The following is a 140,940-nucleotide window of genomic DNA, read 5'->3' on the forward strand; positions in this document are numbered from 1 at the left end:
TGCCGAACTACAATGAGGAGCTGGAGGACTCTGAGCAGGATTCATTTTGGGAATGTGCATAATGCAGTGAGGTGCATTATAAGAGAAGCCGATAAACTTGTGAAGCTTCATAGAGATTCACAAGTTTTAAAGATGATTGTATTTTGAGAAGTATTGCTTCCACAAACACACTAAAGCTAAAACCTTGTACAGATTGACTTCAGACATTTAAAAGACGATACCTCATATTAATAACACAATTCTTCTTCTTCTTCTCTTTCTCCTCCCCCAATGCTCCAGCTGCTAATGACCGTCTTCTGTTTCTTTGCAGGATCAGTCTGAAGGAGGCTCTGGGTCCCCCCCCCCCCCCCCCCATCATCATGGATCATGGACCCGAGTCCATTGGGTGACATGTTCGGTTCCGCCCGTTCTCCTTGTAAGTGCAACCATGGTAGCGTCTCCCTTAAATCCAACAGACCATTATTATGTCTCATCATCTGTGTGTGCCGTTACACACATCTCACTTAGTTAAAACTGGCAGTCTCCCTTAAGAGACTATAACAGCAATACTTAATCAATACAAGAGGCCCATCTTCAACATTAGCGTCTGATCCGGTAAAAGCCCACTCAGTCCCAACCAGCTCTGGTTTATTAGGAGCCATTGTCTCCTCTCTGTCAGCGCTGTGTTTAGCATTCTCTTGCCTCCGGTACACTTAAGCCTGCTAATCCTCACTAGGGCCAGCTGGCTCCAAGTATCACCTTCGCCTGTGCGACAGGTTTATGTACATTCACGAGTGATGGTTCCGAGGTAGCGCTGAGCTACTGTAGGGTCCACAAACACTGGAAAGGACGACAGGAAAGGAGTTATCAGCCGTCGATCTCTGATGCTGTGTCCATCGAGGACGTTGCACGCGTCGTGTCAGAGGTTGATGTGTCCAACATGGCTGACACCTGCTTTAAAGACTGCTGAGTTATAGCCATCGCTCCCGTGGTGTGGAATGGTGCAGGTGAAGTTTCTTAGGTTATTGAACATTCCCAGCTTCAAAGCAAAACAGCACTGAAGGATTCTCCCCCAACAAATGAAGATAATGGAACTAGTTTCATTAAAAAAACAGGAGCTCAGATGTCCCAGATTGATTTGGAATCTTTCTATTTAGACCCATTTTGTTTTGTTTGAAATCCTCACTTTGCTTATAAGCTAAATGCAGCGACTGTCTATCCCATCAGATGAGTTTATGAGCGTGTGTGTGTGGGTGTGTGCGTGTAAGACAGCGTGCAACATGTGTGTTCTCGTCGATCCTAACGTTTTTGTTTTGTTTAGTTAATAGAGTTTAATGGGTCGGGCCAGTTCGAGGGGAATTCCAAGGTGTTCATTTGCATAATGTTATTGTACATGCTCATCCATTGTCACAGTATATAAATACGGAAATCCCCTTCAGCTTTGAAATGTTCCAATGCAAGTTAACTGTTTAACTTTCCTATAAGAATTAAACTCAATTCACGAATAAGACGTCACCCAGAGGACCCCGGTGATGGCTTATTTGCTTTGACCTTTTCGAGGTCAAATGCATGGTCACCCTCAATGAGGGGAGCGAGAAAGGAGGGAGAGGGTCACCAGCAGGGCATGAAGAGTGCAGGCCTGAGGTCACACAGTCCCTGAAAGTTGCCCCCCCATGTGTGGCATGAGATTTGGTTACCCTGGAGGTGAGAGCAGTTCAGCCTTTCAACAGCGCTTCTGAGTAAAAGACAAAGTGACGGCATTAAAACGCAGTGTATATGAGACAGTTGAGAAAATGGACTTGTGACTATGGAAAAGTTCACTGACTGCGAATTTACATTTAGATTCAGAGTGGATAGATCTATATATGTATTGAATTAACATTGAGTTACAGGCAGATATTCACAGGCAGTCTCCATATCGCTAGATATTTTCTCGTCCTTTTTTTTGTTTGTGTTTTATTTTATTTTTTTAATTTATTAATATGTTTTTGCTCAGTTTATTTCTTTTGGTATTCTCCCTACAGTATTTAACATTATCTTCTAAGAGGAAAATATAATTTACAATGAGACGTACCTCAACAATTGTACATGTCTGTTTAGATTATATATTATATATTTACCTGACTGAATAGTGAATTCTATATATACCTAAAATATATATATACTTTATTCAAATAAATTATAATAAATATTTGTAATATTTTTGAATTGGCAATGGTAAAGCAAGTTTGTGAAAACAACAACAACAATCATGTGATGCTCCTGCTCCCCAGTGAGGCTCATGACAAGACCTTTGTCCATTTTCGCTCATCATGAATTCATAGGTAGGATAATCCCTCCCCTCGTAATTGTTTCATGACTATTTCCCCCCCACTGCCACGGACACTCGCCGCTCACTCCAGTGTTTAGCATTCAGCTGCTACTGAAGATGTTAGCGTCCAGATGAATGTGGTGATGTGCAGGGCCACAAAGACCACTAATCTGAACTGACCCTGGTGGATTGTCCCCGAAATCTGAGGAAGCTACTGGACAGATTAGCCTCCAAAAAGACAGAGATGGGGCGAGCAGCGATTAGTCATGTACTAAACAAGGATCACCCCCCCCCCCCCCCCCAAAGGACCACACACCGACAGTGTAGCCATGTCACAATTGTCTCTAAGCCACCGCTGTGTGGACTCATCGGTTATTGTCTCCAAAATCCTCTGCCGTGTCTCCAAAAAAAAAAACCCTGGACCCCAGCCCTTTGATTGGCACTTGTCAGGGCTGATAGCAGAAGGTGACGCATCAGGAAGGGCTTCGATAAAAGGCCCTGAAAGGGAAATCCCCTCCCCGTGAATAATACATTGGCAAGGATTCCCCCTTTAGTCCACCCCGCTGCCATTCGGCCTTTCTTTGAGCAGATATAGAGTGAAGGCTCTGGGTGGCATCAGTGAATAGCGTCAGCAATGGCGATTGTCTCAACGATGCTCATCCCTTTCTCAAACACGCTAAGAAAGACATACAAGGTATACAAGTCCAACCTTCTTGCCTCTGCCTGGTGCGCTGGGTGGTGAAGGGCAGGCAGGCAGTGTGTGTGTGCGTGCGTGTGTGTTTATTGTCTTCAGTGGCCTTTTCGGAATCAGCGAGGGGATTTGACTCGACCGCTCACAGCCAAATCCAGCTATCTGCTGTGTTCAGATGTTGCGGTTGCTATGGTAACCTGCGCTGTGTGTTTTAGATGGGCTCCTGTTTCCAACTTGAACTGACCAGTAATCACTGCTGCGCATTCATGGATTAGGCCAGATTGAAGGTTAGGATAGGTGGCTTTTGGGGAGAGGAAACCAAATCCTGAATGATTTTAGATGCGGTTTTTTTACCCTGCCTTGAAGATAACTGCCTCAATTGATAGATTTTATACAGTGCTGACTAAATAATTAAGTTAACAGATTTGGGCTTTTTTCAATCCTAAATTCACCTTAATGATGATCAATTACATTTATTATGAGGAATCTGGCATTTTTCCGCTTTATACCTCTGGATTATTTATTTATTTGTTCTTAAATTACAAGGAATTTGAAGAAGTCACATCTCATCAGACAACATCTGAAGAAAACAAGAGTGAAATACATTTTCATGCATCGTAACGCAGGTGATTGCAGTACACGTAAGTGTTTGGCTGCACAGCTGGTCATCGCTTAAGTTTCGTTCTGAAGACCCCGTCGCGAAGCGATTTCCTCGTTAAACGAATCCCCCGCTGGCCGACGACTTGGCCGACATTTTGTGTGGTCATAAAATACAAAGGACCCCACGGTGAGCTGGCGACGCTTCTGGGGTGTACCCCGACTCTCATCCATATAAGCTGGGGATAGGCAACGGCAACTCCCGTGACCCGCAAAGCGGATAAAGCCGACATGAAAATAAATGGATGAATACATATGCTGAATTGTAATCTGTAACTCCACCAACATAAGAATGACACCAATAAAACATGTGTCAAATGTTGAAAACAAAAAATCTACCCCAGAGATTAAGATTACGTTGCATATAAAAGCAATGATGGATTCTGCACATCTCTTGCATCGTCTGTTTCAATGACATTGACTCCCTAGTAGGACACGGGCTGACAGGAGCTTCTGATTGTGTGCAGTGTGTCGGAAGACGGCTTGTCAAATGACACATGGGCTCCATCAATCTGGGCCGCTGACCTCTCCACGCCCGCTGCCGGGATAAATGAATCCACACCAACCGTGGTCGGAGAGCCTGATGAATCTGCGGCCTGCCAGCTACTCAACTGGTCAAGCGTCCTCCTCTGAATCAATGGGACCATCTCTAAACGTATCACATTTGAATTAGCGCTCATCCGCTTGCACAAGAAACACTCATGTTTGGGGGGGGGGGGGGGAGTAGCATGAAGAAAGGCGTCTCGAACTCCAATGGAAACTGTTGCAAGAGACAACCAGAGCCCTCCTTAAGCTCAAGTCTGCATTGATGGAGCTTTTTTTTTTTTTTGCCTCTGCTCTGCCACACCAAGAGGTGCATTCTGTGGATGCTTTATTCTGAGATAATAGGAGACTTAATTGGCTGGTCAGTAAAACGGTGGATTGCTGTTTAAGTTTCAGGGAGAGCCTCCTTTCTTTAGTGAGACGCTGAAAGGACTTAAGGGAGATGTAACTGTGGCATTTAGGAGGACAATAATGATGGAAATTAGCATTTATTAAGGGAACAGAAATTAGTTTTGGCACTTTTTACAAAGTGGCTACTTCCACATCGACAACCATGAATGCAAATGTGGACTCTTCCGTTCAGGACTGTGGTGACTGAAGCATTTTTATATCTTGTATATCTTCTTTTTCTTCTTTTTCTTGTTGCAAAAGCTACTCCTCTTCTAAAAAGAATTCCGACCAAGCAATAGACTTTGTTTATTTTATATGCATTTTATTTCTTATATATTCAGGGTCCGTCACAAACCCGGGGCTCCCAAACGCAAAGGAGACCAGTTATCCATGGGGCGAGCGAGTCGAGTCCTCGGCAGGAGGAAGGAGGTCCAGATGTTTTGACAGCACTGAAGAGAAAGTCAGAAGGATGGAGGAGAGGAAAACAAAGGGCCTGCACAGTCAAACGCCAACAAAGGTAACTCCAACATTCACCACCTAATACAAAATAATCAAAGTATGTCCTAAAATAACAAATAGAATATAATGCATATTCTAGAAAGAAATATTAAGACAAGAATTACACGCTAGAAAATAAACCGTTACACTATGAAATCTTTGACTAAAGTCATTTCAGACAGGAGAACAAAGGAGAGCCGGACAGCTCTTTTAGCATTGTGACCAATATGAGTAAAACATACAGTATAAGAGGAAAGTATGAGCATTGTTCATGTACATACTACAGGACAAGGAAAAAAATTATTTATCGTTAAAGGAAATTTCATATTTATTATCAACTGTGGTAAAAAAAGCAAAAAAATGTGATCTATAAACTAGGATGTAGAAAAGAAAAACTCATTAACAGAAAACTCATTAAAAACGCGATCTTTCAGCATAGTTTTCAAATGAGTTCAGAAAAAAGTATAATTGAGCTAATCAAAAACATATCCCAGTATCAGTTTAACACTAAATTGGTCTTTTGATTTCCAGGTACAAAACAGACAAGCTGCAAAATCCACGATCAAAGTCCTTGATCAGAGCCTACATAAAGCCAAAGTAGTTCATAAATATGCGTGATTAGACATGAATGATGTTCCATTCTACTCGACTGACTGCCCTCATTCATACAGGAAAAGAGAGGGGGGGAGCGGGGGGGGGGGGACACACACATCTATAGACTGTCGGTATACAAAGTGCAGCACTGACCTCCTGTTCCCTGACAACACTTCCAGTTTTAAGTTGTAAAGGCTAACAGGGAACTCCTTGAGTTTAGAGCTTTGACGTTTGCCATCCAACGTCATTCAGCCCATCAGGACTCGCAGACGTACGCCAGATATTGTGATCTTAAGAACACATGAATCCTTTTGAACTATTGTACTGTTTTATCTATGTGATAAATTGTTTAAAAGGGAACATTTTCCTACTCAAATATTCATTATATCTCTGCCCGTTCTCGCTTTGCCTCTTGTTCACACAAAGGACTAAAGGCAAGAACTAGAGACAAAAAACAAAAACTAAAAACGCACCAACACCCATCAAATTCACCAACACACTCGACTTTAAAAATGTTCCCTTCATTACCACACTTGATTTTGCAGACTTGCCTTTTTCCCACAAATAAAGGAGTTTGGTGAGGAGCTTCTCTCAAAGTTTGTGATGGTAAGCCTTTGTGATGGTGCTGAGGCTGAAGACTCCAACAGTGCGCTTCCACACCGAAGGCCAAGGCTGAGGGCCCCTGTCAGAGGTCAGGCAGGTCAGAGCTCTCCTGTGAGGGCTAGAACTCATGAATGGGACTGATCGGGCAGGTTTGTTGCGTTCGCTGATCAAGCAGGTGGCCTGACTATTCTACAGCCATTTTATTAAAGATGTGTGGCTTTGATGCACTACAGGAGTATTATGGGCTGATGTGTGTGTTTTATTGCAAAGGGGTTATTTTTGTTTGTTGGAGTATTTGTCAGACAGCGACTTTCACTTAGATTTGGAAGCTCAGGTTCACGATTGAGTACATCATTTTTTTTTCTTACGTTTTACAGTCAGTTTTCACTATTTTCTACCATATCGAGAAGGACAGACTTGAAGGACAAACGTGTGGTTTGTGTGCACACAAAAAACATTTGTTTGTGTCTGTGTGTTGACTAGTTCTTGTCTTCTTCTGACTCCGCATTATGCGCTGATAAGGATAATTATGCATATGTGTGTTCTCATGTACTAGGTGTAGTAGCCATTGGGGAGTGGATGTGGATGATATTAATGGTTGGATTAACCCACTTAATATTATTTTTGTTTAACTTGAAGAAACCAATTATTTTTAACTCTTTGGATCATTATTAATTATTATTATTATTATTATTAACTAGTTTTGCTTCATGGCTGTGTTATTTGTGCCTGTGGTGGACAAACTGAACTGATGTCGACGAGCTGCGGCCTCCTTTGTGACACGTCTTTAACAGCGGATGTGTGGCGCGAGGCGACCCTGTGGATCTTTGCTGAATGTCGCTGTTGATGTGGAACACCTGGTGGCCTTGATGCCAACCTGGCTTTTGACCCGCCTCCACCTTTAGCCTGGTCTTCTTCATGTGGGTGGAGATCAGACATAATTGTCATTTTCAAAGAAGAGAAAGAGCAAAAAATAAAGACAAATAAACAAAAAGAGAAAAATACGGCTCACCAAATAAACAAGAAAGACCAGTCGCTTTAAAAAAGAGATGAAGGGAGGTTACAGCAGTGTGTGTGTGTGTGTGTGTGTCTGTGTGTGTGTGCAGGGCCTTTATGTAACCCTTGTTTGCTGAGCCTTTGGTCTGGAATACCTCTATGTATTTACCATCAGCCCAGAATGACTGGGCAAACAAACATGCCGCCTATTGACGAGCAGCAGCAGCATGGAATATGCTCGCTGCATTCACGACAAAGAGACAAGAGAAGGGGAAGAGGGAGAGAGAGAGAGCAAAGTAAATCTGTCAAAGACTCCATTATATGGTGTCCAAACAGAGAGCGCCCTCCACAATGCTCTCGTTAATGGCACAATGTCAAGGAGCGACGGAGCAATAATAGCGGATGATTTTGCTTTGTGAGGTTATCTCTGGCGATCTGGTATTCCAGTGCAGCTGATGATTTGGACATATCGGTGTGGATCTACAGAAGGAGTCTGATTGGGTATACAGTGGGTGTGTGTGTGTGTGTGTGTGTGAGTGTGAGTGAGTGTGAGCAGGGTGAGTCAGTTTGTGGTTTGCGGTGAGATCAATTACGTGATGCCAGTAGAGAGGAGAGCGGCCACTACGTGTGTCTTTGTTTATTTTCCTGTAAGAGATTAGACACACACACACACACACACACACACACATACACACGCACATACACCCTCTTTGGAAAGCAAAGTGTTTTCTTGGTTCAACCCCCCCCCCCTCAGAATTTAATCAAAATTATTCATGATGATCACCAGCTCTCATTGGATGAGATGTTTGCGTGACCTTTTTTTGACAACAAACAGAAGATATCTCAAAAGTATTGCTTGTAAATTCAGGTGTTCATTTGATGGCTCAATTCTTTTCTTTTAACTGTATAGGAAAGAATGAAAGGAGATATCTGACACATGAGTCATCATCATGTGTCACCGCAGCCAGGTGTCCTGCCATATAATGGCATTTTATACTGAACAAAAGAACGGCTTTCCATTGTTTTATTTATGGTAAATATGTCCAGACCTGCGAAAGCATCCGGGGTCAATGTAGGGAACTTTTTAATTACATTTTAGGCACAAATTAATTTGTAGAGAGAATATTCTGCATAATAACAAGATAAAAACACATAAAGATTAATGTTTTCAAATCAGAAACATCATTGTTTAATGCTTAATAATATACTTCATATATATTACATATACATGTGCAGTATCGTGGCCTTAATGCAGTGTCAGGGACACGGTTTACGTATCCTGTAATCTTCAATCCAGTAATCTCTGAGCTCGTTTACATTTCTGTGACATTCATTTGCATTGTCATTGCATTAAACCCATATAAGGGGAGATAGACAATTAAGTTTGCTGCTTTATAAACCGATGATCAGCGGTGACAGATGTGTTATTACTACTGCATCGCTGCAGGAGTTTAAACTACGTTTAATCCCTCTCTCCACATGTGCTTCGTCTGACTATTCTGATCAGTCTGAAACTTGCTCAGCTCATTCACCTGCACCTCCTGCTGGTCTACTGCAGTCCAGTGGGTTTTTTTTTTTTCCTGTAACACTTTAATCAGATAAGATTTCCATCTTTACCTTTGATTTAAAGCCTGTTGAGACCGCTCAACAATACCTCCATTCTATATGATTGTGACATGATATGCTTGGCCTGGTTTGCAGGTTGGCTTTGGCACCCCAGACCTCTCACCTCCCTTATCTTACACCAACACATTTCATACTTTATGGCTTTTGTCTCATCACACTGAGGCAGAAGATTTACGGGATCATCACACGCATTTATTCACTGCAGTTGAAGAGCGGCTTGAACCCTGTTTCTCTCTAAGAACATGAAGTTTGAGCCTTCACACAGCCAAACACATATTTTCCGGCTGTATATGTGGGACATGTTTTATACTCTGACTCCTGATGCTAAAAAAAAAAAAAGGGGGGGGGCAGCTTCTCTTCCCTGTTGAATGTGACCTTTTGTTTAAGGAATTATGGGACACTTTATACAGTGTGGTGATGAGCAGAAACAAAAGTCTGGGATTAAGCGGGAAGGAGAGCAGCAAACAAGTGAACTCGTTAGAAATACAATAGGCGCCTGTGTGTGTGTGTGTGTGTGTGTGTCTGCGTGCATGAATTAGATCGTGGCTCTGACAATGTTTGGCAAGATATGCATTTTGGAGCTTCTTATGTAAATGGAGGTTAATGAACTATGTTTGCTGCATGGTTTGATCTATTTAGGTGATAATAACAGCGTTTTCTGAACTGATACCAAAACAATACTTTGGTGAATATGAACTTGATTTATCTCCAAAATGTATCAAGTATGAATGAAATATAGCTTACATTTGTCAAAATTCAGATTTTTGTCAAACTTTGATCGGAATTGCCTTCACTTTTTGTGTAACAGAATCTAAATTGCATATTTATTTGATTTCAAGCAACATAAACCAATGCAGATGTACAATGATGGACAGTATAGGTAAGACATTCCCCTGCTGTGCCCATCAGTGTATGTCAAGAAGAAACGTTGCCACGACACAAAGGATGCATTTGAAATACACTTTCTGTTTATCTGCATAATGGTCAGTGAATGCAGTCCTCATCTGTGAATAGCAGAAAAAGCATTGAAATCAAGTCCCTAATCCCTTAATTTAGTATTATAACAGACGTATTTTAATATAATACAAAGTTGCTTTGGTTTACACAAAAAACAGCAGGTCGATAACTCCTACTTTTTGTCTTGTACTTTGACTATGCTCATATTTCAGAGCCTGTACCTGAGTAAAGTAATACTAATACTGTATGTTTGGCACCTCTGGTTGTTAGAGCTAACTGGAGCTCCTCCTTAGCTTTTGGACGTTGACACATAAATTAATCCCAGCATCACTAAATACTAAATAAATACTAAATAACTGCCTTTTATTTTTTATTTTTTTTATATATAGAAACTTGCCTTAAATAATATTGCTCCTCCAATTTTCACTTTCAAAACAAAAGACAGAATTGGCAAATATTAAAATCCTGGATCAAACTCAAGTGTCAAAAAGGCAAAAAAAAAAAAAACATGACAAATTGGAATGTGAGAAAAACAGAATTGGAGATCTGAGCAAACCATTTGATCCAACACCTGATGGTTTTTGCTACTTGGTGCACACATCAGGCAGAAGGCTAACACGGACGCATGGCGGCCACTGAAGGAAATATAAATCATACACAGATGAGTACCAGTAGTTGTCAGACAAACAGTCAGCAGTGTTTTTCATCTGTCAGCCGCAGAAATTGAAAATGACGCCCAAGCGTGTGTTAAATGAGTTGTGACCCGCGGCTGTTTGCGGCCCGCGGGCCGCTGCACGAGCAGTGACTCTGCAAGAGAAAAGGAACAAAAGAGAAAAACAAATGCCACTGAAAGAGCGAACCTCCCTGCTCATCATCATCACCGTGGCCCCATTCTTCCTCTCTCAATTGCAACTGAATCGCCTTGGTCTCATTACAGATTACGGCCTCGGCGGAGTGACTCTCCCCTTTCTCTTGCCTTTCTCCACACAGTCATACTCTTGATTAACATTTTCTGCTAGGCTTCACACCAAAGGCACAACCTGTGCGCTTTAAAGGCAGCGTGGAAAAAAAGCCATCAAGCGCTGGAGTGGAATCAGATAAGGCTATCAGGCAGGAGGCTTTACTGCCTCTGCTTTGTCCCACTCCTCCACCCTCCCTTGCTTCCTCCCTCAATCTCTCACTCCACTGCACCTTTTGTCCGGCTGGTTCCCTGACGGGGTGCTCCCCTTAGCCCAGGACCCCCCCCCCACCTTATCCAGCATCCCTGCACTGCAGGTCCTCTCCAGTGTGTGTGTGTGTGTGTGTGTTGCATACAACAGTAGTGAAGAGGAGAACACTCTTGAATGAGGCTGGTATTGAGTCTGGACTCTTTTAGACTGTGTGTTTCACAGGACAACCAAAACAATAACATGTACAGTATACAAAGAACAAAAAATAAATCAAAAATATGTTCAAATGTGCATATTCTAAGTAGCAGAAGAGGACCCAATGGTCTTGCACCTGGAGTCCAGATAACTAGAGCAGCACTTGAAGACTGCAGCTTTCAAAAGAGACCCTGGTGTGTGCCTGCATTGCATTTTTATTTTGTTGTGTTGCTGATGTAGGAATCGTCCTAAAAGGTTGTAACATCAAAACAATGAGGCTATAAAGGTGAAAATATAAGCGAAGAATGTGGTAACCAGGTTACATCACTATCTCCTCACTCTCCTCTCCTTTGTGCGTCATTGTGTGTAATACCTGAAGGCGTGCGTTCGACTTACGCCTTCTTCTTAAGCAGGTCGATGCTCATCCTGGTCGTGGAAAGTGGACGAACAAACAAACAGGACAGAAAACAGGATCTAATATCGACTGCTTAATCTAATACATTTATAATCCTCCCACAGCTGATTGAGTCAGGTCAGTCATTAGAGAGTATAATTAAACCACACTGGGCTTTTATTTTGAAAATAATCAGAAATTCCCATGTGCATTGATGGACTGACTGTTGGTTCTCATCCAGATGGTCGTTGTACCTCAGTCCCAGCTCAGCCTGGGCCTGCCTGGCTGCGATCCATTCACTCTTTCACACTATAGCCGCCATTTCACTTTATCAAGCACATCAGTGCACTGGTGCAGCAACTGTCTGAATGTGTGTTGGTATCTTTTGAAGATAAGGACTTTAAATCCCTCACAGCGACCGCATGTGTCACTCCAGACCCTCGTCCTGCAGCCCCTTCTCATTGGAGATATTTGCAAACAGATGTGCGAAGCCGGCCTGTTTTTTTTTTTTTGATCAATCAAGCTTTAACAAGTCAAGTTGACTGGATGCGAATGTAACATTTTACATCTGAAAGGACGAGGCCACAGAAGGCCTGGTTTTGATTAGGCCTAAGCTGATAAATAGCAGATTCAAACAGGCCCCCTGCCACCGCAGAGAAACCCCAGAGGTCCAGGGGTTTACGTCCAGACTGATATCAACTCTGTGGCTCCTCTTTCTTCTCCAAACCCATGAATAAGATCCATTATTCAGTAGATTCATCCTCATCTCCTAAATTGAAGTGGCAGCAGTCGAAAAGCCCCCCCCATTTCCACACCCCCTTTTTCCAAGTCGCTCTCCGTCCCAAATATAGCTACTGAAATATTCATGTGTATAATTAGTCTCATTCTGATCCCTATGTTTAATAGTTGTTTTGTGCTGAAGGCTAACATTGATAGTTACTTTGAGTCAGAGAACCGTCGGTTATATGACTTATAACTTACAGAGGATTACACAATAAAAGTCCCATAAATAGTCCCAATTCATTTTACATTTCACAGAAAGGGCGAAAGTCGGAATCGAACCTGTGACCTTCTTGCTGTGCGCCTTGTTTGTTAACGTAAAGAAAAATAACAGACAAACAGATTGTAAGTACAGTGAGAAAAGGAAAGCACGACAGGTAGCGCAGCGGCAGTGTGGCCTAGTGTGGTGTCAAATGTACGCATGGAGCAGGGCAGGGTTAGGCGATATCCAATCAGATCACCTGAATGCCAAAGCAACCTTTCCACATTTCTTATCTCTCAAGATGACAACTCAAGCAAACAATTAATGATCAAATTGATTATAGGTTCATAATATCCATGATTTGATGTCACATTTGCTCCTTGCTTCCAGTTTCTTTCTCACTATTCCTCACAGTAAGCAGGTGGTTTTATTCTGATGAAGTTTAATATTGTGTTTTATTTCAAGGCCTTGGCTGCAGCATCTCCAGCATCTATTCAGCAGTCAAGTGCCACTCTGCCCCCCCCCCAACCAATCAAGGTCACATGGACTCCCTGTGAACCACTTGCCCTGTATTGTCCACTCTCCATGACCCTGGTGAGGCCAGAGGACAGAAATATTGCTCTAATCTATTCTGCACACACAGAGAAGCCGAGTGCTGTTATTCAAGATGGAAACCACTTTTCAGCAGAATATAACAAACAGAACAAACGGCCATCTTTGTGACAATGACGTTGCTCGCTCCCTGTATATCTCTCACACAAGCGCTGAAGCTTTGTCTTTGTCTCTTCTTTTTGCAGTCGACTTTTTGGCAGAGTATTGCATTTTCAGTGAGGAGAAGTTGGCTGAGTACAAAAGAGCTTTTGAAGCAAGTAAGTGAGAAGACGTTTTTCAATGCTGGAAATATTCTCTCTGCAAAATGTGACAGTCTCTCATCGGTTTGAAGTTTTTCATTTTACCAGCACAGAGGGCCAAACTACGGCAGATTTAAAGTTCTTTTTCAGGGGGGGCATCTTTGATTTTTAAAATGACTTTAATGATAATGCAGTAACCAAAATTACAATACTAGATATATTTGCCTCTTGAATCCAGGACGATGATCATCTTTCTTTATAGGACGACAGTGATGGTGATGGCTGTACATATCCTGCCTTCAGGTTCTACTGGTTCTCAAAAACATCCTCCCTCCAGAGCGGCTGTCTGATGAAGAGGAGATCTACATCAACAGAGTAAATACACAAACACACACACACACCTACACACACACCATACCAAAAAGACCAGAGTTTTCAACCCAACCAATCTGCGTTAAAGTTTAAAGCAACCATTATGATAATAAATATATTTATATATCTGTCAAACGTTCTGAATGGTACATTCAATGTCAATTTATATTAAGAGATCCATGTATTTACACCAAAGCTATGCTAAAAGAATGGGGGCTTAAGTGTATTAACCGGCTAACATCTGCTAACTCGGGTTAATTAATGTATTATTACTTAGTTATTTACCTTTCATGTTTGTGTGATCCTGTTAACAAAATAACAAACAAGGGTGAAACAGAGAGATTTACATCTAAACCCAAATGCAAACCGATTGGAATGTCATTAGTTAGTCATGTAAATGAACGAATCTCAGCATGAATTGTCATTTTGACCTGAAATGGTGTGACTTCGAGCTATTTGATGAGATAACTCTGCCCGTCTCATCTTGTGTTTTTGGTTCACATCCTGGAGATGGTGGACTTCAAAGTAACAGATGGGCTCGTAGACCTAAAGCTCTTTGCTGTGATCTTCAGTCTGGCACAGAAGATAGCCACCATGGAGTAAGTCCCAGGCAGCAGACACGCTCCTCGGTGGAGCCGGAAGAGGAGTCCCTGACCTGCCATAAATAACAATATGAATGAATGTGTACGCAAATTTGTTCCGGTGATTTTGCCATCGTGTGTGGGGGCTCTCTGATCCTCGTCTCCTCGGGCATTCAAAGAATTTATGTGACTTTTGAAGTCACTGAAACGATGATCTGATTAATAGAAGAATGACAAAGATGCACAGACGCTGCTGTTTAGCAAAATCGATATAGATTAATTTTCTACAAAGTTTTTCTAACTTCTCTACAAAAAAAGACTTTTAAATTCTTCACTTTTTCAGCTGCTGTTTGCTGCCTGTTCACTATAATGGAGATAGAATAAACATTGGCCGAACATGAGTTTTAATCATTAATCAATTACTCAATTGATACATTTTACTTTGTTTTATTGACTGATTTTATTTAAAAAAAATAAGAATTTGGCAAATCAAATTGAACTGTATGTCTTCATTTTCTGCCAATTTATTACAAAGCAATGAATCATGAAAGTAACCTGCAGATGGATCAATAATAATTACAGAGGCAGCCCTGCAGTGAACCTTGTGCAGACAGAAACCATCACTCTGATTTGAACCCGGCCCGAGCGTCCTCGTGTCTACATTATGCCCCATTTGCCGCAGATTCCCACACACATCGCTTTTTTTTCTTGCCCTGGGGTGTGTAGCTTCCGACAGACAGAAGCGTGTGGAGCCAACCCCACTCTGGAGGTCTCCAAGGGTCAAAGCCTGTTCCCAAAGCCCTGGCCCTAGAGTGAGAGCTCCTTCTCAGGGCCAGGGTCATGGGTCCTCTGATTTACGGCCTTGCCCTTTGTGCTGTGCATTAGAGGAGGCCTGTACACTGGCTGCCCCACTGGCACATGGGAGACCAGGGTGTCTCCTCTGTGGAGACAATTATAGTAATCACAATGAATGGCCATATTAAACCTCGTTTCACAAAACTCCTTTTTGCTTTTAAATAAGAAGAAGAGAGAAGAGCAGTGTTCGTCATGCCAGCTCCTAAGCAAGGGGGGGGGGGGGGGCAATACAATCCTTCTGTCATCTCATTTCCACGGAGATAAATTGATCCTTTTACCTGTTTCCATTCATCTAAGTGTCTAATCCTATTCTAGATATGTTCTGCAAAAGTACTTACTGTAAGACTTTGAAATATGCATGATCTACAGGTGTGTCTCACATTTTTCTGCATATTTCTTTTTCTTCAACCAATTTCGCATCGCTTTCATTTTCTACCTGAACTGTACCTCCCATCGCGTCGTGTCTAATCTCTTAGGCTGCTCCTTCTCACCCTCTGTGCCGTGCTGTTTTGGCCCTTGACTCAGCCCATCTGTCCCTGTGCTCCATTGTACTCCCCAAGTCCGCCGCACACAGCGCCACATACCCTCAGGGCAAGTCATACGATCTGCCAAGAAGCAAATTACCATGCAGGGTTCCCAAATGGCACCAGTGGGGGCTGCCGTGGTCATTGTTACGGTCACACTCGCCGCTTGTTGCTTGGATGCATACGTGCCCCCCCCCCCCCCCCCCCCGAGAGTTACTGTAAGTTCCAGGAAATAAACTGCATGTAAAGAAGAGTTGATGTAACATGAGAACCCAGCTTAAAAAAAAAAACTCTGACAAATGCGGGTTCCTCCTCCCTTTAAGAGTTCCCTCTTACCCAGGCACTACCGAATCACCGCAGCCCCCCCTCTCAGAAAATACCCAGAAATGATTCGATTCTGTCAAGTCAAACTAGGTCAGGCCATGCTTTGCCCCCTTCAGGCCCCGCCTCACTGTACACAAGAGCCCCAATGAGGAGACCGCCAAAAATTTGGGGGAGTTACATAAGCGAGAAGTCTGTTGTGTTGTCCACAGCAGGGTGCCAGAAGAGGGCTGACAAAGGGAAATGGGTTAGGTTGCTATTATATCCTCCCCACAGCCCCGTGTTTACGCCAAGCATTATCGTGCCAGCGTCCTTAGCGCACCAGCATTTGGACTCCAAGTGCAATTAATGATCATTAGCTGCCCTGTCTCGCTTCATCCCCGTCAAGCCTCTGCCTCCAAGGTGGTAAGAGGACGAGGGCCAATCGCGGCCCTGGGAGCGCCCAGGCGTGCATTGCACCCGTTGGGCCCAGCGCTTGGCCATTCTTCGCTCTAGCAGGCCATCGAGAGCACGGGGAGGAGGGAGGGGCTCATTAACGCCGGGTGCTCGTTAGAGAGGGGGGGTGACCATTGCTGTGCCACACGCTAGACCAGAGAGGTTCGTCTCGACACAATGACCGGTTGTGTGTGTCTGTAATTAAGTGGACCAACATTTTGTTGGTTCGCGAGTTGTCGTGTTGCCCCAGAGTCGTGCCCATGTCATTTATTCCCCTCCCCAAACCTCCGCATGAGCCTGTCTCGCCCTGCTCATCCCGATCCATCCCCCCCCCCCCCGCCCCATCACCAACCATCCAGAAACCAGACCAGTTTTATCCGTTACTGTGTCGGGACGCCCACGTGTGCCCACGTATTGTTTGGCAGCCATGCCACTGTGAGCAACCACAATGGGCTCAGAACACTTTACCGTCACGTCTCTGCAAACATTGTATGGGACAGACCCGCCAAAATGAGCCGCCGCCGCCACAAACACATTGTCCTGAATTTGTGTGCAATGGCAACCAATGTGTGTAGTTGTTAGAATTCACAGAGGAGATATGAATGAAATTATTTTCTTTTTATTTCTTTTTATTTATGTCCTAATTTGACAGCCAGTCATGTTTGATTCAAACAGATCTTCCTCCTGTCTTCAGTTGCTTTGAAGTTCCTCCATTCATGCAAGGAGGACGTTTCGGTGTTATTTACGTGAGCCTGACGGCACAAACTATAATAGAAGGTGGGGTTTGATTTGCATCGTTGGAAACTTACCTTCATGAAAATACTGCATGAAAAATATTCATCCAAATATGTTCTTTTCTTGAGTAAAATTCCAACAACTGACGCCGCCATTTTTTGCTCGGTTGTTGCAGTGAATTCACGCGATCATTAATCGGCAATATGGACTTCCTCGCCTTTGAAGCGAGGCTCTTCAAAGCAAAGGTTTGGCCGGCATTCTACTGAAATTGCATCGGCCGATCTGTGTGGCTGCACGGCTACACTTTGAATTGCATTTCACAAAGTGCACTCGATTACCTCCACACAGCACCAGATTAGCGCTCACTTTAGTCACATCCACGCCACAAACGCCGCCTCCGTCTCCCTTTCATGGCGCCGCAGCCGTAATTACGACGAAATAAATACCGGTAAACACTTTGAAGAGCAATTCCAAAGCAACGCTTTGTAAAGCTAGCATTTTTTTTTTTATGAGCGACAGTCTTCGCGCATAGAAATGAGGGAAGCAAGGTCAAGGGAGAAAGATTGGGAGTCCTTTTCCCCTTTTCATAGATTAGCACGGGCATAATCTCATTAAAGAGCCCAGCGGAGAACATGAGTCCACTCCACTCGGCCCTGTAATCAGCCTGAGACACACGGCTCATCTCGGATGGATTGGGACAAGGCTACCAGCTGGTCGCTCACCCGAACCCTCGTTCGTACAAGGAAGTAGTGAGCAACTGAAAGGCAGGAGCGACATGAAAGCCTGTGGCCATGGGTGTGGAAGCTGAGCCCCGGCCAGGTAGGAGAGGCTTTGTAATTATAGAGCTGTCAGGGATAGGGTTGTTAACTGGAGAGGTTGGTGGGAGAATGGGCTAATTGCCAGACAGATTACCCCCCCCCCCCTCCCCTCCCCCCATACCCCAACAATTATTACCTTGACTGCTTTAACAGTGCAAACAGGTGCACTCAAAACAAGACTAGAAACAGGTTGAGGTAATCTGAGGCTACCCTCAGAAGAGCGCACAACATGACATACTTGCACCTGATTATATGCCACTGTCTAGCAATGCCAGTCCTCGTTTTTACACAAGACAACGATTTAGGTCGTCTTGTGTACAAGAAGGTGGATGGATTTTTTGTTATGGTCTTTAGTGATTTTAAGCCTTTTCGACACATTGATCAACTACTGATCGTTTTAAATGTGCCGTATAAAGAAACATCGACCTTACATTCTGCCCTAGTTATTACCAAGCTGTGCTAGGTTATTACTATAGTGAACTAGTTAGCTGAGCATGCAAACATTAGCAGTTAAATAGAGAACAGACTAAAACACAAAATAATATTTTGTTTTTACTTTGGACACTGTGTGGAACTCCAAATTGGAACTTTTTGCATATCTGTCTTAAATATCAGTGGGATTAGTCAAAATGTAACTTGTGATTATTTTGAAGAGGAGGGTGTAGAACAGTCCATTAGAGTTTGGCAGTGATATTGATTAAACTTGAGCTGTCTTGGCCTATTTTATTTCAGTGTAGTGCTGTCTGAGGTCCTGAAATCTTCCGTAGCAGTAAATGGTGATCATAAAGTCTTACAATGAAGTTTGACGAAGATTGAGACGAACACAAACAGACACACACACACACACAAAATCTCTATAAACTTTACCAGACAATCTGCTTCGGTCACACGTTTATGTAAATTTTGTGATGAAACAACTTCTTATTGTCCTCGAGTAAAAATAAAATAAAAAACATTTTGAGTCAGCTGGTCACACAGCGTCATTGAATCAACACTGATGAATGATATTCAATGAGATATTCAACAAATATAGTTTGTGCCATTGTTTCGCCCGAGCTTTGGCAATTAGATATGGCCGTGCTCTCCCGCGGTTCATGCATGCTTGACAGACTGCCAAACAAGAAAACATAATGGACTCTGACAGGCAGCAAAACCCGGATTGTTAGATCAGGAACCTCCTGGAAGGAGCATATGTCATAGTCTGTGGACTATTTTATGTTACATAAACAAGCTATTTATATTTGCACAGTCTCTGAAAGGACAGGGTGAAGTGGAGAAGGTTGATTTTCTGTGTCGACTCCGCAAGGGACAAGCAGAAAGTACACTAGTAGTAGTTTGTCAAATGCATATTTTCTATCGGGCCATTGGTTAACATTCGTTTCAGCATATAAAATCAGATACTGTAGCATATTATGTGTTTAAATTTGAAGCTAGATTCAGTAATACCGTTGAATGAAGTGTATTATATATTGGTAACAACAAATAAATAAAGGATAAGATAACATTTTAAACTCTGAGCAGGTTTCTGCTTTTGCTTTATTTTTTTTCTGGAATTCTGTTAAAACCACTTTGACATCATAGAAATGTAAAAAGAAATCGTAAAAAAAATAACATCTGCAATGTGAAGCTGAGGCGCAACTTTTATGTGTTGACACTTTCCAGTTTGAGAGTCCAATCCCACCCAAGGACCACTGGTGTATCTCCCAGGAGCAAAATGTAGTTAAAATAAGGTGTTCCTTACTTAGCCTTAGTTCACGGCTAACTAATGGCATATAACGACAGTCAGGGAAAACTGCAGCAAACTGTTACAGAGTAGAATCATGGTCCATGAAAGGTTTGGTTTGACGCTATACTGTCATATGCCGGCCATATTTTACAAGTTGTTCAACAACAATGAAAGAAATTATACTAGATTAATTGTAAATAATACAAATATACTACTACCAAGTATTTACTACTAAATTCTCTTATAGTACTCGTTCTTTCACAGTGCCCCCTGCTGGCCCATCTGGTGTAGCGCACAGACTGACCTTGTTTGCACCCATTTGTTATTTTCCAAATATAGTCATGTGTTTAATTCATGTTTCGCACTTGGTACGAATCTGTTCATTTCTTGATTTTATATAATTTTTAGTATTGGCAGTATTGCAATACTTTGTGACACACTCACTTACACACACGCGCGCGCGCGAATTGAGCCCCCCCCCCCCCCCCTTCCCAGGTGCTGATTGTTGCGTGTTCAGCGGCATGCTGGCTGTCAGAAGGCACACGCCATCAGCCAATTCAGCTCCGTCTCCGCTCGCCCGCGACCACCCTACAAACCGCGCGCACTCATTAGACCAGACACGCGCCGGACTCCATCCTCCGCTCTGTGCGTCAAAAGCACAAACTGTCCCTCAAAATCTGGTCTTCCGACATTCCCTCCATCTGCTCCTTTTAATTAAAGACAGCGGTGCTTCTCAGAGTTTAACTTGATTTGGGAATGTAAGATTTGGATTTGGATGCGATGAGTTTGTTGCCGTCTCTTAAAGTTGAGCAAGTTCTTGTGCGCACGGATGGAGTTTGATTGGGGGGGGGGGGGTATATGCGGGGAAAGGTTAACGCAGCTGCTTAAACATCTCGAGACACGCAGTCCAAACTATGACGAGCTCCTTAAGGTGAAAATAATATATGTAATAAAACTGAAAGTCTTTATTTTTGTATGTTTGTTTGAGTCCGTTTCTATACAAGGAACAACAAGCTCGAATTTATTCGCATGTTACATTTGGTTAAGGAGGATATTTAAAGTGCAACGGTGCAAGCTTTGAGAAAAACAAAAATTAAAACACACAGAAATGACTTTACACGGAGCTGTGGAATCAGATTGACTTTTTTTCAGTCTCCGTTCATTATTAGAAAGAAGTTTGGGCAGATTTTAAGTGTTTGGCTGAGAGACATGAGAATAAAGACTATGAAAATCCACTGTGTTCTGAATTTTGACTGATGAAATAGAAAATACATCGTGCGTAAAACGTGCGTAAACGACATTTTCTTCTCTCATGCACGCCCCCCCCCCCCCCCCCCCCCCCCCACACACACACTCCAAAATAAGACATGAGAAAATAGTTCAGTAGCAAATATTTGTTTTATTATCGGACTTGAGTGTAGAAAATATGGTTCTATAGGTCTTTCTCAGCATGTTCATGTAAAGACAATATAGTGCTGCGTAAAGAGACAATGTGACCATCGTGGGCTCTGTTTGGACAACAGCTGCATAAGCTTTGATCATTGTGAACTTCATAACGCAATAACAATGGTGTTGCTATTAAATAAGACACATTGGTGCTGGAATCAAAGTCTGGAGTATCAAACTCCTTCTGGAAACCTCATAAACGGAAGAGCCAGATAATAACAGACTTACACAGGAGGTATAGAAGCAACTCCACAACATAGACAAGATATATACAAACGATGTGTACAAAACAGCTATAAATCTCTTACATACAAAAATATCTTCATATATTTTTTTTTAAAAAGCGTTTTTCATATAGAATTTCATAGAATAAATCCGCGACGTGGAAGCATTTGTCTGAGAGGTTGATGTTCGGTGATTGGATTTAGCATATAGTTGCAGCTCGACGCATTAAATCATGTTCTAATGCGCGGCCGAAGAGCATTATCCTTTGGCGCTGATCTCTGGCCTGATTTAACCCCAAAGTTTCAGGACTTTAAGGCCGTGTCTGTCTGTCTGTCTGTCAGTCTGTCTGTCTGGGAGGACCGCGCGTTGAGGATGCTGGACGCAAAACGCGAATGTACATTGCGTCTTGTTCTTAAGGGCAGTTTAGAGCCTCCTCCGGGAACATCCCAAGCACACTAAAAACAGTGAATTCGGTTGATCCATATTTCTGGAAGGAGAAGAACAGAAGAGTGGAACCAATCAGAATATTGATCGTGATTTATCATCTGCAGCAGCGTTTAGATATTCTTACCTGCATGATGCGCTCAGAACCAGTTGGTGAAGTCCAGCAGCTCCTGCTCCTCTGGACTCAGCGCGTCGTAGGAACCCTCGTCGGAGGAGTACGAGGACACCGGTGAGCCCGCCATGGAGTTCATGTCCCCGGAGTATCCCTGCGACATGCTCGGCGACATGACCCCGGACTGGAACGCCGCGCTGACCGCGTCGTGCTCGTCCAGGAGTTGCTGCAGCGCGCGGATGTACTCCACGGCGGAGCGCAGCGTCTCCACTTTGCTCATCTTCTTGTTGGCGGCGCCGTTGGGAACGTGCTCCCGCAGGGTGGCGAAGCCGTTGTTGACCAGCTTCACCCGGTTGCGCTCTCTCTCGTTCCTGCGCGCCACCGCGTGCGGCTGCTGCTGCGGAAGGCTGTAGCCGAATCCCGCAAAATTCAGCCTCCGCTTGCAGCGCAGGAGCTCTGGAGAGGAGGAGCGCTGCCTGCTGGGCTGCTTGGACGGCAGCGACTTCCCGCTGCTCTGGCTGCTGCCGCCGGGGCTCAGATGGAGGCTCTGCGCCGCCATGGCGGAAAAGAAACAGCCCGGCGGCATCAGCTGCTGCTGACTGACGCTAATTTCCATCTTGGCTGTGAGGTCCAAGTGTTTTTTGCGCAGCGCGTCTCGCTCGTGCCGCGCACGTGGCGCAGTCCGCTCGACGTGCACTTTATCAGTGGTGGCAGTCAGCTGACGGGGCTGCGCGTACTCGCTCCTCAAAGCTGATCTGAGTCCTCGAGGAAAGACGCCACTGCTTTTCAACACGTTTGGGTGGCGGTTTGGCCACGCCCTCCTGGCGCGTGGATTCACCTTGCGCTCCTGCCCCCGGTGACGGTGCGTTACGCGCGCCGGACGCGTGCCACTTGAAGCACTAAACAAACAGATTGGTTTTTCTTTGCTGTGCGGCAAAGCAGAACGGAGAGGAGTTGTTGTTCTAAAATATGAAGTATTTTGTACTTTGCTCTTAAGTTTAGTTCATTTAAAAAAAAAATCTTGATTTTCTTTTTTTTTTTTTTGAATCTGTTTAAAAAACTTGATATCTGGCAATTGTGGATTTTTTTGGACGAATAAAATTGTTTCTAAGTATAAACTCATTGCGTGAGTTTTACGCACCAAGTGTCTTCCACATGTCAGAGATACAGAAAACATTCATGTGCTATTTTCAACAGGTGGAATCTAAACAACATGAGTCATTTGTGTAGTTTTATAATGAAACAGCAAAATAAAGTTCATGCGCTGGCTTTCGGAGCTCGAGTTTACTGAGTGTCTCAGTTTGTCCTTTATAAATAAATGTCTTCTTCGCTGCTCCGGAGTCCGGCGTGGTGCTGAAGGACAGCTCACTCCGCTGCGCAACATTCAGATTTACAGCACGAAATGAAACTCCCTGCGGTGGAGTTTATCCGAGACGCGCTGCAGTTGCGCGCTGGCGATTCAACTCAAACACAGTTTTATTGTTCGCCTCATACAGACGCGCCTGAATGCCGCACAATTGGAGGCACCATTGTGCAGCACAGGCCGAATTTTCCACTTTGATTAGAGTGGATCATCGGTCTCGTAACAGGCGGAACGGAAGGGTGAAAATCTGCGGTCGGGGGGGGGGGGCTGCTCGGAGGAGGCTTTGTGCGTGATTTGATCCACCCGATGTGGTTACAGTATAGCGTGGACGCGGAGAGTTACTGTCGCTTTAGAAACGCGCAGAATAATAAAGCGCGTCTTTCAGCACAGAACAAAACCACCACCAAACACGCTCTTCTGTTTGTCTGTATGTGTACGCGTTGGCTCACGCACGTTGGGCGTGCGCGTGCAATATAACACGGGGAGGAGCCAAGATTGCTTTTCGCTTTGCGAGTTCTTTTTTCTTTATCTGTGTTTGTGTCTCTGCGTGTTTTGCCATACATGTAATTTATCTGTGTGAGTGCGCGGGTACGTGGCGCGTGCTGGTGCAACCAAACACGCAGAGGACACGGAATTCTGATTTGTTTTTGTTTTTTTAGGATTTAATTTGTGGTGCGTAAACTTTCCGCGTGTTTGCGTGTACGCGCAGCCAACCAGTGACTGTTTCAGTTTGTGAGTTGTTCAGTTCTCACGCACGGAGCTTTAAAATAAAATATGCGCAAGTTTTTTCAACACAATTAAATTCTCCATGTGTGCTTGCAGATAACCTTTGGGACACTTCTCCGCCCCACCCTCAGCTTCCCCATTTATTTGTGCATGTGCGCGTGCGTCCGGGCGTGTGCGTCCTGATGAGGGGATTGTAATAAATTGTGCAATTTTTTTTTCTTCCTGTGTTGGCAGCGGCATTCAAAATTAAGCTTGCATTGAAGCCCGCAGGTACCTCCCCTCCTCCTTAATACTTTCTTTTCTTTCCCTCCTCTTATTCTCGCTCCCCTTTTTTGGCCCAGCAAGAGAGTTTAGAAAAGAAGCGTGGGTTCTATTCATCCTCCCCCCGCACCCCTCGCCATCGCCAGGCTTTCTGAAACCTATCCATGCCCTGTCACTGTGCTTCCAGAGTCCAATTAGCGCTTTGTGAGGACTTTCTACTTTTGCTGCTGAACTTCCAGACTGGGATGGCGCGCGTTTTTTTTTTTTTTTTTTACTTGAGGGGCTTTCCAGTCATAGTTGAGTGTAATAATTAATATGACATCTGGGCGCCAGAGTTCCTTTAACCACTATATATGTATTTTCTCCTGACTTTTCTTTCGCTGTAAGGAGACAATAAACCAAAGACTCAAAACCACCCACATCCGTAGCGTCTGTCAGTTATGAAAGGAATAATATTATTTTTCAATTTGTTTCCCATTATAAACAGTTTCTGTGGTCATGTTTTATTAGGCCCGAGCGCCTATCCTAGGCGTAAGGGGCTATTGCTTTTGCAACGCAGAAGACGACAACCCTCGGCATCCAACACACTCACGCACACACACACCGACACTCAACAGCACACACACACACACACACACCGACACTCAACAACACACACGCACACACACAGACATCGACAAACACAGTTGACGAGCGCAGCGAGTCAACCATCGGGCGACCAACACACCCATGCCCACACACACGACACTCAACAGCACACACACACACACCGACACTCAACAGCACACACACACACACACACACCGACACTCAACAGCACACACACACACACCGACACTCAACAACACACACGCACACACACAGACATCGACAAACACAGTTGACGAGCGCAGCGAGTCAACCATCGGGCGACCAACACACCCATGCCCACACACACGACACTCAACAGCACACACACACACACCGACACGAAACAACACACACATACAGACACACACAAACACGAGTTGACGAGCGCAGCTCGAGTTGACGAGCGCAGCGTCGAGACCATTCCGAAAATGTATTTTGTGTAGAAATCGCATACTCAGAAAAAAAGTTATATTGTTTTTGCAAAAATTCTTTATTAGGCCCGAGCGCCTATTCTAGGCGTAAGGGGCTATTGCTTTTGCAACGCAGAAGATGTAAATCATTTCAGGCGATTTGTATCCTCTAAATGAGAATGTATGTCTGGCCTCAGCTGTGTTGTGTGTACGCAGGGCCGTCAACAGACTTGCTGGGGCCCGGGACAAGCAGGAACCATATGACCCCCAACCCCCAACCAAATAATCCTCCATGACATCTAGCCATTCGTTTAAATCAAACAGCCACGCAACAGAAATGTGAAAATTACTCTTAATGACAAAAACTGATGTATATAAGAACATTACTAACTTCACAACCAATTTCAATTAAATTGAACACAAAATTTTACTGATACAATCAGTTGACTATTCATAAAGACTGCAACAATAATAATAATATAATGTCCTCTGGTTCTAATTCTCACATTAGTTTAGCAGTACATATTTCAGCCTTCTCTATTCATTAAAGCCAATGTGTGAAAGCCGCGCTTTGACTGCAAAGTCATTAATAAGGTCACTGAATTCGAGTCTGAACGAGCTCCCTCTCAATGGGTTCTGTCTTCCCCTGCTAATCCTGTAAAGTGCCTTGAGATAACTTTCTGTTGTGATCTGGTGCTATATAATTAAAATTTAATTTAATTTAATCCTAAAGAGATCCTTTGATCTTGATTATGTTTCACGAAATGTTGGGAATATTACCAAGAACAGATGATTAAACTTTGGTGAAAATCCAATTATGAGGGGAATGAGCTGCTTGGAGGAGGTCTGTGCTCTCATGGAGACTTTAAAGGAGATTTGATCTTTAACTATCCATCCCTTTAGTTAAAGAGACTCACTCACCCCTTTGATGTTTAAAACAAAGGACTTTGATGTTTCAAAAACATCAAAGGAGGACTAATGCCGGAAAGGTATAAATAAAATGACCTCCCAACAACATCCTTAGTTCTACCATCTGGAAGAAATGTCAATGAACAATATGAATAACGACAACTGCAAAGATAGTGTCAACTCAAAGATCAGTGCGCGTTTTGCACAAGTGCTGTTTGCTCCAAACAATGCGAGTAGACACTACTGGATATCTGAAATGAATAGGCTCAGGGATAGCCATGACAAATCGCCTAACACAGGAAGTGACTTCAGAAGCAGAGATAATCTCTTGGATGAAATCGAATGGCTCGAAGCAAGAGTAGGGAACTTAGATAGAGCTCTTAAGACTACTAACACACAGCTAGAGGCCCTATTAAAAATCAATGGCGACCTTAGGGAAAGCCTTAATAAGTGCCAATATGAACTTAGACTGCAAGCAGAGGAAAAGAACAGAGAGAACTCTGTTCTGGCGAGGTTGGTTGAGGACCAACATAGTGGTCCAAAGCATGGTCTAAAGCTTAATAAGCGAGGGAGTCTGAAGTCTGGAGCCAGCATAGATCTCATGTCCACGGAGTCTTGTGTAAAAACAACCAAGTCCACTATGAACATCCATGCCGAGAATAAGGTGTATCAGCTGATGCCATTGGTGTGCCAGGATACAACAAAAAGCACCGAGCTGGTCGACCTGAAAGAAGCTAAGTCAAACCCCCATCTGGAAGACATTGAGCCGACCGAGGACAAAAAGGGGAAAGCCCGTTGTCAGTCCAGCCATTTAAAGATTACTGCCAATAAGATCAGAAGGACCCTGGACTCAGAGTGCCAAAATGCGGCAAAGCGGGTCAGAAAGATCGTCACCAGTAGCGCGATTGATAAGGAAAATGGGTATTTGGACGAGGCACTCATTCAAAGGAGAGAGGAGGAACAACTGAAGCCGAAGAAAAAGAAACAAAAGCGCTGGTGGGGTCGAATTTTCCCAAGATTCAAGGATCCACACACCAACCATATCTATTCCGGACTAGACTAGTGGCCTTCAGTCAAAGAAGTCACTCTCTGTCAGAGCGATACAGAAGATGTGATCCAATATTTCCCATCATATTTGTGAATTTTTGAATGTGGTAGGGTGCTTCAGAAAATTAACATCAGTATGTCTAAGGTTCCCATCACCCTGGTCAACTGGACATGTCCAAGTCTTTAGCTGTAGACAGAGGGCTTGTAGTTCCCCAAGGAAGCATTCTAGGGCCATTACTGTTCCTCCTATACATTAACGGACATGAATGAAATGAAATGAAATACTTTTATTAATCATCATCTGGCGGACACACACAATGAAATCGAATTTTCACCCTAGAACAACCACACACTAATACGTGTTCAAAGGGGGGCCTAGCACACGGAGAGGGAGTAGGGTGAAGGTGCCGCCGTGGTCGGCGCACCTGGAGCCGTTAGCGGGGACGGTGCCTTGCTCAAGGGCACCTTGGTAGTGCTCTGGAGGCAGACTGGCCCCTCTCCAGTCACCAGCCCACACTCCACATTCCACCAGAGGGAATGTGGAGACTGTTCAGTTACTTCAAAAAGTTACTTTTTAACAAGCAGAATGCGCAAAACCTAAATTATTACAGTACATTTTCTAGATTTGTTTAACGTTGTTAAAGATTTTATACACAACATGTAAAAAGTGCGTATACAGACGAGTTCATGGTTGGAACATTTCGGCACACGTGGGAGTTTAGAAGTACAGAGAAGTGTGCGTTATTGTCTCACTAAAACAGTTACATAAACAATGAGCTGTTGTGAGCGACTTTTTTATTTTAATCTACATTATTCAAAAGAAGGGTATCATTCATTCGTATTCACGACAGATAATGGACAAATGTAAGATTAAAATAAAATATTTGGAGAAAAAAATAGGAGGAGCGACAAATTGAGGAACATGATAGGTGGGAGATAATGTCTTGATACATGAATGAGTTCACGGCATTTTAAAAATAGCTTTTATTGTTGTGGAGTTCTGCTTCCTCCGTGATGTTTATGTAAAAAATCATGTCCCTCTAACTGTATTATTGCTGCTTGGGATGAAAAGATTTAATAGAATACCTCCCTCTAGAGGTCAGCGATGATAATTGTCACTAAATGTTTCAGGAACTATAAATACAACACAAAATTGTTCACTAAATATAGTATAATGATGTGATGAGGGCGAAATCTTAATTAATGTGTTTTTAATATTACTGCTTCAAATTATAGACTTTTAGTTACATAATGTGTTTTTGGTACTGAATTGCAGGCTGTAATGTTATGTTTCCATAATTTTGAGAGGGTGGGATTTAGTAAGTTTTTTACTTTTTCACTTCTTTTTGAGCACTACTGTTGTATTACTTGTGTTTCTTTTGAAAAGTATTTTTAATGTTTGTACTGTAACTGTTCAAAACCAATTAATAAACGACACAAAACGAAATGAAGTGAGGTACAATTTTAAAAAACAAACAATAACTGTAGAACTTTGGCAGGATCAAAGGGTCGTCGCAGAAAGAAAGAAAGAAAGAATTGCCAATGAGCGTTGCTAATAATTTGTGAGTCGTGCGTAAAGTGTTACGAACCGCATTAAGCAGGAAACCCATTTCTGCGTTCGATTTTACATTTTTGACTCTACTAGCTTTCCGTACATTTTATACCACGTGACTTTGTTTACCAGGAAGAAGAATGCGTGTGAACCGATTTGGAAAGGATGCGGGCCGCATACAGATATTTAGCCAAAAATAACTGTCAAGCAGACACGTAAAAAGAAAGAATAAAAAAAGAAGTTCGGTAACACGGAAGCTGGTTGGAGAGGCTAACGTCAATCTTAGCATCTTAGCTTTCCAGAGCTAATGTTACGAATCCAGCCGCCACCAGCAGACTTTTCTCTGACTTGCGATAAGAAGTCAAGTGTTTGGGGGCGATTTATGGCTGTTGGGACACACAGCAAACGTCCGTAGCTATAATGCGGTCCTTGAATTATGTGCAACGCGTCAGCCTGGACTTTACCGGAACCCTGTTTCCTCACGCCATCTGTCTGGGAGACGCAGATAACGACTCGGTAATTATCCCGAGTTGCATTTCACGTTAATCTGCTATATTATTATTACTGCTTATATTAGGGACATATATTGCTTGTGACGTCATTACAAGGGACACTGTTGCTGTGCTTTTTTGGCCTCGTCCAGTCCATCCTCGCAGAGCCAAATGTAATTATTGAGTTTGCTGACCTAATGGTTGTTTGTCTCCTTTGATGATATAAAGTATTGCATTTCTGTGCAAAAAGTATCTATTTGCACGGAAATGCAGTCACAAATAACCCTGTGATCGAAAATATCCAAATACTGCTTATAATGCAAGACATTTGAGTTCCTGATCACGTAGTGGTGTAGAAGTTGCTGTGTGACGAACCCTTGTTTTGAGTCAGGTGAAGTGTGCTGTGCACATGGACATTGTTAATCGCATGTTGAGTAATATAATATAATGTGTTAAAGCATAACTGAAGTATCATCCTGAAACGGTTGTAAATTCATTCACTGGAGTTGAACGAGCTGGTTGTCGGGGACACCAGTGGAAAACTGCACGTGTACAAGAATGACGACTCCAAACCCTGGATGACGAGAACCTGTGTGGGAATGGTCAGTGAGGAACCTGGAAAACATGTGATTTGATGCTAAATTTAGCTTCTCTGTTAACCTTCTAATGTTTTTTTTAATCAGCTGACCTGTGTTGCAGTTGGAGACGTGTGCAACAAAGGAAAGGTACGCTTCTCCAGATACAAATGAGGGAATCCTGAATATTTTAATGACGTTGCTTCCAGCGTTCTGTGTTTCGTCACGTGTTTGACTTCCAACAGAACTTCGTGGTAGCCGTTGGAGCCGAGGGATGGTTTCACCTCTTTGACTTAACAGCTGCCACCGCAAGTAAATCGGATTCATCCAGTCAGCATGAATTCACGCCCGCCGATGACCAGAAGCCCCTCTTTACCCAACATATTCCTGCCAACACCAAAGTCATTCTCATTAGTGACATTGGTAAATAATGGCTCGCATCTTTTTTTTGTGTGCGTCTTGTTTATTGTTGTTGATGATGCATTTGTGCGTGCGTGTGCTCTAGATGGCGACGGACGCTGCGAGCTGGTCGTGGGCTACACGGACCGAGTGGTACGAGCTTTCCGATGGGAGGAGTCTTCGGACAGCTCAGATTCGGGATCTGGACAGCTGGTCCTGCTGAAGAAATGGCTTCTGGAGGGGCAGGTACTTCCTCGCTGCACCTCTTTTTGTAATAAACTGGATTGCAGCTCTCAGCATACAGCAGATTAACTAATAATGTATTATTCATGCCCTGTTACAGTTTGACTTTGTACTTTTACAAACAGTGACTGGAAAAGTAACATGAGTGAAAGCAACCATTTGGATGGATACTCAGCATAAAACCATATAATAAACAAGCAATACATTTAAAGGATGAAATCCGAGTCATTTATTGTCTTGTGAATTTAAACCCCAGTGTTTTATTGATGATATATGTGGTGCAGGTGGATAGTCTGTCAGTGAATCCGGGTCCAGAGGGTTTACCAGAGCTAATGGTGTCTCAGCCAGGCTGTGGCTACGCTATCCTGCTGTGCTCCTGGACTCAACATGACTCCAGCAGCTCAGGAGAGGAGGGCCCTTCCACCCCTGGGAGGTAGACCCTGTAGCAAATAAAAGCTACACATCTCTAGATGTAAGAAACTGTCACTGGGTGACTATGAGTTGTGTTTTCAAGTTTGTTTTTCTCGCAGTGAGGGCCCTTCCAGAGATGTAATTCTCCATCTGACCACTGGGCGGATACACAATAAGAATGTTTCCACCCATCTGATTGGAAGCATAAGTAAAGGTATCAGTCAGATCATGAAACCAGCTAGCTCTGTGTTTTTCTTTTTCTCTCCATAGATCTATAGTTTGTGTTCTCTGCTTTCCAACAGGTTCTAAAGAGGAGTCTTCTAAATGTGGGCTGTTTGCGCTCTGTACATTAGATGGTGAGTCGTGCGTTTTAGACACATTTAATAAATGTTTTTTAGTGAGAATATTACTTCATTTTAATTACAACGACACTAATTATATAATTTATTAGAATTATTAGAATTATTATGTTTTTTTAGCGGTGGGTTAGTGTTAAATCAGTTTAATTCAATATCATGTGTATTCGTTCTCTTGCTGTATTAATATAAAAATATATATATTTTGCAGACAAACCAGATGACAAAATGCATATTTTGGAGGCAAAACTTGTTTCATATTATAACCCCCAAAAATTACATAAAAATAATTCCTCAGTATAAAGGTAAAGGTGCTACATGCCTTTAAATCCATCTGCTGTGTAATGCTAACCATTCGGCATACCCTGGTGTCTGTCAGCCATAGATTGCCCTCCTGGCAGCAGCAGATAACTGGCACACTGCTCTCAGATCAGCTCATAAATATTCAATGAAAAGAGGATCTAGTAGGATGATCATCAGCGAAGGCTTCCGGCTGCCAACGTTTTACACTGACAGTCTCCCTGCTGTCGACGCCCCGATGTGCCAACATAGAGAAAAAGGAATTACGAAACCATTTGAGGCTTTTGAATTACATCCAGGAAACATTAAGAGGTTTGCTTTGTGGCTTTATTTTGGGTTTCTGTCGACTCAACAGTGTTGCTTGTCAATGATGCTAAGCTGCAGAAGTTCTCAGAGCAGCATTGATTTTTATTCACTTTGTCGGCGATAAGCTGCTCATAGGACTAAAATCCGAGACGAAATTCATTCTCCTGTGCTCCTTTTATGAAAATTATTCTGTGTCTTTGCGGCTTGGGCACGGTCGCTAGCATTTGTTAAATAAGTTAAGTAAATGTCTCCAGATCATTATTTGCCTTTCTTTTATAAATTACCTTTTCATGTAATTGTTGCTTTCAACGGTAGCATAAAAACAAACAGTGAAGCAATTAGAATACTTGATGACTAAGCCATCGTCTCTAAAACCTGAACAACCTGATAATTTAACGGCAATTTTTGTCAGCATTTGGATCCTGAAAGAATAAATGGTTCCTTCACCAGCGTGCACACTAACGTATGTATTCCATTTTTAGCACCGTGAGTAAGTGTTGTTTCATTTCTGCGCTCCCCCATGGCGTGGCGCACACTGGGAGGATCGCCATGCTGGTATTTTGATTTTGATTGGCCCATTGGGAAATTACTTTATAGTGGTAACAATGTGAAAAAAGGAAAGGCTCTATCTCATAATGTTGAATTTAAAGAATGTATTCAGAATCCAAACAGCATTTCAGACAGGACAAATGAAGAAACGTGTCTGGTGGTGTTGCCAGGTAGAATGGCACGCATACCACGATCTCCTTGTTCCTTCACATGTTGCAGGTACCCTGAAGTTAATGGACAGCTCAGAGCAGCTGCTGTGGTCCGTCCAGGTCGATCATCAGCTCTTCGCTCTGCAGAAGCTCGACGTTACGGTGAGTTTTGTGACGTATATAAAGCCAAAATAGTCCTCTGCTTTCAAATTGCAGTATTTCTTTTTTTTATTGTTTAATTGTGACGTGCCGCAATGTCAAACTAACACTAATACTAAATCACACATGTTAGATGTTTTATTAAAAAGCATGTAGCAGAAGCTTGAAAAAAATAGTCATGTATTCTGTCTGTTGCAGCCCCCGGCGTCGAAATAAGTGCAGAGAGTCACCAACGGGTGTAGTTGCTTTGCGTACTTTATTCAAGCACCTTCAAACACCGTGAAACTAAATAATCAAACAAAAAACATAACCACTCGTCAGTGCATACTTCGTTTCAACATAACGGTCAGATTGCAGGGTACAGCATATTGTATTGGACATACCTCGCTCTGCATACCAAGGGTGCAAACTCGTAAAATATCGTCCGGCGCTCTTCTTTGGCGTCAGGTTATTAGCGCACCATGTCCCTGTCTCGGCATTTGCAGAGACCAGCTGTTCGTCACGCGCCCGCCAGCGGAACTCTTCCGGCTTTATACGCGGTTCCATACATGTTCCGGGGCTTGCAGCGTCGCCCCAGTCACGTGACACGTCATGCGTCATAGACGGACACTTACACTGTCACTGTGTTTTTTTTTGTTTTTTTCTGGGTGGATTTTTTGCGAAAATAATCCATCATAAAAAAAATAGCATTAAATGTTGCCTTAAAATTCACTTGGGCCTCAAGATATATTTCACTTGTTGGATTCGTTTTGACAATATTTAGTATATTAAATGAGGAAGAAAAAAAAGAGTACTTTTATGTATGTTTTATTTGAGAAGAAAAATCTTTTGAATGTTGAACATTTTTAAATGCTAAAACTCATATATTCTCTATTCGCTGCACTTGTGTTTGTGAAACACAAAAAGAGCAGTCGCGTGCTCTGTTTCAGCCCAGAGTGAATCGTAGCACAGCGTGTACATAGTGTGTATTTAACACCCCAGTATCTGCTCTGTAAAAGTAAAACACAATCATGTATCTTTGCTGTTACGTGTCGGTTACACTTCTGCAAATGGATTTATTATTACCGGTAATTTTCAACTCTACATGCATATCCACGATATTTTTCTATTTTTGAGAGTCATGATGAGGATGTGCGTTCGTTTCCAGGGAGACGGGAGGGAGGAGGTGGTGGCGTGCGCCTGGGACGGTCAAACCTACATCATTGATCACAATCGGACAGTAGTGAGGTTCCAGTTTGACGAGAACGTCAACGCCTTCTGTGCAGGTGAAGAGCCTCAATTGATTTTATATATCAAGTCAGATTCGCTTCTGTGTCGACGCCGCTGGATGGAGGGTCACGCAGGGGTCAACAAACCTTAATGCAGCTCTATGCTTACAGAGAATTATCACCTGAACCTTGCAGCTCCGATTGGCTTTATGGATCCTTCTAGTGTGTTTCAGGCGACTATCTGATGGTCCAGCCTCCAGCTGGACTGTTTTTGTTTGGTTTTCACTCTCAAAAATCTCATTTATGGCCCTGTTTTTAATTAAATGAAGCATTAAAACTCAATGTAAACTGCTTTCTTAGCATTTAATTAAAGGATTTCAGCCCACTGGTGAACACAGTGGAGCATTTTACAGCCCTCGAGACAGACGTGTCTCTTTGGAATTGACCAAGTATAGAGCTGAAAGACAGCAAATATTGGACTTTCATCCAGATTAATCAAGTTGCACGATTTCAAATGAACAATACTGTTGCTCTGCAGCTGCCGGGTGTGCAAATTACTTATTATCTACTACTTAAAGTTGATTTTACAGCAGTATTTTATTATTATTATGATTTTTATTTGTAGTAGTATTTTGTTATTGAGGTATTTCACATAGGCCGCTTACTATATGAAACATAGTGTGTATATAACACACCAGTATCTGTAAAAGTAAAATACAATCATTTATCTTTCCTGTTGCGTGTCGGTTAATCTTGTCCTCTGCTTGGACTTTATGGGGCTCCCACTACTCGTGTTGTCTCCCCAGTTCGGGACGTTCCAGTCATTTTCTGCTATTGCTGCTTTAACTAGCTGCTCCCAGCCTGTGGGTAGCAGAGTTCACAGAGAAGAGGAAGAACAACAGAAACAGCTCCATTAATCCCTCAAAGGGGAAAGACTTTTTATTTACCCAACTATTTTTACAAACTTCCAGGCATGAAAAACACACACACATGCACAATGAGCTACTGCCACCCCAAAATAATTCCCATATAGGTCAAATATCCCACCCAATATTTATTTATTATTATTAATGTCATGTATTTATTTCTGTTATTGCTGAATCGCATAACTTTACGCAACAAACATGATACCAGTAGGTGGCAACATCGAGCTTCTGGTTCCATCCCCCGGTGCTTTTTCATCTCCTCCTTTTCTCGGTTTGTCTTTTGACATTTTCGCTGCAGTGTTTGAACGAGCCACAAGGCATTTGAGTGAGCCAATATGACATTTGGAGAAGTAAGTGGATTAGAGGACGAGACAAGAGACTTTGTTTGATCTGCTCGATTCCATTGGGGTTTGCTTCTCTCCAACTACCTAGTGTGTGTGTGTGTGCGTGTAACGCATCCACTCCACCCTCGTCCCTGCTCTGTGCACCATTAAGGCAGATTAGATTGGCTTTCTTTGTTTGTGTGGGTGCTGGCTCGGCTTCAAAAAAACACATGTTGGTAGCCAGGCAGCAGAGGATTGCCGATTAGAAGTCACATGACACACACTGCATCACAGCATGTCAAGCAAAATCGCCCGATAATACAAGTAGTGTCGTTGTTTTTGTGTGTGTGTGGTTGCAGGTCAATATACATGTAAGGAGGGAAAGAATTGCCCCTGTCTCGTTTACGTGAGTTTCAACCACAAAATCTACGTGTACTGGCGGGTGCAGCTGGAGCGCATGGAGTCCACTAACCTGCTGCGGATCCTGGAGGACAAACCTGAATTTAAGTGCCACCTGAGGCTGCTGGGAGTCGGTAAGTGCGGGGGACAACCGCAGGGGCGGTAATTAGGAAGACAAGTTTAGTCCAGATGAGAGCGTCCGGCATCATCTTCAAACGTCGACGTCTTCTCTGTTGGTGTAATTGGACGAGGAACCAACGGTGACTATTTGCGTCGAACTTGAGCTGAATGCTGATAAGAAGGGAAGAGAGAAACGGTCCCCGCATGACAGATCTGCGCTCTTAACAAGATCCTACTTGCTGTCCAAGTGATTGAGCCTCGCGCAGGAACAGCTTGTACAGACTATTTACTGAGCTGCAAGAAGTACGTGATCCAGATCATTAATCTTTGATTTGTTTCCATTATCATAGAACTCCGCTGCTGATGGAAAAAAAATAAAAATACATTTTTGTACTTCTTGAAACATTTCTGGAGCTTGAAATCGGACAACTGAAGAAGACGGGGACTTGTTTTAAAAAACATATGTGCTCGACTTGGTCGATGTGAAACGTCGCTGCGTGGGAGGATAAATGTGATTGAACTGTTTTAGCATTGCCAACACCCTGAGATAGACTTTTAACTTATTTAGTGAGGAAGAATTATGACACAAATACACGATTGCAAATAAAAATCCAGTGCAGCTTCCTGCTGATTCGCCTGAAGCCTGGCGGCGTCTCGGTGGAGCTTCCTGCTGTCCGCGTTAATAATTCAACCTGTGGGCCTGTTGAGTTTCTTTTGACTGTGATTGCAGCGGCTCGCTACCTCAGCCGGTGTGGAAATGATGTTGCAGCCGAGGAAAGAGAGAGAAGCAGGGAGGGGAAGAGAGACACCTAGTTGAAAGTGTGTTTGATATGTGGAGGCCACAGGAGGAGATCGTTTGAACAGAAATGTTTAATGCCTGTCGGCCATTTAGGAAACTTAAGCGCCGTCGTATAGAGCGTGAGATGTATTTCATTTATTTCATTTCAAACTAACCTCCTAAAAATGCCAGCAGCAGCTCTCAGGCTGCTGTTTGTCCATTTTAATAACCCCCCCCTGATGAAGAGGCCGTCAGCCGTCCATCGCTGCATACAAAGAGTTCTGACGATTGAAAGTTCATCCCTCTTGTCTGTCGTCTTTAATTTGTCACCGTTGAGCTCAGTCATTGGTATTGAAGCGTTGACGCTTCAATACGTTTCCATTTGTCTCCATTCCGGCAGCGCTTGAACGTCACTCAGTTGTTGGGGCTATATTTTCATCATCGTCATTATGCGTGTATTGAATGAAATAAAATGTACAGCTGAAAGGTCAATCACAAATCACGTTTAATAAGAACAGCTGTTTTGAAAGTCTCGCGCGTCACGTTTCAGTGTTCATTACCACATTTATGTTCATTACCCCCCCCCCCCCCCCCACACACAGATCCCGAGGACCCAGCAGCAGTGAGAGCAACGGTGGCGGATGTTCTCTACAAGGATTGTGTCAACACGCTGTAGAATGACTGTAAATACTTTTAATAAACACTGAATCTGCATGTCCTGTGCTGCCGGCCCTGTTATTCCCCTACAGGCAGTCGTGTCAGGTTAGCTTTTCTGATTTGTTCACGGGCTGTAATCTCCGAGCTACACACGCACACGCACACACACACACACATACCTCCTCCTCTCATGGTGAAGTTCTCGCCGGCCCAGGTTGTCTTACGCACGACGGAGAGGCGCTGAAAGGAAGAGGAACAATGTGAGAGAAACGCTATCCTGTTGAACCCGCTGTCGCCGTGTGAGCGTGTGAATTTGTGAGCGAGGAGGCTTTGTGTTCCCGCCATTCAGCGCCGGCGAGCTGATGAAAAGGTCTAATGATTAAACGTCGAGAGTGCATTTTCCGTTTCATCCGCTTCAGCCTCGTCTTTTTACCCAAACTGTCATCTCAAACACACAAAGCCTTGCATATTTTATATATAATACACAATGAATTAGATGAAGGCTTTCACGAGGCAGCCTAGCAGTAAAGTCCCCGCGGGGCACGATGAGGGGAATCACCCCACCGTCACCAGTGGGGAGGCTCCTGTGGGCCGCCCGTACGCACTGCCTTGTTCTTGCTTATGCAATATGAATGTGTTGTGTGTTTGCGCCCCTAAGGGTGAACGCGAGCTCAGCTGCCCCGTTATGCCCCAGGCGCTCGTCTTCTCCTTGTGCTTCTTCCCTACGGAAAACCAATGGTCCCCATGGAAACGCACCCCACAGGACTTCACACATCAGGTGGCATGGATGTTTAGTTTGTGTTCAGTTTCTGGCACATTTAAAAGTGTATCCTGATTATAAGTGAACCGTTAGGTAAGAGCTGGGGGGCTGTGTACAGTATTCCATGCCTCCCTTCTCCCGTTCTGTCTTTGCACCAGATTGGGGAACTCGGTTGTGAAGATTTTCTCCCATTCAGCCACTAGACGAGCATAATTTTTAACGTCCTTCAATAAGGTTTCGATTCACATCTTAGTGCTGGAAATGCTCTCGTTAAATTTCTAAACCTGCATCTGAAGATTATTTGTTGATCTTTCTGTTCTATTAAATCACAAAAAAAAAAAAAACTGTAGGGCTCAATTTCCCCTGGAAGGAAGGATAAAAATGCCTTCAACATTTCTTCCCTTTATTTCCACTTGGTGTCTGTTTTAATTTGATCAGAGAACTCTTCAGGACCATATTGATCCATCTACGTCATGAAGTGGCACATATTTAATTTGATCTGTTATGATCTATTGTAGCGCGATCACATTGGAATACCAACCCAGCCGCTATCCTGCTGCAGTTTGTCCTTATAAGTGGTGAACATTCCTGTGCAGACAGCTCAGACTGATTAATGCTAATGGCTCATATCTCTAAAGCACAGATTCTGACCGGTTTGTTTGGTCTCAGTTGTGTTCGAAATCTATCATCTGTCTCCTCTGATGTTGGACCGCAAAATCCAGCGTGGGCTTCCAGTGGTGAACCCTGTGGGACTGAGGCCTTTGCTCCCGTCTTTTCCATAAACAGGCAGGCAGGCTGGACATGAATCGTCTCAGTCTGCTGACCCGAGAAAACAACCGCATGAGGGGAACAGCTGGTCACGGTCTCTCTGAACTGCGTTTTTATGCGTGGGTTTATCTGCAGCTATTTTAGCAACTCACTTAACCATTTGTTTTTTGCAGCATTAATAACACCTGGAAGATGGCCAACAAGGGATGGATTTAGGGAGAGAACTCCAGGGAGCTTGTTGTTGCACCCCGTGGGACATAAAAAATCTGACGTGGCATCTTAACGATAAAACCACGACAGGACAACGCTCTTATGTTTAGCCTTCAAAACAAAGTATTTCCCTCTAACCGAATGCAGAGGTTCACTAAGAGCAGGAGGAAGGAGTCATCACCTTGGGACAATGGAATGTCTGTAATGTGCAGCATCGCATTTCATAATAGTTGAGACTAGAGTCAAAGGTCAATCCTGTTAGTGTTTGAGTTGCAGCTCTGTTTATGGAGGACACAAGTTGAAAAAGAAAAGGGTGAGACATCAGCATATGACATGGAGTCTAGTCCCATGGAGTTTACTATTTGCCATGAGACATCGTAGTGACTAATAAAACCCATCACAGGTTCCCTAACGATAGAACCTGACAGCATGCGACCATAAACATACATGCCGCCAGGCTGCTCTCATGTGTTCTATTATAGAGGGATGCAGAAAGGCTTGCTCTATTTAAAATGCAATGTGAATCATCTGTTTCACAGCCCAATACTGGCAAGACCTACGTCACCTCCTGATTTGGATTTGGAAGAACAGGATCAAATTCATGGCTTCATGAAAAAGCTGTAGCGAAAGGAGGAGAACGCAGTGACAAAGCCCGCCCCTTCTTTAAAAGGAAATTCACCCCAGCAATTTTTGTTTTGTACAAGATGTAATTAAAGTCAGTAGGAGACACAAAATGGAACAATAGGTCTATGTGGAGCTCTAACTTTAAAGCCAGCCCACCTTATGTGGCTTGGGAGCAGCAGAGTGCCTGCAGCAGGAGGCGAGCTACCATGATACCGAACATTCCATCATCAGGTCAACATTCTGCAATGAGAACAATCAAATAAAATACTGAATTCTGAAATGAAAACTTGATTACAAAATGACTCACGAACCAATAATGCCAATAATAATCAGAACGATTTAGATAATAGATTGATGATATAAACCCATTTATATCAGCCAATCTCCTGTGTCCTATATCTGACATGACTCCTCCCTAAGTTTATTCTTTTATTCTATCCATTTTAGTGTTTTCCAGTGGTAAAATCTCCTGTCATTTCAGCGCCTTAGTTCATCCACTTCACCTGTGTGGCCTCAACCACCTGCTAGCATCTCCCAATCGGTCCCTCCTCTACAGACAGTATATTCTGCTCACCCTTCAGTTGGCTGCCAGATTGCTGGCGTCCATCCTGCTCCCCAGCCTTCCTGTTTCTGTTTCGATTACTGTGTGGACTCATTCTGCCTGTTTGTCTGCTCCTTATCGGATTTGTCCGCCTGTTTGGGCTGATTACCTGGTTTTGCAAACTCTGCATCTGGATATTAAATATGGATTTCCCTCTCCCATCGTGTTTTTGGGTTCCTTCCGTCATTTTCGTGACAACATCATTCATTCTTTAGAATTGGGCTGTTTCAATTTGGCATTGATAAAATACATCTTCAAGTGTGGGCCCTCTTCATTGTTCCGTTGTCTGACAAGCAAACATCAAAGGGTGGCAGAATAATACGTTTAAATTGTTTTCAAATTGCTTGAATTGTACTGTCTCCATTCTAAAAAAAAAAGAAGAGCAGAATTTATCGATGGCCTTGTCTGCACAAAATAAAGAGTTGTTATAATAAGGATCATCCTTTTCATCATAATGACAGAGGGAGCATCCTTTTTTAAAAACAATTATTTTTCTAACCTTCAGTATAGATTTCTGCTGGATAAGTATTTATTTTTTTATTTTAGCAGAGCGCCATTAAAAAAAAAAAAAGATTAGAAGCACCCCAGCATCAGACCTTACTTTTTGAAATTGTTAAGGTGGCTTTGGATGTTTTGCCAACTTCTTAGGCTTATTCCTATTTTCTGATCTAAATCATTCCCCCACCATATTGATCAATTTTAGATAACGCCTCCTAAGCCCCGTACTGTGTCCTCAGAAGACACTTAGAATTTTGCGTATGAATTTGATGTTTTTTATTCCACATGAATTCTTCCTTTTCGACCTGGAATTTTGATCTTGTCTACTCTCATTAGCCCTTCAGTGCCATCTCAGGAGCATTCCTTAATACATGTTGCTCATGTATGTGGCAAGTAAAGCTCGCCTGAGGCAATAAATCCTGGAATTCCTTCATAATGGATGGCCCCATGTCGATGGAACTCCGAGGAGACGATGCTCTGAGGCTCCTTTCCTTGGCATTTAAAGGCTATCATGGAGGATTCTTTGGTGGGGGGGCCATATGGTTCCTGCTTGTCCCGGGCCCCAGCAAGTCTGTTGACGGCCCTGGTTATTGCTGTTGTACTGTCAACACTGTCATTTTTCTTCTGGTTAACCATTTTAGTAAACTAAACCGGACTAGACATTGCATCTCCATCTGACCCCCATCCATTTGTAAATATTTAATGCTTCACAATTTCATTCACCTGGATATTCATCACTTTAATTAATACCTTATATGTCTTTCCCAATTAGTCTTTGTGTTGACTGCTAATGATTGGATCCTTATTTAGTTGGTTGTCAAACATTGACGTTATCGGTTTGGTCTTTGTTTCTCATCATTCTCTCCTTTCTTTGAGGTGATGGGCGGGGCCACTGGCATGGAGGCGTGCCCATCTGAGTGCAGGCCAGGTGTACATCATCACCATAATTGGACTGTTCCAAGTGGCCTCATGTGGAGGGGAGGTTAAACTGGGGAGTGTATGGGGTAGTGGGTTTAAAGTTACAGTTTAGGGGGGTACCGTAACTCCATATATTGTTATTGTTAAAATGCATTGGGTGAATTAACCTTATTGAAAATGTAAAGCTGTTAAATGTGAATTAATCCACCCCTTCAAGTTGGACTGTATTATTTAGGACGTCCTATTTAAGGAGTTCTGGGTCGTTTCGGAGGAGTTTGCCTGTTGCTTGTGGAAACTCTGTCTTCTGTGGTGTGGAATGAAACTGCTGAGCTCGCGATGCTGCTGGACCCCGCTGTGTTTCTGTGACCTCTCGGCCACCGCGGCCTTCCTGAGTAGGTAAGAGGCCAGTACAACACCTAAAGATCTTACAGTGTCCATCTGCGCACTCATATTTCACTCATTTAGTGATGAGTTTATGTCAACCACTGCATCTCATCTACTATTATTAGCAATGATAATGTTTGTAATCTGGTCTCCTCAAACTGCAGACCATGATCTGCAGCTCTTCCTTCTTCCTCCTCCTCCGTAGTATCAGCACATTTGCTCAAACAGTGGGGGTAAATGGTCCACGGGACAAAGACCACGCATCACCCTTAACGGACAATAGTATGTAGTTTATAAAGAGAATGGAAGATGACACTGAGTGATTAATTCACTGGTGTGTCTTGTTCTATACTCGGATTATGCTCATGTTTATCATGAGTGTGCGCTACATGCACGAGTGCTGCTGGTTGGATTCATCAGAGCACCAAACCACGCCATTTTTCTCTATGAATGACAATAAAAAATATTAAAAGTAATTTATTTGCAATTATCTGTGTAATTATTGCTGCAGCAATTTAAACTTACTGAGATATAATTATCGATACATATAATCACATCAATTTGAGAATGCGCAGGCATTTCAGGATCTAAGTGTACTTTAGATCCTGAAATGCCTGGTGGGATCACGGTGCTGCTGGGTGCCTTTATTTACTGGCCTGGAACGCCGCTTAAAATGTCAGAAAGGCAACACATTCCTATTTTGCTGTTCCTTCTCATGTGGGAAGGGCAAATAATTGCGTACTTTCAGCGACATTTCTTTAGCTGCGTGCTGTTCAGTCTAATTATGTCACCAGTCAAATGTTGTTTTTCATGGGCTTATCACACAGACAAATCTTTCATTTGAGACTAAACTGAGAATTGACAAAAAAAAGTTGAAATATATTTTTCAATTCCTCAACTGCAGCAAGTTTAAAAAAAAAATGTAATATCCCCACATTCCAAACGTAGTATTATACTTATACTCATTTTACTTATGAAGACCTGAGAGTTGGACTTACTTTTCATGGTTATAAGACTTTGCTGCGACAGGCTTGGCTTGAACGGTGGAGCAGCATGATGTTAAAGTTCATTGGTCTGATTTCAAACCCCCCTGAGGCTGTGGGAATAACTCTCGTCTCTGTTCTGGCACGATAAGGTTCTTTATATAGTAGAATGTAGCAGGGAAGGGCACATATAGGGGTATTTAGTAAGTAGAGTGACCATGGGAAATCATTGAGGTCCAGTCAAACTGGCAACCGGCTGCTCTGGCTGTCTTCTGGTGCGTTTGACGACTCGCATTATTCAGACGGATGGAGATAAGAGTTCTTAAGTGGGCTGCCCTCTCACGTACCGTTTCACTGCATCTCTAAATGCTCTCGTCGGTTAAAGTCGAAATTACAAATGCAAATGCAGCTATAGCCAGAATACAGATTTTATTGGGCAGAGAAAATACTGTTCAGAAGGAAAACACCAAAAATAAATTTCTGTCACACATCGTTTCCCCTCATACGCCATAGGAAGGTTACTGGTACGGCACGGAGAACAAGGCATCTACGCGAGGTTGGCCTCTGTGAGGAGAGTGATGGATACTGTAGCACAGTTAAATGCACAGCACGGCTCGGGGGCAATTAAAGCAGAGCATCAGGATCTGCGGCAGGTCTGTATCCTCCACACGATGAAAACAGGGACGAGCGAGGCGGGCGGCACTGCAGCAGACAAATCAGCAAGCCTTAAAATGTGGCAAAGAAACATAGATAGTTAATAGTTTTTAATGGTGAGAGGTCTTGGCAGAAGATGCAGCCGCTGTTAAGTGATGAAAATCTCCAAAAAGGGGGGGGGGGGGGGAGAGACTGAAGGCAGCCGGGGTCGTTTTATTGGCAGCGTTGGACTCGATGGACCATTTTGGCAGAAAATAAAACCTGTTCTTTTTCCTGTGTGAAACGCAGGCAAAAAGAACTGCTTCACCCATAATACACACACACACACACACACACATGCACGGCAGCTCAAAGTAGCACAATCAGACTAGGACACAAACGTGTAGACTTGTACAAAGGCAGAACTTTACGAAGTCATGCAGATGGAATGTTTTGGTATTTCTGTCGTCTGACTCAAATACGTGCGACTCACATGTTGGAAATGTATTTTTGTCAAAAGGGAATAAATAGTGACGTCCTGTAATTTAGTCGAAGCTGGTGGAAAGAAAGAGCAAACAGGCTTTACAAAGTATATATTTGAATATATTATATAGATCTCTTTAAGTGTAAAATGTGGCCCATCCACGCTTCTTAAAAAGGTGGCCTGATCCAATTTAAATTACATTTTACTTCAAGCATCTTCAAGGCCCCTCAAAATGTCCTTTAAGGACGCAGAAAAGGACATCATCAAAACATTTGTCATGTTGATTCTTCAAAGAAAAAAGGATTAGCATTTGGGGGAAAAGAGTATGTTAAGAAATAATAATTGTCATTAACCTGCCAGCACAAGTCTAAACGTTGCTCTGGTTTCATCCGAAACTGAAAAAAGTAGGGATAAATAAAATATAACCGAACGTTGCATCTAAATGACTGAAATGCCCGGGTCCTCTCCTTCAGCGGCTTGTGTAGCTCAAATGTCTAAGATTTGGTTATCTTTGTATTCATTCCAGTCTTTATGCTAAGCTAAATTATCTGTCTGCTGGCTACAGCTTTGTGTTTACTACACAGTCGGCGATCAGATTGGCTTGTATAACTGGCTTTTAACCGCTCTGAGAACAAAATAATTTAATATGAGAGATAATTGTGGCGTATGTCTTGATTCTACAAACACAGTGATGTAAACTCAGGAACAGCGGCGGCGGGCGCTCATCCCTGTTCTGGTCGTTTGAGACACTGTGATTGGACAGTCCAGTATACAAACGGCATCGCGTCTCACTGCTGGAACCAGCTGGGGTGGGCGGTCGCCATTCACAGGTTCTTGTTGGTGTCGTGTCGGCGCCGGCTGTCAGACGAAGGGCTCAGAAAGGGAAGCTCCTCGTCGCAACCCTGCAGCTTCAAGACCTGACGGCTAAAGTCCAGACAGCACTGTAAACAGACGAATGTTGGATCAGTGCGTCCCAGGACGGAGGTCTGGAGTCTGGACTACCAACATCCACCCATCCATCCGCTTTATCTGTCTGTCCCAGCTGACTAAGGGGCGAGAGGCTGGTTACACCCCAGACATGTCGCCAGCATATCGTCAGGCGACTAACGACATATTCGATACGACGAAGGCTTTAAATGAACTAAATGTAACGAGCAATGAATCCAGGCGTGGCATTATGTTTAACCAGACGGCGGTGAAAGTTAATGTTCAGCGAAGTACTGAGAGAATATTGATTCATGGATTCATAAGTACGATGACGTGATGAGTATCAGGGTCACGTTGCCTGTATCGAAATCTTTATTTTATATATATTTTTAAATGAAAATTTGAAGAGAAATGTTCATGTGACCTTTCAAAAGTCTTTGCTTTACAAAATTAGAGCATGTTTTTTTCACACCCTCAGGTCACACTCTAATGAAATTTTTTTGCAAGATTTTACCCCAATATGCAGCACATTTTAATTAAATTTTCAAATGTACCAATTCAAAATCTGATTTCAGTGGATGTCCTCAATCATATTTGGCCTTTCCCTGGAAAGAGTATATGCCAGACATAGCGGTGCCGCTAGACGGATCTACTCAGCCTCATCCGGTACATCACACTTTTAGAGTTCTTCATTTTTCCACTTTTCTTGCTCAAAACTATGCGACAATATCTTTTTTTTTTTTAATTAGCAAAGCAACGAGGACCTTACTTTAAGTTCCAACAGAGTCTGTAGACCGAGGCACAGCTCAAATGTCTCATCCTCTGAAAGCAAAAGAGGGACAGAGGACAAAAGTAATGTTATAATTGCATCACTAAAGCCTCAGATAAGCATAGATTAGATCTAATCCAGGTAAATCATGAACGCTACTACGTTATTCACCACTGTGTAAATGATTAGCATATGCACTCATGAACAAATGACTTTTGCGGCAGTGAGGGTTAGGGTTAGGTGAGTAATGTCAGGAGTTAGGACGAAATTAGAATCATTATTCCTGAGGGTGGTGGAATTAAGGAGTAGGACGGAACAATTAAAAGAAAGAGCGTGTGTCAGAATAAAATGTTCTCATAAGAAGACAAAGATCAGGATAGTGTCTTCACGGTAAGGGCTGAGTCAAGAATCCTATCGTTTCTTTTTTTCTCAGAAGGTTCCACTAAGACCTTATTTTCCAAATATTTGAGTGCTCTGATGATTACGTCATGGTGTGGGCTTAAATACAATTACTTTTTTAAAAAAAAAACTTAATTCTATAACAAAATCTGTCCAGCAGGTTCCGACCACACCGTTGGGAGACAAACGGCCAGCCGCTGTGCTCTGGCGTTCCTTACCTTTGACATAGGCAGAACACTGCACCGCCTGCCTCCCGAGCTGCAGCTGCAGCCCCGTCACTGAGCCGCCCGCGCCGTGCGGTGAGCTGTCCCGACTCGGCACCAGCCTAGTGATCCACACAGATGCACAAAAACAATATCCTCAGTGGCAGAGCGTGCACGGCTGCACATGTGAAGTCAATGCATTTACGGTTCCGGGCGGGGCTGCCTCTTACCCCAGCCTCTCGCAGCAGGAGACGGAGATGCGGTTATTTTGGCTGCCAGTGCTGATGGACGCCTTGATTTCAGTCTCGCAGCACTAGGGAGGACGACAAGTCACAACAGCGAATTAACAAACCTCTGGGGGGGGGGAGGCCGTTCTTCTGAATAAATCTATTCGGCCCAACTGAAAAATGAGTTCGAGTTTATTGCTAATCAGCTTTGCGGAAGCGGAACCGAGCTCCCGTTGGTGCAGTGCTTCCACGCCAGTCCTTGTTTATCCAGCTAAATGTTATTTTGTGTTTTAAACTCGATTTCTGTTGGCTGTGTTGAAATCTCCCATTAAACGCTGCAGCATTTGGGCCAGCAGTTAGGAGTCCAGTTATAAATAAGCCAGTGGAAACGTTCTGTGAACCGTTACAGATCCCTCGAGTAGCTAACTGATTTATTACTTTATTGTTGCTGACTCTGTTTCCTCGGTTTATATTGATCATTTTGAAACGTCAGACTTGATGATGTCAAAAACCATCACTAGTTCGCTAAATGCCAACTCACAAGTCAAGTCACGTTCAGCATGTTTCAGTTTATCGTTTTGATTTTCTGATTACCAACTTTCACTCTCTGTGTCATTCTTGGCACTTGGATCGCAACGAGTTGGGTGACCCGAGCAGCGGAGCGTTCAGCAGCTCGAATCGGATGCTCAATTTGGTCGTGAGCAGAGAACAAAAAACAGAGAAAACAGAGGAACTTAAATTGACTGTGTTGACACAAACACAAATATGTATATTTTTTTTGCAAGGGCTGAATGAGAAATGTACACGAAATTCAGTTAATGAGGTGAAAGCCAAGATGCATTTGGCCTGCCTTTGTCAATTTGAAGCGTAGAGATCGGGAAATATCTAAGATAGTTAACTGACTTTTGGTTTCAGCATTATATTCAACAGGCAGGCGAGGGAATGCACTATTCCCTAATCCAAATAAATATTAATCTGTCATGTATTTTTCAGGTTTTCCCAACATTCAAGAGGTTTTTTTCCACAGTACTGCCAGCTCTGACAGCTTGCCCTTATTTCCAATGACATCTTTCTTCTGCGTCTCGCTGTTGCTCTGCAGCCTGCAGGGCAATTCGTGCAGCAGAGACGTGTTTCAGGGAAGACAGAAGAACATCGGTATCACTGCGTATGTAAGAGCTTGTGGAAGCTGTTGTCAGAAATGTCCTTACTTTATAGGTAAAGCAACCTGTACGCAAGTAGGAGTGTGTTTACTTGAAAGCGTAAGGTAATGGAAGAATGTTTCCAGGACATATGGCAGCTCTGCATGCATGCGAGATAAGCAGCATCCTGGCGTCGCCTCGGCTCTGCAAACTGTCTCAGATCCCATCTTTAAATTGTGTTTCTGTGCACAAATGCAAACAGATTCACGCTATTCTGCTATATGGCCATTTCAAATAAACGTACAGTCTAAGGCTAGGCTAGGTTTTCAGTCATTTATAAGGATTAAGTCCTCACTGTGAAAAAATTGGAAATCCCTGACCAGCTAAGAATACTAATATTTTAACAAGCAATCTAATACTGTAGTGAAAAAGTTTATTTTTGAAAATGCAATCATTTTAAACCCTCAAAAAGGGATTATCACACACGCTGACTTCAAAGCACAACAAACACCAGAACTCCCAGAGTTGGTTTTGCAGCGCTGCTTAATATTGTTCAATGTCTGCAGCCGCCGGAGTATGACTATTGCTGTGTTGTCCTCTTAATGGAAGTAATCAGTTTACAGGAAGCACAAGGACACGTGCAATAATTTGTTATTGGATTTCCATCTGTAGCTTTTCCACTAATACTGTGAATTATATTCATGAATACATTTATACAAGTATGAACAAGGTGCAATGGGTTTTCTTCATCTTACTTTTTATGGATGTCGCTATGAGTCACCGTAAAGAATTATCGGTCAGGAAGTTGGCTTTTAGTCGTACATGAAGAAATGATTCGGTCCTTCAGAGCTGATTGTTGAGGCTTGGATGTGGCTGGACTTGCAGGACGGGAAGCTGATCTGTCCTTCCAGGTGAATAGTGGTTGCAGTTTTTTATTTCTAATGTCCAGCTTTGAAACATTGTACAAAACCTTTATCCACTCAACAAACACACACACACAGTTCGCAATGTTTCAGATACAACTCGCATCAGAACTAGAGAGAGAGAGGCTTATCTATTGGTTATGTCCCCTGTGTCGAAAAATAAATGAACTCAATTTTAATACCAGTTTATTAATTCTGTTCATTAGTCCTGTGCCCCCCCCCCCCCCTCCCACTTAAATCTCTTGTTCCCCTGTATTTATTCCATTTTGGACCCATGTCCACATTAAACTTTTCCTAGGAAAAAGTCATCTGCTGTCCTCCTGATCCAGACAACAATGTCCTGCCATGCTTTTAATGTAATGTAAAGGGGAAATGAATAAAGAGTGGGCTTAAAGCGATGAGTCATGGGGACAAAAATGGGCTTGTCTTTGTATCATGCATTAGTCGAGCATTTCAAAGCATCAGTGGAGATGAAGTACCTTGCATTGAACAACCAGAGCTGGGAGCAGAGTCGAGCTGCCCCCTGTTTTCTCAGCTGTCTGCCTGGCAGCGGCTTCGCTGCTGTCGTCTTCGTCATCCGACCGTAGGCTCCGCTCACTTTCCCCCAGAGACTCTCTCTCCTCTGTGGAATCTTCGGCGGTGCTCTCACTCTTTTCCTCGGCATCGATTGCGCCGTCCTTGGTGTCAGCCAGTGGAGAGCGGACCCTGGCGTTGGGGTCCCGGGCCTCCCCTCTGAGTCGTGTGATGTTTCCCTCCAGCAGGCGACGCTGGACGATGCTGTGAGGTTGCTACAGGTCGGAGGACACAAAGGAGAAATGGACTCCAGTGAAAGCTTTTCGTTTCAAGGCTGTCTGTTGGCAGGATAACGGAAAAAAACTGCTGGATGGACTTTTGATAGGGGGGGGGGGGGGGATCTGAAGATGGGTCATTAAAGCTCATTAAATTTTGAGGGCGATCCAGATACCTGTCTGGATACAAAAAAAAAAGATTCTTCCATTGACTTATTAAAATAATTTTTTTTTAAATGGAATAATAATCCAATATATTCTAAAATATGCATTCAATTCAAATCTTTTTATCAATGGAAAAGATTAAACATCATGCCAAGCTCTAACAATTTGGATGAAAGGGGGAGGGAAGAGTTTGATGGGGGTATTTAATTGTTTTCTTTAACAGATGTGTTTGTCCTCTGAGTGTAACTCTGCCTGCAGCAAGCAAAGATTGAATCTGCTAAACAACGAGCACGATGTGATTTCAACTGTGTTTTTCATCATGACGCCGTGCACTCTCGGGGTGGGCTTCCGTTTTTGCAGCTCTCGGGCTCGCTAGCTCGCCTCGCACGCAAATTGCATTAGCAGCATCCAGCTGCCAACATGTGCTCCATTTCCGCCCTGCGGTTTCAGGAGTGAATTGGCGGTCTTTAACGTCACGCGGTGCACTTCGTCTTTATCCGCTCTGAATACCATGTGGAGGGATTTGAATTATTGCGTACTTGAAGGAGGTGAAGAGATATGAGGCTGAGCTACGGTGTACAGTGATTGAAGGTAAATTGTTCATTCATCTTTCTGACCACTTTTGTCCGTTACCGGGTCGCATTAGAGCACTTAAAGGTCCATCTTGCCCGATTGCTGCAATTTACATCACAACTCTGTCGAATGAAAACAGACAGAATACAAAAAAATAATTCTTCACTTAAGATGTTATCTCTCTCTCTTATCCTCTCCTAAATGGAATTGGGTAATTCCCTGCTATATGCCATTTGATTCAGCATTCTAGTGTGTTTCGAGGTCTGTTGCTGATTTTGCTGACGTGAACCCAGAACAAAAACCAGCCCAAACCAGACCTTTACCAGTGGGATCAGAATAACAACTGTTAATATGTAGCGCCAGCACTCCTCTTCCTCTTGTCGTTCACCCAGGGTCTTCCTCCCTCTGTGTGTCGGATCAGAGGCTAATTGCCATGTGGACTAATCATCTGACTGTAACAGGCTTCTCTCATGCAGCCAGTCACATGAGCTGCTTTCTAATGCCCGGTTTCTCATTCTGATGGAGGTCTCCAGACTTCCTGCTGCACCAGACATCTGTTGCTCTACATCCCCTCTTCCATTTCTGTTTTTCTTTCACTTTTTGTCTCTTCACTAAATCTCAAAATCCATCTTGACTGGTAATTTATTGTAAAGCTGAATGATTAGTTGAACAGAAATGAGTGAAACAAAGTATTCACTTAAAGGGAAACATTTTGCTCAAGTGCTTATTATTCTTCTTCCTTCCTTCCTTCCTTCTTCTTCTTCATAAATCATGGCAAAATTTAAAACACCTTAATCTACAGATGATTAGAATATCAACAGAGAGTTAAATGTTATCTTGGATTTATTGTCGAAGTCAAATGAAGACCTAACTAACCCTTATATTTCATTTTAGTCTCATAATTTATTATTTTATAGACTGTAATATGAGTCTAGCAAGTATTACAGAATAATCTACCTATATTAAAAAAATAATCATTAGTTGCAATCGTATTCATCAAATTCCATCGCTTCTTCCAGGAGGCATCCCTAACATCCTCTTCTAACCATTTGTGCTCCTGATTATTTTTATAAATCCTGTCAATTTTCATTCAATGATTTAAAATCAAAACCCAAGATTTTACTTGAAAACTCTTTTGATGCAAAACCATGAGTCTGTTTTCAGGATCTCCGATGAATATTCAAAAACAAATACTATATCCGTGCTTCCTTTCTCTGACGGCTGATGGGTTTTCTTGCCCTCTGTTGTTGGGGTTGTTTTGCCGTGTATTTTTAGCCCCCCCGTCTTCCCACACAGCTCTGGGGAAACAGCTGAAGAAGGGCGTTGCAGCTCTTGATGACACAGCGAGAGACAGCTTCAAACTAGCATCTCTCCAGCCCACCTAATTGTCCTGGGGCTAATAATGCACATCTGAACTGATTTTACATGCTTTGTTTTGGGGGGGGGGGCGGACTGGTGCAGAAAAGGGGCAGCAATTTGCTCTTCACTTGGACGTGCCGTCGAAATTCATTAACAATATAGTTCAGAGAATGAATCTTCGTGCAGGATAATGATTTCGGTATGACCTTTTTAAACATTCCGCTCTTGCCTTGTTTCAACTAAGATAGATGTTTGAGAAATGTCACATTTAAACCACACATTCTGACAATGAACCTTTTTGGAAATGTGCTATTAAAATAGCTTGAGAACAATTATCTGGTGCTTCATTTATCGAGGAGAAGTTCTGCTATTTGCTTTCTCGCATGCGTTGCATGAGAAGACTGCGTGGTAAAGGTCACCGGCATCCTGGCTTCATTTAAAGACTGAAAACCAGTTAGCTAAATAAAACCTACCTACCGCCATTTCTAAATAGTCTTGCTTAATGTGATTTAATTTTTACTTTAATGAACTCTATATCATGTGTGTATTTTTCCTTGTATTATTTTATGCTTCCATACCCTGCCTTCATGTGTTGCATCATTTCCTGTGTTCTGTGTCTGACCTCTTTCCCTCTCGTTGTCACACCTGCTCTTCTTTCCCTTTGTTACGCTGCTTTCTCATCCCTCCTTCTGTCTCCAGCCCTCCGCCACGTTGAACCTCAGTCACGTTCAAGCCTTTTTTCCTCACGCCACAGCCGTAGTCTCGTTCCTGAACCTTTTGCCTGGTTTTCGACCTCGCCTTTTGACCTCGCCTTTTGACCTCTCCTTTTGCCTAACAATTTGGATACATTTGTCAGTCTGGACTGTTCTCTGTGTACCAGAACCTTTATTCTGGATCAAACCCTTCTGTTGCGCTACTGTCAGTCTGTGCCTCTGCATTTTGACTCCATACCATCTGTTCCGCGTTCTTGACACTATAATTATCTAAGTAACATTATCCCTTAATGCTTTGATAGCGTTGTCCCCCAGCAGGAGAGCTAAATCAACTCATTGTATGCAATACATCATTTTGGTAAATGGTGTGTGTGTGTGTGCAGTAGAAAATGAGATTACACAACAACTTGGTCCGTGCGGAGCTCGGGTGCTGTTATTGAGCTTGGATGTTTCAAACCTCCAAACACACACACACATGCGCACACACGCACACTCTCATTCTAGTTCATGTAGTTTATTCGTATGTATCCTCTCAAACATTCTGCTCCATAAAACTGCCTCACATTTGCTCTCTCTGATCCACTTCTCCAGCCGTGCGTCTTCCCTTCCAACGCTGCTGTGGTGGATTTAGCTGTTTTCACTGCACCTCTCACGCCGTAGCACAACATGGCTGGAGCGAAACTGCTGTTGCTGCTGCTGAGTGAGGAGACCTCAGGCTAAAGGGCAGCAAACAAATTCACTCTTACATAACGGGCTGCACTGTTGAAATGCACACTCGAAATGAAAAGGCAGAAATGTGATGTTATATCTAATTTGTCTTCACAACACAAGATCATCAAATTTTAGAGGTGTAATTCAGTCCACTTGGAACATCTGTGAAGCATTTCCCTCAGAGCAGCACTAACATTGAAGACACTATATGCTTCCAGCTGTTGCATTCAAACAAATTTGCATTTGACTGTCTTTGAAATCATAAATTCTCCATTTTAAATTTTCTCTTTTTGTTCATGATAAAAAAAAAGGTACAAAAAAATAACTATTGTGCTTTAGATGTGGTTTACTGGCTGTTTGTCTTGGTTGATTCTGACCACAAGTCGCAGCATCCTGCTGTTTCATTCAGAAGCAAATCATAAAAACTCAAATTAAATAATTCATATTATTCGTCAAATGGGAGACCCAGTGCTGGACAAAGCGGTTGGAAAATGAATGAATGAATGAAACATCATATTTTAGCTTTTTAGAAACACGCATCAGTCCACATCTAGCCAGCGTCCGAATCGTGTTCTGTCTGTCTGACCTGCCTGCAGAGGAGAGCTGCAGCCACGGCTGCCGGGAATCTCCCACCTGTTCTAAAAGCTATTCTAGTATAAAAAGAAATCAGTTGGTACGGATGTCATGCTACAACCTTCAGGATTCTCTGTACCCACACATGCACCATGCGATTTAAGATAACTGCCAAGATGAGTTCCATTCCATCTTCATGGAGAAAATAATTGGACTCATGATGAGAGGGATTTCAGCCCCTGCGGGGGGGCTGCCAGGCTGGCAAGCTGCCACTGGGTGATTTGCACATTATCTGCTTAAATCTACTAGAGTTTTAGCCAATCCTAAATTGATGGAGATGATGATTTTCTTTTATAGAGTTCAAAGTTTTGCTTTCGACTAATCTGTCTTCGCTTAGAGAAACTATTGCTGCCATTGGAGGAGTAAGACGAGGAAGAGTCTAGAGCGGCGGTTGCCGACTCTCCTGCTGTAACGCTGTCGCTCTTAGTCTCACGCCGTCACGCTGCCCGAACAATTGTCACGCCAAAACGGTGAAAGATAATGGGCCGCATGCTTTATGGTTGAAGCATCATATTATCTTAATTGACTGTCTCTGGCTTCCGGTCACTTTGCAGGAAAGCATCAACCCTGATGATGATGATGATGATGATGAAGATTGCGATAAGCATGTAACGTGGCAGATCCATATCGTGATCTAGATCTGTGGTGGAACATCGTGAGTCATCCCTTTCTGCGTTATCGTTATTGTTATTTAAATACTCTCTTGAAATGTCCGAGAGCCTCCAATGATCCAGAAGCTGCATCCGTAGATGGATCCGTGTGATAATGTAATGGGTTCCTCTGTGATTCAGCATCCACCACCACGCAAACATTTATTTACAACTGTTGAGAACTATTTGATTTATCAGAATTTCATCAAATGGTGATGAGGCTACATTTAAAACATTAAGATCTTACTAAGATTATCATAATAAATCCTGGGGGAATAGTTGTTATGCTTATTCCTCTGGGGGACCATGACAATTTATATCGCACTCATTCCAATTATTGTTAGGATGCTTCTTTCTGGACAAACTTTGTGGGAAAAGTGTTTGTTTAAAAAAAATACACCAGAGAAATGATATTTGTGTTTTTGCTACACTCAATTTTATGATGCCTCAGAGTTCATAATGGAGGGCATCTGATTAGATTATTTTTTTATCTTGGTGAGAGAAGGAAAGAAGGGGTGGAATAATTTTGACCCATGTTGGTATTAAAACCTGCTGAGCATGATGATGGCATCGCAGTGTGTTATTCTCAGAGAACGCATTCAGGTTCCTGGAGAGCACATGGGACTCTGGGAAGCTACTATCGAATCAAAACTGTGTCACGACAGAGGTCGAGTAATAAATTGTTGAGATTATTACAGGGAGTTTCTCTGGAGAGGTTTTAGGACTCGCTTGGCATTCAGGAATATCTTTCAGTCTGTACGTCAGCAGTAGACTGGTGTGTGTCCCTGAGTGTGTAATAACACATGTATTTGAGAGCTGGTGTGTGTCCCTGAGTGTGTAATAACACATGTATTTGAGAGCTGGTGTGTGTCCCTGAATGTGTAATAACACCTGTATTTGAGAGCTAAGCAGTGAAACAGGCTTAGCCTTCCGTATGCAAAGGGGACATTTACAAAATGCTCCTTTTCGTTTTTCAGGATTATTTTCAGGATTTAGACGAGTGAAAAGACGAAACGATAAATCTGAACACGCACAAAAAGTTTCATAAAACCTTCAGCCACTCCAGATGGAGCTAAAATTGCACCGAGAGACGTCGCCTTGAATCCGCATCGGTTGAAGACTTTAAAATGGAACAAGTAAAGCCATCAGGCCTCTGGGGCCTGGGTCCCCCCCCCCCCCCCCCCCTTAATGTTAGCACATGTTGACCTCATTAGCCACTATAGGGCCTCTCAGTTTGAACTGTCGGCAAATGGCAACACGCAGCAGCTCACTCACCAAGTCTTTGGATGTGCCCAGTCTCTTCAGCCCATCCAGGGGCAGGAGGTCGGCTGAGTCCTTGTGTGTGAACTGGGTCGCCTGCTTCAGACGCCTCTGCTGGTGCAGGATGGCTTTATCCCCGATGACCAAGTCACCCTTCTTTGCCCCGCTCATGGTCTTGGACTATAGGAGCAGTCCTTTCTGGTGCTGTGCACTGAAGGACGGAGACTATAACCTCGCAGCAGCAGCGGTGAGAGCTCTGCAGGCAGCAGGAGGCGGAGTTGATGTCTGAGTGCAGAGAGGATAAACCATAAAAAGACCGGTCCTTTTTGAGGAGACGGAATAAACCTGCAGACGTTGCTGTCTGGGATATTCTTGTCCTTCCCTCCAGGCTTGGCGTGTCTGTCTGGATGGTGTTGGCAGCTATTGTCTTGTCCTGGATGCTCAGACATGCGTCTTCCTATAAAGATGTCAAGATCTGCTCTGTCTCCTACAGAGGCTGTTGAGTAGGTGAGGGATGGTGTGTTTTCCCCTCCCCTCCCCTCTGTGCTGTCTGTCCTTGGATCTCTCTCTCACTCATTTTAGGAGCGTATTCTCTCTCTCTCTCTCTCTCTCTCTCTGTCCTCTGAAACCTCCTCTTGCTGTCACAGACTGGACATAGAAGCACACATCTCAGCCTAAACACCAAAAATACTATTTTTAGACTGTATCAAACATTTACGCTACAATAAGAATCTGTAAAAACGCATCAGGACTGCACATATCTAGTCGAATGTTATGTTTAATCCCAAGCCTGATACACCTTGCAGCATTATTCCCGTGACCTGGCAGGGGGGGGGGGGGGGGGGGGGGGGGGGGGATTGGCCTCAGCAGCCCCTTGCTGTAGAGGTGTGAGAGAGACCACTGTGATCTGATGCCTCACAGTGGATCAATCAGGTCCATTGATAGCAATGATTGATTTTCGGTGGCTGCCTTTTGGCGGCAGCCACAAATCAAACAACCCAATTTCTGCCGTCTGCCCCAACAATGGCTGAAAATATCACATCCATGCCTGTTTACGACCTCTGGTTGATGGCACATTATATATATTAGTGTGTGTTCATTTAATAACAGGGGTCCTTCTAAAGCTGAGGTATGAAATACAGATGAGCTTATGCTGCCCCCTGCTGGTTAGCTCTGTTTAATTTCTTTTAAGACTTCGAAGAGGCAGTCAAGATGACAGTCACAGAACACGAAGCTCTAAAAGAAAGGTAACCGTTTAATCTGAACAGCAGTACAATAACTAGAAGCTGGTGTTAAAACTATTTCATTTTTTATTCACATCCAAAGTAAAGAATTTATGGCACTAATCAGACCCTTGGTAGTGCAAATTCTGACTTTGGTGCCAAGATTTTGTGGTACGGAATGGAGAAGAGTGCTCTACTGTGTCAGGACTCATCACCATTTTACCCATTATAATATATATATATATTTTTTTATGAATATAAATTTGGGGAAATGGCACAATAGGAGAAAACAGACCACTGGCCAACATCGTCTTTATTTCATAACTCAAATTTCTGTCAAAGAAAATAATGAAGAGAGAATGTGAAGTCCACCAAACGAAACATTTTAAATGATGCAGCTAGATAAAACTTCAGAAGTATTGGAAATGTGCATTCTCATTTGCGCATCCGTTATTTATTCAAGGAACTGAAAAGCAGCTAAACGGGGAAAACACACGGTAAGAAATAAAACAGCAGTTTTGGTCAGTTGCAGGCGATTTCAGAGAGCCTTGCATTTATGTGCTTTTTATTTTATTTTTCTCTCGAGCTCTGACTAGCTGAGGTTGCAGAAGGCACATCATTCATTTCATGTCAGTGCTCGTCGAGCTTCGTCTGGTAAATCTGGAAAATTGCGCAAGTGTGCGTGCAACACGTTATGCTGCATCCGAGCCATTTCTCCACGCTAAAGTTGAAGGATCACTTGAATCTGGCAGTGTAAAACCAAATCCATGAATGTTTATGTACAGTACACACACACGCAGTACACAGTACACACGCTTTAAGGTTTGCAGTGAGATGTGGAGTGTGTAAACATCAAGGATGCAGTGCAGTGTCGTTACGTAGCCCCGGCCTGCATTACAGCTGAGAGTTTTAAGCATCCGTTTCTTTGAAGAAATTAGCATTCAGGATGCAGTGGGCACCGAATCTCTCTGGCGGTAGTATTTAATATTATGACTAGTCTGATCATGACAATCCATCGGTCAATGCAGACGTACCTTGCTTTTCATAGCAACCGGTAGTTCGTATTGCTTGTCATCTTATCCGCCTGATGCATCAGCAGAAATATTCCTCTGGGATCGATGCTAATATTCTGTCTGCTGTGCAGTAAAAAAGAGAAAAAAAAAATGCAACCCATTCCCAGTTTGCAATTTTGTCGAAGCACAAGAAGTATATTTTCAACCAGAAGATTTAAAAAAAAAAGCATCTCTGAGCATCCTGGTAATAATCCAGGAATCATTTCTCAGAGAAACGTTTGATTGCCAGCGTGACCTGAACGTAACTTCACTTGTATCAAGGCGATTTTCTTTTTTTTCTGTCGTGTATGTATTTTGCAGAAACAGCAGTGTGTACAACGTAGTGCATTTTGGTTCTTAGGCACAGAGGTCATTTTAGTGTGGCAACCAGTCTCTCGTTCCACAGAGACCGATTCTGCTCTGACTTATATTCGTGTCTTTCCGATCCGCTAGTCGACCCCGGACCGTCGGCTTTCCCGCTCACAGCACGTTGGGAAGGTAAAGCGAACAGAGCAGCATGTTCTGTCCCAGAGCCGGGAAGCGTCTGAAGGCCTCCCAGGCGCCGGAGAAGATGTTGTACTTGAGGAAAACGCGGTGCTCCAGGCTGGTGGGAAGGCCGACGTCACGGCTCATGATGTAGATGCCGTCGTTGTGCAACGTGCACGTCAGGTTCAAGCCCGACTTGGACGTGTTCTCCTTCAGCTGGGTCCACTCCCCCGTGGAGACGTTGTAGGACTGCACCATCAGCGCGTCCTCCGTCCGGCTGGGACGTCGCTGCAGCCGCTGGGCCTCCAGCTGGTGTGTGTAGCCCCCGATCAGGTAGATGGTGTCCCCCACGGAGAGCATTTGTTGTTTGCGGATGTGTGCCGGGCACGCCTGGAACACGGTCCAGGCGTCTGAAGTGGGACAGTAGCGGAGGACGCTTGTGTTCCTGTCTGCCAGAGGACGGGGTGGCAAACGCGTTACGCTTGATGCCGTCTGACGGCGAAAGACACACAAGAAGTTACGCCGCTAATGTGTATCCCAGCGCAGGTTATAATCTAAAACTAAGCTGCAGTAGTTCCTTCATCGGTAACTCGAATAAATAAGCCAAACTAAACTTAGGAAAGCCTCAAATCACACAAAACAAAATGTGTCCTGTCCTCATGAGCAGCAAATAACCGGACGATTCAAAGTTCTTAACCGCTGACACAGCAGTTACCTAAATGCGTACGAATACGAAACGGGTCAGAACCGGGAGAAGAATCGAATCTGTCTCTCAAAGTCATACGGACCTCTCGCAGTGTATCCTCCCATCACGTAGATCATCCCCCGGCACTCGCAGGCGGAGAACTCGGCCAGCGGGTCGGGCATCGAGGACACGCAGGTCCACCAGTCCTGCTCGGGGCTGTAGCACTCCACCGTGCGCAGGCACTGCCCGCCGACGGCGTACAGCTTCCCTCGCACCGCCAGCAGTTTGAAGTTGGACCTGGACGGAGACGACGCGAGCCGCGCTGAAACTCGATAACGTCTGCGGGGGGGGGGGGGGGGGGATGGCGTGAACGCCGTTTTACCTCTTCTGGTTGAGAGGGGCCGCCCGGTTCCACTCGTTCCCGCAGGGGTTGTAGCGATGCACCGCCGCGATCTCCTGGCTGAACGTCCTGTGTCCGCCGACGATGAACAGGTAGTTGTCGAGGACGGCCGAGCCGTATCCTCGGACGTTGATCATATCCGGGGGCAGATTGTTGCCGAGGGGCTTCCATCGCCGCTCCGCTTCTCCGTACCGCAGCATAGACCAGGGTCCGTCCAGGTCCGGGACGTCCGGGGACAGGAGGGTGAATTCCCCGATGGCTGCTAGAGTAGCGGTTCCTTTCGTGCGCATGGACTTCACTCGGTCTCTGACGGCTGCGGAGAGGCTGCTGAACTCTCGCCGCCTCAGCATGGGATGGTAGTAACAGCTCATGTGTCTGAGGCAAGCGTCCCGCAGGTCGTCGGCGCCGTAGAGCTCGGACAGGCGGTGGAGATCCACGCAGTTATCGAGTCTGACCTCCGAGGCGAGAAGCTGGAGGATGGAGGTGACCTGTAAGAAGGAGGCGGTCTCAACCAGGTCCTCCAGAGTCTCGTTGGCAATCTGGACCTCGGAGGTGTCGATGAAGTCCAGGACGAGCTCCAGGCCGGGGACGCTGAGCCCTCGGAGCTGCACCGTGTCCTCGGTGGACTCCCTCATCCCCGAGCTGTACAGGGCCCGGAAGTAATCGCTCTTCTCTATCAGCTTCTTCTTATTCACCTTGTAGGTTTTGTCCTCCGCGATGATGGCAATGGTCTGGTCAGAGGACATGGTGAAGCTAGAGCTCTGGAGGTTTTCCTGCTGTTTCTGTTGTTTTGCTAGCCCTTTAGTCAGCCTCCTTAACGGGTCACAGCTTACATTTCAACGGCGAGGGGGCCCCCCCTCCATGACCGGGCTATATATGGTAATGTTCGGCCATGGAACGAACGTCGTTAGCGATGGCAGCTAGCCAGCTCGTTACAGAGAATAGGCTTCCGCAGCTGCAAAAACCCTTTTATTAGCATTTCTCCATCGTCCACCGCAATCTCTCAAGACGTCGTGTGTTTATTGCCGCCCTCTGCGATATCATTTTCCGTTTCGTTGACGATACCGAGCCGTCAATTTTACTGTTTTGATTCTGCGCCGCAGCAAAATGTCATTTCCGGGTTTTACACTTCTTCGCGGAAACATTCTCGTATCACTTTTATTTGCTGCTGCTGCCCCCTACAGGTGAATTGATTATAAGATCTTGAGTGACCCACCAGGACGTCTCAGGTTGCATTTGCTTGCAGGAGGTCAGGAGGCCATTTATCTAGCTGTGTTTTTAGAATTAACTGTGACTGTCAAATGTGAAATGATTATGAATGTTTAAAATATATATACATATATATATATATATATATTTATATCCATGCGTATTTATTTCCAAATCTAAAACAACTTAACATACCAGGAAATATTTTTTTTACCATAGGTTAATTTACATTTTTTTTGAAAGTATGATTAATTTAAATTGTATAATAATGTAACAATCAGTACACTGGTGATTGTTACATTATTATACAATTTAAATTAATTAATTTCATTTCATAGGCAAATGAGCTCTGCAGCCGCATTAGATTTATCCAGCTGTCAATCAAGCACGTTATCGCCGTGGTTGTCACTGTGAACGTTGATCAAAGGGAGTTCAGTGAAAATATCACAGATAGACTGAAACAGGCGATGTGGCTTTCAAAATAAAAGCACGGCGCTTGAGAAATATAGTGGTTGTGAACCAACAGCCTAATTTCTCACAACGAAAATTTCACCCGAGTCGCCCTTGTGCAACTTTAAGATGTTCGATTAATGTAGTCTATACTATTCTATATTTTTTGGAGCTCTGGCTGTTTTCTAACATAATTTGTTGTCAATAAAAAAAACCACACATAAATAGTGGCAGCTTGTTATTTGTCTTTCTATGTCTGGCCCTGCGACATAACACCGTATAAATTATGCATCATGAGTTTAAATTTGAAAGACAGGACAGGAAGTGACTTTTTTTTTATTTTATTTTGTATTGGATGGAGATGGAGCGTGGAGGTGGGTGAGAGGCGGCTTCCAGGCGCGTCAGCGGGCAGGTGACCATCACATCAACACGTATCCGGGTCCTGACCTGCTCTGTGTTTGAGGCTCCAGGCAGCGGTCAGCCGGCTGTTTGCGATCCGAGCAGAGGATGCCGGAGCAGGCGTGGGCCTCCTTGTTCCCCCGCTGCTTCTGTCTCATCATCGCCGCTCACACATTATCATCGTCCGCCGACATGGACCTGCGGCCGTGCGATGAGGTGAGTGCGCTTATTTATTAAAAAAATAAATATTATTTCAGTGTTCTCATTGCAAATATAAGAGGCGGAAAATACGGCTGTTGTTTATTTACGTCGAGAAAAAAAAAATAATTTATGCAAGAAATAAACAACAAGGTTACATTCTCTCAATGTACATTCAAATACATCCTTATTGCAAATCGATTGCCGGTCCATGTTTACCAGGCAGTGTCTGAGTGTGTAGCTGACTGTTCGCTTCACGTTGATCGGCTTAAACTGCGCTCATGTTGACCATCAACACTCCATAACAAGATGACGCGGTCGGCTCAGCTGGCCTCATCCCGCCTCTGAGCAGCCTCCCGCCGTCAGACGGCGTCAGGATCACCCGCTGAGAAGGAGAGATGAAACCAAGCCCTACCTTTTTACATATCTAAAAAAAAATATATATAATAAGTAAATCAATTGTTTAGTTCAGATTGAATTCAGATCTACCGCTTTAAAATTGGACATCCCCTCATGTTTCTTTTTTTTCTTGTATGAAGCAGGCTAGTCATTTGAATAAATAATGGTGCATCAACAGTAAGACCTCGTCCGATCCCTTTTTTAATTAAATAAGACCCTAATCAAAATCTGTCAAGGCGTGCGCGTGTGCGCGCGTGCGTGACGACCCTTTACCGAGTCCGTTTGATTTCATGCTTTCATTTCCTCTTCCCAAGTGTCTTTGCTGTTAACTGTTTACAGTACATTCCTGACATTCAGGCTTTCATCACTCCCTCCCCCCCCCCCCCCCCCCCCCTCCCAGATTGCATTGGCGTTTATCACTACAGGGTACAGTTCAGATTTCTTTTTTTTTTGTGTGTGAGATTTTCTTCTCCCTTTATATCCAAACTCAGTGGATGGGATGGATTGTCTGCACTGATTTTTTATTTATTTATCCCATCTCCCGGAGAGCCATCAGTGTCCATGACGACCAACGCAAGCCACCGGGCAGACCAGAGAAACACGTTAGCCCCTGTAGTTTTTCATCAGTCTCACCTTTTCACCCTTTCGTTAACCCATTCGCGCCGCGCCAGCCCTCTTGTTGATCTGCAGGGACAGGCAGCAGGTGACTCTTGCAGCAGGTTGCCAGGATACGTGTCAATAAGGAGGTCAACCTCCTCACAAAGCAAATTTGTGCAGGTTTGTCTTTGTTCGTGCGTGAGGGGGAGGGGCTAGCAGGGGGGAGGGGCTTCTGAATTAGCATCCACTCTGTCCAAATGATCAGCGTCTGGGAAGCGACTGTACGGACGGCCTGCTGTTTGGTTCTTAATGGACCATTACTCATCCAATAGTTGGTTGCTGTGGCGATCAGGGCTAGATTTACTGCAAATAACGTCCCACCCGTTCCGTGTTCACTTTTTAATGACAAGCTGTGTCTTTCATGTGAGATCAGCTTCAAGTCATGAGTGTCCAGTTAATGTGTGACTTAAAAAAAAAAAAGGATTTTCATACCGACAGGAGATACAGGAGCCTTTTCACTTTCTTGAACAATCAACAGAACCCTGAGAGCAGCTGTTGTGATGGTGTTGATTTCTTTTTTGCATTTTACCAACTTTTCAACCCAAAACACACACACACACACACTGATCTTGGTGTGTATCTGTATGTGGGCTCTGTAGACAGATTATCACTACCAGTACACAGAGTGTGACAGCACCGGCTCAAGATGGAGGGTGGCCATTCCCCTTAGTCCCGGCTCCTGCTCAGACCTTCCACCTCCAGTCAGAGGAACAGATTGCTGTGAGTACTGTGTGTGTGTGTGTGTGTGTGTGTGTGTGTGTGTCCATGTATTCATAAGTCAATATGATTCTTATTTGTCCTCACTCCCTCACAGCTTTCTCATGTCCAGCTGGGAAGTACTTAGAGATGACCAAACAGCAGTGCACACCTTGTGCATCAGGCTCCTATTCGCTGGGCAGTGGTCTCCGTTTTGACCAATGGGACGCCATCCCTGCGGGCTTCACCAGCCTGGCCAGCTTCCTGGAACCAGGTCCAAATGCAGAGGACATTCAGGCTTGTAACAGGTGATGCAGAGCCTCCACCTTCACACCGGTGAAACATGGAGAAGATACGCGACTAAAAATACAGGAAACGGATGTTCTTCTGTTTTTAGCTGCTCTGCTGTGTGTGTTTTGTCGGTGCTGCAGCTCGTCATGGATGCCACAGGGGGTGTACCTGGAGTCGAATCGGGATGAGTGCACGGTGTCTTTAGTTTACGCAGTCCATCTGGAGAAACAAGGCTCTGTCTCCTTCACCTACCAGTACCCAGACAACAACCTCTTCTTTGAGTTCTATGTGAGGATCAAACTGGTTCCTACCGATTGCTTAAATGCTATGCTAAGACTTCTGACCTCTATGCAGCGGCAGTCTGTGTGCATGGCCAATCAACTTACCTGCTTTTAAATTAAATGTCCAATCTAGGAGTGATATCAAATATTTAAATCTCCTCATCAGACTTTACAGGATAATTTGAGAGACTACATATAAAAAAAAATATCTTCTGTCTACAGCTTTTGTCCAAAACGCTTTGCCTCCTCCAGTAAATCATTCGTAGAGTGGAGGAATATTGTGGATGAGCAGTATCCGTTGTCCCTGGCAGTCTTTTGCGATGACTATAGTTTCCGTGTGGACACATTTTCAGGTCCAAAATGAGCAGTGCCAAGAAATGGCCCAGAGTGACGAGCAGAAGTGGATTAAAGTCACCAACAATGGCGACTGGGACACGCACACAGTGAGTATCTGCTGCTGATTGTCTCAGTGGCGAAATGTTTATAGTGACTCTTGTCTTCACTGTGTGCATATCCTACTTTTGTTTTTAGGTCACTCTGAAGTCTGGTACAAATATCCTGTATTGGCGAACCACTGGCATCCTGGTGGGAGGCAAGATGGTCAAACCTGTGCTGCTGAAGAACATCCAAATAGAAGGTAGCGTTGATCTTAAGCACACTTGAAATAGTCAAGGCATAAAATGGCTATTTTTCATGTGTTTCATGTCTCTCCTTTATGCCAACGCAGGTGTAGCCTACACGTCGGAGTGCTTTCCCTGTCGGCCCGGCTGGTTCAGCTCGGCCCCCGGTTCCTCATCCTGCCAGCCATGTCCCAGCAACACGTTCTCCATAAAGGGCGCATCTTCCTGTACACTGTGTCCCGGCCAGCATTACTCAAGTACAAATGAGAGAGAGAGAGAGAGAGAGACAGAGAGAGAGAGCGCTCAAAAGTTGCAACAATTACTAAATAATAGATCTTTTAAAATAATTTCCTTCAGCATTTAGCCCTACAGAAGAAATGCTTATGTATGCATGTACAATATATACCTTTTTTATATAGCCTCCTTTTTTTCATCCTCCCTTTTTTCTGTGTCGTTGCCTCTCCCTTTCAGATGAGGGATGGGCACATTGCAAGGTGAGACCGCCATGCTCAGAGAAGGACTACTTCCAGATCCACGCGGCTTGCGACAGCGAAGGAAAGGTCAGCAACAGCCGCACAAATAAACATCTCTTGACATGATTGCAGCTGAGTTGCATTCAGGAATTCACAGTTTTGCCTCTGATTCCCATACGATACATTTACGTAGCCTTAGCCCTTCTTTCAACATCATTCTCAGCTCACGCTGAACTCTCCTTATTGTCTTATATTAAAAAGGGGATCAATAATTCCTTCCTTTTCTAAAACCACTCTGGTAACCGTTAAATACCTGAATCTTTCACTTACCATTTCCCCCATAATTTCCCCTCGGTGTGATGTCGAATCTATTAGCCTGTAGCTTTTGGCTTTTCATTTGGTCTTTGAATGGCTTTTGCATGTGAGAAAGATTATTGATTTCTTTCAATGATTCTTTAATTATGCATTGCACACATGACCATATGTGATCAGGATGAAAATATCCTTCTTTTAATGCATTTAGTCTGAGCGAAATAACAAATTAGCGCATTCATACCAGAGGATAACGAGGCCTGTTTTGTCTCTGGTTTAATGCATTACATTTGAATTGATTAAAAACAGTGAAGCGCTGTCATTGCATTATTACTGTAAACTTGAGAAGTTGCACCCTGATGAGAAAATAAATGATGAAATGTATAGCAAATGAATCAACTGATCCAAAATCAGCCTCTTTGGCCCCCACCCATATTGTGGACTTCATCTTCCATATGTATCTATGTCTCTATTGCAACAGGTGCAGAACACTTTCCTCCCTGATCATAACTTCTGTGGTTTTATTGGATGCAGACACAGGTGTTATATAATTGGGTGGAGCCAAAAATCTGTTTAGATGACGTCACTGGAGCAGCGACGCTGCCTTCCATGGGTCAGAGAGAGCCCTGCCCCCCCTGCAACCCTGGCTACTACAACAGCAATGACTCCACGTGTTTGCCCTGCCCACCCGGAACCCACTCTGATGGCACCAACGGTAAACTTGCCCACACCTGATCTTTATTTTTATTTTTTAAGTTTCTGATGGTTTATTTATATAGTTGGAGCTTTTTGAATTAGTACAAGTATCTCAGCAAAGTCAAGGAACCACTTGTTGTTCACTGTTGCTTCACACACACTCATACTAATTAGTGTGCAGATGAGAGCACTAAAAATAATAGCAAAAAATAACTTCACCCATACTTTTAAGTTAAAATGGTGTTGCAGCAAATGAAGACCTGTTAAAGTGAAAGAAATATAAGACAAGGAGAAAGTTAAGCGCATTCATTCACTGGTTTGGATCTGGTGTACTTGTTGTGTCTCAGTACAGGGGCTGCATCCATGGAAGGATGCAGCCTGCAAAGGTCCGGCCTTCCTGTAACAGTAAGGATGATCTGGGCATTGTTAAATGATCAGTTTTAGATGCTGGCGAATTTTTCGAGGTCTTCCTGTCCTTATCCTTGTGTCATAAAGCGCTGCTCCTGTCAGCTCACAACATTGACAGCTGGAGTTGATGAGTACTTGTCATTAAACTGGTCGTACAAGCTCTGTAGTCGTCGTAATATTAGTATTAGTCACCGTTACAACTAATAATGTAGTAGCAGAAGAAAGAGAAATGGAGACAGTAATTGTCAGAACATTTCCATTGTGTGTGAGAAAGCTATCACAGAAAATTATGTGTGTGTGTGTGTGTGTGTGTGTGTGTGTGTGTTCCAGTGTGCAGTGAGTGCCCTGCAGGTACAGAGCCAGTGTTGGGTTATGAGTATAAATGGTGGAACGTCCTGCCTTCAAATATGAAGACTTCCTGTTTCAACGTGGGAAACAACAAATGTGACGACATGAATGGTGAGCACAATAAAAAAAAAACAGTATCAGTTTGGCCTGGAGGACATATTTGCATCACTGTATCTATTCTTTCATAACTAGGACTTCAAAACTAACCAAAACCAAAAGTAGCTAATTATACCTTGATGATTAGTGTTCGAGCAGGACTAATTATAAAAGCCTTTACACATAAACACTTAAGTCAATGGCCAAAAGGCTTATTTGAGTAAGTAGTGACGACTAAATTAATTTTTTTTTTTTTTTTTTTTGCCTGATCCTACAAAATCTAGCCACTACATATCCAGTAGTCTGTAATCCGGAATAACCGAGGTGTAATGTGGAAGCATTGTCTCTGTCCAACTTCAGGATGGGAAGTCGCGGGTGACCACATTCGCAGTGGAGCAAGCAGTTCCGATAATGACTATCTCATCCTCACCCTGCGCGTGCCTGGCTTTAAGTAAGTATGTGTGCTTTCATGGTTGCTGTCAGACTTCTGTCTTCTGCATGACATTTTAATGAAATGATCCAGGTTCGGTAAATGCTATAGATTATTCATTAGCTGAATCTGCGTTTTTTTTTATATTGTTGTGGTAGGGTCCCAGCCTCCCTTTCGGGAATGACAGGCAGTGAATTCGGCAGAATAACCTTTGTGTTTGAGACCATCTGCTCTGCCGACTGCGAACTCTACTTCATGATGGTGAGTGTTCCACTGTGTGTGTATGTGTAGTAATAGTCACATTTGTCTCCAGTTCGGCTTTTTAAACCATTCTTTATATTTTTGTTATGCAATCTAACACTTTTCTCACTGTATTGTTTTACTGCAGGATGTGAACAGCAAGTCCACCACAGTGGTGGAGTCCTGGGAAGGCAATAAGGGTAAACAGTCATTCTCACACAGCATGAACAGGAACTCTTCTGTCACATTTACATGGGCCTTCCAGAGGACTAACCATGCTCTGGATGTAAGTATTACCACCACAGGGCCTTTACACCCTTCAACATACAGCCTGGACCACTCATTCCACCATGAATTTGCTCTTCTCTGCAGGAAGAAGTTGTGTCATCAGCTAGCAAATTGTGCTCGTTCACCACTTTTACACATTTTTAATAAATATATTATATATATATTTAATATATCCAATGTATTTATAACTCTTGAGCACTGCTTAATGGCTCCTGGTTGATGCTTAGACTCTCGGAGACCTTGGGAAGAGTGTTGGAGAGAGGCCCAACTGGGAACTTCATTTTACTGCTGGGTGGGGGAGGGGGGGGCTTTAATTACCCACTTTTGCAATTACAGCATTACATAGAGGTGGGTGGTGATTGAGAGAAAAGGTCTGCCTGGTTGGAACCCAAGTGGTGCTTGGTTATTGAACTTCTGGACTGGGCACAGTTTATCCATTAACTAACACCATAAGAACATAAGGGCTGCACTTGGCACCAAGACACACTAGGTCACAGGTCAGTAATCAACTTGCATCAGCTGCAACCATTGGTTTTGGACTCTTGGGGGGGGGGGGGGGGGTGAAGAGAGGGGTGAGCTGCCAACAAACCCCCTACTTTGTGGTGAGTTGGATCAGATGGCGGGAGGATGTTGCTGGATAGACCTTTACAGATCCAAGTAATGGTTTGTTGGAAATGTCTGGCAGTGGGTCTTGTCATATTTCTCTTCAGTCCACCACTATCAGGGCAGCGTCACATACCAGGGGTGCCAGGGGACAAGGAATGTCCATGGGTCATGTTCCACGTTGCCATGACGGGGTACTCGGAAGCTGGTTCAGGGCTGTCCTTTGTCACAAAGCTGCGCAGCGCAGTCAGTTGAGCATCAGACTAGAGCCGCCGCTCCTCTGCGTTGAGGAGTTTCGGGCACCTGCTCAGGAAGTTCCCTTGTCGTCTCCCTGGAGAGGTGTTCCAGGTTTGTCAACTTGGGAGAAGAGCCAAGACAAGTCAGAGAGACTATATCGCTCATCTGGCGAGGGAACGCATCAGCATCTGTACCTGTACCTAATACCTCTGACCCCGCCATTATGATTGGCCTTTAAATGGCACAAAAATGTCAAATAAAATACCAATCACCTCACGTAATCTGCTAAATATACATGTCTGTCCTTATTTTCTGTCTGTATTATTGTAGGTGCGTCGCTATGTTGGCGACATGGTGAAGATTTACTCCATCAGTGTGACAAATGCTCTGGACGGGCTGGCGTCGGCATGTCGGGTCTGTGCTCTGGTGCCCCACAACTCCCAGCAGGCTGGCTTATCTTGTGTTCCCTGTCCCGCTGGTTTTTACATCGACAGAGACACCAACCAATGCCAGGAGTGCCCACCCAACACGCACCTGGCCGGGCGGCACACCTACGGCCGGGACGCTTGTGTCGCCTGTGGGCCTGGAAGTATCAGCAACAAGGTAGAGCGCGCTCGTGTGGTTTAAGGTTGGGCGTCATTTTGTTTTTGGTACTGAAGCTGAAGCCATACCTTTTTTTTTTTAAATGTATTAGGTGAAAACTTTGCAACTAGGTTCTTGTTTCACGTGTTTTTGTGGGAAAGGTCCATCAAAACAATTTAGATCTTACTTCTAATTTCTGAAAACTAGATTTCAACAGTGTGCATAAAACCTCGATCTGTGTCAAGCTTACTCGGGTAGAAGTATCAAGAAACCTCGTCAATGTGTGTCACTTTAATATTTGTACAGTAGTACCTCAGCTTACGAATGTCCCTACATCTGAAAGTTTCAGGTTACGAAGTATCTGAATGGGAAAATATTGCCTCTCGTTACGAAGGCGTTTCAGGGTACGAAGTCAAAAATAGCTGCTCGTAGCTGCTCTGCCATTGGCTATCGCCTAAAATCTGCCTGGCAACCCGTTGCGTATGCGTGTATCTCAGCATGCTATTCGTGTCCCCCTCGTGTCACCCGGAAAAAGTGTTGACAAGTCGGGCTATTGCTCATTATGATGACGTCTGCCTCGCACATTTCCGACGGATTGTCAAAAGCCGGCAAAAGCAGACGTCATTGGATCAGTTTTTCAAGAAACGCGAGGCAGAAAACACCGCAAAGGACCAGTAAACAAAGAGGACAAAAAGTAACAGCTAACAGGTAGATTAATATTTTAAAAAAATATCATAATGTAGCGTCCGTCGGACGCTGGAATAAGCACACGACGGGTAACTCTCCCTAACTCCCGCAGCTCTCCCGTTCTCCTCCTCCTCCTCGCGGCACCCACACACACACACCGCCCCTCCTCCCTGGATGCCTTTGCGGACTCTCTGCAGCGTAGGAATAATGAACACTCCTAAAACATGAACCGTTACAATACTTTTGCGGGGCTTGGAACGGATTAGTGCATTTATATTCAAAATGCGTCTCTACTTACGAAGTTTTCACGTTACGAAGCTACTCCCAGAACGGATTAAATTCGTAAGTAGAGGTACCACTGTATATTATTTTTTTTTTTTGCTATCATTATTTACACTTGAACAACATTGCATTTGGAGAGTTTTTTTTTTCTTTCCCCCACATGTGTTCTTTGCTTCCAGGATCACTCTCGATGCTACAGCGACTGCTCCTTCACCCATACAGAGAACAACCGCACACTGACCTTTGACCTCAGCCCCCTGAGCGATGAAGTGTCTCTGACCGTTGGGCCGAGTTTCACAGCTAAAGGCACAAAGTATCTTCACTTGTTCAACATTAGCCTGTGTGGCCATGAGGTAATACACAAATATGTGATTAAACCTTATAGTAGCATCAGTTATTAATTTATGGAGGGAGGGGATGCAACAGACCCTATTCTGAACCTTCTTGCTGTGAGGCAACAGCGCTTACCACTGCGCCACTGTGCTGCCATTGATTCAACATGAACAGTTTGTTCAAAGACAACTAAGTGTTGTGCGATGTCTTGGTTATTTATGTAGGCGTGAGTCAGCATGGAAATTTTCATTTATTACGGGAATATCCTTTCATTTGTAAAATTTTCGTAATGAAATTACATTTCTTGTTGTTGACAGTGTTATAAAGCTGCAGGGGGAAAATATTTTACTCAACCGCAGCAGGCAGTGATATTTTATGCTCTTTGTGTTGCTAAAGGGCAAGAGAGCTGCTGTCTGCACCGATAACGTCACAGATGTGTCCAGCAAGGACGACCAGAGTGACTTACCTCAGTTTGTCAACACAGTGGACAGCTTCGTCTGTCAATCGACCATCATCCCAGGAGATGGGCGGGGCTTCAGGATGGTCATTTCCTCCCAGTCCATCAGCCTTGCAGATTCTTTCCTCGGTATGATTCCAAATGGTAGCAAGCGACTGCGTGGAGAGACGCTGTTGATGTTGGCCTGCTCTGTCTCTGTATCCAGGAGCAACAGTAGGCACCGTCCTGGATGGCGTGAAAGCTAACCCACATCTTTTTCCTGAAAATGCAAAGGATGTTCCAGACATCAACTTCTACTATAGGTAGAGTATTAAAGACAAGGGTGTATGTGTGTGTGTGTGTTGTGTTCATGTCTTAAATGTGTCTTACCTTTGTCCAGATCAACACAGGCCACAGCCTCGTGCGATCAGGGTCGCAGTTCAGTCGTCACCGTTCGCTGTGACCCAGACAAGTCGGAACGAGGTGAACCTTCTGTGCCCAGGTAGGCAAATATATTTTGTAAATCTCCACAGATGAGAGCGTTTTCATTTTTATTTTTATTTTTATTTTTTACCAGAAATGACACTATAGTAGTTAATATGCATGTGAACGCTCCATGCATTTTGTGCAAATGCAAGCTTTAGATCTTGATACCAAATATATAGTAGAAAATAGAAACTACATCTCATACTAGAGCATAAATGGTTAGAAAGCATGTCGAAACCAAACTAGAAAATCACTGATATTATCTGTGTGTTTGTGCAGTTCTTGTCCTGCAGGGACATGTGACGGATGCACGTTTTATTTCCTCTGGGAGAGTGCCACCGCCTGTCCACGCTGCACCAAGGACGATTACCACCAGATAGAGGGGGCTTGCAAGCAGGGTGTCCAGGTAACACACACACACACACACACACACACACACACACACTCCTTTTAATCATCGGGCACTCGCTCATGCAGTAAGTCTGATGAATCTTTTTTAAATGAATGGTATCAAATTCAGTTTGCAAGTGGGTTTTTTTTATTAATTTTTTTTACATTTAAACCTATATTGTAAAATTAAAACTTAATTGATGTCAAGTAAATTGTAATATTAATCCCAAACATGAATCACTCGCCCACATTGTGCCACATTCCTCCCTCTTCACCACTAACCTCAGAAAGGAAAGAAAGTGCTCTGTTCCAGGTGAAATCTTTGCTTGCACAAGAGGCACGTGGAATTTCTCCATCTCTCTCCCTCCCCATTCAGAAAACTCTGTATGTGTGGAACGAGCCAAAGGTGTGCACCAAAGGCGTGTCGCTGCCTCCTAAAAGTTCTTTGCCGTGTGAGGCCATAGCTCTGTGGCTGAAGGCAGGGGTTGGTGGTGGGGCCTTCGTCGCCGTGCTCCTCATCTCCCTCACCTGCTATTTCTGGAAGAAAAACAAAAGGTTAGAAACTCCTGGCTCCTAGACCTTAGTGGTGATCAACATGCTCATGAAGGTCACGGAGAACAGTCATGATATTTGAGAGGTACACAATGTTATGTGCTGTGGTTGGTTTATTTGTTCTTTACAGCTATTGTTGAAGTTCAAAAGAAGTCGTAATCGTTTTGTCTGTGAACTGTAAATATGCAGTAGTCTATCTTGACCCTTCATGGGTATATGGCGTTTTTAGAGGCAATTATTTTCTCTGACCACACAGTCATTAGAATATATTGTATTGCTCAGTTAAGTTCAAGACTAATTTATTGTATTTTTCTTAGACAAATCATGAAACATTTACCGTGACTAAAAAACAACAAGTTTTGATTTTCTATTAAAGACAGATTTTAGAACATTGGTACAAACAGTAAACATCGACCTCACGTGTATCTTTTTTTTTTTGCCTTCACTGGCTCAGACATTGGTTGCACTTCGTGACAAATGATATACTGTCTAATGTGGTCAGGCTGGAGTACAAGTACTCTCGCCTGGTGATGTCTGCCAACAAGGAGTGTGAGCTGCCCGCTGCAGACAGCTGTGCCCTGGCTGAGGGGGAGGAGCCTGATGATGACGTGGTCTACACCCAGAAACCATCCCTGCTGGGGAAACTCCGAGCTATTGCAAATAAGGTGTGACTTTTATTTTTACTTCTGCATGTTTGATTTATAATCCTACTTGCCTAAGCAGTGTTCATGAGCAAGACAATGATGGCAGACATTGCGTCAGTGAATTACTTTAAATAGTATCCCAGCATCACGAACGGAAAAGAAGGATGATATATATACCATGCATCTAATCTGTTTTATATATATTAATATATACACATCAGTCAGTGCTTTTAGAGAATTGAATTATCCATCAGCTTTCCTTTTCTGATCACTTCGTCCTCGTGGAGGGTAAGGATCTCCTGGCTCCCAAACCATTGCAGACTTCTGTATTTGCTTTTCATGTTGTTTGAGTACACTGCCAAGTGCTAACTGACACTAGCTGTTTTTATGCAACAAATGTTTTGCACAAGTCTGGATAATTGGTGAACTGCTAGCAGGATTTATTAGCTGATGACACAACTCCCTCCTGCAGAGAAGAGCAAAATCATGGTGGAATGAGTTGTTTAGGCTGTTTGTTTAAAGGGCGTAAAGACATTTTGTGTGTTTTTCTGGATGGGAAAACCACCCAAGTCTGGCAACGCCTCTCCAGGGACACATCTGTGGAACTTTAAAGTCCTGTCGTGTAGTGATAGATTTTCTGAATGGCATGTTGATTGTCTTTATCTTTCAGCAGGAGAATGGAGACAGCAGCGAGTCTGTGCAGCTGAACTCCTCACAGTCTGATCGATGGGTCCTGGGATGATTGGTCGGCCGACCGAGAGAGAGGAGGGTGAAGCGGCAGTTTGTGACAGTGGCACTAGCCTCCTCCTTATGTGTCTTTTTTACCTTATCTTCATGGCGAGAGGAACCACACTTGGATGGTTTTTTCCTCCTGTCTCTACAATCCACAGAGAACACACTGCTGCTTTAATGCCATGGATGCTCAATGCATGCAGGTGCAGGAGAAACAGGCTTTTTAATGTTTGTTTTTTTTGTATATTTTGTACTTTTATTTGGTACTTTCTGTTCTGAGTTGTGTATAACAATGTTTGGTTTATTAACCTTCATTAAAGACCCATTTTGACTTTGAGATTTGTGTGTGGGTTTAGAATTCATAAGCAGGTAAAGGCTTTCTTGCTATAGATATGTTGACATGTTTCAGCAAGCTCCGAAAACAATTATTGCTGTTGCCTGTTTTGAATCACGTTCAGGAGATCATCTATTGTGGGATAATGGCTGAAGGATCACATAATTTGTGGCTAAATGAGCGCACCGTTGCACCATTACTAAGTGTTGGAGTGATGAAAGTAAACAGCAGCACATACTGCAAACATCATCCACTAAAGTAACCATAAAACACTTATTTCTGGATCAAATCGGAAATAAAACCAAAAAGAAAAATGACCAGAAAATCGGGCTCAATATGGCCACTGTGGATAATATTATTTGGAGGCCAAAATTGTATCCGGTCTTATGGAGGGAACACAGCATAATAAACAGTAAGAGTTATTACGTGTTGTATGTGTATATCCCCAGATACTCTTCCAGTATTGTACAGTCTCAGCCCTGGGTGTGGCTGCTGTGATCTTGCTTCCCAGCCACTGAGAGAAGACCTGGATTGTTTGAGAAGAGCATGTTTATTCTCCTGGCCTCTGCTTCTCTTGTGTACCTCTTTAGGTGGGTAGCTAGGACTGTGAGCCTTTGCTCAGCAGTCTCCAGTGCCTCAGCTGTGGACAGCTTGCTGTGTTTCTTGGGCAGTTTTTCCCCACACCGCTGCTCGGCACGGTTAGGAGGCTAACTTCCCTCCGAGTTTCCATGGTTTTTGCCTCTAGCCTTCTTTTCCATGGAGGTCCCTGCTCCTTCTGGCTGCTCAAGCTGTTCATACATGTACCCCCTACTGTAATAGCACTCCATCAATTGTCTACTTGTCTATATTGTCTACTGACTCAGTGTTTATAGAAATCAAAATAAATTGAATTAATTAAATTAAATTCACTTTTACTTTTATCATAACAAAATATTATATTAAGGTACTTTACAAGTGTAGCAGGGAAAGGCAGAACCCAACTTGTCCCACTAGAGCACGCACTTTGGTGATGGAGGTAAGGAAAATCTTTCCTTTAACAGGCAAAAACCTTGAACAGAACCTAAGACTCTTAGTGGCCGGCCATCTATCTTGACCCGGGTTAGGTTACCCTCTTTGACAGCCACAGTAAAAGGTTTTGCGGTGCCATGGACAGACGGAACTGCAGACTGAGACACAAAGAAAGACAAACAGAGGGAGAGAGAGCACACAACTCCAGGGGAGGGAGATAAATTAATGTCAAATATTTATAACGTGAATAACGAGATCGAGAGGGAAGAGCTGAGTTTGTCATAGAAGGTTATGCCACCAGCCTTGGCCTATGATAGTTTATCGGAGGGATTAACTGTAGTCTTTGTTAAAAAGGAAAGTCTTTAGTCTATTCTTGAACATGGAGACGGTGTCTGTCTCACGAAACCAATCAGGGAGCTGATTCCACAATAAACAAGCTTGATAACTAAAATGCTCTGCCCCCCAGTCTGCTTTGGGACATTTTTGGACCTTTGGGCCCTATAGGACCTGTCCTTCCATTCCCAGATCAAACATATGTCAAGGTCTGTGTTCTTTCACCTTTGAATCAGGAACATGTTTAAAAAAAAAGATTCAGAAAAGGTAGTCCGTGCCTTTGTAACTTCCAGGCTGGATTACTGTAATTCATTACTATGAATTACTATGGAATACCAGAAAAATAATAAAGTCAGGTAATCTGGTGCTTTAATCAGACTGTAAACTGACACCTGGATTTTAATTCAACATTAATTAATTTGCTTTTCATCAGAAACGGTTAAGTGTATGACATTTCAAAAACATTCACTGGCCCTTAAGAATAACAAATGTATTGTACCGTATTTTCCGGATTATAAATCGCGGTTTTTTTCATAGTTTGGTCGGGGGTGCGACTTATAAATCGGAGCGACTTATATATGCTTTTTTTTACAAAATCTGTGAGCGCAGAGACAGTAGCCTACACATTTCTATAACAGGTGTTACAGGGAACTCTGTGACCCATCAGAATCTGTCGCGGTTTCTGGAGGTTCATATTTATCTGTCACACCTGTTATCTAAAAACACCAATTAGAAGGGCTGATTGAAAATGGCGCCGAAAAGAAAGTCATATTCCGCGGCTTACAAGCTTCAGATAGTGAAATATGGAGCCGAAAACGGCAATCGAGCAGCAGAAAGAAAGTTTGGAGTGAGCGAAAAACTTGTAAGGGACTGGCGAAAAGCGGAGGTTACGCTTACTGAAATGAAGAAAACAAAGAAAGCTAATCGCGGGCGACAAGCTAGGTGGCCACAGTTGGAGGAACGAGTTCACGCATGGGTGCTTGAACAACGTGCTTCTGGAAGAGGTTTGTCAACGGTGCAGTTGCGTCTCCACGCCCAAGTGGTTGCCAGGGAGGTGAATATAAACGGCTTTGCGGGAGGACCTTCTTGGTGTTACCGCTTCATGCAGCGCAAACGCCTCTCTATCAGAGCTAGGACGACACTGTCCCAAAAACTGCCAGCGGACTTCCAAGCCAAGGTTGACAGTTTCCGCGCGTTCATTGACAAGCATGTAAGTGATCACAACGTGACACCGGATCATATTATTAACATGGACGAGGTCCCCCTCACTTTTGACATCCCCATGGGCCGAAGTGTTGCAGAGAAAGGGCAAAAAAGTGTGAATATCGTTACAACTGGTCATGAGAGATCACACTTCACAGTGGTGCTGGCATGTTGTGGAGACGGATCAAAACTGCCACCGATGGTCATTTTCAAACGAAAAACCATGCCAAAAATCCAATCCTCCTCAGTTGAAGTCGCCGTGAACGAGAAAGGGTGGATTGATCAAGAAATGATGAACTTGTGGCTTACAAAGTGCTACAATAAGCGACCGGATGGCTTCTTTAGAGCACGCAAAGCTCTGCTTGTGATGGATAGCATGAGAGCGCACATCACACCACAGTTAAAAAATAAATTAAAATTTTTCAACTCCATACCTGCCATCATCCCTGGAGGCTTAACCAAAATCCTCCAGCCACTTGATATCTCCGTGAATAGGAGCTTTAAGTCAGTTTTGCGTAACCTGTGGGAGCAGTGGATGACGGATGGAGAGCACAGCTTCACGGCAACCGGGAGAATGCGCCATGCAACTTTCCTGGAAGTCATTGAATGGATCGACAAAGCATGGGCTTCAGTGACAACCGCAACCATCCTGTCGGGATTCAGAAAGGCTGGAATAATTGGAACTGCAACTGACGACGAGTCTGATGTAAGCGACGTAGAAGAGGAAGCGGCGTCTTGTCTACCTGCCGAGTTGGGGGAGTTGTTCAAAAGTGACACCGAGGATGAAGATTTCCTTGGATTTCGTGATTCGGAGTAAAACCTGATATTTTGGTAAACGTGTTAGCATGTTCTTTGTGCTATATGTTGTTTGGTGTTGGATTTTATCAAATAAATTTTCCCCAAAAATGCGACTTATCCTCCAGTGCGACCTATATATGGTTTTTTCTTCTTAATTATGCATTTTTTGGCTGGTGCGACCTACAATCCGGAGCGACGTATAATCCAAAAAATACGGTATTTATTATTATTAAACTGTGTGTTTACATAGGCAACAGTCAGAGGGCAATATGTTAAATGGCGCATGACATGTGACATATTTAAATGATTAAACATGAATTAGCATCTCAATAAAATTTAACTAGCAGTAATAGGCCATAGTGCAGACACTGTCACACTGGTAGCTAGTACTGTAGATCTCATGGGGTCGTAGTCATCATGGGAATGTTTTGGCCAGTGACCATTATAACCAGCACTCGCTAATGGTCACAAATTACATAATATAAACTTTACTTACTTGTGGAAACTTTATTCCTGTAATTGTTGCAGTTATATGCGACGCATTGCAATCTAGTGTTTTCTAAAGTTTATTTTCGTTGGAGTTTCGACTCCTCACTTTTATTTCTTTTCCCCATATCAGCACTGATTAAAGTGGTTTTGGTGGTCAGAGTGGTCCTTCTTCTGTTGTCATTTGTATGGGAGCTTTAAAATCCCAAATAAAATATGTTTTCTCTCTGAAGTACGAACAAACATGATTCACAACGTGACTAAATTGTTAGTTCAACGAAGGCATTGAGGGAAATTCAAACAGGTTGAGTTAGAATAAATGTAAATAATAAAACAAATACAGTCACAGGTTACGAAGTGCGCTATAAAATCCTGCCCCGAGTAACCTGTTTGTATAATCAATGTCTGGAGGCGAATAGTGAGTTTGTCACACTACATTATGACGTGTTTGTGAAGTTAAATAAGCAACAGAAGAACAAGTTGTCAGTTTCAGGTGAAGAACTGGAACCTACAGTCACTGAGAAATGGACCGGACACAAAGAGAGAAAGATGGAGAAAGGAAGCAGCCGGATGATGAGGCGGTGCATCTCCGGAGAGAGATCAACCTGCTGTCTGCGACTGCAATCATCTTCGGCGCAGTGGTGGGCAGCGGGATCTTCATCGCACCTAAAGGAATCCTAATGAACAGTGGCAGCGTGGGGCTCTCTCTGTTGGTGTGGGCACTGAGTGGGATCCTCTCCATGTTCGGTAAGAAGCCTGATGGCATGATTGATCTCTTCGGAATTTAAATCAGATTATTTTTGGTTATTGTGTATATCAAGCAAATTGTTGCATGTAATGGCAAATGCATTTGTCAAAGCCCCGCCCTCTCCAAAACTATATAATATGAGTACCAAAAAGTGATCACACCATGTGGGCTGGGTCGCATTTGAAAAAATCGGATCTGTGTCATTCAGACTGGCATGAAAAGATCAGATATGCGTCGCATAGGGGCAAAAAAAAAAATCAGATTTGGGTTACTTCAGCCTGCAGTGTGAACTAAGCCTAAGGTTATGCCCCGTGGTTGTTTTCTCTCTCTATTCTTCTATTGTCCCTCTTTCCGTCTCAATTTGCAGGTCCCGCTGTCCAAATCATCTGTCACAGACAGTCTGCACATTTTTGCAAGCTGCTTATACCATGACTTTTTAATTACGCTGTTATAAAATGTGGAAATATACAGAACTGGAACAGAATTTCAGCTAAATAAATTAAAAAGTTGAAACCATGAAGTTTCATGTGTTTTGTTTCATTAGGGGCCCTGTGCTATGCTGAACTAGGGACCTCTTTTACAAAATCAGGGAGCCACTTCACTTACCTACTGGAGACACTGGGGCCACTGCCTGCCTTCTTACGACTCTGGGCTGAATTCATATTAATCAGGTTGGTTAGTTTCATAATTTGTGTTTGATCTAATCCAAAGTCTACACCCACCACATTTGTTCTGTTTCCAGGCCAGCCTCTATGTCCTACTTGTCCCTGGCTTTTGGTCGCTATGTGATGGAGCCGTTCTATGAACCATGCACCCCTCCCACGGTGCTGGTCAAACTAATCGGCTTCCTTGCAATGAGTAAGTGGTTTTATACTTCCTCTCTGTCTCTCCTCCCCCCCCATTCAAAACATTGTTATACCACTCAAGCTTGTCTGTGCAGTACAAAGTCTACTTCCATCCAACTGTTTGTTTTTGACTGCTTGCAGCGTTGGTTGTGGCAGTCAACTGCTGGAGTGTAACCATGGCAACACGTATGCAGGTCCTCCTCGCTTTCATTAAGATGTTTGCTCTTGTCCTCATCATCATTCCTGGTGTCATTGCACTGGCTAAAGGTGGGATAATGTACATTATTAAGAATTCATTTGTAGATAATGCTCAAATACTCTGAGTATGAATCTTCTCTCTTTTAGGAAAAACTGAAAATTTCCAGAATGGTTTTGAGCTTGACTTAATAACATGGGATAAGTTGCCACTGGCCTTCTTTAATGGTCTTTATGCTTTTAGTGGATGGTAAGCAATCATTTATTTCATTATGAACACTGACTAGAATTCAGAAAGCATCACTTCCTTTTCCCTTTTCCTGTAGGTCTTCACTTAATCGTATTACAGAAGAAGTTAAAAACCCCAATAGGTATCAAGCATCCGTCTACTCTCCAGATAGTAATCAAATATATACTACATGCAGTAAATTTCCCTATGTGTATCCCATCATGTCAGAACCTTCCCACTGGCAATAATCAGCTCCATGGTGGCAGTGACAGTCTGTTATGTGCTTGTTAACACGGCCTATTACACCATGATGACCCCTGCTGAGCTGCTGCAGTCTGAAGCTGTGGCTGTGGTATTGTATTTATATTTATATTTACTGTATATTTAATTCATTTAAATGGCAGAAGTAAGAGATGGGATGGGATGGGATTATTTATTTCTTCTCTCTCTCTCTCTGTCTCGTTCAAAGACATTAATTGTATTACAATTTGATTGCATGATGTGTCCTCAGACATTTGCAAACCGTTCCCTTCATGGAATGGCGTCTGTGATTCCCGTTCTTGTGGCCTTGTCCTGCCTTGGAACACTTACCGTTAGCATTTTTGGTTCACCCAGGTAAGGATGGCACAGAAATGTTATAATATTAATTCAAGTGCCTGAAAATAAGGATGTGGGTCTTACTGTTTGCATTACAGGATGATGTTTGTGGGAGCCAGAGACGGCCACTTCCCTTCAATCTTTTCTATGATTCACATCCGGAGAAAAACACCTTTACCTGCTGTGCTGCTAATGGTAATGTAGACCAGAACAAGGGAGAAAGTGTCAGTGCTACGTTAGCTCCTGCTAATACTACCCATGAGGCTGCATTACCCATTCACGCTCTCACTCAAGCAATTTACAGTAACTCATTTACCTAAATTGCATGTTTTTGGTGGAGGGAGGAAGATGGAGAGAACTCAAGCAGGCATGGGGAGAAAATATAAACGCTGCACAGAATAGTCCCAGGTGAAATCAGACCCGGGACCTTCTTGCTGTGAGGGAACAGCACCACCTACTGCACCACCGTGCTGCTGAGTTTAAATATAAATAGCACTAAATAAGACTGAGACAAACACATGTTCAATAGATTTATTTAGTTCTTATTGTGTTGTTTTCATCTTTGTTTTTGATCCTCCTATCTTTCCTTGTCTCTGTCTCTCACTCTCTGTCTTTCTACCTCTCTCTCTCTTTCTCAACCCAAACCGGTCAAGACAGCTGGCCACCCACTATGAATCTTAGCTTCTGTTCAAGATTTTGGGCTGTTTTCCTTGCCTCAGTCTGGCACTATAAAAAAAAAATATTGAATATAATTTTATCTTTGTCAACTTCCAAACTATATAAACACACACAGTCCGTTTCTAGCACTTTGTCTGCGGTCTTTGTCCCCATCTGTTTAACTTCACCCACTGAGAGGATGACGTTTCTGACAGAGGAGAAGGGATGTCCCTCCCCAGGGAGACTCCTCTGATCAATGTTCACGGCTCGAGTGGAATGTAATCAATTACGCAAATAGAATAGTCTGAAAATATGAGTTTGTCATTTTTTTGTTTTCTGTCTCCAGTACCCCTTGGCACTGTTGTTCTTAGCCAGTGGAGAGATTTACCAGCTCATCAATTTTTCGTCCTTTGCTCGCTGGTTTTTCTTTGCGTTGACAACCACAGGGATGCTCATCCATCGATATCGCTTCCCTCTCCACCCAAGACCTTTCAAGGTTTGTGTTTTTGGTTTCCTGGTTAATCTGCATAGCATTCATCAATAGAAGTGAACCCTAAACTGACTGAGAACTCTTTGATTTGCTTCTCTTTGATGATTTTTAGGCACCCGTGGTCATTGTAGTCACATTCACGTTGGTTTGCTTCTTCATCGTGGGGCTGTCTTTGTATTCAGACCCCTGGAACACAGGGTGGAGCTGTGCTCTCTCACTGACCGGGGTCCCGTTCTACTATTTGACCGTTAAACGCTTTTGTTTACCGGCTAGATGGAGACGTGCCTTCAGTAAGTCCTACCAAACCAGTCTGATTGATAATTCAGTATATCTGTCTTTAACCCTCATGTTATGTCAAATTTATTTTTTCATAACTTGGGAGTAATTGTGCTTTTTGGCAAAGGTGCGTATTATTCTTCGAAAATTCTTCTAAAACTCTAAAAAAGTGTCCTCTTCCAAAATGGCAGAAAAATGTATGCTTTTTTCAAAATATATTTCATGAATCTTTTAATGAACTTCAGTTCTGATAACTATCAAACATTCAAGCAAGTAAAGGTGTTGTGACGAAATTCAGTTTTAAAAGAATTGGGGGGGAAATCAATATAGGGAATGGAAAGTGGACATGTGAATCATTAGCTCCCAAATTTTTAATTAATTTTATGGTTCTAGTTTTCAATGCAGTATCCAACGCATTAATACTACATCACTTTGAACAAGAACAAGTTTATTTTCAATATTCAAGAAAATCAAGAAATTTCGTAGAGAAATATACGACAAACAGCAACACAAATGCAATACTCTCCCGTGCACAAAACTGGTTGGCTGAGGTGTCTGCAAAAACAAAAAGACAACTGTGCAGGGAATGCACCAACCACCAGAGGAAGGCGACTATCACCTGCAAGTGTACAGAGGACATTTGCAAAGCAAACACATCCGACTGCAGCAGCTCCTGTGCCTGAACCTGAGCTCACACACACGCAAGCACAAATGCACACATGCACACGCGCACAGGTTGTTTGTACAGGTGGGAGATAATTTCAACACAAAAAAAATAGTTAAAAATAATTTGTCCAATATAAAAACATATTTGTTCTTGAACTTGGAATTCTTGTCCACTTTAAACTGACGCAGTCAGCTGATGGCTTCCTGTGTTTAACCACTGATATTATTCCCCATTAGAAATCATGAAAACCTTCTCAGCTTCTGCTCATTCTGATTCTTTGACTTTCTCAGACTCCTGCAGCAAGAAGCTGCAAATCCTTCTGGAGGTGGTCCAGCAGGAAATCAAGACGTACTGACGTCCTCAAAGACCTGCCAGACTCTCTGGATACCACCTTAAGAAAACCTGTTCACCACTGAAACAGTGAACGATTTGTTCATGGGATCCTGGGATGAATTTTACTAGAAAATAGGATTTAGAAGGGATTAGTCAGTTAACTTGCTTATGATGAGTGTTTCTACTGCACCAGTGTGACGTGTCAACTTGAGTAAGAGCAACTTCTTTCTATTGCTACAATTTTCCATGCTCTCAAGTTCTGCTGAAAATCTGTATTTTTCTTCTGAAAGTCTTATTTTCACCAAGCTTTCTATGAATAATTAAATTAATTCAATCTAAATGTATCAGCATTTTGTCACATTTAATTAAATTAAGGCAAATTTCCATGTTTTTGTGTATAACACACCGTATAGTGGTTGGTTCTTGAAGCCATTTATTGTTTTGTGGCATTTTTAGTCCTCAAAGACCTGCCAGACTCTCTGGATACCACCTTAAGAAAACCTGTTCACCACTGTAACAGTGAACGCTTTGTTCAAGGGATCCATTCTGATAAATTTTACTAGAAAATAGGATTTAGAAGGGATTAGTCAGTTAATAAAGTTAATATTAAAAAAGACTATGTAGCAGTGTGATTTTGTTAGTAAAGTTAATAAAATCAGAACAAAAATAAATCATATATATATGGTATATATATAAATATAGAAGCAGCAATATAAATTACAGCGATATGGTGGCTTTCGCTATAGAAGGCAGAATCAGGTTTCCAGATTTATATTTCCTGATTTAATGAATGGAGACCATGTTTCAATAAAATATGTCAATAGATTTTTTTTTTGGAAGCAGAAATTTTATCAATTGATATGTGTTCTATGAGGAGGTTCAACCAGAGGTTTATGTTTAGAGTCCGCTTATTTTTCCAGTTAACAAGGATTGTTTCCTTGGCGATGATGAGGCGTGCGAGTAAGGTTGGGTTTGTTTGTGTGGTGTGTCAATTACCGTTAAGTCGCCGAGTAGTCGCATGTTTGGAGATAAAGGGATCCTGCAGTCCAAAATGGAGGAAAGTTTCTGTGTCGCAGAAGCACTCGGCGAGTGAGCACAACCATAAAGCATGAAAATTAGTGTCTGCAGTATTTTGAGAGCTTTGGAAGCAGATGTCAGAGTCGGAAAAGCCCGTCACAATTAAATATTTTAGCATCTTATCTTATTTTGCAAGTTCACATATAATTTCTCCTCATGTAGCTAATCGCTAATTCGATGCCATTTGGGTTATAACACCCACAAATGATTTCAATAACAGTATCAGGTTTTTCCATTTAGTCTGTTATTTATTTATCTATGTATGCAGTTACTATTTTTCTGGGTTTTATATTTTAACCGGTTGCTTGCCCTGTCTACACAAGTCTTATCGACGTCTTTTCTTTCGGACCCCACTTTTCCTTTTTCTAATCTCACTCTACTTTGGTCCTGGGACTCAAGACGCCTAGTGACGCCTTCAGACCAACCATGGCCAAATTCACCCCCTCCGCCTTCCACGCCTCCGGGATCACACCGGTCGACTCTACCCGCTTCTGCCCGCCTCCGGGCCCCCTCCGCCCGCCCGGCTGGTCGGTGGGGCGCCGGCCTGCGCCGTTGGGTCCGCCCCGGCCGGCCTGGGGAAACGTCTTCTGCCGTTCCTAGAGGGGGGGGGGGGGTACTGTCACGCCTCAAGGCGGCCCGGTGTCATTCTCTCACTAACTCTCCCTGTCTTCACCTCACAGTCCTCCTGGCAATCAGCTTCATTCCCATCACCTGTGCTCCTGCCACCACCTGCACCCCATCAGTCCGGACACTATTTCTACCCAGTTCAGTCCTCTGACCCCCGCCAGATTGTCAGTGATGTTTCCTGTTTTCCAGCCCTTCAACCAGACCTCCCCTGTACCGACCCTGCTTGTTTCCCGGACTCTGCCTCTTCGCCTGCCCCTTGTGCTCAGTCTACCTACCTGCCTGGATTTCCTGGTTTTTGACCCTTGCCTGTCTCCTGGACCGTCCTTGTGCCTGCTCTCCCCCCCCCCCCCCCCCCCCGCGGCTCTGTCTGCCTTGCATTTGGGTCCTACCCTGCCCTAGGCCGTGACACTGTGTCCTGCAGTGACCCTCTGTAACGTACAGTCTATACTTTATACCGAGAACATATAACAGTCCTCATAATAATAAAAGCCAGGTACATTATACATTGATTCTCCTCATGAGGATTATGCAAAGATTAATACACATCACAAAATCACTTTCTACCCTGAAATATTAACATTTCACATAATCACTCTTGACTTGACATTTGTTTTACATGTTGAACTCATCTTCAAGTTTGTAATCATAACACAGTCGACACTTGATCAGATTAAAAAAATTAAAAATTGCGAACACACACGAGTCAGAATTGTTAGTTCAACAAACATGATGATGGAAATTTAAACAGGTTGAATTACAATAAATGTAAAGCAAACAATAAAACAAATACAGTCAAAGTTTCCAATGTGTGCTCTACAGTCCTACTCCAAGTAGCCTGTTTGTATATTGGATGTCTGGAGGGGAATAATGAGTTTGTCAAACTACATTATGACATGTTTGTGAAGTTAAATAAGCTACAGAAGAACAAGTTGTCAGTTTCAGGTGAAGAACTGGAACCCACAGTCACTGAGAAATGGACCGGACACAAAGAGAGAAAGATGGAGAAAGGAAGCAGCCGGATGATGAGGCGGTGCATCTCCGGAGAGAGATCAACCTGCTGTCTGCGACTGCAATCGTCTTTGGCTCAATGGTGGGCAGCGGGATCTTCATCGCACCTAAAGGAATCCTAATGAACAGTGGCAGCGTGGGGCTCTCTCTGTTGGTGTGGGCACTGAGTGGGATCCTCTCCATGTTCGGTAAGACGCCTGATGGCATGATTGATCTCTTTAACTGAATTTTACATCAGATTATTTTGATTATTGTGTATATCAAGCAAATTGTTACATGGAGTGGTAAATGTATTTGTCAAATTTATTTTTGGATCCAGTTCATATTTGACGAGTCACCTTACTTAGCTAAGTCTTTCTGTGGATATGATGGAAACCAAATGATGTGATCTGTTAATTTCAAGAATTGTTATAATTGATGAAACGTGCAGCCGTCATTTAATAATCAAACACAATTACAAGAGACAAACAAGTCGTTGGTGTTCCCAGTCAAAACGTACCAGTCATTGGATGTAAATACAGAAGACTATGGTTGTGCCCCATACTTGTGTGCTCTCTCTTCTGTTGTTGTTCGGTTCTTTCCGTCTCAATTTGCAGATCTCTCGATCCATGGCACTGCAGAACCTGGACCAGTGACTGTCAAAATGGCTATTGTCATTGTTAGCATTAGCATTTACAGTATTAGTTTCAGTATTTTCTGTACAGCAGCTCTTTAGTCAGTGGTTTGCTCTGAAGCTTTATCTACATGTAATGAAGCACTGGTCGTATTGTAGATTAGTTATGGTTCTTTCTGCCCCTGTTCTCTCTGTCTATCACGCTTTCTCTCTCTCTCTCTCAACCTAACCAAAGAGTTGATACTTTATACCGAGATCATATAACAATCATCATAAAAATAAAAGGTACTGTTCAAGGTTTATGTCTCTTAAAGGGAAGTTTTTCCTTGCCGCCATCAAGCCAAGTGCTTGCTCTTGTGGGTCAAGTTTGATTCTATTTTCCCTGCAGGTTTTTCCCTGCTCCACCTGTAAAGTAACATAACCTTTTATTACGATCTGGCACTATATAAATAAAAATGAATTTAATTGTTAATAATCATGTGGATGAGTGGTCTGAGGATAGTGACAAATCTGTCTCGCATTTTGAGATGGGAAGATATATCGCATCTGTGTTTCAGAGTAGGTTATACAATATATCTTTGAGAGAGAATTATCCTCTTAATAATATTCTTGACCTGAAGATAATGCAGAATTTCCACTTCTTATTTGATATCTTTGGAACAAGTTTATAGATGACATGAACATATTATTATGGAAAAATGATGGAGGTGTGTGATTCCCTTCCGTTCCCACGTACCTAAATGGAGAAGTTGATTGTGAGTCGGAAAGTCAGGGTAAAAAGAAATGCTAACAATGAGAGCAAATCAATGGTGAGTTCTTCTATGTGACGAGGACCAAGAAAGTTCAGGAAACCGATTGACAGTCGTCTGCCTTTGTATTGATAAGTTTGCAACGCGTTGGAGACAGATAGTTAAACTATCTCGCTACACCTGTCTCTTCTCAAACTGTCAATCTTTGTTAATTTCATCATATCAGGCACAAAATATCTAACAAGGGTTGTGCCTGATTGGAGAGAACATACAGGGTTCCAATTGGCAGTTTGTAATTTCTAACGCTTTCCACCAGGCGGACAAGGTGGAGGTAATCATCGGGTATTTGTAACAGTAATGCCATTTATGGTTGTGATAAAGTGGAGGTCTGTGTCTGCAGCCCTTCTGTTCTAATTCTAACCAACAATTAGAGTCTTTATTAGGGTAGATATTATATAGAATAAGATATTGTAGTTGAAAGCATCAGGTTTCATGCTCTTTGTTTCATTAGGGGCCCTGTGCTATGCTGAACTAGGGACCTCTTTTACAAAATCAGGAGGCCACTACACTTACCTACTGGAGACACTGGGGCCACTGCCTGCCTTCTTACGACTCTGGGCTGAATTCATGTTCATCAGGTTGGTGAGTTCATCTTTTGTGTTTGACTTTATCAAAGGTAAAAACCAACCACATTTGTTCTGTTTCCAGGCCAGCCGTGGCATCCTACTTGTCCCTGGCTTTTGGTCACTATGTGATGGAGCCGTTCTTTGCACCATGCACCCCTCCCACGGTGTTGGTCAAACTAATCGGTGCCCTTGCAATGAGTAAGTGGTTTTAACCTTCCTCCTTCCATCCACATTGTTATATCATTCAAGCTCCTCTGTTCAATACAAAGTGTTCTTCCATGAACCTCAGTTTTACCGGCTGTTTGTTTTTGACTGCTTGCAGCGTTGGTTGTGGCAGTCAACTGCTGGAGTGTAACCGTAGCAACACGTACGCAGGTCCTCCTCGCTTTCATTAAGATGTTTGCTCTTGTCCTCATCATCATTCCTGGTGTCATTGCACTGGCTAAAGGTGGGAGAATGTAAATTATTAAGAATTCATTTGTAGATAATGCTCAAATACTCTGAATCTTCTCTCTTTTAGGAAAAACTGAAAATTTCCAGAATGGTTTTGAGCTTGACTTAATAACATGGGATAAGTTGCCACTGGCCTTCTTTAATGGCTTTTATGCTTTTAGTGGATGGTAAGCAATCATTTATTTCATCGTGAACACTGACTAGAATTCAGAAAGCATCACTTCCTTTTCCCTTTTTCTGCAGGGCTTCACTGAACAGCGTTAGAGAAGAAGTTAAAAACCCCAATAGGTATCAAGCATCCGTCTACTGTCCAGATAGTAATAAATTATATAGTACACGCAGTAAACTTCCCTATGTGTATTCCATCATGTCAGAACCTTCCCACTGGTAATAATCAGCTCCATGGTGGCAGTGACAGTCTGTTATGTGCTGGTTAACATGGCCTATTACACCATGATGACCCCCGCTGAGCTGCTGCAGTCTGAAACTGTGGCATCGGTATTGTATTTATATTTATATTTACTGTATATTGGAGTCATTTAAATGGCAGGAGTAAGAGATGGGATGCAAAATAATAGCCTTTGTTCTTTCATTCTTCTCTCTCTTTCTCGTGTGTTTGTCAGAGATATGCAGTTTGATTTTATATGATTTGAGATTTTACATATTTTGAAAGGGGGACTGAAGGATGGAAAAAACACTTCTGAATATATTTCTTTCTTCTCTCTCTCTCTCTCTGTCTCATTCAAAGACATTAATTGTGCTACAATTTGATTGCATGTTGTGTCTGCAGACATTTGCAAACCGCTCCCTTCATGGAATGGCGTCTGTGATTCCCGTTCTTGTGGCCTTGTCCTGCCTTGGAACACTCAACGTTGGCCTTTTTGGTTCACCCAGGTAAGGATGGCACAGAAATGTTATAATATTAATTCAAGTGCCTGAAAATAAGGATGTGGGTCTTACGGTTTGCATTACAGGATGATGTTTGTGGGAGCCAGAGACGGCCACTTCCCTTCAATCTTTTCTATGATTCACATCCGGAGAAAAACACCTTTACCTGCTGTGCTGCTACTGGTAATTAGCCTGCATCCCACACCCTACAACATATGTGCAATCAGAGTCAAGATTTAAAGCAATGTCAATAAACGCTGCACAGAATCGTCCCAGGTGGATTTGGACCCAGGACCTTCTTACTGTGAGGCAACAGCACCACCTACTGCACCACCGTGCTTCTGATTTTAAATATAAATAGCACTAAATAAGACTGAGCCAAACACATGTTCAATAGATTTATTTAGTCTTTAATACTGTTGGGTCTATATTTATGTGGTATTGTGTTGTTTTGTCTTTGTCTAGTTATATAAAGGTACCCAGTTTAAAAGCAAGAACCATAAAATAAAATGATAAAACAATGTGAAAAAAATAAAATACATAAAAAGTAATTAAAATAGAGGACACCATCAATTAAAAACCAGTCGATATAAATACGTTTTCAGAAGTGTTGTAAAATAAGTTACTGAATCTGAAAGCCGTATATTTTCAGGCAGGTCATTCCAAAGCCGAGGGGCCCTGATGGCGAATGCTTGGTCACCTTTAGATTTTAACCTCGAATTTGGAACGACCAGAAATCCTCCACCTGAGGACCTCAGGCTGCGGGGGGGGGGGGGGGGGGGGCTCGTATAACATCAATAAATCACAAATATAACTTGGGCCCAGACCCATAAGAGCTTTAAAAGTGATCAGTAAAATCTTAAAATTATGTCCCTCCCCAGGAGACTCCTCTGATCAATGTTCACAGCTCGAGTGAAATGTAATGAATTATGAAAATAGAATAGTCTTAATGTTGATTATGAATTTATCTGTCTCCAGTACCCCTTGACACTGTTGTTCTTAGCCAGTGGAGAGATTTACCAGCTCATCAATTTTGTGGCCTTTGCTCGCTGGTTGTTCGTTGCCTTGGCAACCATGGGGATGCTCATCCATCGATATCGCTTCCCTCTCCACCCAAGACCTTTCAAGGTTTGTGTTTTTGGTTTCCTGGTTAATCTGCATCACATTCATCAATAGAAGTGAACCCTAAACTGACTGAGAACTCTTTGATTTGCTTCTCTTTGATGATCTTTAGGCACCCGTGGTCATTGTAGTCACATTCACGTTGGTTTGCTTCTTCATCGTGGGGCTGTCTTTGTATTCAGACCCCTGGAACACAGGGTGGAGCTGTGCTCTCACACTGACCGGGGTCCCGTTCTACTATGTGACCGTTAAACGCTTTTGTTTACCGGCTAGATGGAGACATGCCTTCAGTAAGTCCTACCAAACCAGTCTGATTGATAATTCAGTATATCTGTCTTTAACCCTCACGTTATGTCAAATTTATTTTTTCATAACTTGGGAGTAATTGTGCTTTTTGGCAAAGGTGCGTATTATTCTTCGAAAATTCTTCTAAAACTCTAAAAAAGTGTCCTCTTCCAAAATGGCAGAAAAATGTATGCTTTTTTCAAAATATATTTCATGAATCTTTTAATGAACTTCAGTTCTGATAACTATCAAACATTCAAGCAAGTAAAGGTGTTGTGACGAAATTCAGTTTTAAAAGAATTGGGGGGGAAATCAATATAGGGAATGGAAAGTGGACATGTGAATCATTAGCTCCCAAATTTTTAATTAATTTTATGGTTCTAGTTTTCAATGCAGTATCCAACGCATTAATACTACATCACTTTGAACAAGAACAAGTTTATTTTCAATATTCAAGAAAATCAAGAAATTTCGTAGAGAAATATACGACGAACAGCAACACAAATGCAATACTCTCCCGTGCACAAAACTGGTTGGCTGAGGTGTCTGCAAAAACAAAAAGACAACTGTGCAGGGAATGCACCAACCACCAGAGGAAGGCGACTATCACCTGCAAGTGTACAGAGGACATTTGCAAAGCAAACACATCCGACTGCAGCAGCTCCTGTGCCTGAACCTGAGCTCACACACACGCAAGCACAAATGCACACATGCACACGCGCACAGGTTGTTTGTACAGGTGGGAGATAATTTCAACACAAAAAAAATAGTTAAAAATAATTTGTCCAATATAAAAACATATTTGTTCTTGAACTTGGAATTCTTGTCCACTTTAAACTGACGCAGTCAGCTGATGGCTTCCTGTGTTTAACCACTGATATTATTCCCCATTAGAAATCATGAAAACCTTCTCAGCTTCTGCTCATTCTGATTCTTTGACTTTCTCAGACTCCTGCAGCAAGAAGCTGCAAATCCTTCTGGAGGTGGTCCAGCAGGAAATCAAGACGTACTGACGTCCTCAAAGACCGACCAGACTCTCTGGATACCACCTTAAGAAAACCTGTTCACCACTGAAACAGTGAACGCTTTGTTCATGGGATCCTGGGATGAATTTTACTAGAAAATAGGATTTAGAAGGGATTAGTCAGTTAATAAAGTTAATATTAAAAAAGACTATGTAGCAGTGTGATTTTGTTAGTAAAGTTAATAAAATCAGAACAAAAATAAATCATATATATATGGTATATATATAGATATAGAAGCAGCAATATAAATTACAGCAATATGGTGGCTTTCGCTATAGCAGGCAGAATCAGGTTTCCAGATTTATATTTCCTGATTTAATGAATGGAGACCATGTTTCAATAAAATATGTCAATAGATTTTTTTTTGGAAGCAGAAATTTTATCCATTGATATGTGTTCTATGAGGAGGTTCAACCAGAGGTTGATGTTTAGAGTCTGCTTATTTTTCCAGTTAACAAGGATTGTTTCCTTGGCGATGATGAGGCGTGCGAGTAAGGTTGGGTTTGTTTGTGTGGTATGTCAATTACCGTTAAGTCGCCGAGTAGTCGCATGTTTGGAGATAAAGGGATCCTGCAGTCCAAGATGGAGGAAAGTTTCTGTGTCGCAGAAGCGCTCGGCGAGTGAGCACAACCATAAAGCATGAAAATTAGTGTCTGCAGTATTTCGAGAGCTTTGGAAGCAGATGTCAGAGTCGGAAAAGCCCGTCACAATTAAATATTTTAGCATCTTATTTTATTTTGCAAGTTCACATATAATTTCTCCTCATGTAGCTAATCGCTAATTGGATGCCATTTGGGTTATAACACTCACAAATGATTTCAATAACAGTATCAGGTTTTTCCATTTAGTCTGTTATTTATTTATCTATGTATGTGTTACGGGGAGCACAGAGGGACAAGCACAATGACAAAGGGTTACAAGTATTTATTTCATAATGACAGGTGGAAAGTCACTCTTCACCTTATCCCGTATTGCCTGCCAGTCCCCAGTCCACCCCGAATAGCACCGCACTACAAGGCGGAAGAAACCCGCAACGTCAACACTCCAACTCACTGCAAACTTAAAAGCAACACACCACAAACCCATGCACTAATAAAACCACACGTAAAAATAGGATCGGGTATGGTGGGTATTGGAGTGTCAACGGGATACAAAGGAGGGAAGTGACAAAAGAAAAGAAAAGAATGAAACAAAAGAATAAATAAACAAAAATAAAAATAGGCAAGAGAGTTAGTCCGCTCGTACAAGCTTACACAATAAACAAAACACAGATTTACGACACTGAGCGGACCAACTCAAAACAAAACTCAAACTAAACTTAATACAAAAGACAGCAGGCAGCGGCGACATGAACACTGAAATAACCAAAACAAGTACAACATTATTATTTGTTAAAACACATTTAATAAGATATGTCTAAAACTTTAAAAGGCCGCATGCCTGAGGCGTCGTTCTCCCACGCCCAGTCATTCGACCCTTACGAATCAGAGCTCGAATCACTCCGGTCTTCAACAGACCCTATCAAGTAAAACACACTTAAAACCTAAAACATGATATATAAAATCAACATATTAAAATATTCACCGAAGTAAAACACATTTAAAACCTAAAACATGATATATAAAATCAACATATTAAAATATTCACCGGCTTAGCTCATCAGATGCTTCGACCATGCATGTGGGCCCAGCAAACAATCTGGTCACCCGACAGGAAATTGGCATCATCTTGGCCAACAGCCACTCACTTTTTAAGGAGAAGCGCCCCAGGAGAGGGCGACACCCTGTGGTGGCCTCCAGCACATTCACCCTGTGGTGTCCCCTGCTACATATGCAGTTACTATTTTTCTGGATTTTATATTTTAACCGGTTGCTTGCCCTGTCTACACTAGTTTTATAGACGTCTTTTCTTTCGGACCCCACTTTTCCTTTTTCTAATCTCACTCTACTTTGGTCCTGGGACTCAAAACGCCTAGTGACGCCTTCAGACCAACCGGGCGGCCCCCTCCGCCCGCCCGGCTGGTCGGTGGGGCGCCGGCCCGCGCCGTTGGGTCGCCCCGGCCGGCCTGGGGGAACGTCTTCTGCCGTTCCTAGAGGGGGGGGGGGGGGGGGGGGGGGGTACTGTCACGCCTCGAGGCGGCCCGGTGTCATTCTCTCACTAACTCTCCCTGTCTTCACCTCACAGTCCTCCTGCCAATCAGCTTCATTCCCATCACCTGTGCTCCTGCCACCACCTGCACCCCATCAGTCCGGACACTATTTCTACCCAGTTCAGTCCTCTGCCCCCCGCCAGATTGTCAGTGATGTTTCCTGTTTTCCAGCCCTTCAACCAGACCTCCCCTGTACCGACCCTGCTTGTTTCCCGGACTCTGCCTCTTCGCCTGCCCCTTGTGCTCAGTCTACCTACCTGCCTGGATTTCCTGGTTTTTGACCCTTGCCTGTCTTCTGGACCGTCCTTGTGCCTGCTCCCCCCCCCCCCCCGGCTCTGTCTGCCTTGCATTTGGGTCCTACCCTGCCCTAGGCCGTGACACTGTGTCCTGCAGTGACCCTCTGTAACGTACAGTCTATACTTTATACCGAGAACATATAACAGTCCTCATAATAATAAAAGCCAGGTACATTACACATTGATTCTCCTCATGAGGATTATGCAAAGATTAATACACATCACAAAATCACTTTCTACCCTGAAATATTAACATTTCACATAATCACTCTTGACTTGACATTTGTTTTACATGTTGAACTCATGTTCAAGTTTGTAATCATAGCACAGTCGACACTTGATCAAATTAATGTAATAAAAAAATTAAAAATTGCGAACACACGTGAGTCAAAATTATTAGTTCAACAAACATGATGATGGAAATTTAAACAGGTTGAGTTACAATAAATGTAAAGTGAACAATAAAACAAATACAGTCAAAGTTTCCAATGTGTGCTGTACAGTCCTACTCCAAGTAGCCTGTTTGTATATATTAGATGTCTGGAGGGGAATAGTGAGTTTGTCAAACTACATTATGACGTGTTTGTGAAGTTAAATAAGCAACAGAAAAACAAGTTGTCAGTTTCAGGTGAAGAACTGGAACCTACAGTCACTGAGAAATGGACCGGACACAAAGAGAGAAAGGTGGAGAAAGGAAGCAGCCGGATGATGAGGCGGTGCATCTCCGGAGAGAGATCAACCTGCTGTCTGCGACTGTGTAGGGGTTATTCCCCGACACACTGTGTAAGAAATAATTAAACGCACACAAAATGAATCAGGCAGACAAACTTCGATACTTTACTGGTAAGGAGGGACCCTGCTCGCCCAGCGGCTGCGACCAAAAGACCCCTCCCCCGAGACCTCGCGGCCTTTTTATTCACACGGTGAAAGTAGGTTGTCCCAGGTATTTACATAGATCCCTACCCCCTAGAGACAAAGGGATCTCTACCTAGAGAAACACTCGTGGTCACCTCCATCTTAAAAAACTCTACAATGAAACAATGAAAATACAACTCTACTCTAACAATTCCCTCCTGGAATTTTCATTTCACATGGCCTAATACTTATACTGTAACATCCTTATCTCTATGGTTACTACAAAACATTCGGTGATAACTAAACATGCTTCAAACACTATCAGAAAACAATCACAGAACAAAATCAATACAATCAAAATCAATACCTGAGTTCTTACATTCAAGACCTGACCTGAATCAGGGAGGAAGGCGAAAAACCCGTAGTTTGCAGATTCCATCTTCATATAGCATACATCTTTCAAATGGGAAAATTCCTTCCACAATCCAGCTGCACCTGCGATTATCTTAATGACCCCCAATTCAGGCATTTTAACAATCTTCCTAATACAATGTCAAACATCTCATTCATCGTCAACAAGGAAAACAAACATGAAAAAACATAAAATCAAATCAGTACAAAAACAATCAACATTCATTTCCACAATCTAAATGTTACTGTCAAACCCTTTATTCACAAATCCTACGTTAGAGCATTACGGATATTTCTCCTAGTTTGAATTACTTTAATATTTTACCAGCATTATCTTTTCTATACTGTAATTTGAAAACAGTGACATGATTATTTTATCTTTATTGCTCCAAAGTTTTAACACATCTGGAACGTGCTGAACTCTAAATTAAATTATTACAATGTCTATATTATGGATGGATAATCATAACAATCTTTTACTGTCTTATTAACTCAACTTGTCACTATAATTTAGCTACTTTTACTTACTCTAATGTTATCAAAAGTCATATGCTTATACACTTTTACGTTGTTGTAGACTTATTACTTCTATTTTAGTATAATTGTTAACCTATCTTTCTATTAATTTTATGCCTATTGGAATATCAACAAATAGCAATTGTTTAGTTAAATTTAGTTTATGAATTTAAATCTACATCCTGCTCATTAGTGTTATTTGATCTATTTTAGGATTCTAATTGCATTGTACGCTTCTCCACTTAATCATAAATTACTGACAGTTGCAATTAATACAGTATAACGATACCAGGTGTTGGTTAACTACTCCTATGAAACTCTGCTAATCTGCATAGATTACTTTATGACGTTCTTCTAGTCACACATCTCTAGACAAACATTCAAACAGATTACACTTTGGAAAATGCAAACTGTTCTCGGTGTTAAGTCAGTCTCGTTCTCGTTCCTTGTCCATCAGCAAATCTTCTTGAAAGTGATTCCGCTTCACTGTCAGTGTTCTTGTCCTGCGTTACACTGTGAGGGTCTCTTCCTCACGGATCTTAAAATGAGTGTGATTCAATCTCTCACCACCTCTCTCTGATCAGACTTCCTGTCTGCATCTCTGGATCAGTTTAGCAAGAGCCGTTTCCTCCTGCAGTGCAACGGATGGATTCAGGAGGAACTCTGGATGTTCACGTCTCGTTGGTGTCGTCAGCATGACCCTGAGTGGTCCTCCGTTCCTCGGTCCGGACCGTCTGCTGCTTCCTGATGGTTTCCATGAAGACGCCAACACCAAACACGCTCTGTAGATTCGCCCTCCTGTCGGGACAAAGAAAAGCTTCGGCAGATCATTTGCTCTCTGGACATCGTTCAGAAAAAGAGTGCTTCATCTATTCACTCAACGCTTCCTCTTCACTTCTTCTCTTCACCAAATCGATGTACTGCATCCATGGCTTTTGGTTTCTTCCGTGCATTGGCCAAACCTCATTTTAGCCTTCTCTACACTAGCCTAGCGCTCTGATATACAGTGACATCTGATCTGCGTGTTGTTTCAAATCTTACCACCTGATTCACAAAATCATTACCGTTATAACTAGTTATTATGGCTACTGGAACAGCATTTAGTGATTCTACACATATATACAGCAAACAATTTTTTTTTTTGTATTATTTTTATTCTCCCAGAGTAATTATTGATTTAATTACTGCTGTGCAATCCCTCCTGTTTGAACTATGAAAGTATTCCATGGTTCAAACTCGCTTCCATTAGTAAATCTAGTCTACTCTATTAGCATTAGTCTAACTTGTTTAATACAATGTCTCAAAATAATTCTTACTCTTACATCACATTCACAACATATTATATACATCACTCAATTTGGGATGAAATAAGTTCAAAAGTGTTTCCATGTGCCTCTCACCCTATGCTTGTCTGAGATGCTCCTATTGAGGGCGCCATGTGTTGGCTGGAAGGTTCATCGCCTCCAGTCCGTCAGGCATCTCCTCTGCTGTTTCTTGTCTGAGATGTTCCTTCGACCGTACAGCGCTTCCGCTGGCTGTCGTTTCTGCATCACAGCTTAGCAGTCTCTCCTGGTGTTCCTGGAGCTGTTATAGGTGTTTGCAACTCAGAACAAAACACATTTCTTTATTGACACACGATAAAATCTTTGAACCTCTTCCTTCCTTCATTTCACGTTTCACTATTGAGAACCCATATGTTGGCAGAGTTTATCTGCTCCCAGTCCAGTCCGGGATCCCTCCTGCTATGGTAGAAAAAGCAATAGCATTAAATTTACATGTTATATTCACAAATGTCAAGTTCCCAATTCACATCTGAATTGATTCAAGTCTGTCTCTAGTCGTCTCATCTTCCTTCAGTCTGAAGTCAGTCTTTAACCTCTTTATCCGTCTTGTACCGTACAGTCAAAAGTCTCTTTAGATGTGTGCGTGTGTTTGTGCAATTACCTGTCTGCCGTTGAATCAGCATTTCTTTTAGATGTTATTTAGATCCTGAGATTACCTTAGTTTTTAATCTATCTAAAAACTCTAAACTCCTGCTACATGTCTCCATGGATTCAGCTTTTGTTTCAGAAGACCTTTTGTGGCTATGCATTCCACAAAGCCATGGACAATGGGTCTACAACCAGCCGGTCTCTCTCAAACAAAAGGTGTCTCCAGAAAAATTTGCATATCAAATGGCTGTGCCGTAAGAGTTAGCTACGCTCTCACAGCACAGACATGGTTCTGTCATGCTAATTTGGAATTCACAAAGACTTTTTCTGCTTAAGCCTCCATTTTGTGGTTGTCCTGGTCTCCATCTTGGAGCTCCCATGTGGTCTCAGCATGCCGTTTCGCCATGCTGCGTCTTTGTCTCTTCTGAAATGCTCAAAACAATCTTTACACATCATATTTCTTACATGTTACATTTCCACACACACCACATTCTGGTTTCTTTTCCTCAACTTAGCTGTTCCTCCACACATTCTCAATACTTTCCGTATACTCACCGGTTCCTGCTTCTTCCTTCTGACGTTCTTCTCCACTCCATCCAAGCGACCTTCTCAATCCTTCTTAAATCTCCTCCATCAATAAACATCTCTCATACTTTAATTACCAAAACATCACCTTTTCCTTCTTCTCTGCTAGAAATAATCTATTTACAAACAATCTACCTTCCTAGATGTTTATTTTCAACTGGGAAAGATATCCCCCCTTGCACGAATGTCCAGTCGAGGCCTGCAGAACTCAGAGACATTCTGCAACACGTGCAAGCACTTTGATGTGTGAGGTCTCCATTTATCCTGGTCGCCATTTTGGAGTTGTTGTCTGCATGAGGTTTCTGCACAGCGTCCATCTTCAATTCACCATGCGGCGTGTCTTTGTCTGCTTCTGAAACATTCTCCATCATTTTGAAAACTGTTAAACATTTTTCCCTCTTTTTTCTTTTTATGGCATGATCTTGCAAAATGTCCTCTTTGGTTACAGTTCCAACACTTTGCTTCACTTACCTTGTTCTTTCTCCCATACTTACTGGTTGCCTTCTTGTTCCTTATTCTTTGACGTTCTTCTTCCACCTCTCCATCCAAATCATGCCAAAATACTTCACCTTTTCCTTTTGTTGCATTCTCCATTCCTGCATCAATTCTTACCAACCAACAATCCACTCCTGCTTTGCCACTCTGCTCATTTAATTTTAACATATTGTGTGTTCTTTCTATCTCCTCTTTAACCCACAACTGGTGTAAACCTTCAACTTCCTCCTTCACTGGTTCATTTTCTGTTCTGACTCTCATGTGGATATGCATCTCCCTCAATGGTTCTACTTTCAAATGACCAGTGAATCCATAATTTGCTTCCCAAGGGTTTACATTCTCAGAAGAATCTGGGTAGCGATATTTCATATATTTTTTGTCCCCTGTTGGGATCTGTTGCTCACTAACAACAGGCTCTTTTTTCTTTTTCCCGTTACAAATCCCCATTATGCTAAATACAGAGTGTGGTTTATCAAAATACAAAGTTCTCACGGACCAATATTCAGATTCTGAACAGCAAGCTAGCCAGATGAGGCCTCAAATTCAGCCTTTCACCGGAGCTTTTGCTCAGAACTAATATTGTTTTCGATGCAATTGATAACCACCTAGATTCCTCATAAGCCAAAACAATATCAAGCCAAAATGATCTCCAGCCGTTAACGGACCGTCAGCCAGATGACCAATAATGCTCAGACTTCATTCACGCAATACGCATTCAAAACACAGACACACTCCCCACGTGGCTACTCGCTCTCTCTGTCTCTCCCTCCCCCTCTGGCCAGACTAGTTCTCACTTATTTTTAAGGTAAACATTGTAATAATGATTCCTTCTTGCGCGTAACTTTTCATGCACACGACCGGCGTGCGCGAAACTCATACGCGTGAACCCGCACGCGCGTAGCTATTCATGCACACGACCGGCATGCGCGAAACCCATACACGTGAACCCGCACGCGCGTAACTATTCATGCACACGACCGGCGTGCGCGAAACCCATACACGTGAACCCGCACGCGCGTAACTATTTGCGCGACCAGCGCGGGTTAAAGCAGCTGCAGTACTTTAACACAAGTTTGTCTTACCTTCTTTAAAACGTGCGTAGGATCGCTGTTCGGGCTCGTCAAACCGTCCGTCGGCGAACCGAAATAGAAAGGCTGGCCAGTGAAGAAGTTGCTCCACTGGACTTTAGATTCGCTCCGTCGGAGCGCGTGCACGTTCAGCTTCCTCACCACGGCTCGGAGACGTCGGTTATATTGAGCGCCGGCACTTCGAAGGACCAACTTATGTAGGGGTTATTCCCCGACACACTGTGTAAGAAATAATTAAACGCACACAAAATGAATCAGGCAGACAAACTTTGATACTTTACCGGTAAGGCGGGACCTTGCTCGCCCAGCGGCTGCGACCAAAAGACCTCTCCCCCGAGACCTCGCGGCCTTTTTATTCACACGGTGAAAGTAGGTTGTCCTGGTATTTACATAGATCCCTACCCCCTAGAGACAAAGGGATCTCTACCTAGAGAAACACTCGTGGTCACCTCCATCTTAAAAAACTCTACAATGAAACAATAAAAATACAACTCTACTCTAACATGGATCAAATCGGAAATAAAACCAAAAAGAAAAGTGACCAGAAAATCGGGCTCAATATGGCCACTGTGGATAATATTATTTGGAGGCCAAAATTGTATCCGGTCTTATGGAGGGAACACAGCATAATAAACAGTAAGAGTTATTACGTGTTGTATGTGTATATCCCCAGATACTCTTCCAGTATTGTACAGTCTCAGCCCTGGGTGTGGCTGCTGTGATCTTGCTTCCCAGCCACTGAGAGAAGACCTGGATTGTTTGAGAAGAGCATGTTTATTCTCCTGGCCTCTGCTTCTCTTGTGTACCTCTTTAGGTGGGTAGCTAGGACTGTGAGCCTTTGCTCAGCAGTCTCCAGTGCCTCAGCTGTGGACAGCTTGCTGTGTTTCTTGGGCAGTTTTTCCCCACACCGCTGCTCGGCATGGTTAGGAGGCTAACTTCCCTCCGAGTTTCCATGATTTTTGCCTCTAGCCTTCTTTTCCATGGAGGTCCCTGCTCCTTCTGGCTGCTCAAGCTGTTCATGCATGTACCCCCTACTGTAATAGCACTCCATCAATTGTCTACTTGTCTATATTGTCTACTGACTCAGTGTTTATAGAAATCAAAATAAATTGAATTAATTAAATTAAATTCACTTTTACTTTTATCATAACAAAATATTATATTAATACGGTGGCCCTGAAGTGCAAAACACAACAACAAATCGTAGCGCACACAATAAAGAAGGAATCGCGCAAACAAGAAAAAAACACGCACACAAATAAGAAATCACGCAAACAAGAAAAAACACACACACAAATAAGAAATCACGCAAACAAGAATAGAAAACACACAAACAAGAATGGAAATCACGCAAACAAGAAATGAAATCACGCAAACAAAAAATGAAATCACGCAAACAAGAAATGAAATCACGCAAACAAGAATACAAAACACGCAAACAAGAATAGAAATCACGCAAACAAGAAATGAAATCACGCAAACAAGAAAACTCCAAACCGGAAATGCTAAATATCGGACATGCAGAGGTCCGGATGCTGATTGCTGAGAAAGTTCATTTGTAATTATGGCTGCCACCGAAGACATTATCAGGAATTATTTTGATGCGGGACACACTTATGATGCAATAGTTGACATGCGGTTGGTTCATTGTCCAGAATCCCTTGAAGTCTCTTGCCGCAACCACTGCAATAGTTCGGCCGTTCTTCTTCGGGTAACTTTTTACCACAATGACGGCAAAACATATTTTCGTATCTCACGCTGTTCTCTTACCTACTACTCAATTGCTACTAATTGCTGCTCAATTACGGGAAACCTGGAGCGAAAGTCAGAATGATTGACAGTGCTTCTGTCCAATCAGCAACCAGACCCCTCATGTCCGATATTTAGCATTTCCGGTTTGGACATGTCCGATATTTAGCATTTCCGGTTTGGAGCGTTCTTGTTTGCGTGATTTCGATTCTTGTTTGTGTGTTTTGTATTCTTGTTTGCGTGATTTCGATTCTTGTTTGTGTGTTTTGTATTCTTGTTTGCGCGATTCCTTATTTGTGTGTGTGTTTTTTTCTTGTTTGCGCGATTCCTTATTTGTGTGTGTGTTTTTTTCTTGTTTGCGCGATTTCTTATTTGTGTGTGTGTTTTTTTCTTGTTTGCGCGATTCCTTATTTGTGTGTGTGTTTTTTTCTTGTTTGCGCGATTCCTTATTTGTGTGTGTGTTTTTTTCTTGTTTGCGCGATTCCTTATTTGTGCGTGTGTTTTTTTCTTGTTTGCGCGATTCCTTCTTTATTGTGTGCAATACGATTTGTTGTTGTGATTTGCACTTCAGGGCCACCGTATATTAAGGTACTTTACAAGTGTAGCAGGGAAAGGCAGAACCCAACTTGTCCCACTAGAGCACGCACTTTGGTGATGGAGGTAAGGAAAATCTTTCCTTTAACAGGCAAAAACCTTGAACAGAACCTAAGACTCATAGTGGCCGGCCATCTATCTTGACCCGGGTTAGGTTACCCTCTTTGACAGCCACAGTAAAAGGTTTTGCGGTGCCATGGACAGACGGAACTGCAGACTGAGACACAAAGAAAGACAAACAGAGGGAGAGAGCACACAACTCCAGGGGAGGGAGATAAATTAATGTCAAATATTTATAACGTGAATAACGAGATCGAGAGGGAAGAGCTGAGTTTGTCATAGAAGGTTATGCCACCAGCCTTGGCCTATGATAGTTTATCGAAGGGATTAACTGTAGTCTTTGTTAAAAAGGAAAGTCTTTAGTCTATTCTTGAACATGGAGACGGTGTCTGTCTCACGAAACCAATCAGGGAGCTGATTCCACAATAAACAAGCTTGATAACTAAAATGCTCTGCCCCCCAGTCTGCTTTGGGACATTTTTGGACCTTAGGGCCCTATAGGACCTGTCCTTCCATTCCCAGATCAAACATATGTCAAGGTCTGTGTTCTTTCACCTTTGAATCAGGCACATGTTTGAAAAAAAAGATTCAGAAAAGGTAGTCCGTGCCTTTGTAACTTCCAGGCTGGATTACTGTAATTCATTACTATGAATTACTATGGAATACCAGAAAAATAATAAAGTCAGGTAATCTGGTGCTTTAATCAGACTGTAACCTGACACCTGGATTTTAATTCAACATTAATTAATTTGCTTTTCATCAGAAATGGTTAAGTGTATGACATTTCAAAAACATTCACTGGCCCTTAAGAATAACAAATGTATTGTATTTATTATTATTAAACTGTGTGTTTACATAGGCAACAGTCAGAGGGCAATATGTTAAATGGCGCATGACATGTGACATATTTAAATGATTAAACATGAATTAGCATCTCAATAAAATTTAACTAGCAGTAATAGGCCATAGTGCAGACACTGTCACACTGGTAGCTAGTACTGTAGATCTCATGGGGTCGTAGTCATCATGGGAATGTTTTGGCCAGTGACCATTATAACCAGCACTCGCTAATGGTCACAAATTACATAATATAAACTTTACTTACTTGTGGAAACTTTATTCCTGTAATTGTTGCAGTTATATGCGACGCATTGCAATCTAGTGTTTTCTAAAGTTTATTTTCGTTGGAGTTTCGACTCCTCACTTTTATTTCTTTTCCCCATATCAGCACTGATTAAAGTGGTTTTGGTGGTCAGAGTGGTCCTTCTTCTGTTGTCATTGTATGGGAGCTTTAAAATCCCAAATAAAATATGTTTTCTCTCTGAAGTACGAACAAACATGATTCACAACGTGACTAAATTGTTAGTTCAACGAAGGCATTGAGGGAAATTCAAACAGGTTGAGTTAGAATAAATCTAAATAATAAAACAAATACAGTCACAGGTTACGAAGTGCGCGATAAAATCCTGCCCCGAGTAACCTGTTTGTATAATCAATGTCTGGAGGGGAATAGTGAGTTTGTCAAACTACATTATGACGTGTTTGTGAAGTTAAATAAGCAACAGAAGAACAAGTTGTCAGTTTCAGGTGAAGAACTGGAACCCACAGTCACTGAGAAATGGACCGGACACAAAGAGAGAAAGATGGAGAAAGGAAGCAGCCGGATGATGAGGCGGTGCATCTCCGGAGAGAGATCAACCTGCTGTCTGCGACTGCAATCATCTTCGGCGGAGTGGTGGGCAGCGGGATCTTCATCGCACCTAAAGGAGTCCTAATGAACAGCGGCAGCGTGGGGCTCTCTCTGTTGGTGTGGGCACTGAGTGGGATCCTCTCCATGTTCGGTAAGACGCCTGATGGCATGATTGATCTCTTTAACTGAATTTTACATCAGATTATTTTGATTATTGTGTATATCAAGCAAATTGTTACATGGAGTGGTAAATGTATTTGTCAAATTTATTTTTGGATCCAGTTCATATTTGACGAGTCACCTTACTTAGCTATATGGATAGATATGATAGATATGACAGAAACTAAATGATGTGATCTGTTAATTTCAATAATTGTAATAATTGATGAAACGTGCAGCCGTCATTTAATAATCAAACACAATTACAAGAGACAAACAAGTCATTGGTGTTCCCAGTTAATGCGTACCTGTCATTAGATGTAAATACAGAAAACTAAGGTTGTGTATGATATGATATGAGAAAGTCTATGATTCAGATTCAGAATACTTACTTTATTAATCCCAGAGGGAAATTCGGGCACATATGCACTAACAGGCTGTTTTGCGTCTTTAGGGAGTTACAAAAAGCAAGATGCAATTACAAGAACATTTAGTACACATTAAACACACAAAGATAGAAATGGCAATACTGCACTGGGAACGTGCCACTCCAGTCCCTCTCAGCCTGTGCCAAGTTCGAAGATCTGTCGACACAGTTCTACCTGCTGGCGCAAGATGGTATCCATTCTCTGCTGTTCCTCCACGGATTGATCCTTGTGCTCACGGATCAGGTCCTCGATTCGGGCCACCACACGGCCCCCCAAAGCCCCGAAAAGGACTTTTCCAGATGCTCCCTCACCAATAGGCCAAATAGCCAAATATTTATGTCGTTATATTAATAACTCGAACTGATTCATTCTCGTTATCCATCCATCCATCCATTTTCTTCCGCTTATCCGGGGCCGGGTCGCGGGGGCAGCAGCCCAAGCAGGGAAGCCCAGACTTCCCTCTCCCCGGCCACTTCCTGTAGCTCTTCCGGGGGGATCCCGAGGCGTTCCCAGGCCAGCCGAGAGACATAGTCTCTCCAGCGTGTCCTGGGTCTTCCCCGTGGTCTCCTACCGGTGGGACGTGCCCTGAACGCCTCACCAGTGAGGCGTTCAGGAGGCATCCTAAATAGATGCCCGAGCCACCTCATTTGGCTCCTCTCAACGAGGAGGAGCAGCGGCTCTACTCCGAGCTCCTCCCGGATGACTGAGCTTCTCACCGATCTCTAAGGGAAAGCCATTCCACCCTACGGAGGAAGCTCATTTCAGCCGCTTGTACCCGCGATCTCGTTCTTTCGGTCACTACCCAAAGCTCGTGACCACAGGTGAGGGTAGGAACGAAGATCGACCGGTAAATGGAGAGCTTCGCCTTTCGACTCAGCTCCCTCTTTACCATGACGGATCTGTGCAGAGTCTGCATCACTGCAGACGCTGCACCGTTCCGTGTGTCGATCTCTTGCTCCATCCTTCCCTCACTCGTGAACAAGACCCTGAGGTACTTGAACTCCTCCACTTGGGGCAGGATCTCCTCCCCAACCCGGAGGGTGCACTCCACCCATTTCCGGCTGAGAACCATGGCCTCGGATTTAGACGTGCTGATTCTCATCCCGGCCGCTTCACACGCGGCTGCGAACCGATCCAGTGAGAGCTGGAGGGCACGGCCTGATGAAGCCAACAGGATCACGTCATCCGCAAAAAGCAGCGACCCGATCCTGAGGTCACCGAACCAAACCCCCTCAATGCCCTGGCTGCACCTAGAAATTCTGTCAGTAAAAGTTACGAACAGAATCTCTGACACAGTCTCCTTCCCTCATCAGAGAATGAACCCACGCAGCTGGCCCTGTCTGTCTCTTTACCCGGAACTCCTTTGCCAAGGACAGGTCGCAGTGTTCTGTGGCTCTTATTGAACTTAACACACAAGGACTGACTCTTTGTTTCATTAGGGGCCCTGTGCTATGCTGAACTAGGGACCTCTTTTACAAAATCAGGAGGCCACTACACTTACCTACTGGAGACACTGGGGCCACTGCCTGCCTTCCTACGACTCTGGGCTGAATTCATGTTCCTCAGGTTGGTTAGTTTCATCTTTTGTGTTTGATCTAATCAAAGGTCAAAAACCAACCACATTTGTTCTGTTTCCAGGCCAGCCACGGTGTCCTACTTGTCCCTGGCTTTTGGTCACTATGTGATGGAGCCGTTCTTTGAACCATGCACCCCTCCCACGGTGCTGGTGAAACTAATCGGTGCCCTCGCCTTGAGTAAGTGGTTCACATTGTTATATCATTCAAGGTTGTCTGTTCAATACAAAGTGTTCTTCCATGAACCTCAGTTTTACCGGCTGTTTGTTTTTGACTGCTTGCAGCGTTGGTTGTGGCAGTCAACTGCTGGAGTGTAACCATGGCAACACGTACGCAGGTCCTCCTCGCTTTCATTAAGATGTTTGCTCTTGTCCTCATCATCATTCCTGGTGTCATTGCACTGGCTAAAGGTGGGAGAATGTAAATTATTAAGGATTCATTTGTAGATAATGCTCAAATACTCTGAATCTTCTCTCTTTTAGGAAAAACTGAAAATTTCCAGAATGGTTTTGAGCTTGACTTAATAACATGGGATAAGTTGCCACTGGCCTTCTTTAATGGCCTTTATGCTTTTTATGGATGGTAAGCAATCATTTATTTCATTGTGAACACTGACTAGAATTCAGAAAGCATCACTTCCTTTTCCCTTTTCCTGCAGGTCTTCACTGAACAGCGTTAGAGAAGAGGTTAAAAACCCCAATAGGTATCAAGCATCCGTCTACTCTCCAGATAGTAATCAAATATATACTACATGCAGTAAATTTCCCTATGTGTATTCCATCATGTCAGAACCTTCCCACTGGTAATAATCAGCTCCATGGTGGCAGTGACAGTCTGTTATGTGCTGGTTAACATGGCCTATTACACCATGATGACCCCCGCTGAGCTGCTGCAGTCTGAAACTGTGGCATCGGTATTGTATTTATATTTATATTTACTGTATATTGAAGTTATTTAAATGGCAGGAGTAAGAGATGGGATGCAAAATAATAGCCTTAGTTCTTTCTTTCTTATCTTTCTCTCTCTCATTTGTTTGTCAGAGATATGAAGTTTGATTTTATATGCATATTTGAAATTTTGCATACCGGTACTTTGAAAGGGGGACTGAAGGATAGAAAAATATACAATGCTCAAAATCCAAATACATTAATTGTATTACAATTTGATTGCATGATGTGTCTGCAGACATTTGCAAACCGTTCCCTTCATGGTATGGCGTCTGTGATTCCCGTTCTTGTGGCCTTGTCCTGCCTTGGAACACTTACTGTTAACCTTTTTGGTTCACCCAGGTATGGATGGCACAGAAATGTTATAATATTAATTCAAGTGCCTGAAAATAAGGATGTGGGTCTTACTGTTTGCATTACAGGATGATGTTTGTGGGAGCCAGAGACGGCCACTTCCCTTCAATCTTTTCTATGATTCACATCCGGAGAAAAACACCTTTACCTGCTGTGCTGCTAATGGTAATGTAGCCTGTACCCTCCACCCTACAACATATGCGCAATCAGAGTCAAGATTTAAAGCAATGTCAATGCACAGACAAAAGACAAGACAAAGCTGATAAATGTTCATTGAGTCCATGCATGACAGAATATTTGGATGTTTGATGAATAACTAAAAAGGTCAAACTCTACTTACAGCTATTATGACCTTCCCTCTGTCAGCAACAAAACCAATTACCGATATTTCAATGGCTAAATGATCCACCGAGAAGAAATACTGCTTTCTGATTTTCTGAAAAGTGTTTAAAATCCTGTCCCATATGTTGGACCATGGGGTGGTGTTGAAGGGAAAGTATGTATGCTATAATGCAAAACATGCAGTTTCTAGACCAGAAAGATTAATTAGCAGCTATTATTACAACATCACTGTTATTAGCTCAATTTGTCTTTCTCTTCACCGGTTACCATGGCAGCGTGCAGCTTCCATAGAAAACCTTCATTTTCATTTTCAGAGGCATTTCTGACAGAAAAGAAGGATGCTGTCCTGTTTGCTATTTTGACCAAAGTCTGTTCCAGATATTTCATATAAGTGTTTGGGAACTGCGGTAACTTGTGGAAAAAGAGTAGAATATGTGGCCTTTAATGTTGAATATGAATTTGTTATTTAGCTGTTTTATGTTTCTGTTTCCAGTACCCCTTGACACTGTTGTTCTTAGCCAGTGGAGAGATTTACCAGCTCATCAATTTTGTGGCATTTACTAGCTGGCTATTCGTTGCCTTGGCAACCACAGGGATGCTCATCCATCGATATCGCTTCCCTCTCCACCCAAGACCTTTCAAGGTTTGTGTTTTTGGTTTCCTGGTTAATCTGCATAGCATTCATCAATAGAAGTGAACCCTAAACTGACTGAGAACTCTTTGATTTGCTCTTCTTTGATGATTTTTAGGCACCCGTGGTCATTGCAGTCACATTCACGTTGGTTTGCTTCTTCATCGTGGGGCTGTCTTTGTATTCAGACCCCTGGAACACAGGGTGGAGCTGTGCTCTCACACTGACCGGGGTCCCGTTCTACTATTTGACCGTTAAACGCTTTTGTTTACCGGCTAGATGGAGACGTGCCTTCAGTAAGTCCTACCAAACCAGTCTGAGTTTGAAGCAGAATTTAGTTTTATGGTCATATAACTCAAAATGATGGCAGGTCCTAAGAGGTTCAAGTTGGTTATGAGAGTTATTGAATGTTAAATTGGGAAAAAAAAAGGAACAGTTTAATTGAGGTCACCTGGTTTGTACAGGAGGGAGATGATTTTAACACAAACAAAATAAATAGTTAAAAATAATTTGTCCAATATAAAAACATATTTGTTCTTGAATTTAGAATTCTTGTCCACTTTAAACTGACGCAGTCAGCTGATGGCTTCCTGTGTTTAACCACTGATATTATTCCCCATTAGAAATCATGAAAACCTTCTCAGCTTCTGCTCATTCTGATTCTTTGACTTTCTCAGACTCCTGCAGCAAGAAGCTGCAAATCTTTCTGGAGGTGGTCCAGCAGGAAATCAAGACGTACTGACGTCCTCAAAGACCGACCAGACTCTCTGGATACCACCTTAAGAAGACCTGTTCACCACTGTAGCAGTGAACGCTTTGTTCATGGGATCCTGGGATGAATTTTACTAGAAAATAGGATTTAGAATAGATTAGTCAGTTAATAAAGTTAATATTAAAAAAGACTATGTAGCAGTGTGATTTTGTTAGTAAAGGTAATGAAATAAATCATATATATATGGTATATATATAGATATAGAAGCAGCAATATAAATTACAGCAATATGGTGGCTTTCGCTATAGCAGGCAGAATCAGGTTTCCAGATTTATATTTCCTGATTTAATGAATGGAGACCATGTTTCAATAAAATATGTCAATAGATTTTTTTTTGGAAGCAGAAATTTTATCCATTGATATGTGTTCTATGAGGAGGTTCAACCAGAGGTTTATGTTTAGAGTCTGCTTATTTTTCCAGTTAACAAGGATTGTTTCCTTGGCGATGATGAGGCGTGCGAGTAAGGTTGGGTTTGTTTGTGTGGTATGTCAATTACCGTTAGGTCGCCGAGTAGTCGCATGTTTGGAGATAAAGGGATCCTGCAGTCCAAGATGGAGGAAAGTTTCTGTGTCGCAGAAGCGCTCGGCGAGTGAGCACAACCATAAAGCATGAAAATTAGTCTCTGCAGTATTTTGAGAGCTTTGGAAGCAGATGTCAGAGTCGGAAAAGCCCGTCACAATTAAATATTTTAGCATCTTATTTTATTTTGCAAGTTCACATATAATTTCTCCTCATGTAGCTAATCGCTAATTCGATGCCATTTGGGTTATAACACTCACAAATGATTTCAATAACAGTATCAGGTTTTTCCATTTAGTCTGTTATTTATTTATCTATGTATGCAGTTACTATTTTTCTGGATTTTATATTTTAACCGGTTGCTTGCCCTGTCTACACTAGTTTTATAGACGTCTTTTCTTTCGGACCCCACTTTTCCTTTTTCTAATCTCACTCTACTTTGGTCCTGGGACTCAAGACGCCTAGTAATGCCTTCAGACCAACCATGGCCAAATTCACCCCCTCCGCCTTCCACGCCTCCGGGATCACACCGGTCGACTCTAGCCCGCTTCTGCCCGCCTCCGGGCCCCCTCCGCCCGCCCGGCTGGTCGGTGGGGCGCCGGCCTGCGCCGTTGGGTCCGCCCCGGCCGGCCTGGGGGAACGTCTTCTGCCGTTCCTAGAGGGGGGGGGTACTGTCACGCCTCGAGGCGGCCCGGTGTCATTCTCTCACTAACTCTCCCTGTCTTCACCTCACAGTCCTCCTGCCAATCAGCTTCATTCCCATCACCTGTGCTCCTGCCACCACCTGCACCCCATCAGTCCGGACACTATTTCTACCCAGTTCAGTCCTCTGCCCCCCGCCAGATTGTCAGTGATGTTTCCTGTTTTCCAGCCCTTCAACCAGACCTCCCCTGTACCGACCCTGCTTGTTTCCCGGACTCTGCCTCTTCGCCTGCCCCTTGTGCTCAGTCTACCTACCTGCCTGGATTTCCTGGTTTTTGATCCTTGCCTGTCTCCTGGACCTTCCTTGTGCCTGCTCCCCCCGCCCCCCGGGGCTCTGTCTGCCTCGCATTTGGGTCCTACCCTGCCCTAGGCCGTGACACTGTGTCCTGCAGTGACCCTCTCTAACGTACAGTCTATACTTTATACCGAGAACATATAACAGTGCTCATAATAATAAAAGCCAGGTACATTATACATTGATTCTCCTCATGAGGATTATGCAAAGATTAATACACATCACAAAATCACTTTCTACCCTGAAATATTAACATTTCACATAATCACTCTTGACTTGACATTTGTTTTACATGTTGAACTCATGTTCAAGTTTGTAATCATAACACAGTCGACACTTGATCAGATTAATGTAATAAAAAAATTAAAAATTGCGAACACACGTGAGTCAAAATTGTTAGTTCAACAAACATGATGATGGAAATTTAAACAGGTTGAGTTACAATAAATGTGAAGCAAACAATAAAACAAATACAGTCAAAGTTTCCAATGTGTGCTCTACAGTCCTACTCCAAGTAGCCTGTTTGTATATTGGATGTCTGGAGGGGAATAATGAGTTTGTCACACCACATTATGACATGTTTGTAAAGTTAATTAAGCGACAGAAGAACAAGTTGTCAGTTTCAGGTGAAGAACTGGAACCTACAGTCACTGAGAAATGGACCGGACACAAAGAGAGAAAGATGGAGAAAGGAAGCAGCCGGATGATGAGGCGGTGCATCTCCGGAGAGAGATCAACCTGCTGTCTGCGACTGCAATCGTCTTTGGCTCAATGGTGGGCAGCGGGATCTTCATCGCACCTAAAGGAATCCTAATGAACAGTGGCAGCGTGGGGCTCTCTCTGTTGGTGTGGGCACTGAGTGGGATCCTCTCCATGTTCGGTAAGACGCCTGATGGCATGATTGATCTCTTTAACTGAATTTTACATCAGATTATTTTGGTTACTGTGTATATCAAGCAAATTGTTACATGGAGTGGTAAATGTATTTGTCAAATTTATTTTTGGATCCAGTTCATATTTGACGAGTCACCTTACTTAGCTATATGGATAGATATGATAGATATGACGGAAACTAAATGATTTGATCTGTTAATTTCAAGAATTGTTATAATTGATGAAACGTGCAGCCGTCATTTAATAATCAAACACAATTACAAGAGACAAACAAGCCGATGGTGTTCCCAGTCAAAACGTACCAGTCATTGGATGTAAATACAGAAAACTAAGGTTGTGCCCCATACTTGTGTGCTCTCTCTTCTGTTGTTGTTCGGTTCTTTCCGTCTCAATTTGCAGATCTCTCTATCCATGGCACTGCAGAACCTGGACCAGTGACTGTCAAAATGGCTATTGTCATTGTTAGTATTAGCATTTACAGTATTAGTTTCAGTATTTTCTGTACAGCAGCTCTTTAGTCAGTGGTTTGCTCTGAAGCTTTATCTACATGTAATGAAGCACTGGTCGTATTGTAGATTAGTTATGGTTCTTTCTGCCCCTGTTCTCTCTGTCTATCACGCTTTCTCCCTGTCTCTGTTTCTGTCTCTCCTCCTATCTGTCCATGGCTATCTCTCTCTCTCTCTCTCTCTCTCTCAACCTAACCAAAGAGTCGATACTTTATACCGAGATCATATAACAATCATCATAAAAATAAAAGGTACTGTTCAGGGTTTATGTCTCTTAAAGGGAAGTTTTTCCTTGCCGCCATCAAGCCAAGTGCTTGCTCTTGTGGGTCAAGTTTGATTCTAATTTCCCTGCAGGTCTTTCCCTGCTCCACCTGTAAAGTAACATAACCTTTTATTACGATCTGGCACTATATAAATAAAAATGAATTTAATTGTTAATAATCATGTGGATGAGTGGTCTGAGGATAGTGACAAATCTGTCTCCCATTTTGAGATGGGAAGATATATCGCATCTGTGTTTGAGAGTAGGTTATACAATATATCTTTGAGAGAGAATTCTCCTCTTAATAATATTCTTGACCTGAAGATAATGCAGAATTTCCACTTCTTATTTGATATCTTTGGAACAAGTTTATAGATGACATGAACATATTATTATGGAAAAATGATGGAGGTGTGTGATTCCCTTCCGTTCCCACGTACCTAAATGGAGAAGTTGATTGTGAGTCGGAAAGTCAGGGTAAAAAGAAATGCTAACAATGAGAGCAAATCAATGGTGAGTTCTTCTATGTGACGAGGACCAAGAAAGTTCAGGAAACCGATTGACAGTCGTCTGCCTTTGTATTGATAAGTTTGCAACGCGTTGGAGACAGATAGTTAAACTATCTCGCTACACCTGTCTCTTCTCAAACTGTCAATCTTTGTTAATTTCATCATATCAGGCACAAAATATCTAACAAGGGTTGTGCCTGATTGGAGAGAACATACAGGGTTCCAATTGGCAGTTTGTAATTTCTAACGCTTTCCACCAGGCGGACAAGGTGGAGGTAATCATCGGGTATTTGTAACAGTAATGCCATTTATGGTTGTGATAAAGTGGAGGTCTGTGTCTGCAGCCCTTCTGTTCTAATTCTAACCAACAATTAGAGTCTTTATTAGGGTAGATATTATATAGAATAAGATATTGTAGTTGAAAGCATCAGGTTTCATGCTCTTTGTTTCTTTAGGGGCCCTGTGCTATGCTGAACTAGGGACCTCTTTTACAAAATCAGGAGGTCACTACACTTACCTACTGGAGACACTGGGGCCACTGCCTGCCTTCTTACGACTCTGGGCTGAATTCATGTTCATCAGGTTGGTTAGTTTCATCTTTTGTGTTTGACTTTATCAAAGGTAAAAACCAACCACATTTGTTATGTTTCCAGGCCAGCCGTGGCATCCTACTTGTCCCTGGCTTTTGGTCACTATGTGATGGAGCCGTTCTTTGAACCATGCACCCCTCCCACGGTGCTGGTCAAACTAATCGGTGCCCTCGCCGTGAGTAAGTGGTTTTAACCTTCCTCCTTCCATCCACATTGTTATATCATTCAAGCTCCTCTGTTCAATACAAAGTGTTCTTCCATTAGGTAACCTCAGTTTTACCGGCTGTTTGTTTTTGACTGCTTGCAGCGTTGGTTGTGGCAGTCAACTGCTGGAGTGTAACCATGGCAACACGTACACAGGTCCTCCTCGCTTTCATTAAGATGTTTGCTCTTGTCCTCATCATCATTCCTGGTATCATTGCACTGGCTAAAGGTGGGAGAATGTAAATTATTAAGGATTCATTTGTAGATAATGCTCAAATACTCTGAATCTTCTCTCTTTTAGGAAAAACTGAAAATTTCCAGAATGGTTTTGAGCTTGACTTAATAACATGGGATAAGTTGCCACTGGCCTTCTATAATGGCCTTTACGCTTTTAATGGATGGTAAGCAATCATTTATTTCATTGTGAACACTGACTAGAATTCAGAAAGCCTCACTTCCTTTTCCCTTTTTCTGCAGGGCTTCACTGAACAGCGTTAGAGAAGAAGTTAAAAACCCCAATAGGTATCAAGCATCCGTCTACTCTCCAGATAGTAATCAAATATATACTACATGCAGTAAACTTCCCTATTTGTATTCCATCATGTCAGAACCTTCCCACTGGTAATAATCAGCTCCATGGTGGCAGTGACAGTCTGTTATGTGCTTGTTAACATGGCCTATTACACCATGATGACCCCCGCTGAGCTGCTGCAGTCTGAATCTGTGGCATCGGTATTGTATTTATATTTATATTTACTGTATATTGAATTCATTTAAATGGCAGGAGTAAGAGATGGGATGCAAAATAATAGCCTTCGTTCTTTCTTTCTTCTCTCTCTTTCTCGTGTGTTTGTCAGAGATATGCAGTTTGATTTTATATGATTTGAGATTTTACATATTTTGAAAGGGGGACTGAAGGATAGAAAAATATACAATGCTCAAAATCCAAAGAAATTAATTGTGCTACAATTTGATTGATTGATCTGCAGACATTTGCAAACCGTTCCCTTCATGGTATGGCGTCTGTGATTCCCGTTCTTGTGGCCTTGTCCTGCCTTGGAGCACTTAGCGTTGGCCTTTTTGGTTCACCCAGGTAAGGAGGGCACAGAAATGTTATAATATGAATTCAAGTGCCTGAAAAGCCCCTCCCTGAGCTGCCACCTTATCGTGGTGGAGGGGTTTGCGTGTCCCGATGATCCTAGGAGCTCAGTTGTCCGGGGCTATATGCCCCTGGTAGGGTCACCCATGGCAAACAGGTCCTAGGGGAGGGACCAGACAAAGGGTGGCTCAAAGAACCCTCATGATGAATACAATAATTGGTCCTGGGCTTCCCTTGCCCGGACGCGGGTCACCGGGGCCCCCTCCTGGAGCCAGGCCTGGGGGTGGGGCACGATGGCGAGCGCCTGGTGGCCGGGTCTTCACCCATGGAGCCCGGTCGGGCATAGCCCGAAGAAGCTACGTGGGACCTTCCTCCCGTGGGCTCACCACCCATAGGAGGGACCGGAGGGGTCGGGTGCAATGTGAGCTGGGCGGCAGCCGAAGGCGGGGACCTTGGCGGTCCGACCCTCGGCTCCAGAAACTAGCTCTAGGGACGTGGAATGTCACCTCTCTGGCGGGGAAGGAGCCTGAGCTGGTGTGCGAGGTTGAGAAGTTCCGACTGGATATAGTTGGCCTCACCTCGACACACAGCAAGGGCTCCGGAACCACCCTTCTTGAGAGGGGTTGGACTCTCTTCCACTCTGGAGTTGCCACTGGTGAGAGGCGCCGGGCAGGGGTGGCAATACTTATTGCCCCCCGGCTCAGTGCCTGTATGTTGGAGTTTACTCCAATAAATGAGAGGGGAGCTTCCCTCCGCCTTCGGGTGGGGGGACGGAACCTGACTGTTGTTTGTGCCTATGGTCCAAACAGCAGTTCAGAGTATCCACCCTTTTTGGAGTCCCTGGAGGGGGTACTGGAGAGTGCTCCTTCTGGGGATTCCCTCGTTCTGTTGGGGGACTTCAACGCCCATGTTGGCAATGAAAGTGAGACCTGGAGGGGTGTGATTGGGAGGAATGGCCCCCCTGATCGGAATCCGAGTGGTGTTTTGTTATTGGACTTCTGTGCTCGTCACAGATTGTCCATAACAAACACCATGTTCAAGCATAAGGGTGTCCATATGTGCACTTGGCACCAGGACACCCTAGGCCGCAGTTCGATGATCGACTTTGTAGTCGTCTCACCGGACTTGCGGCCGCATGTCTTGGACACTCGGGTGAAGAGAGGGGCGGAGCTGTCAACCGACCATCACCTGGTGGTGAGCCAACTCCGATGGTGGGGGAGGATGCTGGACAGACCTGGCAGGCCCAAACGTATTGTGAGGGTCTGCTGGGAACGTCTGGCAGAATCTCCTGTCAGAAGGAGTTTTAACTCCCACCTCCGGGAGAACTTCGACCATGTACCAGGGGAGGCAGGGGACATTGAGTCCGAGTGGACTATGTTTCGTGCCTCCATTGTGGAAGCGGCCGATCGGTGCTGTGGCCGTAAGGTGGTCGGTGCCTGTCGTGGCGGCAATCCCAAGACCTCTTGGTGGACACCGGTGGTGAGGGATGCCGTCAAGCTGAAGAAGGAGTCCTACCAGGCCCTTTTGGCCTGTGGGACTCCGGAGGCAGCTGACAGGTACCGACAGACCAAGCGGAGTGCAGCTACCGCGGTTGCTGAGGCAAAAACCCGGGCATGGGAGGAGTTCGGTGAGGCCATGGAAAACGACTTCCGGACGGCTTCGAAGAGGTTCTGGGCCACCATCCGGCATCTCAGGAGGGGGAAGCAGTGCACGGTCAACACTGTGTATGGTGGGGATGGTGCGCTGCTGACCTCGACTCGAGACGTCGTAGATCGATGGAGGGACTACTTTGAAGACCTCCTCAATCCCACCGACATGCCTTCCAGTGAGGAAGCAGGGCCTGGGGACTCGGGGGTGAGCTCCTCTATCTCTGGGGCCGAGGTTGCCAAGGTAGTCAAAAAGCTCCTCGGTGGCAGGGCCCCGGGGGTGGATGAGATCCGCCCGGAGTCCCTTAAGGCTCTGGATGTTGTAGGGCTGTCATGGTTGACACGACTCTGCAACATTGCATGGACATCGGGGGCAGTGCCTCTGGATTGGCAGACCGGGGTGGTGGTCCCTCTTTATAAGAAGGGGGACCGGAGGGTGTGTTCCAACTACAGAGGGATCACACTCCTCAGCCTCCCTGGTAAGGTCTATTCAGGGGTGCTGGAGAGGAGGGTCCGCCGGATAGTCAAACCTCGGATTCAGGAGGAGCAATGTGGTTTTCGTCCTGGCCGTGGAACTGTGGACCAGCTCTACACCCTCGGCAGGGTCCTTGAGGGTGCATGGGAGTTTGCCCAACCAGTCCACATGTGTTTTGTGGATTTGGAGAAGGCATTCGTCCGTGTCCCTCGGGGAGTCCTGTGGGGGGTGCTCCGGGAGTATGGGGTGTCGGACCCCCTCATACGGGGTGTCCGCTCCCTATATGACCGGTGCCAGAGCTTGGTCCGCATTGCTGGCAATAAGTCGGACCTATTTCCAGTGCGGGTTGGACTCCGCCAGGGCTGCCCTTTGTCACCGATTCTGTTCCTAACTTTTATGGACAGAATTTCTAGGTGCAGCCAGGGCGTTGAGGGGGTTCGGTTTGGTGACCTCAGGATTGGATCGCTGCTGTTTGCAGACGATGTGATCCTGTTGGCTTCATCAGGCCGTGCCCTCCAGCTCTCACTGGATCGGTTCGCAGCCGCATGTGAAGCGGCCGGGATGAGAATCAGCACCTCCAAATCCGAGGCCATGGTTCTCAGTCGGAAAAGGGTGGAGTGCACCCTCCAGGTCGGGGAGGAGATCCTGCCCCAAGTGGAGGAGTTCAAGTACCTCGGGGTCATGTTCACGAGTGAGGGAAGAATGGAGCGAGAGATCGACAGACGGATCGGTGCAGCGTCTGCAGTGATGCGGACTCTGCACAGATCCGTCATGGTAAAGAGAGAGCTGAGCCGAAAGGCGAAGCTCTTGATTTACCGGTCGATCTTCGTTCCTACCCTCACCTATGGTCACGAGCTTTGGGTAGTGACCGAAAGAACGAGATCCCGGGTACAAGCGGCTGAAATGAGCTTCCTCCGTAGGGTGGCTGGGCTCTCCCTTAGAGATAGGGTGAGAAGCTCAGTCATCCGGGAGGAGCTCGGAGTAGAGCCGCTGCTCCTCCGCGTTGAGAGGGGCCAGATGAGGTGGCTCGGACATCTATTCAGGATGCCTCCTGAACGCCTCCCTGGTGAGGTGTTCAGGGCACGTCCCACCGGGAGGAGACCACGGGGAAGACCCAGGACACGCTGGAGAGACTATGTCTCTCGGCTGGCCTGGGAACGCCTCGGGATCCCCCCGGAAGAGCTAGAAGAAGTGGCCGGGGAGAGGGAAGTCTGGGTTTCCCTGCTTAGGCTGCTGCCCCCGCGACCCGGCCCCGGATAAGCGGAAGAAAATGGATGGATGGATGGAAGTGCCTGAAAATAAGGATGTGGGTCTTACTGTTTGCATTACAGGATGATGTTTGTGGGAGCCAGAGACGGCCACTTCCCTTCAATCTTTTCTATGATTCACATCCGGAGAAAAACACCTTTACCTGCTGTGCTGCTACTGGTAATTAGCCTGCATCCCACACCCTACAACATATGCGCAATCAGAGTCAAGATTTAAAGCAATGTCAATAAACGCTGCACAGAATCGTCCCAGGTGGATTTGGACCCAGGACCTTCTTGCTGTGAGGCAACAGCACCACCTGCTGCACCACCGTGCTGCTGATTTTAAATATAAATAGCACTAAATAAGACTGAGCCAAACACATGTTCAATAGATTTATTTAGTCTTTAATACTGTTGGGTCTATATTTATGTGGTATTGTGTTGTTTTGTCTTTGTCTAGTTATATAAAGGTACCCAGTTTAAAAGCAAGAACCATAAAATAAAATGATAAAACAATGTGAAAAAAATAAAATACATAAAAAGTAATTAAAATTGAGGACACCATCAATTAAAAACCAGTCTATATAAATACGTTTTCAGAAGTGTTGTAAAATAAGTTACTGAATCTGAAAGCCGTATATTTTCAGGCAGGTCATTCCAAAGCCGAGGGGCCCTGATGGCGAATGCTTGGTCACCTTTAGATTTTAACCACGACTTTGATTCAAGATTCACGATTCAAGATTCAAGATACTTTATTGTCATTATGCGAGCATAATAAAATCGTGAGAAGGCCCACGGCTTAAGGCACAAATCATTACAAACTAAATTCTCTCTCTTAAGAAACAATATATATACACACAGAGAGAGTGAGAATCACAGGCAGTAGTGCAAAATGGCAACAGCAGCAACAGGGCCGGCATAAAGTGCAAAATGGCAACAGCAGCAACAGGGCCGGCATAAAGTGCAAAATGGCAGCAGCAGCAACAGGGCCGGCATAAAGCGTCTGGGATCGCTACAAGGGAACGACTGCTTTCACAGCTCGGGGGAAGAAGCTGTTTCTGAGCCTCGTAGTGCTGCTTCTTATTGTCCTGAACCGCTTCCCTGATGGAAGCGGGACAAACAGTCTGTGGCCCGGGTGGGTGGGGTCTGTGGAGATGCGTCTGGCCCTCCTCTGGACTCTGGAGGTGTAAACAGAGTCCAAATCAGGCAGACGGTGACCCACAATCCCCTGAGCTGTCCTCACCACCCGTGATAGGTCCTTCCTGTCCTGCGCCGTGCAGCTGCCGTACCACACGGTCGCACTGAGACACAGGATGCTCTCTATCGTGGCCCGGTAGAAGTTTGCAAGCAGCACAGAGGAAAGTCCAGCCCGCTTCAGCTTCCTGAGGAAGAAGAGCCGTTGCTGGGCCTTCTTCACCAGGTGTCTGGTGTTGAGTGTCCAGGAGAGGTCAGAGGAGATGTGGATGCCCAGGAATTTAATGTTCTCTACACGCTCCACTGCTTCCCCTCGTATGCACAGGGGGGCGTGTTCAGTCTTCCTGGACCTCCTGTAGTCCACTATGACCTCCTTGGTCTTGCTGGTGTTCAGAACAAGGCTGTTACTCGAGCACCACAGCATCAGGTTCTGGACCTCCTCTCTGTAGTGGGTCTCATCGTTGTTGGAGATGTGACCCACCACAGTGGTGTCGTCCGCAAACTTCACAACCATGTTTGTGGAGTGGATGCAGAGCAGTCGTGGGTGAAGAGGGTGAAGAGAACAGGACTGAGAACGCAACCCTGGGGGGTCCCAGTGTTCAGGATCAGAGGGGAGGATGTGGTGTCTCCTATCCTCACCACCTGGGGCCGGTTGCTGAGGAAGTCTCTGACCCAGGAGCAGAGCGGTGGAGACAGTCCCAGGCTGTGGAGCTTCAGAGCCAGCATGTCCGGTGGGACGGTGTTAAAAGCTGAACTGAAGTCCACAAACAGCATCCTGACGTAGGTGTTAGGCTGCTCCAGGTGAGTCAGGGCCGAGTGAAGTGTCAGCGAGACGGCGTCCTCCGTGGAGCGGTTCCCCCTGTAGGCGAACTGCAGGCTGTCCAAGCCAGCAGGGATGGCGTCTTTGATGTGTTTAAGGAGGATCCTCTCGAAGCACTTCATCACGACGGGAGTCAGAGCAACAGGGCGGTAGTCGTTGAGGCAGGCGATGGATGATTTCTTGGGTACAGGCACAATGATGGAGGACTTAAGGCAGGCAGGGACGGTGGACAGCTGCAGGGACAGGTTGAAGATGTCCAGGAAAACCCCTGCCAGTTGGTCAGCACACGTCTTCAGTGTCCGGCCTGACACGCCATCTGGTCCCGCAGCCTTGTTGATGTTGATCCTCCGCAGGGCTGAGGAGACCTGGTGCAGCTGCAGGACGAGCGGCTGATGCTGCACCTCAGGCTGGGGCAGATCCACAGACCTTCTGCTGCTCGGAGAGTCGAAGCGTGAGAAGAATCTGTTCAGGGTGTCAGGCAGGGTGGAGTCGTGGCTGGCGTGCTGGTCCCTGCGTTTGGAACGACCAGAAATCCTCCACCTGAGGACCTCAGGCTGCGGGGGGGGGCTCGTATAACATCAATAAATCACAAATATAACTTGGGCCCAGACCCATAAGAGCTTTAAAAGTGATCAGTAAAATCTTAAAATCATGTCCCTCCCCAGGAGACTCCTCTGATCAATGTTCACAGCTCGAGTGAAATGTAATGAATTATGAAAATAGAATAGTCTTAATGTTGATTATGAATTTATCTGTTTCCAGTACCCCTTGACACTGTTGTTCTTAGCCAGTGGAGAGATTTACCAGCTCATCAATTTTGTGGCCTTTGCTCGCTGGTTGTTCGTTGCCTTGGCAACCATGGGGATGCTCATCCATCGATATCGCTTCCCTCTCCACCCAAGACCTTTCAAGGTTTGTGTTTTTGGTTTCCTGGTTAATCTGCATAGCATTCATCAATAGAAGTGAACCCTAAACTGACTGAGAACTCTTTGATTTGCTTCTCTTTGATGATTTTTAGGCACCCGTGGTCATTGCAGTCACATTCACGTTGGTTTGCTTCTTCATCGTGGGGCTGTCTTTGTATTCAGACCCCTGGAACACAGGGTGGAGCTGTGCTCTCATACTGACCGGGATCCCGTTCTACTATTTGACCGTTAAACGCTTTTGTTTACCGGCTAGATGGAGACGTGCCTTCAGTAAGTCCTACCAAACCAGTCTGATTGATAATTCAGTATATCTGTCTTTAACCCTCATTTTATGTCAAGTTTATTTTTTCATAACTTGGGAGTAATTGTGCTTTTTGGCAAAGGTGCGTATTATTCTTCGAAAATTCTTCTAAAACTCTAAAATATTTTCAAAATATATTTCATGAATCTTTTAATGAACTTCAGTTCTGATAACTATCAAACATTCAAGCAAGTAAAGGTGTTGTGACGAAATTCAGTTTTAAAAGAATTGGGGGGGAAATCAATATAGGGAATGGAAAGTGGACATGTGAATCATTAGCTCCCAAATTTTTAATTAATTTTATGGTTCTAGTTTTCAATGCAGTATCCAACGCATTAATACTACATCACTTTGAACAAGAACAAGTTTATTTTCAATATTCAAGAAAATCAAGAAATTTTGTAGAGAAATATACGACAAACAGCAACACAAATGCAATACTCTCCCGTGCACAAAACTGGTTGGCTGAGGTGTCTGCAAAAACAAAAAGACAACTGTGCAGGGAATGCACCAACCACCAGAGGAAGGCGACTATCACCTGCAAGTGTACAGAGGACATTTGCAAAGCAAACACATCCGACTGCAGCCGCTCCTGTGCCTGAACCTGAGCTCACACACACGCAAGCACAAATGCACACATGCACACGCGCACAGGTTGTTTGTACAGGTGGGAGATAATTTCAACACAAAAAATATAGTTAAAAATAATTTGTCCAATATAAAATCATATTTGTTCTTGAACTTGGAATTCTTGCCCACTTTAAAATGACGCAGTCAGCTGATGGCTTCCTGTGTTTAACCACTGATATTATTCCCCATTATAAAGAATGAAAAGCCTTCTCAGCTTCTGCTCATTCTGATTCTTTGACTTTCTCAGACTCCTGCAGCAAGAAGCTGCAAATCCTTCTGGAGGTGGTCCAGCAGGAAATCAAGACGTACTGACGTCCTCAAAGACCAACCAGACTCTCTGGATACCACCTTAAGAAGACCTGTTCACCACTGTAACAGTGAACGCTTTGTTCATGGGATCCTGGGAGGAATTTTACTAGAAAATAGGATTTAGAAGGGATTAGTCAGTTAACTTGCTTATGATGAGTGTTTCTACTGCACCAGTGTGACGTGTCAACTTGAGTAAGAGCAACTTCTTTCTATTGCTACAATTTTCCATGCTCTCAAGTTCTGCTGAAAATCTGTATTTTTCTTCTGAAAGTCTTATTTTCACCAAGCTTTCTATGAATAATTAAATTAATTCAATCTAAATGTATCAGCGTTTTGTCACATTTAATTAAATTAAGGCAAATTTCCATGTTTTTGTGTATAACACACCGTATAGTGGTTGGTTCTTGAAGCCATTTATTGTTTTGTGGCATTTTTAGTCCTCAAAGACCGACCAGACTCTCTGGATACCACCTTAAGAAGACCTGTTCACCACTGTAACAGTGAACGCTTTGTTCATGGGATCCATTCTGATAAATTTTACTAGAAAATAGGATTTAGAAGGGATTAGTCAGTTAATAAAGTTAATATTAAAAAAGACTATGTAGCAGTGTGATTTTGTTAGTAAAGTTAATAAAATCAGAACAAAAATAAATCATATATATATGGTATATATATAGATATAGAAGCAGCAATATAAATTACAGCGATATGGTGGCTTTCGCTATAGCAGGCAGAATCAGGTTTCCAGATTTATATTTCCTGATTTAATGAATGGAGACCATGTTTCAATAAAATATGTCAATAGATTTTTTTTTTGGAAGCAGAAATTTTATCCATTGATATGTGTTCTATGAGGAGGTTCAACCAGAGGTTGATGTTTAGAGTCTGCTTATTTTTCCAGTTAACAAGGATTGTTTCCTTGGTGATGATGAGGCGTGCGAGTAAGGTTGGGTTTGTTTGTGTGGTATGTCAATTACCGTTAAGTCGCCGAGTAGTCGCATGTTTGGAGATAAAGGGATCCTGCAGTCCAAGATGGAGGAAAGTTTCTGTGTCGCAGAAGCGCTCGGCGAGTGAGCACAACCATAAAGCATGAAAATTAGTGTCTGCAGTATTTTGAGAGCTTTGGAAGCAGATGTCAGAGTCGGAAAAGCCCGTCACAATTAAATATTTTAGCATCTTATCTTATTTTGCAAGTTCACATATAATTTCTCCTCATGTAGCTAATCGCTAATTCGATGCCATTTGGGTTATAACACTCACAAATGATTTCAATAACAGTATCAGGTTTTTCCATTTAGTCTGTTATTTATTTATCTATGTATGCAGTTACTATTTTTCTGGATTTTATATTTTAACCGGTTGCTTGCCCTGTCTACACTAGTTTTATAGACGTCTTTTCTTTCGGACCCCACTTTTCCTTTTTCTAATCTCACTCTACTTTGGTCCTGGGACTCAAGACGCCGAGTGACGCCTTCAGACCAACCATGGCCAAATTCACCCCCTCCGCCTTCCACGCCTCCGGGATCACACCGGTCGACTCTAGCCCGCTTCTGCCCGCCTCCGGGCCCCCTCCGCCCGCCCGGCTGGTCGGTGGGGCGCCGGCCTGCGCCGTTGGGTCCGCCCCGGCCGGCCTGGGGGAACGTCTTCTGCCGTTCCTAGAGGGGGGGGGGTACTGTCACGCCTCGAGGCGGCCCGGTGTCATTCTCTCACTAACTCTCCCTGTCTTCACCTCACAGTCCTCCTGCCAATCAGCTTCATTCCCATCACCTGTGCTCCTGCCACCACCTGCACCCCATCAGTCCGGAAACTATTTCTACCCAGTTCAGTCCTCTGCCCCCCGCCAGATTGTCAGTGATGTTTCCTGTTTTCCAGCCCTTCAACCAGACCTCCCCTGTACCGACCCTGCTTGTTTCCCGGACTCTGCCTCTTCGCCTGCCCCTTGTGCTCAGTCTACCTACCTGCCTGGATTTCCTGGTTTTTGATCCTTGCCTGTCTCCTGGACCTTCCTTGTGCCTGCTCCCCCCGCCCCCCGGGGCTCTGTCTGCCTCGCATTTGGGTCCTACCCTGCCCTAGGCCGTGACACTGTGTCCTGCAGTGACCCTCTCTAACGTACAGTCTATACTTTATACCGAGAACATATAACAGTGCTCATAATAATAAAAGCCAGGTACATTACACATTGATTCTCCTCATGAGGATTATGCAAAGATTAATACACATCACAAAATCACTTTCTACCCTGAAATATTAACATTTCACATAATCACTCTTGACTTGACATTTGTTTTACATGTTGAACTCATCTTCAAGTTTGTAATCATAACACAGTCGACACTTGATCAGATTAATGTAATAAAAAAATTAAAAAATTGCGAACACACGTGAGTCAAAATTGTTAGTTCAACAAACATGATGATGGAAATTTAAACAGGTTGAGTTACAATAAATGTAAAGCAAACAATAAAATAAATACAGTCAAAGTTTCCAATGTGTGCTCTACAGTCCTACTCCAAGTAGCCTGTTTGTATATTGGATGTCTGGAGGGGAATAATGAGTTTGTCAAACTACATTATGACGTGTTTGTGAAGTTAAATAAGCAACAGAAGAACAAGTTGTCAGTTTCAGGTGAAGAACTGGAACCTACAGTCACTGAGAAATGGACCGGACACAAAGAGAGAAAGATGGAGAAAGGAAGCAGCCGGATGATGAGGCGGTGCATCTCCGGAGAGAGATCAACCTGCTGTCTGCGACTGCAATCATCTTCGGCGGAGTGGTGGGCAGCGGGATCTTCATCGCACCTAAAGGAATCCTAATGAACAGTGGCAGCGTGGGGCTCTCTCTGTTGGTGTGGGCACTGAGTGGGATCCTCTCCATGTTCGGTAAGACGCCTGATGGCATGATTGATCTCTTTAACTGAATTTTACATCAGATTATTTTGATTATTGTGTATATCAAGCAAATTGTTACATGGAGTGGTAAATGTATTTGTCAAATTTATTTTTGGATCCAGTTCATATTTGACGAGTCACCTTACTTAGCTATATGGATAGATATGATAGATATGACGGAAACTAAATGATTTGATCTGTTAATTTCAAGAATTGTTATAATTGATGAAACGTGCAGCCGTCATTTAATAATCAAACACAATTACAAGAGACAAACAAGTCGTTGGTGTTCCCAGTCAAAACGTACCAGTCATTGGATGTAAATACAGAAAACTATGGTTGTGCCCCATACTTGTGTGCTCTCTCTTCTGTTGTTGTTCGGTTCTTTCCGTCTCAATTTGCAGATCTCTCTATCCATGGCACTGCAGAACCTGGACCAGTGACTGTCAAAATGGCTATTGTCATTGTTAGCATTAGCATTTACAGTATTAGTTTCAGTATTTTCTGTACAGCAGCTCTTTAGTCAGTGGTTTGCTCAGAAGCTTTATCTGCATGTAATGAAGCCCTGGTCGTATTGTAGATTAGTTATGGTTCTTTCTGCTCCTGTTCTCTCTGTCTATCACGCTTTCTCTCTCTCTCTCTCAACCTAACCAAAGAGTCGATACTTTATACCGAGATCATATAACAATCATCATAAAAATAAAAGGTACTGTTCAAGGTTTATGTCTCTTAAAGGGAAGTTTTTCCTTGCCGCCATCACCAAAGTGCTTGCTCTTGTGGGTCAAGTTTGATTCTATTTTCCCTGCAGGTCTTTCCCTGCTCCACCTGTAAAGTAACATAACCTTTTATTACGATCTGGCACTATATAAATAAAAATGAATTTAATTGTTAATAATCATGTGGATGAGTGGTCTGAGGATAGTGACAAATCTGTCTCGCATTTTGAGATGGGAAGATATATCGCATCTGTGTTTGAGAGTAGGTTATACAATATATCTTTGAGAGAGAATTCTCCTCTTAATAATATTCTTGACCTGAAGATAATGCAGAATTTCCACTTCTTATTTGATATCTTTGGAACGAGTTTATAGATGACATGAACATATTATTATGGAAAAATGATGGAGGTGTGTGATTCCCTTCCGTTCCCACGTACCTAAATGGAGAAGTTGATTGTGAGTCGGAAAGTCAGGGTAAAAAGAAATGCTAACAATGAGAGCAAATCAATGGTGAGTTCTTCTATGTGACGAGGACCAAGAAAGTTCAGGAAACCGATTGACAGTCGTCTGCCTTTGTATTGATAAGTTTGCAACGCGTTGGAGACAGATAGTTAAACTATCTCGCTACACCTGTCTCTTCTCAAACTGTCAATCTTTGTTAATTTCATCATATCAGGCACAAAATATCTAACAAGGGTTGTGCCTGATTGGAGAGAACATACAGGGTTCCAATTGGCAGTTTGTAATTTCTAACGCTTTCCACCAGGCGGACAAGGTGGAGGTAATCATCGGGTATTTGTAACAGTAATGCCATTTATGGTTGTGATAAAGTGGAGGTCTGTGTCTGCAGCCCTTCTGTTCTAATTCTAACCAACAATTAGAGTCTTTATTAGGGTAGATATTATATAGAATAAGATATTGTAGTTGAAAGCATCAGGTTTCATGCTCTTTGTTTCATTAGGGGCCCTGTGCTATGCTGAACTAGGGACCTCTTTTACAAAATCAGGAGGTCACTACACTTACCTACTGGAGACACTGGGGCCACTGCCTGCCTTCTTACGACTCTGGGCTGAATTCATGTTCATCAGGTTGGTTAGTTTCATCTTTTGTGTTTGACTTTATCAAAGGTAAAAACCAACCACATTTGTTATGTTTCCAGGCCAGCCGTGGCATCCTACGTGTCCCTGGCTTTTGGTCACTATGTGATGGAGCCGTTCTTTGCACCATGCACCCCTCCCACGGTGCTGGTCAAACTTATCGGTGCCCTCGCCTTGAGTAAGTGGTTTTAACCTTCCTCCTTCCATCCACATTGTTATATCATTCAAGCTCCTCTGTTCAATACAAAGTGTTCTTCCATGAACCTCAGTTTTACCGGCTGTTTGTTTTTGACTGCTTGCAGCGTTGGTTGTGGCAGTCAACTGCTGGAGTGTAACCGTAGCAACACGTACGCAGGTCCTCCTCGCTTTCATTAAGATGTTTGCTCTTGTCCTCATCATCATTCCTGGTGTCATTGCACTGGCTAAAGGTGGGAGAATGTAAATTATTAAGGATTCATTTGTAGATAATGCTCAAATACTCTGAATCTTCTCTCTTTTAGGAAAAACTGAAAATTTCCAGAATGGTTTTGAGCTTGACTTAATAACATGGGATAAGTTGCCACTGGCCTTCATTAATGGCTTTTATGCTTTTTATGGATGGTAAGCAATCATTTATTTCATTGTGAACACTGACTAGAATTCAGAAAGCATCACTTCCTTTTCCCTTTTCCTGTAGGTCTTCACTGAACAGCGTTAGAGAAGAAGTTAAAAACCCCAATAGGTATCAAGCATCCGTCTACTGTCCAGATAGTAATCAATTATATAGTACATGCAGTAAACTTCCCTATGTGTATCCCATCATGTCAGAACCTTCCCACTGGTAATAATCAGCTCCATGGTGGCAGTGACAGTCTGTTATGTGCTTGTTAACATGGCCTATTACACCATGATGACCCCCGCTGAGCTGCTGCAGTCTGAAGCTGTGGCATCGGTATTGTATTTATTTTTATATTTACTGTATATTGGAGTCATTTAAATGGCAGGAGTAAGAGATGGGATGCAAAATAATAGCCTTTGTTCTTTCATTCTTCTCTCTCTTTCTCGTGTGTTTGTCAGAGATATGCAGTTTGATTTTATATGATTTGAGATTTTACATACTTTGAAAGGGGGACTGAAGGATGGAAAAAACACTTCTGAATATATTTCTTTCTTCTCTCTCTCTCTCTCTGTCTCATTCAAAGACATTAATTGTATTACAATTTGATTGATTGATCTGCAGACATTTGCAAACCGTTCCCTTCATGGTATGGCGTCTGTGATTCCCGTTCTTGTGGCCTTGTCCTGCCTTGGAACACTCAACGTTGGCCTTTTTGGTTCACCCAGGTAAGGAGGGCACAGAAATGTTATAATATTAATTCAAGTGCCTGAAAATAAGGATGTGGGTCTTACTGTTTGCATTACAGGATGATGTTTGTGGGAGCCAGAGACGGCCACTTCCCTTCAATCTTTTCTATGATTCACATCCGGAGAAAAACACCTTTACCTGCTGTGCTGCTACTGGTAATTAGCCTGCATCCCACACCCTACAACATATGTGCAATCAGAGTCAAGATTTAAAGCAATGTCAATAAACGCTGCACAGAATCGTCCCAGGTGGATTTGGACCCAGGACCTTCTTGCTGTGAGGCAACAGCACCACCTACTGCACCACCGTGCTGCTGATTTTAAATATAAATAGCACTAAATAAGACTGAGCCAAACACATGTTCAATAGATTTATTTAGTCTTTAATACTGTTGGGTCTATATTTATGTGGTATTGTGTTGTTTTGTCTTTGTCTAGTTATATAAAGGTACCCAGTTTAAAAGCAAGAACCATAAAATAAAATGATAAAACAATGTGAAAAAAATAAAATACATAAAAAGTAATTAAAATAGAGGACACCATCAATTAAAAACCAGTCGATATAAATACGTTTTCAGAAGTGTTGTAAAATAAGTTACTGAATCTGAAAGCCGTATATTTTCAGGCAGGTCATTCCAAAGCCGAGGGGCCCTGATGGCGAATGCTTGGTCACCTTTAGATTTTAACCTCTTTTTTTTTTTTTCTTTTTTTTTCTTTCCTTTTTTTTTTTTTTTTACCTTGTCTGCATTCGTGCTCCACAGTGACGGACATAACGTCAGTCACTGCTGGAGTTCTATGCAATTTTTATTCTTATAGTGATTGTGACCATCACCTGCCCTCTTGGCAGCCTAGCCTATTCCTATTTTATTGATTTTATTACCTGCTTACCGCCGTAGAGGGCTGTGCACACCGCAGTGAACATACAACATGGACAAACAAAAAGTGACAAATACACAGTGTTCTGAGAAGAAAGTGCAATGGATTTATTTGTGCCCCTTAATTCTACCCCTTCCATCCAATCATCACCAAGAGTTGTCCCAATACACCAGGTTCACATTCGTCTCTAGAGGAAAGTATGGATCACCAAGTTCTCAGATCTGAGGAAAAAGAGAGAGAGCATAGTGAGAGCCACAAGCACTGACCCAGCAACCTCCACTAACTCAGAGATCTGTGTGCGGGGTTGACTCTCTAAACGAGTTTTAATAGGTGCTGGAGTGGTGGATCTGGCATGCGTGAAACCTCCACCTAAGAACGGGGCAGCCATCCCGGACCCAACAATGGCAACATAAGCCCCCAGATCACCCCAAGCAGCTACAGCAACCCAAGAACGACCACCATGGCCCCACCAGAGCCACACGCAGAAGAACCAGTCCAGGGCCCGGGGGCGACTTACACCAACACAGCCGACGAAACCTAGGCCAGCGCAGCGGCACGGGGCACAGCGGGCCGGCCTGGCGCCCCACCAGCACCCAACACCACGCCCCCCACAACCACCCGCCCCCCTCCCAGCACCCTCCACCCATCCCACACACCCCCCCACAGTCCCCCAGCCCCCCCCACGGCCCAGCCCCCCCCGCCCCCCACCCCCACCCCCCCACCAACCCACCGCCGAGCTCGGGCAACCCCCCAACCCAGCGAACCGGCGTCTGGGGAACGGGAGTAGACAGTGCAGGGGCTTCAGCCCTATCCGACCCTATACAGCCATTTGGGAGGAGAGTATTATTCCCTGGGATGGAGAGTAGGGAGCAAGAGGCCGGACCACCGTCCCACCCCAAGCCCAGCCCGCTAAGGCCCCACATGCCGCGCCAAGGCCAAAAATAAATAAATTGATTGTGACCCCCCCCCATACCCTGTCTATATGGCTCCCCAGATCCCAGACTGGGGAACCTCGACTTTGGAACGACCAGAAATCCTCCACCTGAGGACCTCAGGCTGCGGGGGGGGCTCGTATAACATCAATAAATCACAAATATAACTTGGGCCCAGACCCATAAGAGCTTTAAAAGTGATCAGTAAAATCTTAAAATCATGTCCCTCCCCAGGAGACTCCTCTGATCAATGTTCACAGCTCGAGTGAAATGTAATGAATTATGAAAATAGAATAGTCTTAATGTTGATTATGAATTTATCTGTTTCCAGTACCCCTTGACACTGTTGTTCTTAGCCAGTGGAGAGATTTACCAGCTCATCAATTTTTCGTCCTTTGCTCGCTGGTTGTTTGTTGCCTTGGCAACCATGGGGATGCTCATCCATCGATATCGCTTCCCTCTCCACCCAAGACCTTTCAAGGTTTGTGTTTTTGGTTTCCTGGTTAATCTGCATAGCATTCATCAATAGAAGTGAACCCTAAACTGACTGAGAACTCTTTGATTTGCTCTTCTTTGATGATTTTTAGGCACCCGTGGTCATTGTAGTCACATTCACGTTGGTTTGCTTCTTCATCTTGGCACTGTCTTTGTATTCAGACCCCTGGAACACAGGGTGGAGCTGTGCTCTCATACTGACCGGGGTCCCGTTCTACTATTTGACCGTTAAACGCTTTTGTTTACCGGCTAGATGGAGACGTGCCTTCAGTAAGTCCTACCAAACCAGTCTGATTGATAATTCAGTATATCTGTCTTTAACCCTCATTTTATGTCAAGTTTATTTTTTCATAACTTGGGAGTAATTGTGCTTTTTGGCAAAGGTGCGTATTATTCTTCGAAAATTCTTCTAAAACTCTAAAATATTTTCAAAATATATTTCATGAATCTTTTAATGAACTTCAGTTCTGATAACTATCAAACATTCAAGCAAGTAAACGTGTTGTGACGAAATTCAGTTTTAAAAGAATTGGGGGGGAAATCAATATAAGGAATGGAAAGTGGACATGTGAATCATTAGCTCCCAAATTTTTAATTAATTTTATGGTTCTAGTTTTCAATGCAGTATCCAACGCATTAATACTACATCACTTTGAACAAGAACAAGTTTATTTTCAATATTCAAGAAAATCAAGAAATTTCGTAGAGAAATATACGACGAACAGCAACACAAATGCAATACTCTCCCGTGCACAAAACTGGTTGGCTGAGGTGTCTGCAAAAACAAAAAGACAACTGTGCAGGGAATGCACCAACCACCAGAGGAAGGCGACTATCACCTGCAAGTGTACAGAGGACATTTGCAAAGCAAACACATCCGACTGCAGCAGCTCCTGTGCCTGAACCTGAGCTCACACACACGCAAGCACAAATGCACACATGCACACGCGCACAGGTTGTTTGTACAGGTGGGAGATAATTTCAACACAAAAAAAATAGTTAAAAATAATTTGTCCAATATAAAAACATATTTGTACTTGAACTTGGAATTCTTGCCCACTTTAAAATGACGCAGTCAGCTGATGGCTTCCTGTGTTTAACCACTGATATTATTCCCCATTATAAAGAATGAAAAGCCTTCTCAGCTTCTGCTCATTCTGATTCTTTGACTTTCTCAGACTCCTGCAGCAAGAAGCTGCAAATCCTTCTGGAGGTGGTCCAGCAGGAAATCAAGACGTACTGACGTCCTCAAAGACCGACCAGACTCTCTGGATACCACCTTAAGAAAACCTGTTCACCACTGTAACAGTGAACGCTTTGTTCATGGGATCCTGGGATGAATTTTACTAGAAAATAGGATTTAGAAGGGATTAGTCAGTTAACTTGCTTATGATGAGTGTTTCTACTGCACCAGTGTGACGTGTCAACTTGAGTAAGAGCAACTTCTTTCTATTGCTACAATTTTCCATGTTCTCAAGTTCTGCTGAAAATCTGTATTTTTCTTCTGAAAGTCTTATTTTCACCAAGCTTTCTATGAATAATTAAATTAATTCAATCTAAATGTATCAGCGTTTTGTCACATTTAATTAAATTAAGGCAAATTTCCATGTTTTTGTGTATAACACACCGTATAGTGGTTGGTTCTTGAAGCCATTTATTGTTTTGTGGCATTTTTATTCTCATTCAATTCTCCAAGAAAATGGTGGTAACAATAAAAATGGTATAATGATGTAGTATTAGTGAAATGATTTAGGAAGTGAGATCTACTACTACTTGTCCCATGAGGGGTCGCCACAGCAAATCAAAGCTGGTTGCAGGAGGATGATCTGGAAGAGAGAAGACGTGGCGTATGTAGAAGCACAGGCTCGCCTCATGCTGTGGCATGGATGAAAGGGGGTGAAACAAGGAGCACAAATAAATCCACTGCACGTTCTCCTCTGAACACTCTCTATTCCTCTCTTTTTGTCTGTCCGTCTTGCTGGTTCCATGCTTCACCGTGGTGTGGCACAGCCCTCGATGGTGCAACGTAGGAAATAAATATAAATTGCATGTAACTCGAACAATGACTGACACCATGTATGATGTCATTTTTGAGCATAAATGCATGGTAGAAGAAGAAGAAGAAACCCCACTCTACACGTAAACCCTGTTTTTCACGTCTCCCTTTTGAAACCTGACCCATCACCTGACTGCTTTAAAATTACTGCTCACCTAACTACTAGACACCGGATTATGCTTTTGTCTCTTGTGCCTTCCCCGTGTTATGATTATTTTGTTGTGCTCTGTGATGCCAGTCTGCCTCCTGCCAAGGTTAAATTTATATTTTTGTGATTTTTATTGTGAGTTTTGATTTTGTTTTTTGTTCCTACAGTCCTGCTGACCTTGGTTTTCTTTTGGCTCAGTACTTTTTCGGCCCCATTTTTGGTTCCTCTTTCCTGTCAGTTCCAATACAGAACGTAACCGTGGTGGGCCAGACAACATCTGGACTGTGGAACTTAAAGGTAAGAAGAAACCATTTAAAGAAAATTCTGCTGTATGTTTGCCTGATTCAACACGTGGTTCTGTGTAAAAGAGTGAAATTGCTTTAGTACTGTCATAAGCGTGTAATGCCTGTTTTTGTTTTGTAAAAGCTGGCAAGGAATATTATTTGTTTTATGATCATTATTGATTTCACACCGCTCAATCAAGATAAAAGAACCAAGGGAAAATGGAAAATCTGCATTTGTTTGCGAACAAGCATGATTCATGACATCACTAAATACTTTGTTCAACGAATGCAATGAGGGAAATTCAAACAGGTTGAGTTACAATAAATGTAAAGTGAACAATAAAACAAATACAGTCACAGGTTCTGAAGCGTGCTGTACAGTCCTACTCCAAGTAATCTATTTGTATATATTAGATGTGTGGAGGGGAATAATGAGTTTGTCACACTACATTATGACGTGTTTGTGAAGTTAAATAAGCAACAGAAGAACAAGTTGTCAGTTTCAGGTGAAGAACTGGAACCTACAGTCACTGAGAAATGGACCGGACACAAAGAGAGAAAGATGGAGAAAGGAAGCAGCCGGATGATGAGGCGGTGCATCTCCGGAGAGAGATCAACCTGCTGTCTGCGACTGCAATCATCTTTGGCACAGTGGTGGGCAGCGGGATCTTCATCGCACCTAAAGGAATCCTAATGAACAGTGGCAGCGTGGGGCTCTCTCTGTTGGTGTGGGCACTGAGTGGGATCCTCTCCATGTTCGGTAAGACGCCTGATGGCATGATTGATCTCTTTAACTGAATTTTACATCAGATTATTTTGGTTATTGTGTATATCAAGCAAATTGTTACATGGAGTGTTAAATGTATTTGTCAAATTTATTTTTGGATCCAGTTCATATTTGACGAGTCACCATACTTAGCTATATGGATAGATATGATAGATATGACAGAAACTAAATGATGTGATCTGTTTATTTCAATAATTGTAATAATTGATGAAACGTGCAGCCGTCATTTAATAATCAAACAAAAGTACAAGAGACAAACAAGTCGTTGGTGTTCCCAGTTAATACGTACCTGTCATTAGATGTAAATACAGAAAACTAAGGTTGTGTATGATATGATATGAGAAAGTCTATGATTCAGAATACTTACTTTATTAATCCCAGAGGGAAATTCGGGCACATATGCACTAATAGGCTGTTTTGCGTCTTTAGGGAGTTACAGAAAGCAAGATGCAATTACAAGAACATTTAGTACACATTAAACACACAGAGATAGAAATGGCAATACTGCACTGGGAACGTGCCACTCCAGTCCCTCTCAGCCTGTGCCAAGTTCGAAGATCTGTCGACACAGTTTTACCTGCTGGCGCAAGATGGTATCCATTCTCTGCTGTTCCTCCACGGATTGATCCTTGTGCTCACGGATCAGGTCCTCGATTCGGGCCACCACACGGCCCCCCAAAGCCCCGAAAATGACTTTTCCAGATGCTCCCTCACCAATAGGCCAAATAGCCAAATATCTATATCGTTATATTAATAACTCGAACTAATCCATTTCCATTATCACTTCCACATATCAAGGAACTGCCCGATCCGTGGATATCATCTTGCGCCAGCAGGCAGGACTGCTTTGACAGATTGCCAGATTGCTTTGACCAATGGCCTAAATGGATCAAGCCAAATTCATCTGTTTTTGGCTAAGAAACAGATGAATTGGTAGCATGGCGGCGGGGGGGGTGTCGTCTGACACAGTCTCCTTCCGTCATCAGAGAATGAACCCACGCAGCTGGCCCTATCTGTGTCTTTAACTGCAACTCCTTTGCCAAGGACAGGTCGCAGTGTTCTGTGGCTCTTATTGAATTTAGCACACAAGGACTGACGCACCACCCCCCTTCCCTAAATGGCTCGTCTGTCCTCTCCGGTCATGTTCTGTTCTGTCGTTATGTCCTGAGCCCTCTCCCCTTCCCCCTTCCCCCATGGACCCAGCTTCAATGGACTGGCCTGGATCCATATCATCATGAAAAAAATCCCCGCACATTCCCGGTACAGCATTGTCATTTCAATATACTGTATGTGTGTTTAATGTTTACTAAATGTGCTTGTAACTGTTTTCTGTAATTTCTTAAAAAGCATAACAGCCATAATTTCCCTTTGGGATTAATAAAGTAATCTGAATCTGAATCTGTCAATGGCACTGCAGAACCTGGACCTGTGACTGTCAAAACGGCTATTGTCATTGTTAGCATTAGCATTTACAGTATTAGTTTCAGTATTTTCTGTACAGCAGCTCTTTAGTCAGTGGTTTGCTCATTAGCTTTATCTGCATGTTGCGAAACACTGGTCGTATTGTACAGCAGATAAGTTGTGGTTCTGTCGGTTTTCCTTGCCTCCAACACCAAAGTGACTGCTCTTGTGGGTCAAGTTCTGCATATCTTTCCCTGCTCCACCTGTAGAGTGCCATAAGATAACTTTCTGTTAAGATCTGGCACTGTATAAATAAAAATGAATTGTTAATAATTGTGTGTATGGGTGGCTCCTCCTCTTGACTCCTGAGTTGATGAGCTCAAAATAAACTTTCACTGTGCTGTGTTTAATAGATTAGTGTTCATCCATTTCACTGCACTTTGCTAAAACACAATCAAATCCTCTGTCACAGACAGTCTGCAAATTCATGCAAGCTGCATATACCATGACATTTTCATTACTTTTTTAATATACTACTACCTATCTACTACCTACATATAGATACTGTTTCAGTCACAGCAATGGAACAGGATTTTAGCTACAGTATATATAAAAAATTTAAAGGAAAATAAAAAATTGAAACCATGAAGTTTCATGTGTTTTGTTTCATTAGGGGCCCTGTGCTATGCTGAACTAGGGACCTCTTTTACAAAATCAGGAGGTCACTACACTTACCTACTGGAGACACTGGGGCCACTGCCTGCCTTCTTACGACTCTGGGCTGAATTCATGTTCATCAGGTTGGTTAGTTTCATCTTTTGTGTTTGACTTTATCAAAGGTAAAAACCAACCACATTTGTTCTGTTTCCAGGCCAGCCGCGGCATCCTACTTGTCCCTGGCTTTTGGTCGCTATGTGATGGAGCCGTTCTTTGAACCATGCACCCCTCCCACGGTGCTGGTGAAACTAATCGGTGCCCTCGCCTTGAGTAAGTGGTTTTAACCTTCCTCCTTCCATTTACATTGTTATATCATTCAAGCTTCTCTGTTCAATGCAAAGTGTTCTTCCATGAACCTCAGTTTTACCGGCTGTTTGTTTTTGACTGCTTGCAGCGTTGGTTGTGGCAGTCAACTGCTGGAGTGTAACCGTAGCAACACGTACGCAGGTCCTCCTCGCTTTCATTAAGATGTTTGCTCTTGTCCTCATCATCATTCCTGGTGTCATTGCACTGGCTAAAGGTGGGAGAATGTAAATTATTAAGGATTCATTTGTAGATAATGCTCAAATACTCTGAATCTTCTCTCTTTTAGGAAAAACAGAAAATTTCCAGAATGGTTTTGAGCTTGACTTAATAACATGGGATAAGTTGCCACTGGCCTTCTTTAATGGCTTTTATGCTTTTTATGGATGGTAAGCAATCATTTATTTCATTTCACTGACTAGAATTCAGAAAGCCTCACTTCCTTTTCCCTTTTCCTGTAGGTCTTCACTGAACAACATTACAGAAGAAGTTAAAAACCCCAATAGGTATCAAGCATCCGTCTACTCTCCAGATAGTAATCAAATACATACTGCATGCAGTAAACTTCCCTATGTGTATTCCATCATGTCAGAACCTTCCCACTGGCAATAATCAGCTCCATGGTGGCAGTGACAGTCTGTTATGTGCTTGTTAACATGGCCTATTACACCATGATGACCCCCGCTGAGCTGCTGCAGTCTGAAGCTGTGGCATCGGTATTGTATTTATATTTATATTTACTGTATATTGGAGTCATTTAAATGGCAGGAGTAAGAGATGGGATGCAAAATAATAGCCTTTGTTCTTTCTTTCTTATCTTTCTTCCTGTCTCTCGTGTGTTTGTCAGAGATATGAAGTTTGATTTTATATGCATATTTTAGATATTACATACTTTGAAAGGGGGCATGAAGGATAGAACAATATACAATGCTCAAAATCCAAATACATTAATTGTATTACAATTTGATGACATGATGTGTCTGCAGACATTTGCAAACCGTTCCCTTCATGGAATGGCGTCTGTGATTCCCGTTCTTGTGGCCTTGTCCTGCCTTGGAGCACTTAGCGTTAGTCTTTTTGGTTCACCCAGGTAAGGATGGCACAGAAATGTTATAATATTAATTCAAGTGCCTGAAAATAAGGATGTGGGTCTTACTGTTTGCATTACAGGATGATGTTTGTGGGAGCCAGAGACGGCCACTTCCCTTCAATCTTTTCTATGATTCACATCCGCAGAAAAACACCTTTACCTGCTGTGCTCCTACTGGTAATGTAGCCTGCACCCTACACCCAAAATCTATGTGCAATCAGGTTTTGGGTAATTACCGTATTTTTTGGATTATACGTCGCTCCGGATTGTAGGTCGCACCAGCCAAAAAATGCATAATTAAGAAGAAAAAACCATATATAGGTTGCACTGGAGGATAAGTCGCATTTTTGGGGAAAATTTATTTGATAAAATCCAACACCAAACAACATATAGCACAAAGAACATGCTAACACGTTTACCAAAATATCAGGTTTTATTCAGAATCACGAAATCCAAGGAAATCTTCATCCTCGGTGTCACTTTTGAACAACTCCCCCAACTCGGCAGGTAGACAAGACGCCGCTTCCTCTTCTACGTCGCTTACATCAGACTCGTCGTCAGTTGCAGTTCCAATTATTCCAGCCTTTCTGAATCCCGACAGGATGGTTGCGGTTGTCACTGAAGCCCATGCTTTGTCGATCCATTCAATGACTTCCAGGAAAGTTGCATGGCGCATTCTCCCGGTTGCCGTGAAGCTGTGCTCTCCATCCGTCATCCACTGCTCCCACAGGTTACGCAAAACTGACTTAAAGCTCCTATTCACGGAGATATCAAGAGGCTGGAGTATTTTGGTTAAGCCTCCAGGGATGATGGCAGGTATGGAGTTGAAAAATTTTAATTTATTTTTTAACTGTGGTGTGATGTGCGCTCTCATGCTATCCATCACAAGCAGAGCTTTGCGTGCTCTAAAGAAGCCATCCGGTCGCTTATTGTAGCACTTTGTAAGCCACAAGTTCATCATTTCTTGATCAATCCACCCTTTCTCGTTCACGGCGATTTCAACTGAGGAGGATTGGATTTTTGGCATGGTTTTTCGTTTGAAAATGACCATCGGTGGCAGTTTTGATCCGTCTCCACAACATGCCAGCACCACTGTGAAGTGTGATCTCTCATGACCAGTTGTAACGATATTCACACTTTTTTGCCCTTTCTCTGCAACACTTCGGCCCATGGGGATGTCAAAAGTGAGGGGGACCTCGTCCATGTTAATAATATGATCCGGTGTCACGTTGTGATCACTTACATGCTTTTCAATGAACGCGCGGAAACTGTCAACCTTGGCTTGGAAGTCCGATGGCAGTTTTTGGGACAGTGTCGTCCTAGCTCTGATAGAGAGGCGTTTGCGCTGCATGAAACGGTAACACCAAGAAGGTCCTCCCGCAAAGCCGTTTATATTCACCTCCCTGGCAACCACTTGGGCGCGGAGACGCAACTGCAACGTTGACAAACCTCTTCCAGAAGCACGTTGTTCAAGCACCCATGCGTGAACTCGTTCCTCCAACTGTGGCCACCTAGCTTGTCGCCCGCGATTAGCTTTCTTTGTTTTCTTCATTTCAGTAAGCATAACCTCCGCTTTTCGCCAGTCCCTTACAAGTTTTTCGCTCACTCCAAACTTTCTTTCTGCTGCTCGATTGCCGTTTTCGGCTCCATATTTCACTATCTGAAGCTTGTAAGCCGCGGAATATGACTTTCTTTTTGGCGCCATTTTCAATCAGCCCTTCTAATTGGTGTTTTTAGATAACAGGTGTGACAGATAACTAGAACCTCCAGAAACCGCGACAGATTCTGACGGGTCACAGAGTTCCCTGTAACACCTGTTATAGAAATGTGTAGGCTACTGTCTCTGCGCTCACAGATTTTGTAAAGAAAAACATATATAAGTCGCTCCGATTTATAAGTCGCACCCCCGACCAAACTATGACAAAAACCGCGACTTATAATCCGGAAAATACGGTATGTAATTATGGAAATAAAGTAGTCTTAATGTTGATTATGAATTTATCTGTTTCCAGTACCCCTTGTCACTGTTGTTCTTAGCCAGTGGAGAGATTTACCAGCTCATCAATTTTGTGGCCTTTACTCGGTGGCTGTTCATTGCCATGGCAACCACAGGGATGCTCATCCATCGATATCGCTTCCCTCTCCACCCAAGACCTTTCAAGGTTTGTGTTTTTGGTTTCCTGGTTAATCTGCATAGCATTCATCAATAGAAGTGAACCCTAAACTGACTGAGAACTCTTTGATTTGCTCTTCTTTGATGATTTTTAGGCACCCGTGGTCATTGTAGTCACATTCACGTTGGTTTGCTTCTTCATCGTGGGGCTGTCTTTGTATTCAGACCCCTGGAACACAGGGTGGAGCTGTGCTCTCACACTGACCGGGGTCCCGTTCTACTATTTGTCCGTTAAACGCTTTTGTTTACCGGCTAGATGGAGACGTGCCTTCAGTAAGTCCTACCAAACCAGTCTGAGTTGGTATTTCAATATAACTATTTTTAAATCTAATGTCCAGTCAGGGGCAAAGGTGTCTTTTTTTTGGTGTAACTTAGGAGTAATTGTGCTTTTTGGCAAAGGTGCCTATTATTTAACCAATTCACCAGTCTAATATTACACTTTCATCACTCAATATTTTCAATAAAATGTACACAAATTTAATTTTGGTGGGTCAATACAGTCTATGATGGGTGAAAAATCAGCAACAACATTGATTTTTGCATTGTCATATTTAAAATTAAAATTAAAATAAAAACTCATACTCCTGCTCATAAGGGACAAAAGTGTCCTCTTCACAAATGGCATAAAAATATATTCTAAATTTATATCCACTTTATTTCATGAATTGTGTAATTAACTTCAGTTCTGATTACTATCAAACATTCAATCACGTAACAGTTGTGATATAGTTTAATAAAAAACAACAACTCATTAATACTACATCACTTTAAACAAGGACTAGTTTATTTTCAATATTCAAAAAAACAAGAAATCAGTACATTTAGTAGAGAAAGATACAACAAACAGCAACACAAATGCAATGCTCTCCCGTGCACCAAACTCTGCTGCCAGGTTGGCTCAGGTGTCGGCAAAAACAAGAGGAGGGCAGGGCCACCAGCAGTAATGAACCTCCAAAACCCCAAAAGGTCAGCTGTGCAGGGAGTGCACCAACCTCCAGAGGAAGGCCACTATCACCTGCAAGTGTACAGAGGACATTTGAAAAGCAAACACATCCGACTGCAGCCGCTCCTGTGCCTGAACCTGAGCTCACACACACACAAGCATGAACACACACGCTCACAGACATGCACACACACGCAAGCACGCATGCATGCACGCACAGGAGGTTTGTACAGGAGGGAGATGATTTCAACAACAAAATAAATAGTTAAAAACAATTTGCCCAATATAAAATCATATTTGTTCTTGAACTTGGAATTCTTGTCCACTTTAAACTGACGCAGTCAGCTGATGGCTTCCTGTGTTTAACCACTGATATT

At 43.3% G+C, this 140,940-nt stretch overlaps 11 protein-coding genes across 12 annotated transcripts in view; 8 read left to right on the forward strand and 3 right to left on the reverse strand.

Annotated features, from left to right (window-relative positions):
* Nucleotides 1-22,058: 22,058 nt before the first annotated feature.
* On the reverse strand, nt 22,059-24,675 carry ascl1a (achaete-scute family bHLH transcription factor 1a). The gene is made up of 2 exons (XM_068755468.1): nt 24,656-24,675; nt 22,059-22,929 (listed from the first exon to the last, which is right to left on the reverse strand). The coding sequence occupies exons 1-2, from the start codon at nt 24,673-24,675 to the stop codon at nt 22,059-22,061; spliced, it is 891 nt and encodes a 296-aa protein (XP_068611569.1).
* Nucleotides 24,676-29,077: 4,402 nt separating this feature from the next.
* itfg2 (integrin alpha FG-GAP repeat containing 2) lies at nt 29,078-37,334 on the forward strand. Its single transcript, XM_068755333.1, has 12 exons — nt 29,078-29,444; nt 29,926-30,021; nt 30,103-30,144; nt 30,240-30,417; nt 30,500-30,639; nt 30,921-31,069; nt 31,167-31,261; nt 31,350-31,403; nt 32,778-32,869; nt 34,014-34,131; nt 35,683-35,856; nt 37,223-37,334. The coding sequence occupies exons 1-12, from the start codon at nt 29,349-29,351 to the stop codon at nt 37,294-37,296; spliced, it is 1,308 nt and encodes a 435-aa protein (XP_068611434.1). The 5' UTR covers nt 29,078-29,348; the 3' UTR covers nt 37,297-37,334.
* Nucleotides 37,335-44,964: 7,630 nt separating this feature from the next.
* On the reverse strand, nt 44,965-55,750 carry nrip2 (nuclear receptor interacting protein 2). The gene is made up of 6 exons (XM_068755427.1): nt 55,595-55,750; nt 49,207-49,515; nt 46,669-46,751; nt 46,454-46,560; nt 45,837-45,889; nt 44,965-45,081 (listed from the first exon to the last, which is right to left on the reverse strand). Exons 1-6 carry the CDS (start codon nt 55,748-55,750, stop codon nt 44,965-44,967), a joined length of 825 nt encoding a protein of 274 aa, XP_068611528.1.
* A 1,357-nt stretch (nt 55,751-57,107) lies between these two features.
* Nucleotides 57,108-60,171, reverse strand: klhl42 (kelch-like family, member 42). Its single transcript, XM_068755343.1, has 3 exons — nt 59,408-60,171; nt 59,129-59,322; nt 57,108-58,789 (listed from the first exon to the last, which is right to left on the reverse strand). The coding sequence occupies exons 1-3, from the start codon at nt 60,169-60,171 to the stop codon at nt 58,335-58,337; spliced, it is 1,413 nt and encodes a 470-aa protein (XP_068611444.1). The 3' UTR covers nt 57,108-58,334.
* Nucleotides 60,172-61,552: 1,381 nt separating this feature from the next.
* Nucleotides 61,553-73,890, forward strand: LOC137910710 (endosome/lysosome-associated apoptosis and autophagy regulator family member 2-like). Of its 2 annotated transcripts, XM_068755098.1 has the most exons (22): nt 61,553-61,699; nt 63,337-63,457; nt 63,552-63,741; nt 63,865-64,012; nt 64,359-64,448; nt 64,537-64,642; nt 64,733-64,882; nt 65,097-65,185; nt 65,945-66,125; nt 66,845-66,973; nt 67,319-67,409; nt 67,547-67,649; nt 67,777-67,914; nt 69,087-69,359; nt 70,487-70,660; nt 71,037-71,226; nt 71,303-71,399; nt 71,477-71,578; nt 71,842-71,968; nt 72,329-72,507; nt 73,007-73,169; nt 73,819-73,890. In XM_068755098.1, exons 1-22 carry the CDS (start codon nt 61,592-61,594, stop codon nt 73,888-73,890), a joined length of 3,021 nt encoding a protein of 1,006 aa, XP_068611199.1. In that variant the 5' UTR covers nt 61,553-61,591. The 2 variants fall into 2 exon arrangements, with proteins under 2 accessions (XP_068611199.1, XP_068611200.1); XM_068755099.1 differs by lacking the exon at nt 61,553-61,699 and having other exon boundaries at nt 63,343-63,457; nt 73,822-73,890.
* A 4,676-nt stretch (nt 73,891-78,566) lies between these two features.
* Nucleotides 78,567-83,101, forward strand: LOC137910807 (cystine/glutamate transporter-like). Its single transcript, XM_068755218.1, has 12 exons — nt 78,567-78,789; nt 79,335-79,461; nt 79,533-79,648; nt 79,777-79,902; nt 79,981-80,080; nt 80,157-80,201; nt 80,288-80,411; nt 80,571-80,674; nt 80,755-80,851; nt 81,660-81,809; nt 81,916-82,093; nt 83,037-83,101. Exons 1-12 carry the CDS (start codon nt 78,567-78,569, stop codon nt 83,099-83,101), a joined length of 1,455 nt encoding a protein of 484 aa, XP_068611319.1.
* Nucleotides 83,102-85,756: 2,655 nt separating this feature from the next.
* Nucleotides 85,757-91,540, forward strand: LOC137910806 (cystine/glutamate transporter-like). The gene is made up of 12 exons (XM_068755217.1): nt 85,757-85,979; nt 87,665-87,791; nt 87,862-87,977; nt 88,102-88,227; nt 88,300-88,399; nt 88,476-88,520; nt 88,607-88,730; nt 89,023-89,126; nt 89,207-89,303; nt 90,099-90,248; nt 90,355-90,532; nt 91,476-91,540. Exons 1-12 carry the CDS (start codon nt 85,757-85,759, stop codon nt 91,538-91,540), a joined length of 1,455 nt encoding a protein of 484 aa, XP_068611318.1.
* A 12,359-nt stretch (nt 91,541-103,899) lies between these two features.
* On the forward strand, nt 103,900-109,148 carry LOC137910813 (cystine/glutamate transporter-like). The gene is made up of 12 exons (XM_068755223.1): nt 103,900-104,122; nt 105,998-106,124; nt 106,197-106,312; nt 106,417-106,542; nt 106,615-106,714; nt 106,791-106,835; nt 106,922-107,045; nt 107,318-107,421; nt 107,502-107,598; nt 108,269-108,418; nt 108,525-108,702; nt 109,084-109,148. Exons 1-12 carry the CDS (start codon nt 103,900-103,902, stop codon nt 109,146-109,148), a joined length of 1,455 nt encoding a protein of 484 aa, XP_068611324.1.
* A 2,204-nt stretch (nt 109,149-111,352) lies between these two features.
* On the forward strand, nt 111,353-122,487 carry LOC137910795 (cystine/glutamate transporter-like). Its single transcript, XM_068755204.1, has 12 exons — nt 111,353-111,575; nt 113,322-113,448; nt 113,520-113,635; nt 113,764-113,889; nt 113,962-114,061; nt 114,138-114,182; nt 114,269-114,392; nt 114,650-114,753; nt 118,212-118,308; nt 120,907-121,056; nt 121,163-121,340; nt 122,249-122,487. Exons 1-12 carry the CDS (start codon nt 111,353-111,355, stop codon nt 122,311-122,313), a joined length of 1,455 nt encoding a protein of 484 aa, XP_068611305.1. The 3' UTR covers nt 122,314-122,487.
* Nucleotides 122,488-124,966: 2,479 nt separating this feature from the next.
* On the forward strand, nt 124,967-131,904 carry LOC137910788 (cystine/glutamate transporter-like). The gene is made up of 12 exons (XM_068755198.1): nt 124,967-125,189; nt 126,879-127,005; nt 127,077-127,192; nt 127,317-127,442; nt 127,515-127,614; nt 127,691-127,735; nt 127,822-127,945; nt 128,234-128,337; nt 128,418-128,514; nt 130,498-130,647; nt 130,754-130,931; nt 131,840-131,904. The coding sequence occupies exons 1-12, from the start codon at nt 124,967-124,969 to the stop codon at nt 131,902-131,904; spliced, it is 1,455 nt and encodes a 484-aa protein (XP_068611299.1).
* Nucleotides 131,905-133,686: 1,782 nt separating this feature from the next.
* The window catches only part of LOC137910797 (cystine/glutamate transporter-like), a 7,386-nt gene continuing 132 nt past the window's right edge, over nt 133,687-140,940 (forward strand). Inside the window, exons 1-11 of the mRNA XM_068755206.1 lie at nt 133,687-133,909; nt 136,011-136,137; nt 136,209-136,324; nt 136,449-136,574; nt 136,647-136,746; nt 136,819-136,863; nt 136,950-137,073; nt 137,344-137,447; nt 137,528-137,624; nt 139,460-139,609; nt 139,716-139,893. Of these exons, the coding sequence (XP_068611307.1) occupies nt 133,687-133,909; nt 136,011-136,137; nt 136,209-136,324; nt 136,449-136,574; nt 136,647-136,746; nt 136,819-136,863; nt 136,950-137,073; nt 137,344-137,447; nt 137,528-137,624; nt 139,460-139,609; nt 139,716-139,893 (1,390 nt within the window). The remainder of the gene's footprint in view (nt 133,910-136,010; nt 136,138-136,208; nt 136,325-136,448; nt 136,575-136,646; nt 136,747-136,818; nt 136,864-136,949; nt 137,074-137,343; nt 137,448-137,527; nt 137,625-139,459; nt 139,610-139,715; nt 139,894-140,940) is intronic.

Source organism: Brachionichthys hirsutus, chromosome 22, assembly GCF_040956055.1.
Source record: "Brachionichthys hirsutus isolate HB-005 chromosome 22, CSIRO-AGI_Bhir_v1, whole genome shotgun sequence".
Lineage (NCBI taxonomy): Eukaryota > Metazoa > Chordata > Actinopteri > Lophiiformes > Brachionichthyidae > Brachionichthys > Brachionichthys hirsutus.

Excerpts from the sequence above, each read along its gene's own strand:
- ascl1a (XM_068755468.1), bottom strand. The coding sequence starts at position 24,675 with ATGACTGGAAAGCCCCTCAA. Across the intron at positions 22,930-24,655 it reads ATGACTGGAAAGCCCCTCAA|TGCTTCAAGTGGCACGCGTC; the intron begins GTAAAAAAAAAA and ends CTGTTTGTTTAG.
- itfg2 (XM_068755333.1), top strand. The coding sequence starts at position 29,349 with ATGCGGTCCTTGAATTATGTGCAACGCGTCAGCCTGGACTTTACCGGA. Across the intron at positions 29,445-29,925 it reads GAGACGCAGATAACGACTCG|TTGAACGAGCTGGTTGTCGG; the intron begins GTAATTATCCCG and ends CATTCACTGGAG. Across the intron at positions 30,145-30,239 it reads ACGTGTGCAACAAAGGAAAG|AACTTCGTGGTAGCCGTTGG; the intron begins GTACGCTTCTCC and ends GACTTCCAACAG.
- nrip2 (XM_068755427.1), bottom strand. The coding sequence starts at position 55,750 with ATGAGCGGGGCAAAGAAGGGTGACTTGGTCATCGGGGATAAAGCCATC. Across the intron at positions 49,516-55,594 it reads TGGGCACATCCAAAGACTTG|CAACCTCACAGCATCGTCCA; the intron begins GTGAGTGAGCTG and ends TCCGACCTGTAG. Across the intron at positions 45,890-46,453 it reads GTGTTCTGCCTATGTCAAAG|AGGATGAGACATTTGAGCTG; the intron begins GTAAGGAACGCC and ends TTTTGCTTTCAG.
- klhl42 (XM_068755343.1), bottom strand. The coding sequence starts at position 60,171 with ATGTCCTCTGACCAGACCATTGCCATCATCGCGGAGGACAAAACCTAC. Across the intron at positions 59,323-59,407 it reads GCCCCTCTCAACCAGAAGAG|GTCCAACTTCAAACTGCTGG; the intron begins GTAAAACGGCGT and ends GTCTCCGTCCAG. Across the intron at positions 58,790-59,128 it reads GGGAGGATACACTGCGAGAG|ACAGGAACACAAGCGTCCTC; the intron begins GTCCGTATGACT and ends GTCCTCTGGCAG.
- LOC137910710 (XM_068755098.1), top strand. The coding sequence starts at position 61,592 with ATGCCGGAGCAGGCGTGGGCCTCCTTGTTCCCCCGCTGCTTCTGTCTC. Across the intron at positions 64,013-64,358 it reads ACCTCTTCTTTGAGTTCTAT|GTCCAAAATGAGCAGTGCCA; the intron begins GTGAGGATCAAA and ends ACACATTTTCAG. Across the intron at positions 72,508-73,006 it reads TTCTGGAAGAAAAACAAAAG|GCTGGAGTACAAGTACTCTC; the intron begins GTTAGAAACTCC and ends TAATGTGGTCAG.
- LOC137910807 (XM_068755218.1), top strand. The coding sequence starts at position 78,567 with ATGGACCGGACACAAAGAGAGAAAGATGGAGAAAGGAAGCAGCCGGAT. Across the intron at positions 80,675-80,754 it reads AGCATTTTTGGTTCACCCAG|GATGATGTTTGTGGGAGCCA; the intron begins GTAAGGATGGCA and ends TTTGCATTACAG. Across the intron at positions 81,810-81,915 it reads TCCACCCAAGACCTTTCAAG|GCACCCGTGGTCATTGTAGT; the intron begins GTTTGTGTTTTT and ends GATGATTTTTAG.
- LOC137910806 (XM_068755217.1), top strand. The coding sequence starts at position 85,757 with ATGGACCGGACACAAAGAGAGAAAGATGGAGAAAGGAAGCAGCCGGAT. Across the intron at positions 87,792-87,861 it reads GCTGAATTCATGTTCATCAG|GCCAGCCGTGGCATCCTACT; the intron begins GTTGGTGAGTTC and ends TTCTGTTTCCAG. Across the intron at positions 89,127-89,206 it reads GGCCTTTTTGGTTCACCCAG|GATGATGTTTGTGGGAGCCA; the intron begins GTAAGGATGGCA and ends TTTGCATTACAG.
- LOC137910813 (XM_068755223.1), top strand. The coding sequence starts at position 103,900 with ATGGACCGGACACAAAGAGAGAAAGATGGAGAAAGGAAGCAGCCGGAT. Across the intron at positions 106,125-106,196 it reads GCTGAATTCATGTTCCTCAG|GCCAGCCACGGTGTCCTACT; the intron begins GTTGGTTAGTTT and ends TTCTGTTTCCAG. Across the intron at positions 106,543-106,614 it reads TGTCATTGCACTGGCTAAAG|GAAAAACTGAAAATTTCCAG; the intron begins GTGGGAGAATGT and ends TCTCTCTTTTAG.
- LOC137910795 (XM_068755204.1), top strand. The coding sequence starts at position 111,353 with ATGGACCGGACACAAAGAGAGAAAGATGGAGAAAGGAAGCAGCCGGAT. Across the intron at positions 114,062-114,137 it reads CTTTACGCTTTTAATGGATG|GGCTTCACTGAACAGCGTTA; the intron begins GTAAGCAATCAT and ends CTTTTTCTGCAG. Across the intron at positions 114,183-114,268 it reads GAAGTTAAAAACCCCAATAG|AACCTTCCCACTGGTAATAA; the intron begins GTATCAAGCATC and ends CCATCATGTCAG.
- LOC137910788 (XM_068755198.1), top strand. The coding sequence starts at position 124,967 with ATGGACCGGACACAAAGAGAGAAAGATGGAGAAAGGAAGCAGCCGGAT. Across the intron at positions 127,443-127,514 it reads TGTCATTGCACTGGCTAAAG|GAAAAACTGAAAATTTCCAG; the intron begins GTGGGAGAATGT and ends TCTCTCTTTTAG. Across the intron at positions 127,946-128,233 it reads AGTCTGAAGCTGTGGCATCG|ACATTTGCAAACCGTTCCCT; the intron begins GTATTGTATTTA and ends ATTGATCTGCAG.